This window comes from Anolis sagrei, chromosome 2 (genome assembly GCF_037176765.1).
Source record: "Anolis sagrei isolate rAnoSag1 chromosome 2, rAnoSag1.mat, whole genome shotgun sequence".
In the NCBI taxonomy this organism is placed as follows: Eukaryota; Metazoa; Chordata; class Lepidosauria; order Squamata; family Dactyloidae; genus Anolis; species Anolis sagrei.
In genome coordinates, this window is record NC_090022.1 from 82,130,238 (window position 1) to 82,274,416 (window position 144,179).

The 144,179-nt window shown below is 39.5% G+C and overlaps 2 protein-coding genes across 2 annotated transcripts; both read right to left on the reverse strand.

Moving 5' to 3' along the window:
• Nucleotides 1-16,803: 16,803 nt before the first annotated feature.
• SAP30L (SAP30 like) lies at nt 16,804-29,295 on the reverse strand. The gene is made up of 4 exons (XM_060765516.2): nt 28,391-29,295; nt 25,087-25,209; nt 24,098-24,196; nt 16,804-21,533 (listed from the first exon to the last, which is right to left on the reverse strand). The coding sequence occupies exons 1-4, from the start codon at nt 28,574-28,576 to the stop codon at nt 21,408-21,410; spliced, it is 534 nt and encodes a 177-aa protein (XP_060621499.1). The 5' UTR covers nt 28,577-29,295; the 3' UTR covers nt 16,804-21,407.
• Nucleotides 29,296-40,642: 11,347 nt separating this feature from the next.
• Nucleotides 40,643-109,788, reverse strand: GALNT10 (polypeptide N-acetylgalactosaminyltransferase 10). Its single transcript, XM_060765514.2, has 12 exons — nt 109,394-109,788; nt 79,328-79,430; nt 76,950-77,088; nt 75,934-76,100; nt 71,867-72,052; nt 69,461-69,644; nt 68,232-68,349; nt 60,303-60,410; nt 55,747-55,968; nt 54,228-54,344; nt 50,422-50,571; nt 40,643-49,140 (listed from the first exon to the last, which is right to left on the reverse strand). The coding sequence occupies exons 1-12, from the start codon at nt 109,586-109,588 to the stop codon at nt 48,973-48,975; spliced, it is 1,857 nt and encodes a 618-aa protein (XP_060621497.2). The 5' UTR covers nt 109,589-109,788; the 3' UTR covers nt 40,643-48,972.
• Nucleotides 109,789-144,179: the final 34,391 nt, after the last annotated feature.

Consider the following 144,179-nt stretch of genomic DNA (forward strand, 5'->3'; position numbering starts at 1 on the left):
CGCAAACTTGTCCCTTGAGTTTTCCCACTGAGAAAAATTAACCCATCTGCATTCACAAGGGCTCATACCAATTATCTGCACCCAGGCAGATTGCAAACTAATTAATGTTAATGAGAGTTGCATGCAAACATTCCTAAAGTTGTGAGGCTGGGAACACTGAGCTTTTGAAATTATTTCTTTCTTCCTCTCCTCCCCCCCCCCCCCCCGCCCGGTCATCTTCTTCTGGACACATCCTCACTGTGAGAGCTGTTCAACAGCGGAACTTTCTGCCCTGGAGTGTGGTGGAGGCTCCTTCTTTGGAGGCTTTTAAACACAGGCTGTATGGCCATCTGTCAGGGGTGTTTTGAATGTGATTTTCTTGCTTCTTGGCAGGGGGTTGGACTGGATGGCCCACAAAGTCTCTTCCAACTCTATAATTCTATGATGCTATATCTTTCTCACTACACAATTACATCACATTTTAATAAACTTCTATGGATGAATGCTGTGAAATCCCAAATTTGCAGTTTGTTGAGGTAGTATGAGAGAATTCACCTCACAGAACTACCAACCCCCCAATTGCATAGCATGGAGCCTTAGTAGTTAAAATGGTATCAGTGTGCTATGATTTTATTGTGTGAAAAAGAACAGAGTCTTAAGTTTTTCTACCTGGAAACTTATGAAAAATGGTAGACTTATGAGCTCAAGAATGTATTCTAAATAACAGAATTGAATGGGAGCGAACACTCCTTGAGCACAAAATTCCAATCCTAGTTAACCCCAGCTTTCATCTCAGCAGTGCCATTTAGGGATGATGCTGGCATTTTTTTCCCCTTGCTGTTGTTTACAACTTACTTTGGATCACCCTGAGATCTATTATCAAATCTCTGCCTGCCTATCAGTGGCAGCTGCTGGTTCCCATATCAGTTAAGTGGTGAATCTACTCCAGGTTTTAGCCTGAGATTTTAAAGCACTATCCAAGGTGCCCTATCCTATCCCTCAATTGGGTTCGGCACTTTGAAGACTTGTTTAGGGAGCTTGCCTTTGCCTCCTTCTGAGGCTGAGACAATGTGATTTGCCCAAGGTCACTCAGTGGTTTTCTCTGGCTGAGTGAAGATTCAATTTCTCTTCTCCAGAGACCTACACTCAAACTACTACATTTACCCCACGTACTCTTTTGGCACAAAATGGAGGTAGTGGGTGAGAAACAAAGTTTAAGGCAGACTGCTGTTGTATCTAACTAAATGGCAGTGACATGGTTGGCTAGTTCATCCCACACATCCCCTTCACCACATCAGTATGGTGAAAAATTCACAATGATGGTTTAGTGTAGGGATTCTCAAACGTTTTCAATCACAGAGCACTTTTTGAAGCAAAATGTTTTCATGGAGTCCCAAGAAATGTTTATATATAATATATAATGTAATATATTATAATAATATAGTGTATGTGTATGTGTGCGCATGCATACACACACACACATACATTCACACACACACACATATACATACATACATACATACATACAATATGGGCAAACTTTTGAAGAACCATTTTAACCAACCCAAACTTAACAGGAAAAAGGAAGGAAAGCTTGGAGGGGAAGGAGGAGATAGGAACTGTGGAGCCCCTCAGTATCCTTCATGGACCCCCTAGGGCTCCGCAGAGCACACTCTGAGAAACGCTGGTTTCGAGAAACTGGGCTCCTACTCTGGATGGAATTGACAGAAGCACATTGGGTCTCCTTTGGTTGCTGTCAGCTGTTGACCTATTGCCAGTATTCAGCTTTGTTACTATGCCTTCAAGTCAACTCTGTGGTATGGCAACCATCTCTTAGGCCTCCTTTCTCACATTTGTGCAGAGAGGGTTTGTTTTGCCTTCCTCTGAGGCTGAGAGTGTGTGACTTGTCCAGTGGGTCTCCATGGCTGACACAGAATTTATACGCCTGTCTCCCAAAATTCTAATTTAACATTTAATTGCTACAATACACTAGCTGTCCAGTATTCAACTACTCCATGAAAATCCCTTAATATTACAGAACAGTATCAAAAGCTGGCAAGGGAATATTCTTCAAAACTGTGGCAGCCTCAGATTTTCCAGGTGGGCAGGTTTGATGTAGAATGTCATGTTTTTAAATGAAATTACATTTGTATGGAAAATTAATATTACTGAGTTATATTTCTCCTATATTCCTGGATTTCTGTTGTTTTTTTCTGAAAGCATTTTACCTCTGAACTGGTGTTGACTATTAGGGCTGTGCAAAAAGTCATTTGTGCCTCATATGTCAGATTTATTTTGTAAGATTCGTACACACAATGCGATATTAAGAAACATGGGCAGCGCCAACGCAAAAAACTTAAGATTCAAAACACTGACCTATGACTTTTTTGGAACAGTTATGTAAGTCTCATAAGTGGCTTCAGGTCTGTGTCATGGGCACCGCTTCTCCTCTCAAAGTGCTGGGTTTGGATCCCCAAAGAGCCCCAAGGCTCTTTCCCCAAAGGGGGCAGCAAGGGGCCCCGTGCTGGATGATCAGGCAAGGAAGAAGCCCCTCTGACACATGGCCAAACCAGAGAGAGACAGGCAGAGACCACCACATTGAGGCTTTAATGTTTTACTGACACAAAAACACAGTATGTCACAGCAAACAAGATCTATATGCTGCATTTCGTATCAAAAAATCACAAGTCGAAGCAGGCATGTAGCGGGGGGGGGGGGGGGGGGGCTTGAGGGGCTTCAGCCCCCCCCCCCCCGAAATTCTCATGGTGGTTCGCGAAAAGGCCTTACTGGTGCATTATTTGAACTGTTATGTTTATTCATATCATGATCTGATCACCATACTCAATATATCCCATATGCATGGGGGTATTGGGGTAATGATACAAAAGGTTTGCTAGGCTAGACCCTCTTTCACTCAGACTCAGCCCCCCTGAAACTCAGCCCCCCCGAACCCCCCCTGAAAAAAAAACAGCCCCCCCTCTCCCGAAACAAAATCCTGGCTATGGGCCTGAGTCGAACACTTCCCAAGCGTCTAGGACTGTGTGATGTATTTTCGAATGAAGCACACAGATCCAAGTAAGGTGCCCTTTTACAGTTGACAGATCATGATTTTATCAATGGTTATTGTTTCCAAATGCCGGCTGAGATACTTTGGCATGGTACCCAGTGTGCCGATGAGCACTGGGACCACCTGTACTGGTTTATGCCAGAGCCTTTGCAGTTCGATTTTGAGGTCCTGATAATGGCTGAGTTTTCCTGTTGTTTTTCCTCAATGTGACTGTCACTTGGTATGGCGACATCAATAATCCAAACTTTTTTCTTTTCCACAATTGTGGTGTCTGATGTGTACACCAGATATCATCATCATCATCATCATCATCATCATCATCATCATCATTTCAAAAGCCCGATGGGCATTTGTTGTGAGTGGTTTGAGTGCGCTTTTTCTGCCTGGCAGAAGGGGATGGGACTGGATGGCCCTTGCGGTCTTCCAGTGAAATACTACTTTTAAGTTTATATTGGTTAAAATTCGCTAAAAATCAGTGGATGTGCAAATCTTTCTGAAACTTAGGAGGAATAATGCCCTGGTAATGTTGTGTCATTGAAAGTAGAAATTCAAGGAGATAGCTTTTGTATTTTTTAAAATGTTCATAAAAACTTTTAAAAATTCCCACAAATCAATGGATATGTGAAATGTTCTGAAATGGGGGGTGGGTGGGTGGTAAACGTGTTCTACAATTGTAGCAAGTTTCATCCTGATGTAATTTCCCACGTGCGCAATTACATAACAACCAAATAATAAAAATGTCATTATATCATTATAGTTACAATATGGACCCCTTACTATATTTTAGAAACACTTTAGAAATGATTCACTGTTGCCCCTTAATTTAGTAATGGGTATTGAAACATATTTTTTTTCGTTGATTGCATGGGCCTAGTGAATATTTTAAAAAAGTTGGGAGGGATTTACTGGTAGAAGTCAGGCAGATTGTGGGAGTCTAGCTCTGACATCCATGGCTTAAGGTGAGTTGAGCCTGCAGTATTGATGTCATCTCTGGAGGGAGACAAGAGGGGTGGAAAGAATGTAGGGATTTGCTGGACATGTAATAACTTACCCTATTCTGTAGTGAGTATTAGAGCGGGGGAAAATGCATTCCTGAGATTACAAATAACTGCCCATGTTATATCTTCCTTCCAGCTAAACAGCATTCAAGCTAGTATTGATACAATTCAGTATCTATCTATTGCAACTCTATACAAGAGGATAGATTTCTAAGAGACTATGGGGGCATCTACACTGTAGAATTTATGCAGCTTGATACTAATTTAACTGACATCGCTCAATGCTATTGAGTCCTGGAAGTGGTAGTTTGATGAGGCACCAGCAGTCTTTAGTAATGAAGACTAAAAACCTTCTAAAACTACAGTGTTCATGGTTTCATAGCATGGAGCCATGGTGATTAAAGTGGTGTCAAACTGTATTTACTCTGCAGTGTAGATGCACCTTGTGAAAGAGACACCCCCCCCCCCCCCAAATACATGCAATGCAAACTGTACATAGGATATTTGGGGGCTTTCTTCCAGGTGGATGGGGGACCTGTTATACTCAGTTGCCAGTCCTTACTTGCACCGTGTCTAAAAGGTACCTGATTACTGGAATTCACCATCAGCTTCTAAGGGAAGGAGAAGAGTTTTCAAAATACTGTTTCTACATTTGATTAAAATCTGATTTAAAATTCATAAAAAAATATCAACCCCCTTCCCCATGTATATATATTTAGAATGAAATGGAAACATGCTTGTGTAATATCCTTGTTTTATTTCTAAAAGGGACAGCAGACTACCTTTTTAGAGGTCTGAAAAGATTGCTTTCTCATTAGCTATGTTAACTTATTACTAGTGTACCTGGGCTTGAAGTGAAGCCATCTGAGAAAGTTAGACTAGATCTACAACTAGGTCTCATTCTATATCTGAGGCTTCCTGAACTGTCCAGGAGTGACTGGCTGATCCAGGCTCTGAAGAAAAGAGTGTGCCAACTCTGAGGCAAATCCAAAGGACTCCCTAGGTATGCAGAACTACCATCATCATCATGTCTCCAAGTTATTTCTGATTAATGGTGACCCTAAGGCAAATCTATTATAGGATTTTCTTGACAACATTTATTCAGAAAGGATTTGTTTCCTCTCTCTGCGGTTGAGGCCCCCTCTACAACACCATATGATCCACACAATCTGCTTTGAACTGGATTATATGAGTCTCCACTGCCATATAATCCAGTTCAAATCAGATAAGCTGGATTTTATACGATAGTGTAGAGGGGGCCTGAGAGAATGACTTGCTCAAGGTCACCCAGTGAGTTTCATGGACAATGGGGGATTCAAAACTTTGTCTCCAGAGCCATAGTCCAACACTGAAATCACTACATCTTTATAGTGCAGGTTAACACAAATTAACATCCAGTAACATAAATACATCACAGTAAAATAAGCAAGGAACTAGGCGTCTTAGAGTTGTCTAGAGGTTAACAACATTAAGAGCAGCTCCCATCATGCATAAACTGTGAAATGCTGGCTAGGTACAATTGCAATAATAGTCTTATAATTCTATGATTGCAGGATAATAAATAAATGCTGGATAGCTATAGTAGTTATCCAGCATTTATTTACATTAAAATATATATCCTGTCTTTCTCTCAGCACAGGATTCAAGGCAGCTTGCAACCTTCAAAATAAAATAGAACTAAAATAATAATAATTCTCTAAACAGTTTTTTTTAAAAAAAAGCAATTACATCATAATTTTCTTTTAAAATGCAAGCTTAAACCACACACACATGAATAGAGGTTTTTAAATGGCTATTTCCTCCATGCTTACTGATATCATCAGGACCCCCCAAATTGTGACATTACAAGGGGACCATCTCTTCTGATAATGAAAATTCATGGGATAGACCTGAACTAACAACCCTATCTGTGGTGAATGAAGCTAGTTTGCAGTACTATGGAACTGTATTGCCATAAAGCACTGCAGTACTGCAAACTGTGTTCAATAACATTATCTCACTGGTAAAATACATGCAGAACAATTACTAGCAAATATTTAATGGTGTAAGGAAGAATTTAAACAGTGTATTAATAAAAAAGATATCAATAAGCAGCATATTAAACAAGTTAAATGAATTCAAATAGTTTAAAACCAGCATGATCTTTCATGATGCATTTTCTATGTCTTCTTGCAGGTGGTTAAATGGGATGAATAGCTAGAGACATTATTCTGTAATACTCTATGATGTAGCTAACAATCAGAACCCTGAATTCCCTGAAAAACACTAATTAATTAATTAATTAATTAGGGAGCTTTGCACTATGGAGAATCTGCCAGCTTGAAGACTGTACAAATTCCTTGAATCAGCTGTTAAAGTATCAGCTTCATACCTACAGTGACAGATGTTGTTAGCTTATTTTTAATCCCCCTTTATTTCTGGGAGTGAACATGGTTGTCCTCATAACCTCATGTTGCAAACTGAGATTAGACTAGCCAACTAGCTTCATGTGTGAGCAGAATTTGGACCCAGATTCTCCTGGTGCTAGTGTGGCATTCTGATCATTAGACCTATTGAGTTTGCATTTATCATTTATGTTTATTTTCCAAATATGACTTCCCAAACTTGGCCAGATCTGTGCCCAAAGACCTCAAATTATATACAGAAATGTTGTTTGCATAGAGTTCAGGGGTATGAAAATTGTGGGCCAGAAGTATATAATAGTGTCAATGTGATGAATAAAGTGAAGTAGATAATTAATCCCTTGCATCCTTGTAACTAGTGATAACTGGGTTGGAGCATGTCTTGTGCCCCCCCCCCCCCATATGCATGAATCATAAGCAAGCCTCCAGCAGCAATATTGGGGTTTAGAGAGTCTTGAGGCAGCAGAATGGGCCACATGGTTCTGTTGCTTTTCTTGGGGAGTGCCGTCTCCTGACCACTGCATGTTCCTGGCTACTGTGAGGCTGAGAACCATAATATGTATCACAGCAGGCCAAAACTTTGTAGATCAAGAACTCTGGAGAAGTTATTTACATATGTAAATTAGCCACTGTGCATCTGGTTGCTGTTGTGTGCCTTCAAGTTGATTCTGATGTATGGCAACTCTAAGGAGAAGCTATCATGGGGATTTCTGTGGTTGAAGTTTATGACTCGCCTAAGGTCACCCAATGAGTTTTAATCATAGTCCAGTGCTCAAACCACTACAGCACACTGGTTCTTGTACCATTGGTGCCACCCAGAAAATGTTTACCTCAGACTCAATTTTTAAGAAAGCAAAAGAAACTATGCACATTTTTGGAGGACACCAAAATGTGCAGTGAGTCAAGCTATTTGTCTAACTTGCTCTTGGCTCTACTGTTTCAAGTTGGTAGTGGTTGTCCAGGTTCTCAGGTCGAGGCCATTCTATCTCCTGATTAATTTCACATTGAAAATGCTAGGGAAGGAATTTGTGGCATTCTGTATGCAAAATGTTAGTTTCCCACTGAGTGTAAAATTAAGAACAAGCACTGGAAAACAAAACTTCACAGCGAGCAATTTAGGAAGGATCCTTGGGTGTTTTTCCTCTTGGTTTTCTGATGTCCTGTTATGCAACAATGGACACGAGAACCAAATTTCTCCATCGAAAGGCCAACAGGCGACAGCAAATCATCATTCTTGAGCTTTTCAGAAGTACAATGGCTTACTTCTGTTTTGTGATTAAAAGTTAAGATAATAACACAGTTGGTTTTTCAATGAGAATGTGTGTGGATGGGAAATTATACTGAAAGGCAGTAGTACTCTTGCAATTTTCCTCTCCATTCTCTTGCTTACATTTTCTTAAGGAAACGCCTGACAGTTTTTGTCATTTAAGGTGCCCCCCTTGGCCCTTTGGATGGCTCCTTCAGGGAGAGTAATTGGGCCATAATTTGTTTTTTATGTCAAGATGGCGTCAAAGATACGAAGGATGTTTCTGAGTTTGGGGACTGAAGAGACAGGAGAAATCCTGACCTGGGCCCGACCTCAACGTAATGGCCATAAGTTCCAGTAAGTAACAGTCACAGGTGAAAGATTTACAGCCAGGAAGGCTTTTGATCCTAGGCCAGCCTTGTAGCTACTCAGGTCTTTGGACAGCTTTCAAATAAAATCACTGCAATGTGTTCTTTACTCCTCCTGAGCCTACCCTTTCCCACACATAGGGTTATATGGGGAGCTCTGTCCTAGACACCCCGCTAGATTGACACATTCACTCTGCAGTTTGGGATCCTCCCTCTGTCACAAAATACTGTTGGGAAAACAAAATTCCCAATAATGCAAATCCTTCTACACAATTGAGCCAAGGATTATTTTTCAAGCTCAGTATAGCTATGCTACCATTCTCAATGTCAGTATGGATTTGTCACTTGATAATGGCTTGGGAAATGGTCTACAAGGGCCTTCCCTGTCAGGCTCAGTGGAGTACAGTGCTGATAATGGAAGAGAAGGAGCTAAGTCATGTATTCATCCACTTCTTCCAATCCCGGCTGTGGAACGCTCTTCCTATGGAGGTAAGATCAGCCCCCTCGCTAATGGTGTTCCGAAGAAGATTAAAAACTTGGATGTTTGAATGGGCATTCGGTTAAACAGTGCAATGAATGTGATGATTACAGGAATGGAAATTTGGACGACAAATTGGATCATGACTCTAGTTATGAGATGCATTGTGTTGTCTATTGTTGTGTCAATATTGTATATTATGCTTTTATGGTTTTAAATTGTATATCGTTGATTGATTCTTATCCTTGTTGTAAACTGCGTTGAGTCGCCTGTTGGGCTAAGAAACTGCGGTATACAAGTAAATAAATAAATAAATAAATAAATCCCCAGTTATTGAGCCAAATCAAATGGTCATGGCTGGGTACAAATGCATTTCTGTCATCCCCCCCCCTCCCAAGGACCATCTAATTCTAATAATAACATAAACATCTTCTACACTGAAGTAGCTATTCTACAATAAATGTCCATTGGTACCCCAAACTATTACTGAAAAACATTACAGTGGTAGAAGCAGTTTGGATACATGCAATCCTTTGTAATAAGCTTCAAATATTTTATTAAATACATTCACTTTCTTTAACGCAAACAAATTGGCTATCTGTTATCAAATACTTTCATGGCTGGAATCACTGGGTTGCTATGAGTTTTCCAGGCTGTATGGCCATGTGGGAGAAACATCAGGAGAGAATGCTTCTGCAACATGGCCATACAGCCCGGAAAACTCACAGCAACCCAAATTGACTATCCCATATCCAAAATGCTTGATATCATTATTCTCGAGCTTTTAAAAAGATCAGTGACTCACTTCTGGTTTTTGTGATTAGAAATTAAAATAATAATGCATAATTGGCTTTTCAATGGAAATACGTGGGACTAGAAGTGTTTTCGATTTGCACATACACATAGTCTGAAGGTAAATTTATCTACAACATTTGTAATAATTTTGCACATGAAACCAAGTTTTTGTACATTGCAGCATTAGAAACCAAAAGCATGTGGACAAATTTGTATTTTGGAGTATTTTCGGTTTGGGAGTTCCAGATAATGGATGCTCAGTCTATATAAGGTATCTAGGTCACACTTATTTCTATAATTTTGGAAAGATTCAAGAAAGTGGGAAAGGAGTGTGTAGGTGCACAGGCCATTAAAGGTGCTGGCCCCCTCTCCTATGTAACTCAGATATGTTGACAATATCCCAACTGAGTATACAGGCACATGAGTCAGAAGCATTCTATAAAGCATTCTGTAAATGCGTAGCTATAGACTCCTTCTGAATTTATGATGGTGAATGAATGTTACAGATGCCTGATGCTTTTTATACTTGTGGCATACACGACATAAGAGCAAGAACATTGCTTGGAGAAGGCAGTAAGTGTACATGTTGAGTGAAAAGGGGTGTAATAAATAATAATTAGTGGCAAAAGAAGGATCAAACCTTACTCTAAAATAACAGTTTAGAAAACAAGATGGTACAGAATTATCTAGCCTGACTCTGTATAGAGCCATGCTCACAGGGAATGGTGGCAATTGTAGTCCAACACATTTTGGGGAAATGGATTAGAGAAAGGTGCATTGTGGCATAATCTGCTTTCCATGATCTTTACTCCAGCATTGTTTTAGCAAACACTACTTACTGTTAAAATGTGATTAAACTATAAAATTATTTAAAACAAAACTATTAAAAAGAGAAAAGTCAATAAACAGCACATTTAAAAAGGTCTTGCCATGAATTTCTATAAGCTCTTTTGGAACAGAAAGGTCTTCTGTTCTTGAGGGAAGGACAGCAAGAAGGAGCCATTCTGGCCTCTCCAAGGAAGGAGATCAACCAAGGATCAACATATATTAGATAAGACATCTATCTGAAAAAAGCTTCACATGCTTGAGGAAAAAATAACAACCAATGGATTTATAATAGTCTGGGAAGAACCAATTTTTCTTTTAAATAGAAATGAACTCAGCTCTAGCTCTCGAATTAATGTGCTGGAAAACACAGTAGTCAGTCATTCCTTGGGCCTTTCCACACAAAACATGTGTCCTTGCATCCTATGGGATCCTGGGATTTGCAGTGTAGGGAAGGGCATTTAGAATTCTCTGCCAAATACTTCCTCTGGTGCCTTCCCATGCTACAAATACCAGGATTCGGCAGTTGAAGTGGACTCACAGTGCTATAATTGCAGAGTGGGAAAAGGTTGTTATGAACACCAAATAAAAATAAAATTTAAATCTCAGCTGTTATCACCTTAGACTCTAAACAGGTAAAAGACTGCCCATGGAACCCCCCCTGTCTCCTTATTAAATTCCCATTTACATGCTCCACTATCCTCCAATCGTCCCTTTATAATCAGGATACTGAGAAAAACTGAACCTGGTTTTTATCACCCATCATGGAAAGAGTGGAAAAATGACTTCTTCGGGGACCCAAACCCCTGTAAATGTTCCATTTCATTCTCAGCCAGGCCATTAAAACATAGTCAATCTTTATGTATTTTTTAAAAATTACATCCATATCCTTTAATGCTGCATAATCCTACTTCCGGTATCTGACAAGTACAACCACTTTGAGAGAAAAGAGTCCCATTTGTGACAGGAAAGTGGCTGTGATCCTTCTAACATCTGCTGAGACTGTTTTTCACCCCAACAGCAAGTGGGAGGGGAGGAAAACCATTGCATTTGCACAATCAGTTGTGTTGCCTAGTTGATACTGCCCTCCTATGGCTAAAAAGCACATAAGGAGAACCTGAAGAAAATGTTCGAGGATTCAGAGGAGCCCTCCAGATATTAGATAATGAGCATCTTCAGTCCCACCCAGCAATCCATGTTGTTTTTGACCATGTTGAATACGTAGCTTCACATATTCAGTGATGGCAAAAACAACACACTTGCAAAATAATCCCTTCACATCTGAATATGGACCAGAATTCCAAGTCTTTTGGGGAGATATTTTGAGGAAGATGGTTCACAAGTTGTGGTAGTTTTTGATGAAGTAGCTGTATTAGTCTCTTAAAGCACAAAAAAGAAAGAAGTATGGTGAAAAAAGGGAATGTTGCAGCACTCATAAGAGTGACTGGTTTTTATTTTACCATGAGCTTTCGTGGATATAAACCTTCTTTTTTCAGATGCAGTATACAATTATATCAAAGCTTCAGGTTATAAAGGGTATTATACAGTAGGGCCTTTGCACATATAATAAAAGAATATCCTTAGAAAAGGTTTTACACATAACAAAATCTTCTCAGTTTTCAACCCAGGGAAATAGATGTTTTGGTAAGCAGATTTATTGCTTTCGTACATCAATGCCATAAAGAACTGAAAGTTCTGTAACACTTCACCCATCCTTTTGAAAATTCAAGACAAGAGACATGATTTGCGTGTTTCTGTATCCTAATACATTCTGTCCAACTGCCACAACTGCATAAATACACTTTATAACCAGATGGTTCAATATCACACTCTACTGAATTTGAAAAGGTGGGTTAATACCCATAATTGTTCATGCTATAATAAAAATCAGCATATCTTAAAGGTGTTACTACATTTCTAACCCCCCCCCCCCCCCAGTCTATGGTTTAATGCAACAGTTCTCAATCTGTGCTCTGGGGAGCCCTTCGGACTCCATGAGAGGTGCTCAGGGGCTTTGCGGGCACCCTGCCTCCTCTGGGATTTCTGCTATTATTATTATTATTATTATTATTATTATTACTACTACTACTACTACTACTACTACTACCACCACCACCACTACTACTACTACTACAAAGGCTGGATGGCCACCTATTGGGGGTGTTCTGGTTGTGTTTTTCATGCAGGGCAGAAGGCGAATGGCCCTGGGGGTCTTCCACTGAAATACTGTTAAGTTTATGTTGGTTAAAATAGTTCTTAATTTTTAATATTGTATTTAGTTTTTTTTGCACTGTGTGAATTAGTTCACACAAACATTTTCCATCTATTTGCCACTGGCCCAGCCCATGTTTGAGATATATATGTGTGTGTGTGTATGTATATATATGTGTGTACATACACACATTATATGTATACATGTGTGTGTGTGCATATATATACATACACACATAATATATAATATAATATATAAACAGTTCTGGGGACTCCACAAGAAACCTTTGCTTCAAAAAGGGCTCCATGGCTGAAAAAGTTTGAGAACCCCTGGTTTAAAGGAACTATTATGCATGGAGCTGTACATTAAAGTACACACCATAACACATTGATGCACAAGACAGGCAATGCACAGAACATTGTGCACATTGTGCACAGAACACACAATGTTCTGTGCATTGCCTGTCTTGTGCATGACAATTTCACATTGGATTTTCACCCTTCACAATGCACCTTGAGCTACTTAAGGTGTGCTACACTGGTATTCATTTAGTATAAAAACTGCATAACTTAACTCTGTCAGTGGATTTTTATGCTGAAGTAAAGCAATGATGGGCCATCATGAAATCAGTTTTTGAATCTGGGGATTTCCCCCCCCCCCTCTTTTATACCACACAGCTCTCAAACTAGAATGACTGCCAAATTAACGGTTCAACATACTTTGAAAAAAATCAGCATTTTTCACTCTGATTTAAATAATTTCATGTCTGGGAATTGGTATCTCACACTAATCTCATCACCTTCTCCCATCACAGGGAGAAAAATAGTTCATTTTTTGTTTCCCTTGTCCTTTGCTTGTGATTTTTTATGAAAGATATGGGGCACATACATTAATAAAACGTCTTTTGCTGGATGTCTATTTTTAGATTTCTGTGTGAACACCAATTTTGCAGTACACATTTATTATATTTCCATCTTGTGCTTCACCCAAGAAACCCTCTACTTTGCTTTAAAAACTGCTTCAAAATTCCATAGCATAGGCCAAGATGACAGTTCATGGCTCAAGGTGACACACAAAGCATTATGGTTGGAGATGGATTTAAATCCTAGTCTCCTCAGTCCTTATCCACCATTTCCTAGCACACCACTGCATTGGCTCTTATTTAAGCAACATTTGGAGCAATTGTAGGGTAGCAGATTAAAGAGCAGAGGACAATCCTCCTGAATAATCCTCTCACACTATTTCTATTATTAACTGATATCCCATTGCCCCTCAGTGTGAGACTTAAGGAAGCTTCCCACAGCACTCAAAAGAAACACAATATAATTTTGCATCATTGATAAAGTGTATGGAACATGCTTTTCATGTTATAAATATATGGCAGTGTGGACTCAGGTAACCCAGTTCAAAGCAGATATTGTGGGGTTTTCTGTCTTGATATTCTGGGATATAGGGCTGTGTGGAAGGCCTCATAGTTACTGTTCCGTTTTTGGTAGATAAAAATCCTGAATTTGTAGGTAGGATTTTGGCTCAAATTCAGAATATGCTTCTCGGAGGAAGAAGGATTCTTTCCATCTACAAGGAAAATCTGACCTAATTCTTAGAAAACCCTCTGCTGATGGAATGAGGAAGATAAGTACATTTCCTACCTCTTCCATACTCCCATGTTTGCTCCAGAAGGTTGAGGGACAGTCCGGTACAGAAGGGAAGGTACCCATTGGATATTTACTCAGGAATGATCTTGCATGCAAAGGAGATGCCAAATCCAATCCACTAATGTTTTCATTAAATATCACTTTCCTTATCCATTTCCTGTTTTCTCTGTAAGCTTTATAGGGCATCTCTCTCTCTCAAGAACAACTGAAGAATAGGCACCCAAGTGGACAACAACACCATCCAAAATACAGCCAAAATAGCTAACATGAAACATGAAAACAGTACTTTTTACTTACTTACTTAGGCAATCAATTGTAGCTCGAGGGTGATGGTCTTCCACATGTAGTGTCCTGGCGGTGGGTCTGTAGGTGGCTGTGGAGCCCAATTCTTGATCCGCATGTTCTTCTGCAGTGAGGACATTGGTTTCCAGATGGAAGGTGTTCCTGGTCTGGATTGGCTTGACGTGCCTTTCTCTTGGCACGTTTCTCCCTTTTGCCCTCCATTTATGCCTCTTCGAATTCTGCTGCACTGCTGGTCACAGCTCACCTCCAGTTAGAGTGCTCAAAGGCCAGGGCTTCTCAGTTCTCGGTGTCTATGCCAGTTTTTGAGGTTGGCTTTGAGCCCATCTTTAAATCTCTTTTCCTGTCCACCAACATTCTGTTTCCCATTCTTGAGTTCGGAGAAGAGCAACTGCTTTGGGAGACAGTGATCAGGCATTCAGAGAATGTGGCCAGTCCAGTGGAGTTGATGGCAGAGGAGCATTGCTTCAGTGCAGGTGGTCTTTGCTTCTTCCAGCACATTGACATTTGTCCACCTGTCTTTCCAAGAGATTTGCAGGATTTTTCGGAGGCAGCGCTGATGGAATTGTTCCAGAAGTTGCGTATGACATCTGTAGACAGTCCATGTTTTGCAGGTGTATAGCAGGGTTGGGAGCACAATAGCTTTATAAACAAGCACCTTGGTATCCCTACGGATGTCCTGGTCCGCAAACACGCTGTGCTTCATTCAGAAGAATGCTGCACTCGCAGAGCTCAGGCAGTGTTGTATTTCGATGTCAATGTTGACTTTTGTGTAGTGGTGGCTGCCAAGGTAGAAATGGTCAACATTTTCTAATGTTACACCATTAAGCTCAGGCGGTGTTGTATTTCAATGTCAAAGCTGACTTTTGTGTAGAGGTGGCTGCCAAGGTAGAAATGTTACACCATTAAGCTGTATTTCTGGCATTGGAGAGGGATTGTCTGGTGACTGCTGAAGAGCACTCTGGTTTTCTCAATGTTCAATGACAGGCCAAGCTTCTCGTATGCTTCTGCGAAGGTTTAGAGTGGCCTGTAGGTCTTCTTCTGAGTGCCACAGACATTGTCATCAGCATATCGGAGTTCTATAACATGTTGTGACCTTGGAAGTATAGATTTTATACCATTTAGTCTGTATTCTGCGTTCTTCTACAATGTCTTCTTTCTTGGCAATGGCTTAAGTTATAGTTAAAATGGTTCATTATCTACATAATACAAACGGCTCAAAGAAAAACAGACATGGCTTGGAAAACTATAAACCTAAGAAGAAGTCCAAAGTGTTTCACTGTCTATTTTTAAGAGCAGATTTGAGTACCTTCTATACTTTTTTGCAACGGAGATACTGGAACTATTATATGAAGATAGCTATAAAGAAACATTAGGTCCATACCTTCTGCTGTAGTTTGGCTTCAGGTGATACAACCCTTAGTATGCCAACCAAATTCGATATGGCTGTTGAGACAGTTTTAACTAGTGGATTTTAACGTCAAGATATGTGATTTTAACGCTTTTGTATGTGTATGGCCAATTGAATGTTTGCCGTTTATATGTTGTGCTCTGCCCTGAGTCCCCTTCGGGGTGAGAAGAGCAGAATATAAATGCTTTAAATAAATAAAATAATTAAAAGTACAATGAAGGAACAGATAGTAAAATGGATTTATTCCGGAATGTATCCATGTTCTATAGCGAAATGCTATTAGAGCAAACATGTGATTCTGTGATTGTATCCTGCTTTCATTTCAAGATGTTCAGGACAACATAAATTGCTTATGCTCCTTCTCTTAATTTTAACCTCACAGTCCTGCAAGTCTGACTGGGCTGAAAGTGATCACCTCAGTGTCATCATGTGAGCTGCACAGTTGTTATATGCCCATCATATCACTGGGTTGGCATTCTCTTGTCAGGCACCACAGGGGATTTCAGTGAGGAATTACAAACCTTCTGGGTAATTCATTACCAGTTCAGAAGAGGAAGTGCAAGCCATGCTAGGAAATTACAGCTAGAGATAGATGAGGTGATTTCATGAGAGATTCCTCCTAGATTATGTCTGAACTACTCTGTGCAATGAATGTTCCCACTTCTTCCCTCTATATCATATTATTGAACATATAGCTATTGTGGTATTTGCTTACTCTTGAACCCGGATATCTAGCAGTCAATTGACAAGCATTATAATGAGCATAATTCACTATGTAGTTTGGAATACTGGGAAACAGCCTGTTTGGTCAAATAATTATAAAATGATTTCAGAATTTATTACAGATAAAGGCAATACATAGTGAATTACAGCATCTCAAATGGAAATAATTCATATTGTGCATGCTAATATTGTTTGCTCTATTATCCTTATTCAACTTGGAAGCTGTGTATAAATTACAAAATGCATTATGAGGAAGGAGGGAGGGAAGGAAGGAAGGAAGGAAGGAGGGAGGGAGGGAGGGAGGGAAGGAAGGAAGGAAGGAAGGAAGGAAGGAGTCTATCTGGTTACTTAAAAGATCATTTATTAGAAATGAATCTCAAGCAATTACATCTTTATCCAACAGTACAGATTTTTAAGTGTTACACACAGTGGAAGGAAGGATATACTATACACCTCAGAGAAAAGAACTCTATAATTCCACTATAAATTACTACATTGCTTTTAGTTTACATAGTTAAAATTCACAATTAAAGATACAAGTTTACCCAAAACATTTGGCATAAAGATCAGTACAACACATAAAAACTCACTAGACTGAATAAAGGCAAAAGGAAATTGTTCTTTTTCCCCTCACTAAGCCTTTCACAAATCAAAATGGGTATCAAAACATGTCAGTTTATCTTTTTGTAGTGTGCCGCAAGACAAGACAGGAGAGATGAAGGCAACGTAAGAGGAAAGCTCCCTAAGTCTATGCTTGAAAGATGAGAGGAAATGTTGAAAATTATTTCCAAATTATTTCATTCGATATATTTCATTGAAAATCTGAGTTTAAGGCATAAGCCCCTTCCCCTCCACAAACATTTACAAGTATGTAACTGATAATAAATGAGACTGGGCAAGTTTTATAGGAGAGCAGAGCTTACCCTGTGGTATTACTAATTACATTTTTTAAAAGTAGATATTTAGGAACAAAACAAAGTACAGTACAGTCTTGCTTATCCAACCTTCGCTCATCCAGCATTCTGTATTATCCAATGCAGTCTGCCTCCTGCCCGGATCCACAGCTGTTTCAATACATTGTGATGTTTTGGTGCTAAATTCGTAAATACAGTAATTACTACATGTTACCATGTATTAAACTGCTTTTTCTGTCGACTTGTAAAATACGATGCTTTGGTGCTTAATTTGTAAAATCATAACGTAATTTGACATTTAATAGTCTTTTCCTTAATCCCTCCTTATTCTCCAACATTTTCACTGATTCAATGTTCTGCTGGACCATTTATGTTGGATAAGCGGGACTCTACTGTATGTGGTTTTGGTGACACTCTGCTCCATTGCTGTAAGGGCCTTTGATTAAATTCTGAGAGTGCTGAAATGCTTTTCTGGAGATTTGTCAGTCCCCCACGTTAAGGGTGAAGTGACACCAATGAACCAAGCACAGGTTCACCTTCAAAGACAAAGAATCCAACCACAACAAAGGATTTCAACATACTTTACATTATGATTTATCAATACAAGGTAAAGTGCAAGGGTTTCCTTTCCTTCTCCCATTGAGCTAATCTACTCATTATAACATTTAAAATACTATTTCTTAAAGTTTCCTTTTAGACAAGTCACCAACAGCTAGATTTCTGGGCTCTACCTTGTTCATGGCTCTTTAAATCTATTTTGTAAGTCTGAAAAACTGTCCTTGCCATTTGCTATTTTAGCTTTAAGATATTTTGGTCACCTAATCAGGAAATATATTACTGGGAAATCTGGGAAGGGAAAAACAAATCTTGTTAGATTCAGCATTGTGCCTCAAGTGTTCTGCAAGACCATCAGGTGTGTCCCTTCTGAACCTTAATTTATGACATGCCTTGCAAGGCAGTGTCTAAAATTTAATGTAGAGGTTTAATATGCAATATTTACACCGCAAAGACACATTTGGAAGGTAAACAGGGGAAGGTGACGGATGGGTCGTCATAACCATGTCACTTCATTACTGTAATTCTCATTGCACCTTTCCCTTCTCTTTGTTCTGTTCTTCATTCAATTCAAGGGATGAACAAAAATCCTTGTGCTATTACTGCTACTACTACAAGTACAACAACTAACACACTGAGGACCACCATCTTTGACAAAGTCAAACTCATTATAGAAGATGTGCCACAGTAAGATCTTCGGCTCTGATGCAAAGCCCATTAAAACAACGTATGGCCCTTCTTCTTGCAAGTGGGTTCTTAGAAGGGTTTAAAGGCTTTAACACAACTTTTGGTTTGAGAGGTTTCATTCAATAGAGATATTGTCAGCCCTAAGTGCGGAAAGAGTCACTCTGAGGCTGAGGTGTTGAACAGCTTACACACCATGTAAAGTTTATATTTGACAAAAATTAAGGTAAAATGCAACCCACCAGCTTGTCTTAATGAACTCTGTCAATGTGACTCTGTTCTACTATATTCTAATTTTAGCCATTGCTTAAGGATTCATATATTTGAAGCTCAAAAAATGCTGATGAAGGTTTTATTAAAACCACAAGGAATAGAAAGTTTCCTTAAATGGCATGCAGCATAGTTTGCCATTAATATTAAACAACTGCATCATGGTGTTTTTGGTGATTCAAAACAAGATGTTCAAGAACCACAGGCTTCTCCCTGAATATAGATATTGCTGTTAACAGGATCTGTTTCTAGCATAATAAGCCATGAGAATGGTCCAACCTGGCTACCAAGATATTGGCTCAAGACTTGTTGGTTTAGCTGAGTATAAGGCATATACAGATGTTTATAAAAGGCATCAAGATTCACAAAACATGACATCTACAATCCCTCAGATCTGATGGTGAGATTTACGATCCCTTTCATTTTGAAAATACTGATTTGCTTATAACAATTTTCTCCAATTCATTCATTTGGGGGGGGGGGGAAGAGTCTTGATCTGATCTTAAGAGAAAGAACCTGCCTCTGCATTTTTCTGCAGATGAACTGTTAATATTTTTGTACATTCATTTGGAAACTCTGCAGTTCTGTGTCAAAATAAGCCCCAAAACTCTAAAGCTTATGTTTTTGGTCTAGACATGTGGCATAAGGTGCTAATCTTAAGAGAAATTTTCCATGGGCATCAAGCTCCACAAGATGAATCTTATGAAGCCACAAATAATCAAAAGACTGGTTCACCTATAAAGATAAATTAACTAAATTTATAGCTAGTTCAATCTATTTACTCAATAAAGAAGGAAGTGTAATAGTTGTCAAATTTTAAAATGCTAAGTAACAATCTGAAGAATTCTAGCATTATTTCTAGTTACATTGTCATACAAGTATTTAAATAAGATGCATTACATGTATATATCCTATGATGGAATAGCTGCACATATCCTGCCGAAAATATCCACCCTTAAAAGTATAATCCAATTTACTGGAATAGTATGCACTAGCCAATGTTTCTTGAACATGTTTGCCAGAAAAATAAACTGTTACAAAATTCATCATCTCTGAGACAGACTGTAGGTTTTCACACTGTTTGTCAGAAATAAAAATAAGTGAAGAGGTTTCAGTGTATCCTTATAGCCTCAGATAACAAATACACACAGTATTTACTTAAGCGGGATCTTCCCACAGAGTAATCCACCAAAGCATAATATAATCCTGGAGAATAACATTTGAGAAATCACCTTTGGAGCAGGCATCTCAGCATCTCATACGACACCAGACAGCTTTTACTTTTGTTTATTTCAGTGGTACTTAGACTGCAATTTTTCAAAGCAACATTAAGGACTGTGATGGTGCTATTCATTTTAATATTCACTGTGAATAAAATACAACAGGATCTACAAATACGCATTATCACAATTCTGTTGTTTGAGTAAAGTTTTATTTTAGGCTGGGCCTGAGTAAGTTTAGTCTGTTTTTAACAGCTTGCAAAAAAGATCAAAAACCTACCATCCATGTCCACCCGGGACTACAAAAACTGGGCAGCACCACATGAAAGGTCGAACTTGGTAGGCCACAAACTGGTGGGCCATCATTAGACCACAATGCAGTATCTCCTACACTGAAAAGCATGGAGGTGCTGTATGCATATGCACAGCAGACCATATCATGCACTCATATCTCAGAAAATAAAATGGGCCATTGATGTCAAGTGTCTGATTAATGGATACATACTTCATCACAATCTGATTAAACCTACTACCAAATGGCTTCCACATAACACCAGACTTAATCTAGTATTTCATCTCTGAATCAAGGCACACAGGAACTTATATGAAGCCATTTTTAGTGTCATGGTGAGTACACATCAAAAAGTATATATCAAACTCTAGGAAAACAACAGATTGCATGTCAAAATTGTAGCAGCTCACCATTACAAAATATTCTGAAGAACGTAAGTATTTATCAATGAAACTCATGAATGTATGAATCAGAGGTTCTAGAAGAGTTTAGAAGTTAATTGAGGCTTATTCCTCTATGAAAACTCTCCACTGTCCAAAAGACACAAAGGCTCCACCAAGAGACTAGCACCCATGAAAACGTGAGACAAGTAATCCCAGATTGTGCACAAGCAGTGAGCTACAAATTAATATTTTTTTGTACCAGTCATCCAGTGCTATGCCTGATCTGTGCCATAAATATTCTCTGGACACAATATGATCCAATGTTATAATTCTGAATTCATTTCATATGTGACATATCATAAAAGGCTTACTTCAATCCTCTATACAGTTTTTGTCTTTAATATCTTGATTTTTTGTGGACTCTATCCCTCAGTAAAATATTAGGATTTGAAAGCACAGAAGTCATCTCACACCATCCGGAACTGAATACTCTAGCACTGTGAGCCAAAGGTTTCTATATTACTTTCTATTGTACACTTTATATTACAAAAAAAGTCCTTTAACAGATTAAAAATATTTATAATGCACCTTTAATATCACACTTGCTCATGTTCAGAATTTATTTAATTTTTATTCCAGTTTGCTGCTTTCTGACTTATGATCCAATCGACTCTTGTTACTCTTTACCATGTAGATGAAATAAGCAAGGGTCTCTTTCTCATTCACTGGGATATTCCTGAAATGACGGCTTACAGTCTGAAAGGGAAAAACACACATTAAGAAGCCCTGAATAATTAAGCCATAATAATAATAATAATAATAATAATAATAATAATAATATGAACACGTCAAACTACTCTGGGACTTCTGAATTCAGACTGACAGAGTTTTGGAGCACAATATTACTGACCTCACCATCATATTAAAAAACAAAGTATGGACCATCAATGTTGCAATCCGAGGCGACAGCAGGATTAAAGAGAAACAATGGGAATAGCTGACACGATATGAGGATTGCAGGATGCTTGCCATAGATGCAGGCGAAGCGTCAGGAGAAAATGCCTTTAGAACATGGCCATATGGCCTGAAAAAACCTACAACAACCCAGTGATTCCAGCCATGAAATCCTTCGACAATACGAGGATTTAAAGATCGAACTGCAAACACTATGGCATAAGCCAGTCAAGGTGGGCCCAGTGGTGATCGGCACATTGTGTGCAGTGCCTAAAGACCTTGGCCTGCACTTAAATAGGCACTGACAAAATTACTATCTGTCAGCTGTAAAAGGCCACTCTACTTGGATTTGCACACATTATTTGTGGATATATCACATAGTCCAAGACACTTGGGATGTGTTTGACATGTCATCCAATACAACAGCTAGCATAGTGATCTTGTGTGCTGTGTACCAATCTTGTTGTAATAATAATAATAATAATAATAATAATAATAATAATAATAATAATGAATAGAATCATAGAATCATAGAATCTAAGAGTTGGAAGAGACCTCATGGGCCATCCAGTCCAACCCCCTGCCAAGAAGCAGGAACATCGCATTCAAATCACCCCTGCCAAATGGCCATCCAGCCTCTGCTTAAAAGCTTCCAAAGAAGGAGCCTCCACCACACTCTGGGGCAGAGAGTTCCACTGCTGAACGGCTCTCACAGTCAGGAAGTTCTTCCTCATGTTCAGATGGAATCTCCTCTCTTGTAGTTTGAAGCCATTGTTCCGCGTCCTAGTCTCCAGGGAAGTAGAAAACAAGCTTGCTCCCTCCTCCCTGTGGCTTCCTCTCACATATTTATACATGGCTATCATATCCCCTCTCAGCCTTCTCTTCTTCAGGCTAAACATGCCAAGCTCCTTAAGCCGTCCCTCATAGGGCTTGTTCTCCAGACCTTTTATCATTTTAGTCGCTCTCCTCTGGACACATTCCAGCTTGTCAATATCTCTCTTCAATTGTGGGGCCCAGAATTGGACACAATATTCCAGGTGTGGTCTAACCAAAGCGGAATAGAGGGGTAGCATTACTTCCTTAGATCTAGACACTATGCTCCTATTGATGCAGGCCAAAATCCCATTGGCTTTTTTTGCCGCCACATCACATTGTTGGCTCATGTTTAACTTGTTGTCCACAAGGACTCCAAGATCTTTTTCACACATACTGCTCTCGAGCCAGGCATTGTCCCCCATTCTGTATCTTTGCATTTCGTTTTTCCTGCCAAAGTGGAGTATCTTGCATTTGTCACTGTTGAACTTCATTTTGTTAGTTTTGGCCCATCTCTCTAATCTGTCAAGATCATTTTGAATCCTGCTCCTGTCCTCTGGAGTATTGGCTATCCCTCCCAATTTGGTGTCGTCTGCAAACTTGATGATCCTGCCTTCTAACCCTTCATCTAAGTCATTAATAAAGATGTTGAACAGGACCGGGCTTAGGACGGAGCCCTGCGGCACTCCGCTCGTCACTTCTTTCCAGGATGAAGAGGAAGCATTGGTGAGCACCCTCTGGGTTCGTCCATTTAACCAATTACAGATCCACCTCACCGTAGTTTTGCGGTGAGTTTATCTCACCGTAGTTTATCTCCCCGTGGGGATATACACTCTATGGCTTTCCCACAGCTGACTTGCAGGATTCAGGGCATAGTGAGAATGCAAAGAAATCCTCTTCATTTGAGTATTTCAAGTAATATTAATCAAAATCCTTTATTATCTCTTATAAGACCAACAAGAAGAACCAATCTGTCTGTGTGTATACACACATATACACACATGTACACATAATTTTTCATGCTTCAAGAACATGAACTACAGTTCAAAAATCACATAATCACTTTCTTTAACTACCTTAAGGCAGGTATCCTCAAACTGCAGCCCTCCAGCTGTTTGCGTCTCCAACTGCCAGAAGCCCTAACAAGCTTGTTCAATTGTCAGGAATTCTGGGAGTTGAAGGCCCAAACAGCTGGAGGGCCGCAGTTTGGGGATACCTGCCTTAAAGGCTCTCAAAGAGAGATGGGCAGGCTTAATGGCTTGAAGTTTCAAGAGGTTAGATTTCAACTGAACATTAGATGGAACTTCTTGACAATAAGCACAGTTTGTAATTCTTAGAGAAATTGTAGGATCATCTCTGGATGTCTTCAAAAAGAGCCTGGACAGCTATCTGCTGAAATATTTTAGCGGGAGATCCTTCATTGAGCAGGAGGCTGGACGCAATGGTCAGGAGGCCCCTTCCAACCCAATCTAAGTAAACATTGGTACAACATATAAATATATTTTCCTGCTGAAGTAAGAAAACATATTCTACATATCTCTTAAGAAACTTACTTCTGCTAGTTGAGCTTTATTGAGGCCAGGCCTTGTCTGCAACTTGTAATGCCTTTTGTAACGCCGGAGAGTATTTACCTGAAGTTGAAACAAGTCAACCTGCAAAAGAAATGACATTAATAAGGAAAAAGAATGAACCAGGAACAGTAATCTTCAAAATACATATCCACCCTAAGAATCAGCATACAAGAAACACGCCTTGTTCCATCTCAAGAGTAACGTATGACTCCCACCCGCTCAACAATGATAGATGGAATACAGGTAACTAGGAACTTGGGAGGGTTTCCTTTATTTTTTAAGGCATTGCCATCATGTGTTCAACTCATAATCTGAATCATGAGCAAAAATGGAAATATACATTTGGATCCAATCAACTTTCTACAGGAAACAATTTAATGCTGTTTATTTTTCATTCTTCAGAGAGTGAGAAGAACAAGTTGGAAAGCAATTTTAATCAAGCTACTCCATTCTCCAGATGGGCTGGAACTGGCACTTCAATGATACCCAATTCTGTTTGGCAGGACGGAGACATAGTTGTGGTTCAAAATATCCACTGATTTATTTATTTATTTACATTATTTCTATCCTGCCCATATCAGCCCGAAGGTGACTCAGGGCATCAATAATAACGTGATGAAACGATGCTTGCACTTTCTGTCCTGGATGGTACAATCCGGCAGGGCTTGGGATGTAGCAGGAGATCTACAGCTCTGCTCCTCCCTAATATCATTCATGTATGACTGGTCTTCCCACTTCAGGCAGAAAAGATTTTAATTATATGAAGCAAGCAGTGGGCCTTTTGTAAAATACTAGGAAAGAGTGATCTTTTAAAAAAAAGTAAAAGTGAAGCACCCTAAAGCCACTAATGCTGAAAAGATTCTACAAGATACAACACTAGGCAAGATATGTACTGTGTTGTCTTTAGAACTAAAAACAAAGGTAATCAAGAAAATAAACAAATCCTCTTTGAATTTCATTATGCTACATACCTCTGGGACATCTATGTCATGCTCTGGAGAGTCTCCTCCATCATCACTTGTCTTCCTTTTCCTTTTGTTTCGAACACTCTGAATAAAGTTCTTGTGGAAATCACATATATACAAGTGTCTTACCTAAGGATCAAAACATGTATTGTGGTCACAGTACAGCAGAGAAGAGTATGGTGAATTATAAAATGAGCAGATAACTGGAAAGTTTTCACGAACAAAGGATTGAGTTGTTTTGGGCAGGGCAGAGAATAGTTCTAAGCTGCTAAGCAACTTCATCAAAGAACAGAACGAACACACTAACGTAACAGAGAGCTTATTCAGTTTTATGTATGTTAAAGGGCAAAAAATTGGTTTTGTGATACATATCTCTAGCCCAAAGTAAGAGAGTACTCCAGTAAACCCCTTTACCAATGAAAGAACCATGTGCACCAGAAGATGTTAAATAATTTAACGTGACATCCACCTAGGACAAAAATAATTTAATACAGTAGAAAAAATGTAATTATATCTAATTTCATATGTGGTGGAAGAGATAAAGAACAATGCAATCCTGAGGTGCTACTAACACTACCCTATAAAAAGGAATGTATTTTTAATTGAGAGACAGCTAGATTAGCCAGGCAGGTAAATAAAAATAAAATAATCAGGCCCTTCCTATGTATTTTATGTGAGACCTTGTGTAGTCTTGGTGGCATGCTGTTTGTCTGCAGAGAACTTTTTACTGCAACACTGATCTATATCTGGAAAAGAATAACTGAAGTACAGTCAAAGGGATAGAGAAACCATTATTTTCTATCACTCCCCATTTATAGTTTTAAAGTTCTGAGTGAAGTCAGACTTACACGGCAGAGGGCTATAAAGAGCAATACTAATCTACCCAAATGCTGAATACCACCAATTCCCTAGTGCCACAAGCAATAATGCTCCAGTTTAGGTACCAGATGTGGCAGATGTCGCTTAATGTTAATACTAATTGGCTGACAGTACTTAAATCTGCATGGGGCTTGCCAAGAAATAAATATGTTTGCAGTTTCCAACATTTAAAAGATTGTCTAATTATAGCAAGAGATTTCTGATTTGACAGTTTCTAAATGAACTGTTTCAAGTCTCAACTCTACCAATGCACATTTATCAGTACTATATGCACCAGTTACTAATATGCAATCACATGTCTTACATTTGAAAATCAATTATTTTCCCTCTTTCCCCGTTGTGCCAGCTTCACTGGCTGCCAGTCTGCTACTGAGCACAATTCAAAGTGCTGGCTTTAGCATATAAAGACCTAAACCGTCTGGCCCAGTTTACCTGTTCGAACATATCACCCTCTATAAGCCAGCAAGGAGATTAAGATCGTCTGGAGAGGCTCTGCTCTTGGTCCCACCTCCTTCGCAAACACACTTGGTGGGGACAAGAGACAGGGCATTTACAGTGGTGGCCCCTCTACTATGGAACTCCCTCCTGAATGAGATCAGATCAGCCCCCTCCCTACCGACCTTCAGGAAAAAGCTAAATACATGGTTGTGGGACCAAGCTTTTGGTCAGTAACAGTGCAATACGAAAACACAGAATGGTACAATAACAATTGGAATGGCCTCAGACTATAGTATCAGATTGCGTGATTTTAAATAAGTGGTTTTAATATGTTTTTAATGATTGTTTAAATGTATATGTTTTATTTTATTTGATGTATGTTCATGCTGGCATCAAATTGCTGCCTATATATGCTCTGAGTCCCCTAAGGGTGAGAAGCACAGGGTATAAATATTGTAAATAAATAAATAGAATTTTTGATATCTCTGTGTTATGTGCTATGTTTAGGAAACTTTATGGGACTGTTCACCTGTGAACTTAAGAGCTCAGGACTGGTTGCAGCCTCCCTTATTTCGACTACCCAGAACAATTCTTTCTCACATGTCATTCTCCCAACTCATCATGTATTACGGTTTCTGTGCAACTGGTATCACTCTGCTTTATAAAACTGAAAAGTAGCTTTACTGTAATTTAAACAAATTAACTTCCCTAATATATTTTTACTTTTTTAAATCACTGAAAAAGACTACTTCATAAAACAGAGAAACACTTGTTTACTGTACAATCTCGTGTTGACAAATTACAAGCACGCACAAAAAAACTCCCGAGGCAACATATTCTGTTTCATTTTTCAACTCATAGCACAAGCTGAATGCAGTTTGTCACCACTTTAACTGTCATGGCTCAATGCTGTGGAATTAAGGAAGTTGTAGTTCCAATGGCTCCTTTGCCTTCTCTGCCAAAGAGTGCTGGGGCCTCCCAGGATTCCCTAGCACTGAGCCATAAAAGTTAAAGTGGTGTCACACTGCATTCATTGTCTCTGTCAATTAAGATGGCTGACATACGAACAGAGATGACTGAATGGAGCTGACTGAACGCTGATCTGACTGAACGCTGATCTCCAACAAGGGCAGCCTTTTTAAATGGAAACACTTCCCAAAGAACTTTGGAAATCTTCACTCCAAGACAAGCATTGGATTGATGAAAGAGCTGTCAATTATTGCCAGGAAACAGCAGAGGAAGCAATGCTTATCTCTCCAAGAATGGCAGCCTCTTGAAACAACATTTCCTAAAGAACTCCAGAACTCTTCAGAACAAGGATTCATAGAAGAGTGGTTCCTTAATTCTAGGAGATATTTTTTCCCTGTCAGGAGTGACTTGAGAAACTGAAGTTGTTTCTGGTGTGAGAGAATTGGCTGTCTGCAAGGACATTGTCCAGGGGACACCCGGATGTTTTACCATCCTGTGGGAGGCTTCTCTCACATCCCCGCATGAGAAGCTGGAGCTGACAGACGGGATCTCACCCCTGCTCCCCAGCCCGCATGTTTTGCCATCTTGTGGGAGGCTTCTCTCGTGTCCCTGCATGGGAAGCTGGAGTTGACAGATGGGATCTCACCCTGCTCCCCGGCAGGAATGATTTACCATCCTGTGGGAGGCTTCTCTCGTGTCCCTGGGTTGGATGTTTTACCATCCTGTGGGAAGCTTCTCTCACATCCCCGCATGAGAAGCTGGAGCTGACAGACGGGAGCTTACCCCACTCCTCGGATTCAAACCTCCGACTTTTAGGTCAGCAGTCCTGCCGGCACAAGGATTTAACCCCTTGCGCCACCTATTCCCAGAAGAGGAAGGCTAATAAATAGTGCAGAGCCGGGCCAGCCAAAGTGCCACGGGGTGGGTGGGCCAACCTTCAGTACCAAAAAAGGCGACTCATTCCCTGGAAGCAGGCGTCGAGGCCTCGGCCTGCGCCTCCCCGCGGCGTGCCCCCCCAACTCACACTTTTGTCGATGTCGAGCTTGAGCTTCTTCTGGGAGATGCTCTTCTGGATCCTCTTGCTGAAGGAGGCGTTGCCGGCGGGGCGGAGGCACCGGTCCCCGTCGTCGAAGAGGCAGCAGCTCTGTCCGTAGAAGGGGCCGCTGGGGGGCCCATCCCGGCTGTCTTCCTCCGTGCTGAAACCATTCATCGCAGCCCCGCTCCCTCCAGCCCCGCCGAAAGAGGGCCAAAGAGGCCGCCGAGCCCCTCTGCCCGAAAACGGGAACCACGAGAAATGAGACCCGGCCGCGGCTGAACGCCCCACACCAACTTGGAGGAGTGTTTCCCTTTAAGGGCTCTTCCGCCAACCGGACTCCCCCCTCCCCGCTCCCCAGGACGGACAGAGTGCCTTGAGAACCAACTCCAAGCGGACGTTCGACGGCTCTTCCCGCAAGCGGCCCCCCTCCCGCCTCCAATTGGCCTTAGGGCGAGGTGGGGCGAACCATTCCGAGGGGGCGCGGGGGTGGCCTACATCTCCGAAGCCAAACTTTCATCCTCAGGAGGAACCCCCCCCCCCATAAAGCCTTCGCCTTTTGAATCCCGCCCTTTTCTGTTCTGAGGGAAGCCTGGCTTTCTCCCTGCCTTCAAGCCCCTTCAGAGGCAGCCAGGCAGGCAGGGCCCTGAGGCACCGGTCGGCAGGGCTCCCCGGTTCCCCCGCGCCTCAGGAGCCGGCAGCCCGGTACGCGCCTGTGCCCGGCTGCCGGCCCCTCGGGAGGAGGCCTCTCCCCGGCCCGAAGAGGAGGAGGAGCCGGCCAGGCCCGGGCGTGAGAAAGGACGCCCGCTCCCCTTCTCGCCCGCGGGACCCTCCGCGCCTCACTCCGCTTCCCTCGCACTCGCACACAAAACCTGCCCGCTCCGCCTCCTCCATTCCAAGCGGAAGTCCCGCCCTCGAGCGCCCACTGGCAGCCGCCGCGCCGCTCCTCCAGCCCATTGGCCGAGGCAGCTGCCCGTCCGCAGTGAGAGGCTACTTCCTGTCAAAAGGGTGGGCGCTTTGGGAAAGGACTTGAAGCTCGCTCTGAGAGAGATTGTGCTGCTCCCACTCTCGTCTTGTTTTGGACTTCAGCTCCCAGAATGCCTTCTCGCTGTCCGAGGCGGCTGAGGATTCTGGGAGTTGTAGTCCAAAAGAACAAACCCCTCTAACTCGGAGGACTAGAGTTCGGGAAGGAGAGTGAGGAACGCGAGGCAGGAATGGTCAACACACGGGTTAAAGCGGGCCCATCGCGATTATTACCGAACCATTGTGAAGATGGAGAACAGTAGCTCGGAGTGTTTTATGGCAAGAGGGATCCTCTCACCTCTGCAGAAGTCTACCGTATACCGTGCAGCTGTGGACAAGTCTACACAGGGAACCCCAAACGCAGCAAGGCCCAAACACGAATCAAGGAACACGAAAGGCAATGCAGGCTAACTCAACCAGAGAAGTCAGCCATAGCAGAGCACCTGATGAACCAGCCTGGACACAGCATATTATTTGAGAACACAGAAATGCTGGACCACTCCAACAACCACCATGTCAGACTACACAGAGAAACCACTGAAATCCACAAGCATGTGGACAATTTCAACAGAAAGGAGGAACCTTGAAAATGAACAAAATTTGGCTACCAGTATTAAAAAAAACCCAACCCCCCCCCCCCCCAAAACCCCCTCTAACATTATTACAATAAATAAAGAACAAAATTCAAACATGGGAAATCCAGAGAAGAATAATCAGGACCAGCTAATCACCTCTCAACAAAGAATCCCCCCAGGCAGTAACAAGGGGCACCTAAAAAAAGGTCAATCAAATGCTTCTGGTCGCTTCTGGAGTGAGAGAAGCGACCAGCCGTATACGAATATGTTCCCCAGGGGACACCCGGATGTCTTGCAGTCCTGCAGGGAGGCTTCTCTTATGTCCCCCATACTAAAACAGTGGATGTGGCTCTTAATGAGACATGCCGCATTATCACAGGGTGTCTGCGCCCTACACCACTGGAGAAATTACACTGTTTAGCCGGTATCGCACCACCTGACACCACCTCGGTATTGCACTGAGGAGTAGCAACCAATAGTGAAAGGACCAAGGCAGTGACATCTCCGGCCGACCCCTGTTTGGGTATCAGCCAACGACTTAAATAAAGAAATAGTTTCCTAAGATCTACAGAGACATTCACTGGAGCACCTCAGCAATCAAGTGTCCAAAAGTGACAGGCTCAAACCAAGAATCTCAATCAATGGCTGATACTAAATGAGAGACTCCCTCCTGGGCACACAGAAAACTGGGCGACTTGGAAGGTGCTGAACAGACTGTGCTCTGGTACCATGAGATGCAGAGCGTGGAGAAGAGCAAACTACAGACCACTTGCTGCAATGCAACCTGATCCCTGCCACATGCACAATGGAGGACCTTCTTGCAGCAACACCAGAGGCACTCCAAGTGGCCAGCTTCTGGTCAAAGGACATTTAATAGAATACTAAGTCTCCAAACTGTGTTTTGTTTGTTTGTTTGTTTTTAATGCAATACAACTGTTTTGGTTCGCTCATGACACGATAAATAAATCAAATGCTAATCAGGGTGGCCAATTGAAACATTCACACCTGCCTCCAACAGACAAGAGTTATTTCCCCCACCCTGGACTTTCTACAGATATATAAACCTAATTCTCCTAGTTTCCAATAGATTTCACAACCTCTGAAGATGCCTGCCATAGATGTGGGCAAAACGTCAGGAGAGAATGCTCCTAGAACATGGCCATACAGCCCAGAAAACCTACAACAACCAAGTTATTCTGGCCATGAAAGTATTCAACAATATGTTTTATGGCACCAGTGAAACCTGAGGGCTCCATTCGATGAGTAATGGACGTGGATGTTGATGATGCCGGGTTCCCATTCAATCAACAGGGATGTATCTACACCAAGCATGGGCCAACTTGGGCCCTCCAGGTGTTTTGGACTTCAACTTCCACAATTCCTGGCCTCAGGACCCCCTTTCCCCCCCTCAGGTTTTTGACATTTTGACTTTTGAACATATGGCTCTGGAGACCAGGTTCAACGTCCCACTCAGTCGCTTGGTAAGTCATGCTCTCTCAGCCTCAGAGAAAACAAATTGGCACAAATTGGGCCAAGAAAATCCTGTGATAGACTTGCCTTTGGGTTCTCATGAATTGAAAATGACTTGGTAGCATACGACAACACAACTTGGACAGATCCTGGAAGACCAGCAGGAGTCATTACAAGATCCAAAATGGAAATTCAAAGCAAATTTCTGCTGTGCTGTCTTATAGCAAGACTTCTCAGCTGAAGAGAGATCCCAAAGAATGTAATTCCCTACTTGGGTTTCTGTTTGATATTTATCGTGTGAACAAACAAAAACCCACTGAAGATGTACTTAAGGCCTACAAGATTTTGGTAAAATAATTGATGCACCATAGAAATAAAGAAATAAAAATACTGATGCAGGGGATCTGTGCTTTGAACTCTGTGAAATAGCATAAAGATTTCCAATCTGTGAAGGAACACTTCTTTCTCTTCATTGTACAACCAAAAACCTCTTGGATAATTGGCTCTTAGGATTGTCAGTGATAAGTAGTGAAAGCAGTTTCTCAAAGCTGAGTTTTAAGAAAAACACATATATTTGACAATGTGGCAAAAGAGATAAAGAGATAACTATAGTTGTCGGCTTGGCAACTCTGTATATTAGCATTTGAGCTGAAGGAATTGGGGACGACATTTACAGAAGAAAAGGCACACGAGGTGAGATGATGAGATTGAAACTTTTGACAGATTTAAATTTAGAATTGATTTCAGAACCTTCAAACTCTCTCTCTCTCTATATATATATATCTCTGTAAAATAACATTCACAAGATTACTGAAAATATATTAGCATTTTGTATTTGAGCAAGATGAGCCAATATTGCTTTATTACATATTCATGTTATTTAAATCAAAGCAGTTTGAAAGTCTTTTCTCCCTATCATTTTTAAAATTTGGTTAACAACGGGGGGAGGGCACAATTAGTACTGCCTGTCCTTAATCATATATTTGAGACAGCAAAAACAATGTCACCAGTGGGTTGCTGTGAGTTTCCTGGGCTGTATGGCCATGTTCCAGAAGCATTCTGTGGCAGTCATCCTCAGAGGTTGTGAGTCTGAGGATGCCTACCATAGATGTAGGCAAAATGTCAGGAGAGAATGCTTCTGGAACAGGGCCATACAGCCCGGATAACTCACAACAACCCTGTGATTCTGGCCAGGAAAGCCTTTGATAATACAGTGCCACCAGTCTTGGTCCATTCTTTTGATATTGAATTGTTTGGGAAATGGATGACGCAAAGTTGTGTGTCTCCTAGGTAACCCCTTGAGCATACTTCCTGGAACACCAGTGAAAGAAAGCAGTTAAAAACACTGGATAGATAGATAGATGATGTGTGTGAATGGTTGCATATCTGTCTGTGAGAGTGCATGGACAATGATGCGTGAGTCTGAATGGCTAGTTCGACAAAATATGTGAGGAAAAACAGGGAGATATGGGAGGGCAAGTGCATATATGCCTGTGAGGATAGAAAGATCTAGTGTTTGCGTGCATATATATATATATATATATATATATATATATATATATATATATGTATGTATATGTGTGTGTTTATACATACATATACACACACATCTGTGTGAATGGATTGATGGACTTATGTGCATGTGAGACTGAGTATCAGTGTAAGAATAGAAATTGTTTCTACCTGTAAGAATAGCTGGGAAAGCAGTGAATCAAGGCTGCAGTTCAACTAGGCAATCCTGCTTCCTCGTTGAATAGCAACATTGAACAGTTTGTGTCAATGATTGGGTGCTACTGTGCAGTGCGCAATGCGATAGCATAACACACACCATTGTCATTTGTTTGACCCTGCATCTGGTGCTGTCAGCAGACTTATGTTTGTTGTGCTATGGCAAATAACATCCCCTGTATGTGTTGTGTTACCTGTGCACACATATGTCACTCACAGGAGGTCAGCCTGAGGACAGGTTTGCAGGTTCTGTTTTGCAGTGGGTTGCTACTAGGATCCAACAATTCTGTAGCTAAATAAGCATTATTACTACATGAAACTAAAATGTATAGTCTATATATTCTCCTGAGACTAGCACTTTCCTGTAAATAGATATATACTATAAATATAAACTGGATTTTAAAGTAACCCCTTTTCTCAGTCATATTTCTGAGCAAGCATATAGAGGGCCAACTGTGGTGAAGATACTTATAGAAACATATAAAAAACGGGATTTTAAATGCTCCAAACATGCTGGCTATGCAGACCTAGGTCCTGTGTGGATTCAGCCACTTATTTTTACTCCTCCCTCAAGTGGTTTGCTTGCAAAATTTTCCAATTAATGGGTCTCGTTTCCCCTGTGTAATGAGTTGATGCACCCCTTTTCTATGTGGCATGTTGCTGCCTCTAAGTAAACGTGACTGTAAAGGGCAGGCCCTTTTTTCTACTGCTGAGGTCTGACCCAAGCTGCCTCCTGCCCATCAGTCTTGATTTCTGTCACTTGACTTTTCTGTTTTTAAATTGCTTTCATTCCACCTTGAGCCTGCAATTTAACTCATTTTTAATTGTGGACAAATAACTTCTGTTCAATAATATAGTAAAACATGTGAGCTCTTGGCCAGGATAATATGGACTCCTATGGGTCCAAACTCCTATGTGTCCCCCCGGGCCCTGTCCAAACTCTGGCCTCGTCCCACATCTCCAAAAGCCAGTTCATCATAGCATTGAAAACCCATTCAATATCCTGACTTTGTTAGGTTCAGTTGAGGCTGCAGTCCTAGCATGGGACAGCCTTCGTGATTTCTTCTAACTCGATAACTCTATGATTTTGTAACTAAGTCTATGACAACAACTTGGTACTGCTCACCTGACTGCAGTGGGTCAACCACATTTGCCATGTGTTACATCTAATGTTTACTCAGAGAATTGTTCTTGATAAATATTGTCTTCCTCAAAGCTTACTACAATGCTCCATGCTTAAGTTTGCTCAGCTGATAATCTTTCCTTTTTTTCAAGCAATTTTAGCATGTATTTGTTTATCTAAGTCATTCTCTTAGATTGCTAGGCCGGAAGCACTTGAGCATGATTATTTTGATTGCATTTGCAGTTGTCAGTTGTGTGAGCATGGAAGTGATTTATATTCACTACTAAAGTACAGGCCCATTGGAAAATAAGCTTATTTTCATTATCAAGTCCAGGTCAAGTTTTGATTTAGTTTGATGTTTCGAGTCCATTAAAGATATTTGCTGTTGTTGTATTTGTATCCTGAACATCAAGGGTGATCTCAGAGTAGATGAAATCCCATTGCTGGTTGATGAAGGAAAAACAAACACACTGGTATCCCCTTCTGTAATCAGAGCTGAGTACACTTAGATCCAGATGTGCTTTAGTCCTGGTTTACATTGAGAGTGTGCCTTTGATTTCTAAGCAATTTCTCACCACAGAGTTATCTAGTTTTAGCCCCAATCTCGCAATCAAAATATAACTTTGGGATATATGATTCAATGTCTTGTGTTTATTCATTGTTACTTTTGCACCTATCTTTTTCCTTTGTATTAAAATTTAGACAGATATAAAATAAATTAGCAAATATGTGCTGGCAGCTGGTTATCGGCATGTGTAGGTATCAATTAGCCATAGCATTCTGTGTCCTATATACGTATGTATAGATTTAGTGACTTTAGCCAAAAAATCAACTCAAAAACCTTGGGTTGACTTATCCATGAATCAATATGAGTACTGTACCTTAAATCTTATAAAAAATGAATAATCTCCTCTTAGTAGAGTAGTGAAAGTCAAGAGCTTAGTCCGTTCCTGGAGAACCTAGAAAAATTTGAGCCCCAGACCTGCTCTCCACTTATAAATGAGGTCAACATATATATATGAGTATATTATAAGGTGTATTTGTTGGTGCCGAAACTGGTATTTCTTTCCTCCTTCTAAGTGACCATAGCCCTGCTTGACTTACCATGGAGCTGCTGCCCCTTCCCCCACCCCCTTTTTGTACCTAAGGGAAGTGGGTGGGATCAGTGTCCAATTAAATCCTTGTAGTCAGACGTGAAATAATTATATCAGCCACTAACTCTCTGAAGGGTTTCCATGGATGGTGTAATTTCTTTGCATCTGTCCATGAAGACATAGCTAGATACTATTTCCATCCTTCAGCTTTCCTCCAGGCACAGGATGGGTGGAGATTTCACCAATGGTTTGGGTAGCTCTGTGTGTAGATATGTGGAAAGCGCAAAACTACTATACTATATTATACAGACCCATACAGGATTCCAGCCAAAGTGTGAGTGAAATTGTAACAAGAGACTGGTTCAGATCACGGGACTCTCTAATTCAGTGGCTTAACCCAAGAAACACCCTAAAGGAGGATTTGCCAAACAAAAAGCTCTGGCGATTCAGCCTCTGCCACTCTCTGCTGCATTGTCTCATTACTCCTTGCACATTTCATTACATATCAGTATAAGAAGTAATGAGAATTGAGATAATATAGTCAAGAATGGAAAAGGCTGAATTGTATATCTTAATTTGAATAAATGGGCCAAAGCCATTGAAAAGCAAAACCAAAAACATTTGCCTTCAGCTGCTGATGGCAATGCAATCCTGTTTACACACCCTCCAAATATCCTGGTTTTGGCAGGGAGAGTTCCAATTAATCCTCTCTTGTCCCATTTTCCAGCTGCTTTAACACCTCCCAGTGTCTCTCAATTTCCAGTTTCCGATTAGTCTTTGACTTACATTTCTTGGTGCAAACGAAGATAAAAGTGGTTTGCATTCAATTCAGGGGGCAGGGGAAGGAGGCACAATTCTGCCCTTTCTAATAGATTCAAGCAAAAGCAAATTGTTGCTGCCTCTCATAGCTTGTGTGTTTTCCCTCATTAATAACTTTTCCCATTTTGAATACTCTCTGATGTTGCCTGGCAACATGTGTCCCATTTGTCATCTGTGAAATGTTGAACAGTATGTGCTTATTTGAGGAAGGGGTAATCTTTTGTCCCCTTTCAAAAATGGCATCTGTTGCTTTGAATAAAAACGTACATTTGAGGAGGGGGGAATGTAAGTTAACATTTTTTCCTCTTCCCTCTTTTGACTCAAGCACATGATGTCAAATGTGAAACCATATGAATAATTAACCCACTCTTTAATGCATCCGTGAAGTCTGAAGATGTTATAGGTCTGTTATATTTGAAGTACAGCCAGCACAATGGAGTAATCTGAGTGCTAGATGAGGTGCAATGGGTTTCAGATCCTTGCTCAGCCATGGAAACCTATTGGGTGACCTTGGAGAAGTCAGACTATCTCAGTCTCAGAGGAAAGCGAGGCAAACTTCCACTGAACAAATTCTGCCAAGAAAAGCCATCAATAAGTTCACTTCAGGGTCCCCATGAATCAGAAGTGGCTTCAAGGCACATGGCAGCAATTTTTAAAGCAAATCGTAGCTCAATTAAACATTACTGGATTCAGAGCTGTTCTGTTTCCATTATGATAGTTTTCCCTCTCAAATTAAGGTTGTCCTGCTTCATGAAAAATAAGCTGTGGATCAATAATCTAATTTGGATAATTATCATGAAAGAAGTCAGTCTCAATGCTCAGTTTAGTCTATCTACAGGAGAAGGCCACATGGAAATAGAATCGTTTCTTCCTTTTCAATTTTTTAAAAATTATGGATAGTGTGTACTGTACAATGAATGTGTCTTTTGCAATGTGTAATTAAAGAAACCTGGCACAGATGTTGGTCATGTACTATACAAACAAAAAGGAATATTCTTTTTAAAACAGAAATGGGCTAGGTGGTGCTACCTTGTTTGAATTGTTTTTTAGCCACTGTAAAATTTATAACTATATTTGATTCAATTGTTTTAATAATTATTTTGACTTTTGTATGTTGATTTTAAAATTGTTAGCCACTTTGGATCCCAATTCTGGGAAAAATATTATTGGAACAACAACAACAACAACAACAACAACAACAACAACAACATATATTTCTGCTAGTATTGACTGAAGAATATAAATATCTTTAATAATATGCTTGTTAAGTATTCAAGTATTACATTCAGTCTTTTAAAAATATTGATGCCAAGAAAGGGAGAAAAGGCACAGAGTCTCTGAAAACATATAGCAACGGTATCAAATAAGAGTGAAATTACATGGAAACTAGTAAACTACAGTTAAAAGAGAATAAAGTGCTATAAGAATTTATAGGATTATTAAAAGCAATAGCAAAGGAGCAAAGCAATGTTTTAACTCTTGAATGTTTGCATAATGATGATAGCTTTCAATGTACTGTTTGGGAACTAAATTATTATGCATAGATGTGACCAGTTCACACCATCAGTAAAAATAACTAATGAAGATTTACCTAACTATATAATCTTGCCTCATATCTAAATGCTGAAATATGCTGAAGTAGTATCTTTGGATTAGAAATGACTTTCTCACTTGGCTACAGCAATGAATTATAGACAAGTGGAGTAATTTTTGACATCTTTGTAGATTTTCTGTGGTTCAGAGTGCATCCACCAGACTCTGGCAGACACTTGCTGCCAAGAGGTTGTTGCATATACTATCAAATATGTTAACTGGCTCCTTCCTTCCTTCCTTCCTTCCTTCCTTCCTTCCTTCCTTCCTTCCTTCCTTCCTTCCTTCCAGGCATTACTCAAAATTGGCATTTAGACCTCTCCAGCTTTCAGATATGGATGGGTACTGTGTGGCCAGATGTTGCTAAATTACAGCGTCCAGCATTTCTCACCATTAGCTATTATAGTTCTGGCTACTGTAAGTTACAGTAGAACATCTGGAGAGCAAGATGATTCCACCACATTTAAAATATTGTAAGCAAAGGCTGTTTGAAGGACTGCCTGCACTTTTATAACATTTCCCATCGGCTGAGATTGTCTCCTCCTGCAGAGGTTAGGCAGTAAGCTATTGGCAAAGGACTTGAACCGAGGGCTATTATTCTGTATAACTAGTTCTTGCAAAGTAAGTTGGCTATTGGACAAAAGTAGTCTGGGGCCTTATTTTGGCTTGTGAAATATTGTGCCTTGAATTATTTACTATATATACCCATATATAATTTGAGAAAGTTTAGTTAAAATCAACTGAAAAAAGTGGGTTGATCTATCAATGGGTTAATAAATTTTTTAATGTTGATCTAAAAATGAACCATCTCTGAATAAAGTGGCAAAAGGCGAGAGCTTAGTCTGTCCTAGGAGAACCTAAAAGAATCACTAGCACTATCTACTCTCTGCACTGCACTACTTCTGACCTTTCTGGGTTTTTAACTCAGGCAAGAAAATGATGTTGGTGGCAGTTGGGGGGGGGGGGGGATCTTCCCCAAAGGAGCCACTGGAGCTTTCCCCTCTGCATGAAATGACCCTTAACATATCCACGGATGATATCAGAATCTATAATTTTGGCCTCCAAACATGTCTTTGACTTCTCTATCAGTTTGGCTTGCACGTAAGTATATATGGTAATTGCTACTCTTAGTTATGTTACACAACAATAACACTTTGCTTTTACTTGGCTACATCATTGGCTCTTCCTGATATTTGTTTTTATAAAATTGCTCATTTTTATATCATTTTGTTCAGCTTCCTGGAACAAAGGTGGTACATTGTGTATACCTTTAAATTTATCGTCGTCTTCTCATTGACTGTTATAACTCGCTGTTCCAGAACATTGTTTACTTAATATAGGATGTACAGACAGGCTGGTATTATTAGCTTTTAAAAATATGGCATATTGGTAGACAGTCAAGTTTCCCCAGGTCAGTACTAGGTGGCTTCTATTATGCTAGAATGGTAACTGGTAATTAAGTCTGATGGGGACAGCACAACTTACACCTTGTATTGCTCTCATATGTTCCACACCAGTCTGGATATCTTTGTTAACCAACTGCTGAATCCCTTCGAATTGTATTTTGCTTACTGGATGTTTACAACCAAGATCATGCTGTATTACTGAATTGTACAGAAGGAACTTTTTATGGGATGTTTGTCCATAATAGTGTAGGTATACCTCTGTTAAAGTTTCTGAAAAAGAACTTCTTATAAAGCATTTTTATACTAACTCAACCTTCTCCTTATCTGTTTTAGGACATTTGGCACTGGAAGAAAGACTTTCTGTGTTGAGTTGCAGCAGTGTGTCTGTAGTAAATAATGTAACAAGGTTAATCTGCATTATTGTATGTTGAGATTCTGCTCTCACTGTGTATGTTTGCTTCCAAAGAGGCAAGGTAAAGAGCCACTACCTCCAGAACCCTGTGCTGAGCATGCATGAATACCAAAAAGCAGAGTAAATAAGTAAGCATCCCTAGAATACTTTTTTAAAAACACACACACACACACCTACACACACAAAGGACTAGAGGTTTGGCCACCAAAATTGTAGGAAAAGATTTTTTTTTTTTATCTCTGAACATATTTTGGAAGAAGCTTTCAACTAATTTCCAGAAGATTTAAAAATGTTCTTGTTTACCTATGTAAATGTTATCTGATCTGGTTGCTTTAATTCAGTTACATACTGCCAGTTTTGTATAAAAAATTACTGAAATATATTGAACTGTTCTTTTTGTATGTGTGGTGTAGGACTCTTTTCCTATTCTTTCCATGTTATTTCAGCCTCTGGTACTAACTGTTCTGTTAAAGGAGAAATACCAAGGAAAGCATCAACTTCCTGTAGTAGTGTAGTGGATTCCGCAGTTACAAAGTCAAAGTCCCAGGAATTTTCGACTCTTTATGGCTGGAGAGACTGTCCATGCACATTGGATCTTTGGACCCAATGTTTTTCTGGAAAGGTATCCTCTTGGTTTAGGAAAGGGGTTTCAAGGGCTGACACTAAATTGTGCATTGAGGGCTTTACTCTAACCATGACCCTGTTTCCAGACTTTTAAAAAAATCTTTGAAGGTTCTCTCCCAAAGGCAAGTAATTGGGAATGATTTGTGATGCCCAAATGACAACTTCCAACTGTTTAATATTTTCAATTATCATAAAGACAATATGTACTTGAAAAAGTATTTACAAAATAGAGATAAAGCAATGGGTCAGTGTCTTGAGTGAACTGAGCTTTATGTTTGATCTAGAAATTAGTTTGGAAATCAAAATGAGGAAAGTGTGCTCCATTTTTCTCATGTACAAAAAGTGCCCCAGTTTTTACAAAACAGACCACTTCTACAAATTGTCAGAAAAGGACACAATAAAAATTTATTTTAAATATATTATAAAAGAAACTCCATCCAGTTCTTAAAAACACTACACCTTACACATCCAACTGATTTCCAAGTCATCAATGATACTACATTAAAGTGCTAGACTTCTTTTACCTCCCCCATCACAACAGGACATTGTCCCAAGATGCACAAAATAAATACACCAGTTTATGAGGCAACGTCCAATTTCAAAGAAATTGTTAAGCATGCATTACAAGGTGTGAAACAAAGACTCCCTAAGGACTGCCCCTTGAACTTCATAGATTCCCCCCCCCCCCTGCTCCTTAAAATATATTTGGCCACTTGATACTACTGTCAGAAAAGTTAACATTTAGCATAGTTACATTCAATGCAATGTCAAGGGCTGAATTCACATAATTTTGTTTTGTTTGGGTGGGTGGGATAAAAACAATTCCTATTTATTAGTGATAACTGAATGTATTTGCATGGATTTAGCTGTATTGAGTTAAAGTTCTCCTATCTATATCTGGCATCAGGAGAGTTTGGAGCAACATATAGTTTGAACAGCCAATAGTTAAGTGACATGAATTACATGTTTTAATCTGTTTCATATGTACATAATCTTTAAGATAAGTGGCAAGGAAATTGTTAGTCATGACTGCCATTTTTAAAATCTTGAACTAAGCTAGACATGACATAGGTAGATATTTTCACCAGACTACAATAAGGCAAGTGTGACCGTTTTAAGAGTAAAGGGGCACATGAAAGGCGACCAACCCTCACCTTATATATAGCATACCTATAGTCTGGCTACTGATATCACATCTGTATCAACTGAATGTGAATCTGTCGGAAACATCTGGGAAGCACATGGCAGCAAATAACAGGTGTTGGATACACACCCTTTTGGCTCTTAAAACACACTGCTCCTGCATGAGTCTTATATTTAATTTAGGCCTTGGTTGCCTACAAAGCAGCTGCAAAGTCAGAAAGTTTAAAGGACACATCTATGCAGGTGATATCAACTATTTTAAAAAGATTTGCTCACTGCAATACCTCTCCAAGCAAATGTTTTATATTTGATAGGATTTTAAGTAGCCATGTATTATTCTTCAGTGTTAGTCAGGATGCCTAATGCTGCAATTCTACACACACTATAGACTTAGCTTCATTGAAATTAGTGGGACTTGAGTAAGCAACCATGATGTACTATAAACTGTTCAATTTTTCACACAGCTAACATTAATTTTTTATTATTAAATTCTAGACTTCGTATTTTCTTAAATGGACAGTCCTTGAATCACCATCAGCATTCAATGAGTCTTAGAAATACTAAAGCTAACTTTGGTATGCCATTTGGTCTTTTCTCAGTTGTGCACATTCTTACAACGTAGTTCCGTAAGAAAAAAATGATTTCAAAAGATACTCATCAAATCAGTGAATTTGTAGCTATGATGGTAAAAAGATGCCCTTTTATTTGGCCTTGCAACAATAAACCCATGCCACTTCTAAAATCTAAAGGAGCAATATATTAATAGACTCCTCCTGATATTACTAGTAAGCAGCTGCTTCTTAACAGATCATGTGCCCTTTTGACTGCTATTTAGGTTTTAAGATCCCAGAGCCTCAAACTCTTTTCAATTGCATGAAACTAATATCACTGTGAAAAGTTATTGAAGCATATTTGAGGGTGAGAACACCTTTCATATTTCTTTCCTCTGATGTCTGACTACATAGAAGGAAATATGTTTAATGGCCCATATGCTTTATGGAAATTACCCTGTTAACTCTGCTGTGATATACCTACAAAGTTACATCAGTGTAGCACGTTGTGCCTCACACAAGCTGGCATCCTGCTGGATGAATCCCAAATAGAGTAAACCCACTGAATTAATAGTTGAACAGTGAATCATTATATTGGTAAATCTAGCTGATTCAGTTCTGCTCTGGTCAAAACCTGCAATAGGATTCAGGCCCCTTTAGTATATCTGCGTGCCAAACATTTGAGATCAGTAGTGACTCAGGAAGTTTTGACAGGATTAATCCTCACTGTGTGTATTTGGATGGTGGCCCACTTTGTTCTCCCACTATTTTTTTAATTAATTACATAAAAGATAGGAACTGCCAAATCTCTTTGTTTCATAAATCAAGACCAATCTATTTCCATCTTACAATGTAAACTTGAAATTGGATATTAAAACACAACACATTTCCCCTCCTAACATTAATTATTCACGACAATGACTTCTTGTACATCCCACACCCTACTTCATTCTTGTCCAGCAAGGCACTAGGAATTTTTCAAGTTTAGGCATCTGCTGTACATTAGCATTTTAAAAAGGCACTTCCTTATTTTAATGATGCTGTGAACTTTGATACAATTGAAATTGAGTATTTTGCATTATACCACAGAGTGATGTGTGTTTGCATGCAAGAGTTTTTGAAAGCTGAAAGAGAAGTTTCCTGCAACTCAGGTATAGCTCCTTGGATAACTTCCAAGGATTCAGATTACAGAAAAAAAATCCAGTTCTGACATTTCAAACACACCTCCACAAACATCCAAAATGATCTGCTGAGATGAGATGTCATGACTGAACAGTTGTACTGGTGTAGGCAACCACTTCACATAAGCCTTGTGCCTTAAGGAACTCTTTCCAAGCAGCAATCATTCTGAAGAACAGATGCATGAAATAATCCTGACTGAAACAATAAAAACTGATGCAAAATTAAGTACTGTACACACACCTAGCCTCCAAACATCCAACTTCAGCACAACAAAGCTGCCAAGTCAAACAGAATATTTTTTTGTTATAAATCCTAAAAAAAAAAAAGGGGGGGGCAGCTCAGTTAACGAATAGTCCTCTCAAGACAAAACATATCTTTTGTTTAGAGATGCAGATTTTGGCTGTTATGATGACAGATTAAATACTCAGTCATATAGCCTTGGTAATAAAATTGATTTTTTTTGCTTTTCAGCCAGCAGGTGGCCCACTCTAACAATGCACTGTTAATGCTGTGAGCTCAGGGAATGCCCTTCAGACTGCTTAGTAAGAAAGGTAATTGTTTTAAAATATATCGCTGCAGAGAGGAAATAGTTAAAGACCAGAATTTTACAATCCTTTTAATATTTGGCGTTTAACATTGTGTTTGGTTGCAGCTGATAGCAGAAAATAGCCTAGTTATGCAACCCCCAAGCTCTGCATTTTATCAGTGGGTTTTAACTTGTATTTTAACTGTGTATCTTGATGTATGTATTTTAATCGTGTTTTATCTCTTGTTTTAACAACGTTGTATCCTGCCTCGAGCCGCAGGAAGAGGTGGGGAATAATTAATCATTATTATATTATTAAATCTAGCTGTTAGTCCAACTCGCAGTGGTTCCCAACTTTTGGTCCTCCAGATGTTTTGGACTTCAGCTCCCACAGTTCCTAACAGCTTGTAAACTGAATTTTTCAGGCTGTATGACCATGTTCCAGAAGCATTCTCTCCTGGTAAGCTGGCTGGGATTTCTGGGAGTTGAAGTCCAAAAACCTGGAGGCCCAAAGGTTGGGAAGCACTGAAAAGTAAACCCATTTATTGGATTTAATATATACATCCCTTTACTTAAAAGTTTCCCATCACTTTAATGAGTCTACTCTTTTTGGGACTAACACATTTAAATCAAAACTTACATGTTGGACATAGCAGCTTTCTACAAGCCTCCTATACTAGTGATTTTTTAATGTATGTAATTCAGATTGGGTTGTTGTAGGTTTTTTCGGGCTATATGGCCATGTTCTAGAGGCATTCTCTCCTGATGTTTCGCCTGCATCTATGGCAAGCATCCTCAGAGGTAGTGAGGTCTATTGGAACTAGGAACTGTTGGAACTAATTCAGATTGCTTACTATATTGGTATGCAGTTTTCCCTTTATGTTGTTTGAGGTTGTGGAGGGATTGCAGACCATGTGATCAGATCTGGGACTATTCAGACTGAGACTCCATTTTAGAAGTCAGTGTTCAGTCAGTATTGTATAGTCAGTTGTGTTTAGGTTGCGTTCAGTTTGCATCAAGAGAGTGCATTAGACATAAGACAGAGAAGAGACTGCAACAAAATGCCTCAGAGAACTTACTGTTTAAACTTTCAACTGATTAGTAATGTACTTGTATGTTGAATACATTAAGTTTATAAGTAAACCAACTATGTTATTTTAAACGAAGACTACTTATTTTTGTCTCTTCAGAGCATGATTTAAAACCAAATATATTTATTGGAGAGTAGATGTTTCGGGCACTGAAATAACACTTCTGAGGATCTGCTGTATATTTGGTACATTGGCATAATTTTTGTTCCTAACATTTCAAAGAGATAACCAGATATATTAGTCTAATAATTAAGAAACCTAGTTTTCCTTGCATTAATACTAGCTGGATATTCCACTAAAGAGTAGATTCACTCAAAATACTTTTTAGCTCTTCTCAGGAAGATTATACTTTGCAAAAGGGGTGTTTTCATTCCAAATGGTGTGAATGCCAATTAATCTCCAAAAGGTTACGCTTCCAAAATGTTATGTGTCCAAAAGGCTATGGAGATTTTGCTTTTCCAAAACTGCAAGACTGCAGAAGCTTTGCAGGAGCCAATATAATGAACTGGCTAATCAATCAATCTGAAAGTCCCTACTTGGAATCTCAACTCCATCAGGAACAGGAAGTAAAAAGTGCTTTTTAATCTTCAAAAAATTACTATCTTTCATCTCTGTCTCAACATAGCATTAATACTGACCTATTTTGCAAAAAAGTTATAAACATTAAAATGTATACCTTGAATGCATAATGCCCAGAGCATTATAGAAAATGTATTATTACTTAGCTTTGTCTTTAAACAATTCTTATTTCATCTTTTAAAAAAATCAAGAGGAGGCTTATCAACTTACCAATATACTTAGGAAAACAAATGCTGAAAACAAACATCAAGTGCTGAAAGAACTAGTAAAGGGCAGAGACCCTGGTCAGCAGTCTTAACATGTACAAATAAGCTTTCATATCTAAGTAGTTTAGTGAAAAATCCTGTATGAGCCTTTATTAAACAGAAAAAAGTAAACCTGAGCTTGAACGGAGTTTCTGAATGCACCAAGAAAAGTGATTAAATAACCACTGAAAGATTAGTGAGGTAGAAGTGGAAGAAGCAAAAGAGCACCTGTTACAAGGAAGAGAAAATAATCCACTTAGTAGAAGATGTAGGAAACTGTCCATTACTAATTTAAAAACAAATCTCATTTTGAATTTTAAAAAGAGCAGGTTTAGTTATCAAGAAAATGTAACAATGCAGAAGTTTTACTGAAGCTATTAGGAAAGAAGGATGATCTCTTTTGTTGTAATCCCCTATACATCTATTCAAGACTAAATCTAGAGGGGCATCTTCCCAGTTAAAAGTAGATATAGTTTTCAGAGTTAAATATCCCACAAATAAGGAGTAGGAAGAACTACATTCTATTATAAAGAATAGTTTAAGTAGTGATCCCCCTAAGTAAATGCATATCAAACTCAGTTAGTTTTTGTAATTGATCTGTTAGTCCAGCTCACTAAATACAGCAAAATTACACAATCACTGGAACTGGACAAATCTTTTGGGAACCTAGAACCAGGGAGTTTATCTAAAAAGCTAAATGGAAAAAAGGATGCAAACTGCTTTAGCTATTTATTTATTTATTTATTTATAAATCAAATTCATTCTCTGAAATGGGAAAAATTCACGAAGGATTATACTGAGTCTGAAACATGTCAAATTATATTAATTCTTGAATATTTTTCATTAGATATTCAAAGCACAAAGTATTTTGGCCTGTAGAATCCTGCAATGCTGCAGAAGTTGCCCAAAGTGTGAGTGAGTGTCATTACAAATTGGTTCTATGTGGAATGGAGTTACATTGATTCAGGAGAAGCAAAAAGAAGCTGTGCTTCACAGTCCTAGTGTATAGTTAAACCATGAAATCTACTAGCACATGATGGTTGATGACACCAGCTTGTATGGCTTTAAAAGAGGATTAGACAAAATCATAGGGGATAAGCCTATCAATGGTAATTAGTCCTCCTGGCTATATATGACTTCTAGGGTCAGAAGCAGCATCTCTCTGAATACCTGTTGCCCGGAGACACAAGTGGAATAATACTGCTGCAATTATATCCTATAGGCTTCTCACAGACAATTGAGTTGCTAGAACAATCTCAGGATATTTTTTTTAGTCTTAGTTCTATTATATATGAGATGCCAAAGACTTTGATGCCAGTGAACTAAACAGGTTATGTAGAGACAGCTGATTTGCTTAACTATTCTTAGTTAGAAAAAAATAAATTTAACAAATGATGTTTCAGGTGCAGTATATACCCGAATGCAATGGGACTATTTGCAGATAAAGGACATTTTAGCACTACACAGTTATAAGCGTCATGTCTTCAATTTACTTCAATGGTTGCATCCTATGGAATTCTGGGAATTAGTCTGGTGATCTCTGGCTCAGAATGATAATTGCTCCTCCTATGATTCCATAGAAAATATTGTCATGGCAATTAAATGGAATAATAGTGCTCTAACTGTGCAATGTGAAATTACAGGGAACTTCCTGCTGTTTACAATAGGAAAGCTTCATATGCCAATTTTCAACATCAAATGTCAAGACTTAACAGAAGAATAAATGTATTGTATGTTATACTATAGAAAGCTCTGTACTGGTGTCTCTTGAAAGCTGTAGTTATTCTATCAGCAGGCGGTCTCAGGAGTATAAAATTCGCTTTCAGTTTCTTCCTGGTTGACAGCAGGATACATGAATCTGAAACTGCAGTCTTCAAAAACAGAAGGAAGTTATCAAGTTTGTCTTCCAATTATTCTGAATTATCTATTTTGAAAGAGACCTTAGTTGGGATTATTTGTGTACAAGATTTGTGTGTAAGACATAACAAACTCTGTAACTTTATGTTTCACTGAGTCCCCTTGAGGAGAGGGGGCGGAATATAAATAAATTATTATTATTATTATTATTATTATTATTATTATTATTATTAAAACTGATTCTTTTGAGACTGTTCTTTTAATCTGTCTGCTATTGTCTGGGTAGGTGCTGTTTGCTCTTGAAGCTTACCAGAATAATGAGGGTAGGAATCCAGAATAGGCATTTTCAAATCATATAAATGTGCATACACTTGAAATGTTAAATTATTTCCAGTTATATCTTTTGGTAGAATGCACATCACTAGCTGCACAGATTCTTCTCCCTTCTCTTTTCAGTCTGGTGCCACACCCCACACTCTGCAACATTTAGGACAAGGAAAGAATTCCTTCTTTGTACTAGATGTTCAAATTCATTTCCAAAGAAGCTGTTGGGCAACATTCTGGTTGTCAAAGGCAATATAGAATGGGACCAACATATTTTATTTTGAAAGTTCTTACTGCCAGTAGTTGATCCTCTGGAGGAACATTTCAACCTTTCAGAAAAGGAAAGGAGCCTATACAAGGACTGGGAAATCTCCAAATAACAGTGTAATGGGAATGGGGATGTGGCCATCTGGGGCTGCCAAGAGGGTTGGATGAGGGACCTAGAAGTATAGACCCAGCTGCTGGGATCCTCTGCTCCTGATACTGGATGGAGCCCTTCAAGTATATTCAGATTGAAAAGAAAAGAATTTTAAAAGAATAATCAGAAATATTCAGGGACTCCTGGAAGTTAAAAAAAACCAAAGGTTAAAGGAGAAAAGTTGCCTACAAGGTGTTTTATGGAGATAGGATCCATATCTTGACCATCAATAATAACAGGTAGTAAATTCAAGGTTGCGTACCTACACATAGTTATTGCCTGTTTTGTGCCTCACAAAGGCAAAAGCAACAACTTAATATCACCAAAACAAGGGAGGAATAACAGTGTTGCCCTTAGCCATTTTTGCATGATAGATCCCTACATCTGGATTAGATAAAATGTGTTTCAGAATTCAAAATGGTTGTACGTCCCTTCATGAAATAAAAGTGGAAGCTTGAAATGTGCTGTAATAGATAAGTAACTTAAAATTCTGAAAATATACTATCCTGCCTTAGAGAGTAAGGCTTCAAATTGATAGCATGATAATGGAATGCAAATTTCGAGATGAGATTTGTTTACTCAAAAGATAACAATGCAGCATCATCAAAGTAAAGACTGGCCTGATAGTCACACCCTCTCCTGAGATTCTCCCTTTTACCTTAATTTTTTAAAAAAATTACTCTTTTACAAAATTTGTCATCTCTTCTGTAAAAACTATAGTATATTATATATACACACACGCGCACACACACATACACACACACACACACACACACACATACATAGACAGTCTTTAAAGATCGAGGTTTTTGTTAAAGGTTTCCAAGACAGTTGAGTTTGTGTGTTCAAATATCCATTGCTGTGTAGGAGATGAGGGATTGCATGTGTTCATGAAGATTTTTCTGTCACTTTCAGTACAGTCCATGCAGCTGCCACTTATTGGATGGTAAAGAGTCTTGTCCTGAGAATGAAAGAATCAGTTTATTACATGGGAGAATGCACCTGGGTAATTGGAAAATGCCTTCATGGTAGAGGATATTTCATTACATAATAGCAGTTTTGAGAGCCAGCATGGTGTAGTGGATTGGGCAGTGGACTCTGGAGACCAGGGTTCAAATCCCCACTTAAGCCATGGAAACCCACTAGGTTGCCATGGGCAAGCCACACTCTTTCAGCCTCAGAAGAAGGCAATGGCAATCACCAGTACACATTAAAACCATCCATATATAAATTAAAAGTGTCAATATAAAATTCCTAGGTTAAAATTGACTGTATAGGCCTGCCAGAAGAGATAGGCCTTTAATGCTTTTCAAACTTCTGTTAGCATGCTTTGCTTCAAAGCTGTTCCGGCATGTTATTCCAGTGTATTGGGGCTGCTGATGAAAAGTCCTCTGGGTGACAGCTGTCAGTTGGGTACTGGCTAACTGTGGTAAGCGTCCCTCAGAGGACCTAAGTGTCCTGAGGGGATGATAATTATATGGGAAGAGGGGGTTCTGCAGGCAACCTGGACCCAAACCATGTGGGGCTTTAGAGATAATAGCAAGCACTTTGTAATTTGCTGGAAACTAATTGGCAACCAGTAGAGTGATTTTAATATTGGTGTGATGTGTTCATTCTTGATCTGTAACCAATCTGGCTGCCATATTTTGAACTAACTGGCATTTCCAAACTTTGTAAACATCATCCCATACATCTGTGGTGAATGTACACATACAGGTGTGTGAAGATAAAAAGGATTCAACTCCAAAGAGTAAATAGACAATGTTTTCCTTGCAGAACAATTGTATAAGAAATAGTAGGATAGGTACAATTGTCTCCTGAGGAAAAGCTGAGAACAACTTCTCATGGAGCCCTTACAGCAGGCATGGGGAACCTTCGGCCCTCCAGGTGTGGTGGACTTCAACTCCCACAATTCCTTGAGGCTCGGCATTTGCCCCAAAGGCTTACCTTGGCCCAAGGAATTGTGGGAGTTGAAGTCCACCACACCTGGAGGGCCGAAGGTTCCTGACCCCTGCCTTACAGGAAACAAATTACTATTGCTATCTCTGCAAAAATGTGGTTGTGCTTTGTTTGTTTCATGTGTAAAACATACAATATCTGGCAAAAATATGCCTGTGCTTTGGTTATTCATGTGTAAAGCATACAACTTTAATGAACCATTATTCTTCTGTTGTATTCACATAACCGAAAATGGCAATAACCACCATTTTATTTCATAGATTACAGAATTGGACACACTCACCTTCCTGTATTTCCAGAGTTGATTTCCCTTCATTCCATGACAATCATAGAGGGTCACAGGACTATTGTGGGAAACGGCATCAAAACAGAATTTCTTTGTATGCTGAGGATCACCTGGACGAATATCTTCTCGCCAGCTGAATGTGAATACCTGCCAGAACAAATAATAAATCCTCAAAACTATGGTGAGGATGAAAATTTAATTAAATCTAATTTATGCAATTCAGAAACTTCCTCAGTGTGAAGAACCACTGTTTCCTTAATACAGACAAGAAATCAAGTCAGCATTCAAAAGTGCCACTAGCAATACAGAGATTATGGAAATAGGCTCATTGTGGGGGAGGGGGGGTTGCACTATTTTACACTCTGGTGAGATTTTGTGAATGGCCACCTGTACATTCTCATATGTGGGACCCATGCCTGCCATAAACTCCACTGGATTGAGAAAGCTTTTGAAGGATGACTACTAACTTCCCCCCACCCTGGAGATCAAAAACAGGCCAAGACCTGACAGGAAAAAGGGAGGATGGATTTAATTAACATACAGATGACTACAAAGAGCACAGATAAGCTATCTGCTCTTACATTTTGTATTGTCTGATTATCACACATATGGCCTGGCATTCTGTTAGGATCACATACAAGTTTTCTTTATGTATGCAATTGTCCTATTTCAAATGCTGCGCGCATTGATATTCCCTTCATCTGCATGCAACACTCAAAGCCCCTCCAACTTTCTGAACAACCCTTGATATCACCCTGCACAGCCATTTTATGCTTTGCAGCAACCGAATAAGCTGAGAGAAGCACCAGACCATATCCCTTTAGCCAGACACAACATAATAAAATATGTGATCCTGGTGCTGTTATGATAATTTCACATCTGGCTACAGGGCTGTAGTCAGATGCATCTTGAAGTCTGCCTGCCTGCTTGTTGTGAAGCACTGAATGACCTTTTGGGTGGCTTCAGGGGCTTTTCAGTGAGTCAAAGAGAGGGAATATGACTCAGTATAGTGTAGGTTCAAATGTGGACACAAATACTACAATGAGGAAATTTTGGATTGAGATAATGATTAGTAAATGCACTTGCTGAAGGCTGGGTTGTGTGCATAGTTTGTAGAGGTGATCCAAAAGTAAAAGATTGTGACTAGAGATGGGAAGGCCTGGAAAAAAATAGAAAAAATGGGGGGGGGGGGACGACATGTTTTTTTCTGGTGTCCCCCCCATTTTTCCATTTATTTATGTTTCCTCCTCAATTTTTCTGCTTTTTCCTTAGGCCTTCCCATCTCTAGTTGTGCCCCTACAGCAATAAGACACACATTGGAAAGGTGATATGAGTGAATGAAACCATTGCCCTGGTTCCTCTGAACAATATCTGTCATCAAAAAAAAGGAGGAAATGTCGTAGCACATTCTTACTGTGGCAGCTACCACTGGACAGACAAATAAATCATATGGATGTCCTTCCAAGAACTCTTGTAATCAGCACAAAGGTTCTTGCTTTTGTAATATGAGGACATCTGATCTAAGAAGAAACTAATTTGACAGATTGAAGAAGCTGGGCATGTTCAGCACGATGAAGGGAAAACTGGGATGATGTGATTGCATTCTTTAAATACCCCAAAGATTGTCAGAAAGTGGTGGGGGCAAGGCTTTGCTCCCCTAGAGGGCAGAATTTGTTCTAGTGTTTCTTAATTTTTAATTTTTTTTGTTTTGTTAAAACTGTTTATTTTGATTATGGTACATAACAGAAAAGCAAACCATGGCAAATCAGATATAATCAGGTACCAATATTTTTGACGTGTACGTGCCTCTCTACCTTATTCAATCAATCAGTTAATTTTGACGTTAAGTACAAATTATTATCTTTTACATATCTTAATACACATAAACTTGCTATTTCTGGCTGTTTTCCACTGCTTTCAGTCAGAGCTTAGTATTAAATTTTTTCATAACATTCAGGAAATCAGCACATGGCATTTTACACACATACCCCAGACCTTACACTCAACCCAAAACCCCTATCCTGAACAAACCAAACCCTCATCCCCACACCTGTTCTAGTGTTTCGAAGCTACAGGAGAATAATTAGATTGAAGTATTTTTTTGACAGTAAGAGTGGCTCAGCAATGGAATCAAGTGGTTGGAGAGGAGACAGCATCTCCTTCTCGGGACATCTTCAAGAAGACGCAGGACAGCTATTTGTTGGGGATGCTTTTGCTGGTGATTCTGCACTGAGCAAGGGATCAGACTCAATGGCTCACAAGCCCCTTTCAGATCTAGAATTCGATGGCCTGCACAGTGAAAGGGCTACTGTTGGATCCTTGTAAATTAAATACATCATAGCCCTTCAACCTAGGCTCTGTATCATGTGTAGTGGAATTGCTAATGAGGGTATAAACATATTCCAAAAGCTCCCAGTTCTTGAATGGTCCAAAAAGGAGATTTTCACCAGCCATACTTGATGCGCAGAACCACAAAGATTAATATAAGAGTTATTTGTAAAATCCAACTTGATATTTTGTATGTAGCACCACAGAAAAACCACAGAGATCTCTGTACCCAACAGCATACCATCAGAAGCTATCTAATCCACATAGGGGTATAGCAAATCAATAGAACTCTTTCATGTGGAGTAATATCAGCAATGGATGACATGAATATGAGGAATACACACACACACACAAGCACAATCCTTTCATGGGGTGAAAGATTTAACACAGAGAGGAGAAAAACATAAGAAGTATGGCTACCGTTATTCAGGCAGAGGTGAATCAAACAATAAAGCAAGAGATTCAGAGCAATCAGGGCAATTGTATAATATGAGCTCTACATTCATGCATTCACTTGGAGGACAGAAGAGATCTATTCAATTAAACTATCACACTGGTTCACTAATGAGAAGATATAACGATCTGGGATGGTAAGGATAGAAATAATTGCTACATGCTGCCAATATTAACACTAATAAAATGTAAGGGAAATTGGTATCTTTTTATACTATTTAGGCAAAAACTTATTTAAACATCTACCTTAACTAAAAAAACAACCCCTAATATGTTATAATTGCACAGACTTTTTGCCAGGGTGGGATGAAGGAACTGGGATTCAAAGAGCCTTGCCTCCATTTCCAGCATCCAGGCATGCAAAACAATATGCAGGTTTTTCAAAATCATTTTTCCCCAAACTAATAAAGAAAATTGTATAGCACTTTCCAACAAACAGTATATTTACTTGGTCTTCTTTTCTGTGTTATACTAGAAGTAACACCTCCACTCAATGTGCTAAAACCAAACGGTCACTTTTGGAATCCCATGCATTAGGATAGAATTACTATCTGGTTAGTTCCTTCTCTTGCTGAGAACTATTGGACGAGTCAATGATGTGCCAGTCAATACAAATGGTTTCCAAATTGGATGGCAGATCCATTAATATTATCTTCTGTCACTTTTATCTGAAGATGCTTTGAAATAAATATTTTTTCATGTTGCAGTTGTGCTACTATTAGCTATGGAACTTGTATCTGTTTGTCCTCTATTCGCCTAAAATGTAATTCCAAAAAACATTTATTTACAAAAGAATATAAAGTATGTCTTCCTTACACTCACAGTTCCATTACTAAAGGTATCTATTGTTTCATATCTAAGAAAGTACACAAACTATATTCTAATCCCCTAACAAAAGTCTTTTTATTAGAATTGTCAATGAATCAACTGTAGCGTTTTGTATTTTCAAAACTGGTAAGACCATTTTTCCCCATAGCTACCCCTCAAATCTCTTAACAGAATTTTCCAAAAAATATACCTACTTGGACGTTGTTCCATGCTGCTTCTCCTCTGCTCTTCACACAAGTTTCAACTTTTAGCGGTGAACCTAACGCTCCATGTTTGGTATCTGCACATAGGCCAGTTCCTACATTACGGATCTGCAATATCAAGATGCCAATTGGTTCTATAATCATGTTTTGCGCATGCCAGCAGCCAATAAAACAGGAGCAAAGTCATTAATAGAAACACAAAAGACAGGATGGATTTATTTAAAGGAAAAAAAAATACTGAACTGAGATGTTAAGAAAAAGGTTCTAGAATAATCTACTCTTAGGGCCCTTCCACACAGCCGTATAACCTAGAAGATCAAGGCAGATAATCCACAATATCTGCTTTGAACTGGGTTATCTCAGTCCACACTGTCATATAATCCAGTTTTGTTATCTTGCTTCTATTATATTGGAGGTGCTGTGTCTCTTACAGATTCTGGGGTTGGGGTCAAAATTGATTCTCAGCAGAATCTTTACCTTTCTGTGCAGCAAGAAGAGATAAAGTCATGCTAGCCACTGGTCAACTGCAGGAGGTAATCCCAGAAAGGGAAACATTAAAAAGATCAACCTCTTTGGGTCACCCCTTAGGTAAGACGCCGGGCTGGAGGACCATCCATTTTTGGGATGGCGAGAGAGTACTACAAAATTGGAAAATGATATCTCTGATATGATTCAGCTGATCTTTTGCATTGACACTTTGATACTGTAGATGTGAATACAAGTGTGATATAGTGGTTTGAATGCTGGAGCACTACTCTGGAGACCAGGGTTTAAATCGTCCTTTGGCCATGGAAACCCAATGAATGACCATGGGCAAGTCAAACTCTTATCTCAGCCTCAGTGGGAGGAATAGGCAAGCTCCTTTTGGACAAAACTTGCCATCAAAACCCAAGATATGTTCGCTTTGGAGTCCCTATAACTTAGAAACAACTTGAAGACACACAACTTTAGCATTATCTGTACGCGTGCTTGCTTGTATACCAGGGAGGGAGAAGGAATGGGACACCTCTATTAGTGTACTGGCAGAGGGACCTCGCACTTCTTCACAAACAATCAGTTTCTATAAGCTGTATAATAATTAAGACTATTAGTTCTTCTCCTGACCAAGCCAGAATTGCATATAGTCAGACAGAAAGTCTGCAGGTGCACCATCTATTCCAGATCTTTAAGTAGCAAAAAAGTGGGAAAAAAAATGCCAGTGCAGTATTTCAATGTGATATCTCCTGCTATATGTACACAGATCAACTCAACTCTACTATGCAGTTATGAAAAATCCAACATAAATGAAATTTTATATACGACAATGCCTTACCTAAGCCTATACAGGGTTAGTCAAAATGCATAGGCCAATAAGCCATTCAATTGAATGGCAGATTGGCCTATGCATTTTGACTAACCCTGTATATCAACTGAAAATCACGTGGTTAGAGCTGCAATCTATATGCCATAGCATGGCTGAATACGATTTCCTGACATTATCTAATGTGCTTAATTTCTTTCATAAACCAACCTCTCCCCAAGCAGCTGCTGGAGGCTCTACTGGTGGGTAAAACTTTCTCAGGTCCCAGGCAACTTCATTCATAAACCACCTGAAGCTTTTGCAATTGAGATTACTGCGAAGTTCCTTCTGAGTAGCCACATCTCCTGCAGACAGATGCCGATATTCAGGTCTCCTCTGGTAAATATATTCTGCATATTCATCCATCCATACCTCAGCTACACGCTTCAAGTTCTACAGAAATGCCAATATTTTGGAGAAAAAACAAGTGAAAAACAACCATAATCATCAGCTGAAGAGTCTGCATTAAGTGTACAAGAAATCTCAGAATGGTTCTTATTCATGAATCTCATCTTTATTGTAACAAGGAAATTATTGTTATAAGTTACTGTATTGTGATACATGAGAGAAGTATGATGTGGATAGAATAATAAAACTGTAAATTTGCATGGTCCATCAGGCCCAACCCATTGCTTAATGCAGGACCTCCAGCTTCCCCAGCAGGTAGCTGACTGGCTTTTTAATGAAAATATCTAGAAAAGGAGACACCACCACCTCTTGAGCCAATTGATTCCAATACTGAACCACTCTTTCTATCAATAAGTTCTTTCTAACATTCAACTGAAATCTATTCAAAGGTGTCATATGAATCTGATATTAGCTTTGAATTGGAACACATGCATTTAATATACCTAATCGTACTTCAAGTTAATCTGCTGAATGGTAAAGTTAACTATCACAATGCCTGCACTTTATTCTTTTGCCATTTTTTAAAGAAAAATACATTTTGAAAAGTTACAATACAATCGCCTAAATAGATAACAGGAAATTGTCTACCCTAAACAGCATATGTAATACACAAATAAGATAAGACTTTGAACTCTTATGAGTCAGCTAGTTAGTCATTTGTAAACATATCATAACATTCCTTGAGATCTAATGGAAGTTGGAACACAACTGCTAGTTTTCCCATATGGCAATAACTGGAAAAATGAAGGGTTTATTTATTCAAGGTAGACTTACAGTAACACTTTCAAACAAGATATAATACTCTGTACTGAAAAACATCTTATTGTTGGACAGCTTTTATTCTAGTTATGCACTATTAAGAAGATTTAAATTTAAATAATCTACTTACTAGATTCCATTAGAAACTTAAGAGGCGACCATGCATTTAATATTAATAATTTGTCTATAAAACAAGAATACTAGCTGCTTTAGTTTGCATGACAGAATTCCTAAACTTAGATTTCAGATTACAGAACACATTATCAATATTATTCCTACAGTCAGCTCTCTATATCCACAGATTCTGTATCCATGGTTTGAAAATATTCTCAGAGAAAAAATTCAGAAATCCCATCTTGATCTTGCCAGTTTAAATTAAGAGTAAGTAATAGGATTTGAGCATGCATGCATTTTAGTATCCACAGGGTGGTGGTGGTCCTGGAACCAAACCCCAGTGGACGCTAATTTTGGAAGGTCTCCAAAATTTTAATGAATTCAATGAAATGCATGGTCAAAAAATATTCTTTTTTCCACAGGCTACATTTTCTGTGCGCAATGCCTGCTATATCTGAAATGCCACCTCCCTCTAGCTGACAAATGGATAAGCAATGTTTAGTCAAACATCTTCAAAAATATCTAGAGTGCTGCACAAAACAACCTCTGCTGTTTCACAAGTCATTTTTCTCCTTTTACTAAGGGTGCTTCCATACAGCTGACATCACGATTGTGGAAAAGAAAAAAGTTTGGATTATTGATGTCACCATGTCAGGTGACAGCCGCATTGAGGAACAACAACATGAAAAACTCAGCCATTATCAAGACCTCAAAATCAAACTGCAAAGGCTCTGGCATAAACCAGTACAGGTGGTCCAATGGTAATCGGAAAACACTGGGTGCCGTGCCAAAAGATCTCAGCCGGCATTTGGACACAATAACCATTGACAAAATCACGATCTGTCAACTGCAAAAGGCCACCTTACTTGGATCTGCGTGCATCATTCAAAAATACATCACACAGTCCTAGACGCTTGGGAAGTGTTCGACTTGTGATTTTGTGATACGAAATCCAGCATATAGATCTTGTTTGTTGTGACATACTGTGTTTTTGTGTCAGAATAATAATAATAATAATTATACTACATTTATACCCCGCTCTTCTCACTCCAATGGGGGACTCAGGGTGGCTTACAGTCCATGGCATATAATGCCGCATTACACATATAATAAGAAACATGACATATGGCCAACCTATAGAGATATATTAATTAAGAATTCAAATATTATAAAATCCCATGAAGATTTAAAAAAGACATTTCCCAACATTACATAGTTGCATTACTTACAGATTAAAAATTATTATAACCAAGATAAAAAGCTAGGATTTAATTGGGAAGAATCAAGATGGGAGAAGATATTAAAGTTGGAGAAGAAAGTAGTATCAAATATTTATAATATATTACTCACATGGCTAATTGAAAAAGAACAGATTAAATCCTGCATGATCAAATGGGCACAAAATTTAAGAAGACCAATTCAAATGAGAGAGTGGGAACAGATGAGGAACAAAAAACTAAAATATACATATGCTATGGATTTAAAAGAGAACTGGTTAAAAATGTTCCACAGATGGTATACCACACCTAAACAATTGGCAAAAATGTATAAAACTATGTCGGATAAGTGTTGGAAATGTCATGATCAGCCTGGGTCCTTTTATCATATATGGTGGACTTGTAGAGTAGCAGTTAAGTTTTGGACAAAATTCATGAAGAGATGCAAAAAAATTTAAAAAGGAGTTTTATAAAAAAACCGGAATACTATCTAGGATTTTCTGATTTAGACTTACAGTTAAATGAGGATGAAGATAAACTGTTTATGTTCATTACGACAGCCACCAGGATTGTTTTCGCGAGGGAATGGAAGCAAGAGTAAAATCCACCCACAGAATTGTGGTTAGAGAAAATGAGGGAGATAAAGGACATGGACGAATTGACATTTTTGTTAAAGAATATGGGAAATATTTTGAAAAGGACTAATTGGGATCTTTTTCACAGCTATCTGGAGAAGTTGAAGAATTAGAAAGCAAAATAGACATGTTTTTTATTATTTCTTAAAGGACTTAAGTGAAAGAAAGTTACTAATTAAGAAGATGGAACGGAAGTCAATTTTTATTTTTATTTTTATATATATTTTTTTCTTGATTGTTTTTGTACTTTTTACTCTTCTTTATTGTCTCTTTTCTTTCTCTCTCCTTTTCTATATTGATATTGTTCTCACTCTTTCGCTATTTTTTTTTTGGTAGTTTTAGAAAACTTTAATATTTTTTTTAAAAAGAAACATGACATATCAATTTAAACAATTAACATATGATCTGAGTCATAGTTTCCAGGACAGCAGAAAATAAGCCTGATCCGTCCTCCTTATGGCATCCTTTCACACATGTATACATGGCTATCATGTCTCCTCCCAACTTTCTCTTCTGCAGGCTAAACATGCCCAGTTCTTTAAGACGCTCCTTACAGGGCATGGTCTTCAGATCTTTGATCATTTTAGTTGCCCTCCCCTAGACACCTGCCAGCTTGTCAGTATCTCCTTTGAACTGTGATGCCCAGAATTGAATACAGTATTGCAGGTGAGGTCTAACCAAAGCAGAATAGAAAGGCACCATGACTTCCCTGGACCTAGACACTATAAATCCCATTGGATTTTTAGCTGTTGCATCACATTGTTGCCTCATGTTCAATTTGTTGTCCATGAAGACTCCAAGATCTTTTTCACAAGTACTGCTGTCATGTACTTTCTATCCTTTCCCACAAAAAAGCACAATTAAATTCCATCCAGGAAGTTTAAATCAGTCATGAAAACAACATTCTACTTTAATTCCTGTGTTAACAAATTTTACATGTTGAAAACACACATCCTTGCAAGTTCATGTTTGACAAATGAAATAGCAAAGTAGGCTGACCATTCCTTCTTCATATATTAGCTCATATTCACTATCTATATTTGGCATCTATACTGTCAAGGACTCATAGTTGGTGCATTCAAGACACCAAAACCTTTTTCCCAGTTACTGTATTTTTCCAGCAGAGGGAGCAGTTATCCATGTTTAAGATACAGTATGTACCTTTGGACACCCAATAAAAGCACATCAGTCTTAACATAAACATTACTATTATGGGCGAAATATATAGATTAATGCATAGTTATAACTAAAGAAGACGAACCTTCAGTTATCCTGTAAACTGGCAGTTTCTCCCCTCTAGCTGTGCAAAGGAAGATTAACTATCAATGCCATGAGTTATGCATATGTTGGTTGGGATTTTCAGGCTTTCTTGATTAACTAACAAGGGTCAATTTGATTTCAAAAGCCTTGGCAATCAAAGGAAGATTCCTCCACTTCATTAACTTATCCATGCTGTGGGGATGAAAATAAACAGCATTGGGATAGGCCTTCCATGCAAACAGGTAATTGCTTTTAGCAAAATACAAGCTAAGGATGGATTTTTAGTTGCACTCTTTGCACTCAGTGAACAAATAATAAGAAGTATGGCTCTTACCCTTGCCAAGCTGACTCCTGTTGGAACTTTATATGGGACATATTTTCTGTAGATATGGCCTACACGGGAACAAGGGATGTCTTCCATGCGACCCCCACACATCCATACCTATGGGGTGGCAAACAACAGAAAGATAAATAAGAATTTTCTTAAATCCTATGGAAATTAAACTTATCAAGCAAGAAGGCAGCAACAGTTCATATCCTGGTGATTGCATTTTAACCATACATGCATTTTCCTTATCAACACCTTTGCTCTTGGTTTTCTCTGTTTTACATATCTGAAACTGCCAAAGTCAGCATGTCACAAAAGCATTGCGACACTGAATACTAAGAAAAAAGCAAGGAGTTTGGAACACGAGATTAAAAAGCAATGAAAAGTTTAGTTCTAGATGGTATCCTGAATTTACTAGAAAATGCATTTTCTGTGTAGATTCACATAGTGTTATCAACTCCCAGGAGTATCTGAAAAACAGACACTTTGGAATGCATGTCCTTCCTAGGAACTGTGACTTTCCAGTACAGAGTGTGCATAAATATATACTCTGGTGCTCTAGATTTGCTATTAGCAACAGACCATAAGAGATTAAAATATTTATTCTGTATTAAAATGAGCATTTGTTAACAAAAAGCTATTTCCAGAATTATGATCAAGTCAACATCCAAGTGAGGCCCAAAAATGTATTTGCCCTACAAGAGACATTGACTCTGTGCCAACATTCTATAAGAGCCTCCTTTCATACCTAGATTAAATATGGATATAGGTTTTGCCAGTCTAAGTCGATGAAGGAAAAAGCTACTGTTGAATACATGCATTCCAGTAGGCTTAAAAATGAATTTAAGCACTTTGGTCACTAATAATGTACTTGATTTGTTCTAAAGCAGCATGCTCATTTGTAAACAGACTACTTTCAAAATTTCTTTAAAAAACTATCTGGATATTTTTTCTTAAGACTAACATTTTAGTGACCCAACAAAGGCTTCATTAAGACTACTTGATGAAGCCCTACTAGAACTCCAAATAATCTCCCCCCCCCCCTCCCAAATTTTTATTCAGTTAAAGTCGGTATCGAGTTGCACCTGACTTCCATCTCAGAAGAAAATTAAATATTGCTATTATTGATGAGAGCTCTAAAAATTAACTGCTATGTAATGGCTATGACAGGTGAGAGCACTTTTTTCCACTTTTTAATCAGTTGCTCAATGCAAAGTAGGCAGTTTCAGTGAGTTTGTTTTTAATTAAGATTTATATTTTGGTAACAATGTTTGGCAAACTTGCAAAATCTTATTTAATAATGTTTATGGATGATGCAAATACATTAACCATGCTCTTTCTGAAATCTGCAGCAAACTAAGTTGTCCAATACCAATGACAAACATGCTCATAATTGCACAGGTGCTGAAAGTATGTTTATAATGTATTGTCGGTCGAAGGCTTTCATGGCCGGAATCACTGGGTTGTTGTAGGTTTTTTCAGGATGTATGGCCATGGTCTAGAGGCATTCTCTCCTGACGTTTCGCCTGCACTTTGGTAAGCATCCTCAGAGGTAGTGAGGTCTGTTGGGACTAGGCAAAAGGATTTATATATCACCCTGTTTTTTTTTTTTTTTTTGGTCGTGTCAGGAGCATCCTGTTGTCAGAGAATTGGCCATCTGCAAGGACGTTGCCCAGGAGATGCGGGATGATTTTTGATGTTTTATCATCCTTGTGGGAGGCTTCTCTCATGTCCCCGCATGAGGAGCTGGAGCTGATAGAGGGAGCTCATCCGCCTCTCCCCGCATTCGAACCTGCGACCTGTCGGTTTTCAGTCCTGCCAGCACAGGACTTTAACCCATTGCGCCACCGGGGGCTCCATGCCACAGATATATAAATCCTTTTGCCTAGTCCCAACAGACCTCACTACCTCTGAGGATGCTTGCCAAAGTGCAGGCGAAACGTCAGGAGAGAATGCCTCTAGACCATGGCCATATATCCCGAAAAAACCTATAACAACCCTATGTTTATAATGTATTTTATGTAATCCAGCTGTAGTATCATCCTACCTTGTATACTACGATACAGATTTTCTAGTAAGTGTTAATAAGTATTAAAAGCAAACCATTCCATTTCCACTGTGCAAAAGATTTAATGAATAGGGAGTGCTGAAAAAAGTGAGGCTAGTTGAGAAAGGCAGCACGTTTTACGTCAAAAGAGGGGGAAGGACAGGAATTCTCAGAGGTGGTCATTTCAGCTATTGTACAGAAAGCAGCATACCAGCTTCATTGTGTCATAATACTATCAAACACCTACGACTTCAAGCTTTTACATATCTATATAAATAAAAATGTAATGTTCGTTTGTGGGATTAACAGAACTCAAAAACCACTGGACAAATTGACACCAAATTTGGCAGCAAAACACATTTTGATCTGATCTATGCCTTTCAAACAAAACAAAAAAACAACAACTTAAAACTCCCCAAAAAGAAAAATGCCTTACAGAGCATGTGCAAAAGCCCCTCTCCCCATTGCGCGAGAAGATTGAAGCACCAACCGTTCTGAGGGAAGAGAAGCATCACCATGGAGTCCCTTTCCATGCAGGAAGGCAGAGTTCTTTTTCTTTTGGGGAGGGGAGGGATTGACGAAAGGAAAGGGGGAAGGAAGGAGAAGGCCTGGCCCAACGGAGGGATGGGGGCTTGGCGAGGCAAGCCCTGGCAGCAGCTGGAGCCACCACAGTGGCTCCATGAGGCCCACGTGGCTACCAGGCAACACTTCCCCAAAGACCGGAGGACTGCAAGGCAAGCCTGACTGCAGGAGCAGCTGCACACCGCCGCCACCCCCCTCCCCCCCGGTTGGGTGAAGGGAGGATGTGAACCATGAGAAGGCCAGCAACTCTCCCAATTGGGTTCCGCATCCCCTCTTTCACCCCCCCCCCCCCAAACCCTTAAAAGCCCTTACAAACTGTCCTGGAGGAAGGAGGGGAAAGAAAGGGAAAGGAGAGAAGAGAGGAAGAAAAGGATTGGTGAAGAGAAGAGAAGATTATGAATGGAAGGAAAGGTAGAAGGAAAGAAAGAGGAAGGAAGGGAAAGGAGGCAGGGATGGGAGAGGAAAGTAAGGGAAGAGGCAGGGAAGGAACAAAGAAAGGAAGGGGGAAACTGGTGAAGGGAAGAGAAGAATATAGAATCAGAGTCCTAGAGTTGGGAGACACCTGGTGGGCCATCCAGGCCAACCCCATTCTGTGAAGCAGCAGGAAAATAACATTCAAAGCACCCCCAACAGATGGCCACCCAGCCTTTGTTTCAAAGAGGTTTTTTTGAGTATTTTGGCCAGCATGAATATAACCGAAAAGTCTTGCAGCTTCAATTGCTGCTTCTCATTACTTTATTTTCCATACCACCTTGCACCTTAACAGCCTGGCTTCTACTAGCCAGCAGGAAACCTTTGGTGGGAGGAGTTCCCTAGCCCAGATTGCTTCATGTCTGCAAATCCTCTGTTTTCTGAGGGCTAAAGTAACGCGTGGCCGGGTACAGCTATATCTATATCTATATTACCTCGTTTTAAGAAGCTAGACAGCTATGTACAGCATCTTTACAAAGACAACATAAAATAACCAGGTTACTGGAATGGTGGTACTTAAACTGCTGATTTAGATCAACTGCGAATCCAAAAGCAAAAAGGTTAAGGAACAATGCAATAAGTTCCCATTAGAAAAATAGGACACAAAACATGGATGTGCATTAATCGTACATGTGTAAGAAGAGGGAACGGAGGGATTCTGATGAACCTGCAGTTTTGTGGGAACTTTTAGATGTTTCTAACTTCCAAGAAATGGCTTTGAGGAAAGGGATTTATATTTATACATGCGAACTGTCTGTCCCTGACAACAGAAGGAAATGTGCATGTTGAACAATGGCACATGGGCTTCTATATTAGTTGAAAAAACAGCCAGATGACATGATTAAATTCAGGGACAGAAATGCTGAGGCAATACCTAACTTCCATCAAATACCTTGGGGGTATATTATAGCTGATTCTCCTTTTATCTAAAATAATTACTGTGGAGAGGATTTTTTTTCATGAATGTTATAGAATGGGCAGGTTTTTCCTATTTGCCTCACAGCGACAGGAGAACTTCCTTGCAAAGATGGCAAGGCTCATTTTTAATATACAGCCTTCCCAACTATCAAGGAAGATGGAACCTGATCATAGATTCACTCATTCCATTAACATACAATATAAAAACTTTTGTCCAGAGTTACCTGCCAAACAGTCGATCAAGATACTAAGTAACATGTGCTATAGATATTCTTTCCTCACACCTAACTAGTACTTAAAATCCCTCCTCAATATTTTCAACTGATGATGTGTCACTTAAATATAAATCTAATTTCAAAGGCAGGCTTCCTATTCATTTCCACTGCTGCTTTGATTCATTTTATTAGCAATCCCTTTGTGTGATGACAGAATTCATTACAACCTGCATAAAGAAAATTATCAGTTTTCATCTCTAAAGAGATCAGTGGAAATGGAGCATCCTTTGCATTGGAAAGATAAAGCAGAAATTAAAAAGCTAGTACAGTCCTGAAGGGAAGAAAAAAAAGCAAATGTCTGTCAAACTGTATCTCCTTGAGATAACAGCAGCCAGATAGGGAAGAACGTCCACAGCTCTGTAAAACAGCAAAACTCTACTTGGATTTCTGCATGCAGGGATATCTGCATGACTTTGCAGTTTATTTCTCCCCACTGCCCTGCTGAGAGGCTTTTTTGTAATGAGAAATGAACACACTGACTGGCTTTGCCAAGACCATCCATGGTTTCTAAGGTTAAATATATACTGGAAGCTCTCTGGTTTTGATGCGCTGTGAATTGTATGTCTTACAATATTGGGTTATTTTTTAAACTATCATTTGAAATCTGAAGGTCAGTGAATAAATATTATTTTTGGATGTCGCAATTCCCATGAAAGCTTAAAAATGGATGAAGTTATAATTTTACTTAGGAGAAATGAGGGTTCCCATCCCTAAGAGATTCAGATAGGGCTGCAAACACTATATTATTTCTATAACAGTCCAATCGCATGTGTGTGTGCATGCACCATCAACTTGATGGCAATTATCCATGGACTGCCCTTGAAAAGTGATTTGATGCTATGGCTCATACAAAATGTAGCACTCAGTTCATTTATCTGCTCTGTGCTTAGATGTACCATCTATTCTCTGTCCCAAATCAATTGCATTGGCTTCCAGTTTATTTCCAAACATGCTAGTTTTTAACTGTGTGAGTGTGTGTCTTCATGTTGCCTGTAAACCTATGGGGATCCCATGAATTTTATAGGATTTTCTCAGACAAGGAATAACTTAGGTCCCATCTACAATGCCATATAATCATGTATGTGCTTTAAACTGTATTATATGTTCAGTGTAGATGGCGCCTCAGGTATGGTTTTGCCAGGCCTTCCTTTCAAATAGACCCTATAGCACTTGGTATTTGTTGGCAGTATCCCATCAAAATACTAACTTGCTTTGCTTTTACAATCAGATGAGATCTGATGCCTTTTGAATTAAACCCCTAAATGGCTTGAGTGCAGGACTTTGGAAAGATTGCTGCCTCATGTATGGACCGGCCTAGATTTTAAGATCTTCAGCATAGACCCTATTGCAGACTGCAATAGCTAGGTTAATGAGTAGATAAAACAGGGATTTCCTTAGCAGCACTTTAATCAACAAGTTCAGGCTTGTTGCTTTTTTGAGGGGAGGGGTGGGGTTTTGATATAGATCCCACCATTGTACTTTGCAGACATATTATACCATCCCTAACTTTTAAAAGCCAGGTCAGGCAAGGATCAAGCCCACATGTGGTAAGTAATGGGGTAATGAATGCCACTCATTTCAGTACTCTTTTTGTTCTTTTCTAGAACTGCACCAATCTGCTGCTACTGCTCCCAAACCAATTCTCAGCAGTAATGTTATCTGGGACAAATTAACAATGAAGAAAAGCTGGTTGAAAGGGGGTTGCAAATCTGGTGTGTGAAATTTGGAGAGCATTTATTTCGAATATGCCCTGGGTCAATTCTTTGTGCTCACTTAGAGACAAGATTCTCAGCATCTTTTACATTATTAGATGGAGCTTTAACACTGCTTGAAGTTTCATGGCGTCAAGCATTCTGGTGAAGAAATCTTTCATTCTTATTAATTTCAACAGAATAATTAAATCCATGAATGCACCTATTTATAACGACCTCTGAAAATACACTCTTTTGGTTAAATGTCATTTTCTGTCACACAATACAAGGGAAAAAGAACTTCTGGTGGAATTTATTGGACCCAATTTAACCCACCATAAATCATCATATCTGCCCTGAAATAAAACTCTGAAACACAGCGTGTAAATAGAAAAATGAATGAAGTAGTCTTGTTTCTTGTAGATCAAGCATTTCAAAGACAAAGAGCTTGTAGAGACACTCATCACTCTTGGAGACTACCGTTTTAGAAAAAGGTCCAAGCTGGAAAAGATGAATACAGTTACTACTCTCTCCTGCAGAGAATTATATTATTATGCTCTTTCTTTGCACACAATAGTTAAAAGGATAAATGGAACCAACTGTAATCTCAAAGGGGAAACAAGAAACCTCCAATAAGTCTTTATTACCAATTTTGTAGAATAAACAATGGGAAGAAAGTGTCATTTGCAGTATGTTAATTGCCAAATGAATATAGTTTGATAGGTCTTTACAACATCATTTAGTAGCTCAGATTTGGAAAGCTAATGGGAAAAACTGAAAACAAGGAATGTTTTTTTCATATCATGAGAGAGGTCTGTTGGCAATTTTTGTTGCTTTCTGTTGGATTTCTGCCGAATCAGGGTGGTTTATTTTTGGTGGACACTGGACTATGAGAGTAGGCAAATTTAAAGGAAGCACAACGCACTACAAAAAGAGGAGAGTCCTTTTTTAAATGAAGGCAAGCATAGTTGTTTATTAATATAATCTTAGCCTTTGGATTCAGAGTACTTTCATTATATGTCCAACTACTGTCTCACTGTAACTGATCCAAGATATTTTACTGTCTGAGACAAAGAACAAAACATCAAAGTTCTCCCACACTTTTCAACTATAGCAGTCAACCAGGTTCATAGATGAATCTTCACTGGTCAGCTTCCACCTTCTATCTAGGAAGACAACTTATGTGGGGGAAAGAGGCAAGCTAGTTGCATGCAACGTACAGTTCTGTCCTTCAACAAAAAGGGGTAACCAAAGAGCTTTTCTCCCAATCTCCTGCATGTCTTGTATTATTTTCATTTCAGGAGTAACTCTGACCTCTGTGTCTCAACACAGTTCCCGGAATATGACAATATATCATTTTCTCTAGAAACTACATTCTCCCAAATAGTTGAATATTTTACTCAAAGATGCAAGCAGAAATTTCAGCAGTTTGTAGAAAGACTTAAGTATTCAATACTCAAAACTCTACTCCTGTCTACAAGTATTTCAGGTCACATTTAGTTTGCAATTGCTATTTGAAAATGTGTACACATATTTTAAAATCAAATGTGCATTCTTTACATATGTGCATTCTTTACATCTTTATATATTTCTAATATAGTGATATTAACCTGTAAATTCCTTATGCAACCAGTTTGGGGGTATCTTACACTTGGTTATTTAGGCAGATGAAGATCATCCATTTCTGTTTCTTTCTCTAAAAACAATATTTATCTTTTAATTATTTACAAATTTGATAGACAGCATTCAACCACAACTAGTGGTAACCATGTAACTTGAAAGAATTCTGGATTCCTAACTAGATTCCTGATTCATTACAGCAACATATCCATTTGATTCTATAAATGTATACACAAGACAAACCAAGAAACTGGAAATTGTTGCTTCAGCTCTAAATACTAATTTTTCAGTATGTTTTTCAGATTAAAGATTTCAGACAAACATAGCTCACCTTAAATGATATTTCATACTGTTCTCCTCCCCATATCTCCAGGCCTGCATCATATCCTCCTAGCTCCCAGAACCACTTTCTATCAACTGCAAACAGTCCTCCAGCCATTACAGGAGACCTTGGGGTAAAATCAGACTCTATGTTACACACATGTGGATACACTACTCCAACTGTTAGGTCTACAGACATAGACTAACATTATATTTCAATTTTAATGTCCCCCCCCCCCCCCCCCCGCCCATCATTTCATGTTAGTGCTGCTGGCAATTTCTTCAGCGTGGTAATATAAACCATTTTCTTTATGCTATGGAAACCAGGAGAACTTGGCAGAGCTCCCAATTTAAATTATTCAACTCCATTGTGCATCATGAATCAACAAGGAAGAACAACAAAATCAATACAGAAATCTCTAAAAATCTCTAAATACGCCCTCTCCCTGGCTGGTCTATTTGGCAAGGCATCCTGAATACAACATTTCTATGACTTTTAATGGCTGAATCTTCAGTTTTATGATGCAGCATTTTGAGCCACATATGATCCCAGAACTTGTTGCACATCTGAGAAGTATTTGTGCTCTTAACTATTAAAACAAAAATGATTTACAACAGCTTGACTAATATCATACAAACTGTTCAATTATGAGCGGGTTATCCATCTATCTGAGTTTTCTTCCTATACTTAAGATGTTTCAAAGTTCAATAGATTATTTCACTGATATACTTGTGTGAGAATGCGCTGACTCAGTGATGTTTTTTGTGAAATTAATCTGGACTTTTTCTGCTTTCACAGTCCTTTGATGAGATAGGAAGAAGAGACATCAAACTTTCTGTATGAAAAGGATGCAGTGACACTTTTTTCAGGTGGAGTCCTGATTTCCCCCAAAAAGGTTGATATGCCAGAAGATCCAACTCAATGTAAATTTTGTTCATGTTGCACACATTTCATCTGCACATATTGTTAAGTGCTCTTAATTTTTTATCATTTGGAAATCATTCAGTTAAATTTTAAAGTCCCTTAGTACATTGGTTTCCTGAGTTTTTTTTGTTCTTGAAATGCTATTACAATACTTCTGTTCTATAAACAAACATCCCTCCTGAAATGAATTCTGAGCTAAATTGTTCCAAAATGGTTTCTATCTGCTTGCAAGTACCCATGCCAAGAGCCTACCACTATCTCAGTAACAGCCCAGCTTGTTAAACACCTATTCACGCTTTGTTTCACGAACTTACTCAAAAGGGTCACTGGGATCCGGTTTCTGTAATTCAGGAGGAATTGGGATTCGCTTGTAATACATCTCCCAATCAAACGCTCCTCGCATTGCATCTCCAGCTTGTGTTTCATAGCCAAAGTGGTCATGGTCGATTACATCAATCATTGGGCAAACAATAGTCTTGCGATTTCGAGCAATGCGGTCTGATGAGTAAAGAGAAATGTGTTAAGTTTGTACTTGCTGTTTCTTTCATCTGTAACAAAAGGACACATCTACAATGGAAACAAAGCACCACAGAGCATGATGCCAAGCTCAAGATACAATACGACTCTAAACTCAGGATTCAGTATAGTACACTATAGCTCTGAGGTGCTTTGTTTTTGTTTATTTCTCTCTCACAGAAAACACACAATTTCATGTTCCCATCAAGTGTCCATTATATTAATGAAAAAACATGTTCTGTTACTTTGTTTTTGACAACAGATGTATGTAAGAGCTCCATCACTATTCTTGCAATTCCTCATAATTATATAAAAAACCATTCTGTGAAAATGACAACTTGTTTGGGTAGATAAATCTTTCCTTTGAGTTGAATTTATTTACAACTCAATCCAATCAACTCCAAGCTTGTTTCTCAGGTATGGAAACCAAGCCATCCCACATATTCTTCTGCACTGCCCACTTTACCAGGAACTAAGATCTAGCTTACTATTACAAGTTATAGTCTTTGAAAAACCATACTGACCCAGACAAAGTAATTATGTATTTAAACTGCCAAGATTTTAACTGTTGCCTTTAAGTGGCAAGGTTCCTGAATGAAGTCTGTAAACTGAACATGTAGCAAATGTGAAGTTTCCTTTTCTATAATTTATACTGCATTTTATACTGTCTTGTTATATATGCCACTGAAGGCCGATTGGATTGGAAACCAAGCCATAAACAGAGACCGAAAGAACTGGATACATTTAGTTTGGAGATCAGCTGAGAGGTGACATGAAAGTCATCTTTAAATATCTGATGGGATGCCCATATAGAAGATGGAAAAAGCTTCCCCCCTTGACTAGAAACTAGAACTTGAACCAATGGATTTAAATTACACAAGATTCCACCTAGGAATTATGAGGCACTTGCCAATGGAATAGATTGCACTGAAGGGAGACCACAAAAGGAAGGTGAGGTGGTGGGTGATGCTTTTCTGAAAAAAGTCTCAGAAACCCTCAAGAAGTAAGACCTAGTAGTTATGGGAAACTTCAATTACCATGGCAACTGCTGGAATAATAGGTTTCTTAACTACAAGCTCTCCAACAAATTCATGCTATGCATTGCAGAGAATTAATGGAAGGAACAAAAGAATAAGTAACGATGGACTTGATCCTAACCAAAGGGAGAAGTTGGTCTCTAAAATCAAAGCAGTTGATCATCCATTCAGCATAAGCGAGTAGTGTGATGCTGAAGCAAATAATGCAGGTTAGTTTAACCTGCGTTAATAAAAATATAGATAAAAACTTCTGTAGGTGAAAGATGTAGAGAGGCTGAATGAAATAAGAGAAAAATAAATAGCTGAAAAGAAAATTAAACAGATTAAAGGAGACATGGCACTCAAGTGATTGTTGAGAAAACAGCATTTATGACTGAGGCAAAATACTGATGTAAGACCAAGTGCCAATAATGGTAGAGAGCAAGTATGCAAAAAAAGAAGGCTTGAAATCTTTGTTGAATAACAGATGCAGAGTCCTAACAGGGATAAACACTGAAAGAGTAGCTGTGCTTCCAACAATTAGTCAGAAAGAGAATCTTGCCTTTTGTGGCAGCAGCATTGTTACTGGCTAATAGCATGGAGACAATGAGATCCAAGCAGCAAGGGAAGGCTGCCTTTCATCCACTACATGTCAAATTATCAGTATAAATCCAGGCTTCTGCTATTCAAATGTCTTCAAAGAAGTCACATCCAAAAATTATTTTCCATTCTGTTTAACCACCCATGTGTTTGGTATTCAATAGGAACAATTCCCATTTTCCCCTAAAATGCCAGACTGATGTAACAAGCTTGCAAAACAGACACCATCAAGTATGTAAATTATTTTTTTTATGATTTGGTAGTCAGCCTTCCTTTCTTTTTCTTGTGAAAGATTGCAATTATTTCAATAAGGCAGAATGCCTTCTCTTTGCCGGATTCAGGTAGAAACTAATTCAGATAAAACAATATAATTTATCCTGGCAAAATAAGGAAAACTATAATTTTTTTAATCTTTAACATCAAAATTGAATTGTACAGCTAAAGGAACATACTTTCTTGAAGAGCCAACATTTTCTAGTATCTCCATTTTCTCCAATCCCTTTCTCCAAAGAAAGGTCAAAGTGATGCCAGCTATTCCTCGATTAATTGAATACTGGTTTTTGAATGTGAATTAGATAGCCTCCTTACCTAAAAGGGGTGGCAACCAGTTCACATTGGCCTCACAGTGGGAGTCTAAGAACGTGATGACATCTCCTACTGCGGCAGAAGCCCCCAGCATTCGGGTCCTTATCAGTCCTTCTCTCTTCTTAGTTCGAAGAATCCGCACTTTTGTAAACTGGGCCATATAGTCCTCCAAGCGTTTTCTAAGATGTTCTGCATGCAAAATAAATAAAGTATCTATTAATCTGTTTGAATCCTGCCTTTTTTTTATAACATTGGAAGTATGTTTCCAGAACTTGGAGCTATTTCTATTAAGTTCTAATAGTTCTATTTTTTTCAAAACGCAGCTGGTGGGGACGAGGGAGAGGGCCTTCTCAGTGGTGGACCCCTGGCTCTGGAATTCACTCCCCAGAGAGATTGGGCTGGCACCCACTCTGTGCATCTTTCACAAAGAGGTAAATACATGGATGTTCCACTGTGCTTTTGATTAGACGATTTCCCAGAAATTCCGGCTCCCAGTTATGACCCAAAACTCAGTCTCTGCACTTTACTATTGTCCCCTGTCCGGAAGTCTTAGTGCTCCACCTCATATTGCCCTGTCCCCAATTTTGCCATCTGGCACTTGCACTTTTATCAGCCCTCTCTTCAATTGATTTGTATTGGCCCCACTGCTCAAGCCCAGAACTGTTTTGCTATTTCAGGTACTGGTTGTCTGTTTGATACTGTGTAATGCTGTTGTTTGTTTTATTTTATTTTATTTTATTGCTTCTGTTTTTATGAATTTTAATTTATTATTATTATTATTATTATTATTCAGACATTTAACATATATCTAGGTACTCAGAAGTAATGCTTTTAAACTGGAAACTGTATTAATTGTGATTAATTGTGATTTGTTTGGTATCAGGTAAAGACCCTAATTCTCTTAGGCCTTTTAATAATTATTTTATTGCTTTGAGATCGCTGCACTATTGTCTTGTCTTTTCTTTTGTATTTTGATTTTACACCGTAAAATTTCACTCTCATTCCTTATTGTTGGTTTTATTTCTTCATTTGATGTTTAATTGTAAATGATTTATTACTTTGTGCTTCATGTTTGTAATGTTTGTAATGTATCTTTGCACTGCCCAGAGAATTCCAGCTATTATAGCAGAATGAACCCACCCCCCTCTCCAATAAATTCCAAGTACACTACAAATAAAAGTTTATTTATAGTTCACTAATAACTACATTGTATTTCAAACTTGCAACTAAACTCACCCACTCCTATTATTCATCAAGAATTGGCATCCAGAGTCCCCCTGCCTCTTGTCCCTGATGCAGCAGATAGCCATCATGACACGTAGCCCTCAATGGTCTTATGCTCCATTAATTTCTCCAAACCCCCTTTAAAGCTACCTTTCTTGGAGGACACCATAATTATGCACCGTAAAACTGAATCTTCCACCATCCAGCTCCATCTTATGGCTCTGGTTTCAAGGAATTCAATTCTTTACATATTACACAACTTTAGATACTGTATACTGTCCCTGTCCTTTTTAAAAAACACGTACCCTATAAGAATGTGGTTCTTTTCAAGGTATGGATGCTCCAGGTATTTTGAACTTCAACTCCCACAATTCCTAACAGCCTACCAGTTATTAGGAATTGTGGGAGCTGAAGTCTAAAACACCTGGAGGACTGAAGTTTGCCAATGCCTGTTCTAGCCCATTGGTCATTTCGATGGCTAGTTCTGCCACTTTTCTCATCATAACCGGAACTGGACATAGTTTGCCAAGGATGGTCATGCACAGGAACACCATAATGGCCTATATGTCCAACAAAATGAGGAAAGTCTGCTATTATTTCACATTTATTTTGAAGTGAAGGAACAATGTACCATTGTAAATCAGTCTGCATCTGATTTACTGAAAACAAAACATTATTAGAACAGAAACAGTAATCAGAATGACTTAACTGGAAACCTGGTTCAGAATCCCTACTGTTTAGTTGTTGGAACTTTCCATGAATATATAGCTTTGTGTTTTAATTTCAACCATTATTCATTAATTTGACCTAAATTAAACTCTTTTAGGTCTTGACTTACAGAATGTTAATTATACTCCTGTGAGCTGGTTAGGATGACTCAACCAACTTTCTTAGGCATGCAAATTATTTTTGCAGCTGTTAGGGGGAATTTAGCAATATCTTCATCACATTTTAGAACAATAACGTGTCAGATATATTTCTTGGCATTGGGCTGAGACAATGCTTTTCCGTATTACTAACTACTTCTGATAGCTTATTTTAAGATCAGAACATAACTACATTATAGTGGAGTAAATTACTGCTCAGTATTGTAATAACTTGTTGACAGTTTTATTAGCATTTGGAAGTTGATTTATTAAGTAATTGAAAATGCAATTGGTTCTGTTCTGTTGAAACAGAAAAGTCTTCATCTGTTTGTCAAAAGAACAAAGGGAGGGTGTCAGTCTAACCACTCAGGGAAGGGATTTCTAGAGCCCCAATTCTAGGATAGCAATTGAAAAGGCCCTCTTCCACCAGTGAGGGGTGTGGGGCAGTGAGAAGGGCCTATCCAGTAGATATCAAAATATGGGTAGGTTCATAAAGGAGAATATGGTCTTTCAAATAACCTGTACTTGAGTTATAGCCTCAAAGATTTTTGTTTTACTCCTGATCACATATTTCAGGGTGGTTGAAAAATAACTGTGCTATTGAAAGGCTGAAGTCTAGCTCATTCAAAAAGTGTGTCTGTGTAGAAGGATGTTTTCCCATTAACTCAGTTACATATGCAATCATTTAATTAAATGCACAGTTTTATTCACACAACTGTGAATTAGGGGGTGGAATGTAGCTCAGTTACAGAGCTTCATGCTTTGCACGAAGAAGTTCCCAAATTCAGTCCCTGTCATCTTCAGTTTAAATGATCTGCTGTATGATCTGCTTACAGATGATGGACTCAAAGATCCCTGCTAAAGAACTCAGGAAGAGGAGACAATATAATAATAATACTAATAATAACAACAACAGCAACTTTATTCTTATATCCCTGAAGGGACTCGGTGCGGCTTACATGGGGATCAAGCCCAGAATAAACAAGGGTTACAAGGTAACATAGTTAAAACATATAACATATAACAGTAACATATAATTAAAAACAATAAAACCAAAACAATAGCTGGAAAAGTGGGCATGTTCAGGATTGATAGGGCAGGGCAGGGTTTGTGTAAACACACAACTGTAGGGCCGGGCCAGAAGTAAAGTGCTGGGTATTCAAAACCATAAGCTAGGGTTGGGCAGTCCTAATCAAGTGCTAAACTGTTCAAAGGCCCATTGGAACATCCAAGTTTTCAAGTCTTTCCGGAAGGTGGACAGAGTGAGGGTTAATCTAATCTCCCTGAGGAGAGCTCCAGAGCTATGGAACTCTCTGCTGAAGGAGGACAGTCTCGTTCTACCTCTTGAATTGTCAGGAAGCAACACAGAAGCTATATAAGCATACTCATTTATTTTTCCCCTCTGTGTATGTGCACTCTTGCTATTAGGGGTGTGCAATTCTTTTACAACCTAGGAACAGAAATCATAGTGTAGAATATTAACAAATGTATTGGAACTCCAGCTGACTACAGACCGAGCTCCTCTTCTAATTAGGGTTTTCTGATGCTAATGCATACTGGGAACTGTAGTTTAGGACAGAGTCTTTTGCATTCTTTGGCATAGGGCTCCTCCTCTTCTCAAAATGCTCTGTGCCCCCCCCCCCTTTTCACCACTTCTAATGGCAAGGGAGGCATGAAGTTAGGCAGGCAGCCATTTTGCTTAATGGCTTTCCTTCCTTGCACTGAATATGAAACTGACTTTGGGAGCGTTCCAATATTTACAAAACTAAAACAAAAAGGTATGGGGTAAATTTCGATTCTAAAATATTTGATGTGGGCCATGTAAACACTTTGGATATGGCTTACAATTTACAAAACTTCTGATTTTCTTACCATTTCTGACTCTTCCTCTTTTTTTTTGCCCATGCCTACTTCCTATATAAGAAGTGTGTCTTTTTCAGTCATGCACATCTATATGGACAAACCATACAAAGAACATACCTCTGTCACTGAAATCATCCACTAGCACAATTTCAGCTATCAGTTCAGGAGGAGAGCGGTTAAGAACACTGTGTACTGTTCTGAGAAGCGATGACCATCCTTCATTGTGGAATGGAATTATTACACTGGTGTTGGGGAGCTTTTCAAGGTATAGTTTGCTATTGCAACTAGAAGATGGAAGAACACAGTTATTAGCTTCATCATAAAGCATGGAATGCTACTACTACAACTGTTAAAGTAATCACTTGTTTTTATCTCCAAAGTAGCAGAATGCTGGCCTTCCTAAATATCTCAAAGGCACCAGATCTTGTCTGATCTTGGATGCTAAAGCAGGGTCAACGTTGGTCTCCTGAATGGGAGACCACCAATGACTATCAAGTGCAGTGGGCTATATTTCAGAGAAAGGAACTAGCAAAACCATCTCTGAGTTTCCTTGCCTAGGAAAATCCTATGAAATTTATAAGTCACCAAATTACTTGAAAACATAAGTCACCAAATTACTTGAAAACAACCCATCATGCACACACAAGTCAAAACCAGCATCCTGAATTTAATTTGTAAATAAACTGAAAGATAATGCAGTTGCTTTAGGACAGAGAATATATGGTATCTAAAGCAAACTGTAGACAAATAGTCACAATTAAAAAACTAAATTTTAAATGTTCAACCGATGAATATTTGATCAATGTATGAAAGACAAGATTATTTCCAATGGCTCATATGAGGTAAAATAAATAAATCACTCAGAACACTACTTGCTTTCAGCTCTAAAAAGCTCCAAAATACGTACAAAGCAAAACATAAGTTAAAACACATATGTGTAAGTGTATTATATTGTTGCTTTGCTTTGTAAAATGAATCAACTTCTTGATTCTTTGTTACAACTTCAAAAGAGTTCTAAAGATAGCATTAGATAACACTGTATACATTAAGGATTAAGGTCTATGCCAGCTAAATGACACTACAGGGAGAACTTAGAAAACATAAATTCTAGTAATAAGGATATTCATACTTACTTTGGATGTCGTATATCTGGTAGAGAGCGATTGAGAGAAATTTTGTCACTCACAAAAATATTAAAGCCATTTTCCCGGTATGCCTGATCAACTCGCTCAGCATCTGTCATAGGATATGGTTTTCCTTGTTCTCCATTTCCTATAAGTACGAAGTAAGTCAAGTGAAATCATTAGTATCACCTCCTAAATGAAAAAGGATTACTCATCCAGCCACCCACATTCAAACCTTAAGAAGCCAAGTCCCTTTTTCCTCACAGCTCTAGGCAATGCTAATTATGCCACAATCCATCAGTGGTACGGTATGATTTCATAACAGCCCCAAATGCTTAAACAGTCAATCAGTTTCAAAAAGAGATGACAGTTTTAACAAGGCTGTTTTAAGAATTGTGAGCAATGCCATTCTATCATTTTGAAAAGGCTCACTAATGCAGACTCACTAGAATTATCCCAGTTTACAAATGACTTACGTATTTCATTGTTCATGCAATTTCCAGTGACATTTCCATTTTAAGATCTACCTTTTCATGTATTTTTATTGTGAAGTGAACTACACTTGAGGTTATTCACTTAGACAGCATGAACTTTTCCTCCCTGAGAGAAGTTGGCCCCACTTTGACTTGTTTAAATAGTGGGACGTTTTTCTATTTGTCTCTAATGATTCCATTATTTGCCACTGGCAATTATTTGCAAATATTCAACTTCCTTATGACTGACTACATCTATCTGATCACCTGCTTCTTTCGCCACTTGGAACTCTGGCAATATAATCCAATCTGAAAATGCTGTTCTACGTACTCAAAGAAGTAGTGAAGATGCTGCTGTCACTCAAACTAAAACTCTTCCTAATGGGTGTAACTGTGTTGAGGAAAAAAGCTGCCAAAATCAGGACTCCACAGCTCACTTGCCATGGCTTTTGAAGATTTTGCCATGTTTCTTCTTCTTCTAAGGCTCAGGCCAAGAGTACATGTATTGCTGCCTTCCATCAGCATATAGCTCAATCAATTTCAGGCCAGATATTTGTACTCCCCGCTGAATGAACTAGAGCAGGGGTTCCCAAACTTTTAAAGTTCACAGTCCCTCAGCTCCTTGGGGGGCCAGATTATAGTTTGAAAAAAATATGAACACATTCTTATGCACACTGCACACTGCATTGAAAGAACAATCCAATATATAAAATGAAGAACATCTTTAACCAACATAAAAGTACCAGTCTTTCAATGGGAAGTGTGGGCCTGCTTTTGGCCAATGAAAGAGTCAAGATAATTAGGATTGTTGTTGTTGTGCGCCTTCAAGTCGTTTTAGACAGTGGCATATGCTGCCCAAGCGTCTGGTGGAGTCTCCTTCTCTGAAGGTTTTTCAGCAGAGGCGGCAAGGCCATCTGTCGAGAAGGCTTTGATTGTGGCAAGGGGGCTCATATTTGCCACCCGGCTTTCCCCTTTTTTCCAAGGGAGGAACTACAGTGAAGGGCAGCCTTTCTGGAAAACACAGGGAGGTGACATGGGATGAAGGTGAGGTGGAGAAGGGAGGGAGGGAAGCCAGGCAGGTGCTCGGATACCTGCGGCTGGAGCCACTCAAGAAGGCGACATTTAATTAGAGTTAAGGGATGCAAGAGGCCACCATCTCTCTCTCCTCCTGAGGAGCCTGCCTTTTCCAGGGCCCTGATCCCCAATAAGAAAGGAAGGAAGATAGAAAGTGAGGAAGGAAATCAAGGAAGGAAGGGAGAGAGGCAAGAAACAAAGGAGGGAGGTCTGGAGAGAGAGGGCTGGTGGAAATTTGAACAGGGGCCACATTTGGTCCCCGGGCCGGACTTTGGACATGCCTGAACTAGAGCAAGGAGACATTGCATGGATGCCCTGTGCACATGCCTGTTTATTTCAATTTGCCTTAAAACAGCTGTACTACTCACAAATCTGCTTGACACAAATTACCACTTTACCTTCTGCCTTCTGCTGATGACCAATAACTTTTCTAGTCAAACAGACATTCACAAATCGACTGCAATGGACTTGCAAAAGTGTGCTGTCTTCTTGGTTTTTAATCAACTTTTAAATAGCATAATTCTACAGTTTGTTTATATTTTGCTGATATTTTTGAATATATTTAATTGGTACTAGTTTTCATATTTGTAAGTCTTAAGTGTCAGTATTGGCACAATATAAATGTGGTTGTAGAAGCAATAATAATAATAATAAGAAGAAAAAGACGACTCTGGCCACTTGTTGAGTACTGCTGGATATCTTATACAGTGTGATAACCATAATTTATATTGGACTATATATATCTTTTCTTAATATTTGATGCTGTCAACCATTCCCCTTCTGTTTTCTGAATATTGAAATACAGTATATGATGAAGATTGAATGAGTTAGTATCTTTACCTGTTCGTTGCAAGTCTCTCCTTATAACATCTCTGTCATGCCAGTCCTTTTTTCTTTCTCCATTGCTGAGGGCAGCTTCTTTCTTTTGTCTTGTATAAAAACCCTTTAGACAAACACAATGAACATTATATTTCTGTAAAAGTGCACAAAGACTAAGCTGAACTGCCAATGTGTCACATTTAGAAAAATACTTAATAGGTTTGCTTGGATTTTTATTTCAAAGATACTTAACTGTTTCAATTCATTCTTATCAGTTTCCAGAAAATGGGCAAGCAACTGAGTTATGGCATACAACAAGTTACAAGAAAGATAGTACTACTGAAAGTGGTGCTCCCTCAGCTATTGGCTGTCGGGACCCGGAGAGCTTCGAAGAAAGAAGGAAAAAATGATACCTAATGGGTACTAATGTAGTGCTAGTCCCTGGCACATTGGAAAGAAAAATATTGCTGCCCTTGCCCTCATCAGATCCCCTGAGAAGCACTGAGATAGCACATCCCTGGTTGAAATCTGGCCTCTGTTATGTACAATGATATCTTGAGTTAAGAGTTTAATTTGTTCTGTGACTAAATTCTTAACTCAAATCACTCCATCTCAAAGCAAATTTTCTCATTGAAACGCTAGTAATCTGTTCCAGCCCCCCGACCCCCCCCCCCCCGAATGCAAACAACATTCTTTGGCAGAGAAACCTTTGACAGCGTTTGGAAAAGGATTACACTGCCACCCACCCAAACTTTTAATAAATACTTTAAAAGCATCCAGCAATACTGCAACAAACCTCCTCTGAATGAATCTTAAGAAAAAAGAAGGGGCAAGAGGATGAAACACATTTTAATTTGGTCTTGGTTTAATCAGAGGAAGTTTGTTATAACCTGGTCTGATGGCTGAAGGTACAATACAGTATAGATCTATTGAAATTGTTATCCAGAACTCAAACCACTGATACACATCATGAATCCCATCAGTAAAAAGATCAACTTAAACACAGCAGACTTTGATTCCAGATGATAGAAATGCTAATCTTTATTTAAATTGTCAGATAACATTGAAAACATTAGAATATCTATTATGAAAATAGGTAAGGGAAAATGTTCAGAAATAGGCAGTGCTTGGTTCCATCCAGCCACTGTGGCAAGAAAGCACATTTAAGGCAACCAACCATATGCTGGTCAGTGTAAGAGAAAGGCAAAACCGGCACAATCAAAAGCAACAATAAACAAAGAAAAATCTTTAAAATGGTAGAAGCACAAAGTTGTGGCAAAGAAGCACTAAGTGAAGAGGCAAAAGTATCATTTTCTTCATATTGTACTCATTCCAGTCTGTCTCCCTCCCTCTCTTGCTCTCCCCCCCCCCCCTCTCTCTTTTCATGAAGCCAAAAATGCCAGGAATAAAAATCACATAAAATCAAGTAATCCAAAGTTCTTCAAAGAGGACAAGAGCAAAGCGGACAGCAATCTCCCACGGCAGAGAAAAGCACGAGGCACAGAGCCCTAAAGCCCTTTATTCTTACACTAGCCCTCCCTCTGGTGGTAGCTCATAACCCAAAATGCAGCTCATATGTCAAAGCAAAATCAGACCGAGTGATGGCTCGTAACTCAAAATGCTTGAAAGTTGGGACGCTCATAAGTTGAGGTTCCACTGTATTCACATTAGCAAAGTATAGGTTGAGCATTTCTTATCCAGAGTTCTGAAATATAAAATACTCCAAAATAGTCCTCAAGGGTGGCTGAGATGGCAACACATTTGCTTTCTGATGGTTCAATGGACACAAAACTTTGTTTCATGCAAAAAAAATATTTAAAATACTGCGCCTTCTAGGCTATGTATATCAAATGAATATGAAGCATGAATAAATGTTGTATTTAAACCTGGATCAGATCCCCAAGTATATTTATATACAAATATAGATACTTCAATAGTTGTAAAAGACATTTTTTTAGAAAGGTGGAATATAAATTCAATAAAATAATAACAACAATACAATATTGACTAATGCATGCACTGAAATAATCCAGAAGAAATTCAACCTCCACTTTGTAGATTATAATAACACTTTTGATTAAGTAGATCATGGAAACCTATATAGACCATTCAAAAAGAAATGGGTGAGCCACAATATTTCACTGTCCTAATGTATAATTTACACTCTTGACAAAGGAACACCAACAAGTCAGAATATTATATTTATTTAAAAGTGGCTCATGAATTGAAAAATAAGTCACAATTGTAATCCATGGGATTGCCCATGTGGTCTCTTTCAATTCTATGATTCTAAGTTACCATCCACAAACTCCACTCACCACTTCAAATCAGGTTTAATTGGCTCCAGGCTGTGAATCCAATTTTAGGAAAGGTCCCTATATTTTATTAACATGCAAATTGTAGCTACTCCCCACACACTGAAGACCAAGGGGGCTGGGAAACTTGTTGATTCTGAGATAAGCGTGCTTTGTGTCTACTCTCACCCTACTTTTGCGACATCAGCAACTATCTTTGAAAAAAACCCACAACAGCCAATTTGACAAAATTCACAGCTCTTCCTTGAATTTATCTTTAATTTTTAGCCCCAGAAAAAGTTATTTTGGCCTACAGCTTCCAGAATTCATGGCCAGGATGGTCAATAGCCATGATGAGAAGAATAGTCCAAAAAACAGCTCTGCATATTTCCTACCAGAAAGTATTCCCTCAGTCTAAATACTTCATCACCTGGAACCTAAAAATCAACCTGCAAAGGCTGCTCCCATCTGCTATCACTGATGATTGCTCCTCTATTGACAATTAAATGCAAAAAAAAATAATCCAAAATGCCTTGCAACCTCTTATGTTATGGAGCAGTCCACTGCAAAAGGAAAAAAGGGGGCAGTGAGGCAGAGAAAGGAGGAGTGGGCTGGGCAAGGGAACAAGTGAATTAAATAGGGAACTGACAGGTGGATTAAAGGCTGGGAGGGAGGGAGGGAGGAAGAAAGGAAAATTGGGAGATTAGGAGGAGAAGGGCCAAATGTGATGTGGCTATGAGATGCTGGGAGGAGACAGATGTCCTTGCAGACGGCCAATTTTCTCACATCAGAAGTGACTTGCAGCTCCCGACACAAAAAAAAAAACAAACCAAAAAGCAAAAACAAAAACCAGATAATTGAAAAGGCAACTGGCTTATGCTCATGTATTAATTTAAACAAGATAGCAGAATGTTACAGAGAGTTTATTAACTGAAATTAAAATTTTGGGCAAGAAGTAACTTTTCACAGATATTTACTGTGTTTGAGACTGTCTTGCTCTGGACTGCCAAGATAAATTATGGGTATGATTCAGAGGATGATTGGATCATAGCTCTGCATTTCATTTCATAGCAAATCAGATTAATCTGGCTTTATTTTTTGATTGACAATTCATTGGATCTCACATACCTGTTTTCTATAGCAAATTCATACATCTAACTAAAATGCACTTTCCTCTAAATACTGGCTTAGCCTAAAGCTAATCTTTTCTCCATGGTTCTCATAGTATGTTTTAATGAAAGAGATTCAAGTAGAAATATATATTAATGTAACAACAACAACAACAAAAAACAACACTTGAACAGATTTCTGTAAATCCTCTCTTGCCACCAGGATTCTCTCAACAAACTGCCAAAGGAACCTAGAAGTATTCAACAGCTAGACGCACATACAAATGGAATTTTAATCTTTTGTCTAATCACTATTTCGTGTGTCTGGTTCCAGCTAGAATAGAAAAGTGAATGCTGATGTAATCCGACTGTTTTTTGTATTAAAAATGACCAAAATAATTATTCTGAAATGTTGGGGTGGAGCTTTACAGAAACAATGAAGTAGAAATAGTATTCAGACACTGTTAAATAGACATTATTTGGCTTTCCACATAGTATTTTATTTCTATTATGTATTGAAATAAAAAATCAATTAAATGAGGGGAGGAAGGACTTATATTGTGGAAGGTAGAAAACAAGGATAGACAGATGGTAAACAGTAGATTATATCCGTTATTAAGAAGGAATTTTACTGCACATCTAATCATTACCTGAATGACATTAAACAACCTAGAAAGTGTTGCTATACCGAGGGAGAGGGAAAACACTTGCCCTTCAAGTAAATAAAGACCCTATCCCATATCAGTAAACCTACAAATATCAAAACCATTTGAAAAAAACAACACATACCAAAATTTTCCCCAAAATTGTATGTGTAAAAAACTAAACTCAGTATATTTGAAAAATGGACACAAAGACACATTTTCAATAGGGAAAATGTACATATTAAAATATGTACCAAAATAAATACGAAATTCCAAAATAAATATAAAAGTCTATGCAGAGAGACAAACTGAAGCATTAGTCTTTAAATGGAAGTCCCGCCTTTAAGAAAAGGCGGGACAGGAAGAGAATGCTTGCAGGATTTAAAGAAATAGAGTGGAAACAAAGTTGACAGAGCTTCACATTTTCAGGAGTCACTTTAAAAACCATGATGATGATGATTCTCTCTGTTGTATCTAAAATCCATTTCCACACCATCCTCAGCCACGTAGAGAAACCCTAGGCCAGTGGGGTTCCCAGCTGGTAAACTGGCTGGGATTTCTGGGAGTTGTAGGCCAAAAACATCTGGGGACCCCAGGTTGAGAACCACTGCCCTTGGCATTCACTGGTACAAATCATGGCTGATCATAGTTCATTATTGAAGGCAACTTCAGAAAGAATCAGTTCTTTTTCTTTTCTGGAATATGGAGCCCTTTTCCTCCTACAGAGGTTGAGAAGAAACAACCAAAACAGTAGAGGGAGTATGCTCAAATACCAAAAGAAGGAGAGGCTGAAAGAGACTTTAGCTGGTACTCCCACTACTCTTGCTTAAAATAAAACCATGCAGGAGAGGTGACTTTCTATCAAGACAGTTAATTGATAATTAGCAGGTTTAAAGCAAGCATTGGGGGAACAAGTGCCACTTTGATCTCCACATACATTACTAAAAACAACTTGACTTTTAAAAAACATTAACACATCATTAAAACTGTACAATTATAAACAAAACAGCCTGAAATAACTCTAAAAACAACACACAGTGATTAGCCATGGATTCTGCGCATGCTCTTCTCATTCTTTTGTTTCTTCTTTTTTCAATATTTGGGGAAGCAAAAGGGCTCCACATTGCAGAGAAGAGAAGGAGAACCAATCTGATGTAGTCATTTGAGCAGTGGGCTAGGATTCTGGCCTGTTCATTATGCTGCAAATGTGAACACTAGGAAATGACAGCTGCAGTGATCCCCCAGTCAAGTGGTGCATTGAGATGAGCAGATGCAGCAGAACCTCAAGGAATCTCTCCAGCTGCTTGTCTCAATGTACCCAACAACTTGAAAAGCATGGCAGTCACAGTTTTCCAGCACTCTGATCTGCAATGTCTCAGAAGCCCTTCCTGTGAGGTGTCACCTGGCCTCAGGTACATGTTTTGTGGGGTGGCACCAGCTGAATTAGCCACAATAAAACAACTCTGGGCTGCAGCTACATCCCATAATGCAGTATCTTGGGTCAATATTTTTTCCTTCTAACACAGACTATATGAAAAGCACTGACATTTTGACTTCGATTTACTATCAAAAATAGATTTTAAAATGTGTTGAAGAAATATACACTACATTAACAAAATAAAATGGCAGCCCCATGATAAATACTAGGGAAGAAATATGCACACATAGGAGAAAACCAGATATGGTGCTAAGCTACCTTTTAGACAGTACAGTGGCTTTTATTTTTAACAGTGGGAATTGATATAGGGAAAAAAGAAGCAAAAGCTCTAACTTTCTGATTTTTCATTTGTAGAAACCATTTTTGAATTAAGCCTATTTTTCCCCAATAAAGATGTAAAGAGTAATCCAGATGAATAGTTATTGTTTAGCTCATTAATATATCGTCATTGAGGAGTAAAATTGCCAAGACAAAACATTGTGAACCAAGAATTCTCTAACTTATGTTTTACTTTAAATATAGTGCAGCTTAGGCAAGCTATGAGAATGTAGCAGCCCATTTTTAGTAAAACAGACCTAATTGGATTGTTTTATTGATGTCACAAATCAATGGGAAGTTCTTAGAAAATACTAAATGTTCTCAAAATTTTCAACCATCCAACATTTAGGGAAAAGGGAAAAAGTTTTCCTCAGAGTTGGATACTACAATCATCAAATCATCATAGGCTATCACTCGTGGCTGAGTACGATTGCCTTCTGAGTGTAGGGTCTTGGAATTTGAAGAGGCACGAATGGGGGGCGAAAGAGAGAAACAAGCCAAGAGGAAGGCGTATCAAGCCAACATTGACCAGGACCGCCTTCCACTTGGAAACCGATGCCTTCACTGTGGGAGAAGATGCAGATCAAGAATAGGGCTCCATAGTCACCTACGGACCCACCACCAGGATACTACACTTGGAGGACCATCATCCTCGGACTACGAGGGATCACTTAAGAAGAATATTACAAAAGCTCTTTGAATCCTCAGTGTAAATATTTTTTAAAGATGAAAATATAGATATATGTGTGTTCAGGGTAGGTATATATTAAAGCAGTACATACATATTAGTTTATAACAATCCAGTCAACATACTGTAGGTGTTATTGTTTTGTCTAAGCAGACTGGCAGCACAGTACTCTCCCCTGCATGCAGTCTCTTTAATGCAAATGTGTGCTGTGTCTATCCATAACCTCTAAGCTCAGCATTCAGTCAAAAAAGAAGCTAGTTCCTGTGCCCAACTGACATTTGCAAAATCTCAGAAAATTTGGTTTGTTTCTAGAGTCGGAAGAACAGATTGATTTTCCTGATGCTCCTTTCCACAACAGTTTCCCTACAACAGCTTGAAAGCTGGTTTTGATTGTGTGATGTGTCTTTTCACAATTTCTACCAATTCATTCCTCCCAGTCCAACACCAGTAACCCAAATACTTCCATTCTGGACAGTGCCCAACCCTCAACAGTGACTTTCAACAGAGTGTAATGGAGAGAAAAATCCACTGGCATTCATATTTTGTACAGCGAATTCAAAGCTCACTATCTACAAAACTCTACTCCTTCAGATGTTTTGGACTTCAGCTCCCACAATTCCTAACAGCTGGTAAACTGGCTGGGATTTCTGGGGGCTAAAGTCCAAAACATCTGGAAGAGCAGGAGCAGAGTTTGAGAAACATTGGCCTAATCTATTACATATGATACTTTTCAAAGGAAGCATGCAGATATAGAAGGAATAATGTTTTCTAAATTCAATAGATTTATGTTCTATCTTGGCCCTATGACTACTTCAGCCATACATGAAGAGAAAATGAGTGAGATCTTGAGAAGGATTTGAAAGGCAGTAGAGATCAACAAAGTATTCAAGATACTAAGCCAAACTCAAAAACAGAGTTTTTTAAAAATTAAAGCTTCTGATGCTATAGTTTTCTGTGGAGAATTTCCTACAGCATATCTAAATCTACATTCATAAATAGTTTTGGGTTGTTGCATTGCAATAAATCATGTTAGACAGGCTAAATATAATATAAAATATATTAATGTGTAGTTATTCTCCTAAGAAGATAAGCACAAAGAATAACTAGTGCTCAGAGGAATAAATTAACAAATGAATGCACAACTGAATTTGTTTGCATTTTGCAAAATCTTTTCTCAGTTACAAGAACAAGTAGAGACAAAATGTGCTGAGATGACTGTGCCTCAGAGTCACATCTGTCCTTTAGTGAAGCAGAATGTTCAACTGGGTTTTTATCAATTTGAAATGGAACTAACAAGACTGACTGAATGAAGCTGCTTTGTGTCTCAAGTAAGACATATAAGTGGCATAATAATACTAATGACAATGATGGAAGTTGAGTCTCCTTTATCCGAAATGCTTGAAAGCAGGTGTTTTCAGATTTTGGATAGTTTCCAGTTTTCGGAATACATGTATTTGCACATACACTGTGAATGAGGGATGGAGGGAAAGGAGGTTAGTCACACATCCAGTGCCTGCTGAATTTTCCTTCATGGAACCCCCCTGATGGAAGAAAAAGAAGAGCAGGGAGTGTAGGAGGCCTCTACTTATACAAAGCCCATGTAAGAAGCTGATATTTCGGATGCTTCCCAGCTTTTAGCAAATAGCCAGGAAGGGAGTGAGCAATCCTTCCCTGCCAGTCTTTTTGTTACCTTCAGGCTAGATACAGATATCACCCAATGAAATGGCTCTCCATTTGGCCTCATAGCTGTTTTTCCAGGGAGTCTGCTCCATGTCACCAATGGCCAGGTGGACAGCAAGCACAGAAGTGTCTGGAAAACATATTTTTTACAGGGGTCCTGCATAAAAAGAGTCACCCCCAACTTCTATTTCCTCTGTCAGAAGAAAATTTGGTAGGTGTTGGATGCATGACTATCTTCCTTTCCTCAAAGGTGAAAGTGAATGGCTGGTGGTAAAAAGTTTCAGTTTTTGGAATCTTTCAGATTTCTGGATAAGGTACACTCAACCTGTAGCACAGTTATGACCAGGTAAAAAGGCATATTGTTGATTTAAGACATATCTTTTGTTATATGGCCTAAAAGGGTTCTTTTGTGCGTAATCATTTTTTGTTAAATATAAGGGAAAGATATTCTATTTATGTAATTACAATCCTATTTATGTAATTACAAGTACTCCAATATACGTTTCACAGTGTTTCCATGCAACACTTAAGGCAAATGTGATAGATGAGTCTACACTATTTAGAGAACTTGAAAATTTTACTAGTACTACCTTTTTCTGGAAATACCACATCACCATGCTATAAATACGAAGAGGAGAGAACAAGCAGATGTCATTTCACTCTGAAAATGAGTACAAAGAACCAAGAAGTACACAACAGTTTGCTGAGATCTTGGTGATGCTTTTCAGATTATCTGCCAGCATTTTAACTACTGAAGCTAAAGTTATGGCAAAAAGGAGACTACTGCCAGGTATCTTTCCATAATTCATTGACACAGTCCTAGATGAGCTTTCCTTTACTGCCAGGCAACATTTTGTCCCACATTTCATTTCCTGTGAGATGCTTTGTGAGTTAATCTTGTACTGAAAGGTTGGATAAAAATCTAGTTGGTCTAAATGTATATTGTGGATAGGTGAGTTCATATTCTATCTACTGGATGAGATGGAAAGTGTTTCTGCTCCGCCCCTCTACAGGAGGATGAGGGGATCCTGCTAATGATAGTCCTTCAAGCTTTATGACAGGGTCGGCAAAGTGCAGTGCCAAGGAAGCACATGCCTACCAATTTGTTTTCACAGCCATTGATCCAACCCTCTCCACTCCCCAGACATCCCTTTTGTTTTTGGTCAAAAGGGGGAGGGCGGTAATGGCCTTTTGAAGATGCTTCCAGGAGTAGCATTTTATCTTGTCAATGGGTCATTTTTGCCAGTCTGTGCAACTCACAGTAGAAAATTCCTGCAGCCACCCAAGCTGCCCACTCCTGCCTTATGGATTGCTACTTTAGAGGTCCCTAACCCTTAGAGAAGGCTTTTAAGCCTGATGGAAAGAATTTTAAAAATCTGTGTGCTTGAGTGGATCAACCTCAAATACTGGTTTGGATACCAGCCATAATGAGGTAATAATAAAAGCTATGAACACGAGAGAGCTTGCTAGATGCAATGTGACTAGGGATATCTATTTATTGTAGTGATCCTGTCTGTAAATGTATCAAGGTGAAGATAATACTATAGAGTCAGCAATCTAATTGAGCAAAGAGTTTTTCCATAGCACCCTGCCAGAAAAGCAGGGTGCTATGTAAAAAAAAAGGAGGGAAGAAAAAAGCTATGTGGCAGCACCCTTAAAACTGACCGGTTTTTCAGTATGAGCTTTCATGAATATAAATCCACTGTTCTTCAGATGCAGTACAGAATGATGTTAAGGCCTCACATACAAAGCATATGTATATAGTTGTAGGAGTGGGAAAGAATGTAAAAAAACAAACAAAGAAATTAGATGCAAATCATGTCCTTTACCCAAAATTTTCAAAGGGTTGGGCAAGGTGCTATAGATCTTTCAGATTTTTGCAGTGGTCTGTTAGTATGAATGTTCAAATCTGCTTAGCAGAAGTCAGTTTTCTTAGGTTCAAAAATATCAGAGATAATTTTTGTTATATATGCTGTAGCAAGGATTTTTCAAATGTGTAGTATGCTATTTTATTTATTTACTTATTTAGGGCATTTCTACCCCACCTTTCTTCAATAGATCCAAGGTGGCTTACAAGATCATTAAAACCACATCCTAACATTAACAATATAGCTATGATGCCGTTGCCTTTGTTCACAGCGCTGCTAATAAATTGGAATTTGTATAATTCAATTCAGCTGCCTCTCTTTCTAGGCTAATTTTCTGATCCAAGGATAACAACCTGTAAATTCCATATTGTACGTGCAGGAAGACTGAAATGGTCTACAGCTGTTTTTGAAGTGTTGCCATTTTAATGCGCACAGATTGTCCTGTTTGTCCAATGTATAGAGATGTACTGATGTCATAGGATGGCAAATATCATATTGAAGGAAGAGCAAGTAAACACACTTCTGATGTTGTAAGTGATGTTACTGACCACAGTAATATTGCCCCCAGAGTAGATGTGGAGTAGGAGCATGCTCTCATTTTTCTCAACACATTCTTAGGAACCACAGGGCCTGATCTAATAAGAGCTTCATGTGCACTATGTTAAATTTTAAGCAGCAGCCTAGCCGACATTTGAAACTTTCAAATTATACCTACTAATTCATTTTATTTAATCATAATATTTATACAAAATATCTGTTTACATAGAAAAATGAGGAAAAGTATATTCTCCGGAGAACTCCAGTTGCTGACAGACTGAACCACTTACCAGTGTTTTCTATTGGTTATCTAGACTGCGGCTAGTGGACTGATACAGTCCAATAGTATCTGGAGAGCTGCAAACATTAAGCATCTGATGATAGAAGATGTTTAAACAACCTTTATTTTGTGCAGCAATGCAAGAAAGGCCCCTCCTCCCATTCAGAACAGGTATCATTTATGATCGAAAGTAAAAATGTAAGAATCCCAGTCCTTGTTGATATCTAGAGCTTTAGGACATGACAAAGATTGAACATAGAACACCAGTTTATCTTCTTTGTCAGAAAAGGAATTAGGAAAGGAATTTGATTCAAAATCATCAAGATGATTTTTCTGTATAATATGAAAACATTTTTCAACACCTAATTCAAAAGAAAGGAATGTAGATGTTATTTGTATGCAGATGATGTTCACTCTGTCACTCCTTCCCACCTGCTACTAAGGAGGCTGTTCAGATCCTGAACTGGTGCTTGGCAGCTGTGACGGTCTGGATGAGGGCTAACAAATTGAAACTGAATCCAGACAAGACAGAGGTACGAACAGGGCAAAGGGTTACAGCCTGTGTTGGATGGTGTTACACTCTTCCTGAAGACATAGGTTTGCAACTTGGGAGTGATCCTAGACTCATTGTTGAGTCTGGAACTCTAGGTCTCAGCAGTGGCTAGGGGAGCTTTGACACAATTAAAACTTGTGTGTCAGTTGCGCCCATTCCTTGGGAAGTCTGACTGGGCCATGGTAGTCCACGCTCTTGCTACATCAATATAGGTTACTGCACTGCACTCTATGTGGGGTTGCCTCTGAAGACAGCTCAGAAGCTTCAACTAGTCCAACGAACAGCAGCCAAATTGTTCACCAGAGCAAGGTAAAGGAGCACACGACCCCCCTGTTATGCCAGCTCCACTGGCTGCGAATCTGCTACCGAGCACAATTTAAAGTGCTGGCTTTAGCCTATAAAGCCTTAAACAGTTCTAGACCAGTTTACATGTCCAAACGTATCTCCCTCTACGAACTATAAAGGAGTTTAAAATCATTGGGAGTGGCCCTGCTCTCGGTCCTACCACCCTAGCAAGCATGACTGGTGGGGATGAGAGACAGGCCTTCTCACTGGTGGCTCCTCAGCTGTGGAACTCCCTCCCAAATGATATCAGATCTGTCCCTTCCCTCCTAGCCTTTCAAAAAAAAGTTAAAACCTGGCTTTGGGATCAAGCTTTTGAGCAATAGATACAGTGATCTGAATGAAAATGACCGATTGGCAATGGACTGATCCTAGATCATGATTTTAAACTGGTAGAATTTTAAAATATTAAATTTTGAATGGTTATAATTGTTTTAACTATTGTTTAATTATGATTGTTTAATTGATGTTCAGCATCTAATGGTTGCCTGTTGTAAAGCTGCCCTGAGGTACAAATATTTGAAATAAATAAATAAATAAATAAATAAATAAGATTCCTGAGCTTAATACACAAATCCTTATTTCAACTCATCTTCAAGAATATATTTATAACCCCATCAGAAGTTGTCAAACATCTGGTTTTCGGATTTTTTGTCAAAGCCCATTAAACATTGATGTTTAAAACATCTGCAATCGATTATTACACAGAAGTCTCTTGTATTATCATAAAGCAGTATGCTGTACCTATTCTGAAATAGAAAAAAATGAAAATCTTATGTCTGAAATAATCTGTACTTTAACAAAAGTATGGGTTGTGGATTTAGTTAAGTTAATGGAGCTTAAAACATTTTCTAACATGAGTTCTAAATATCTCGTTGCAATAATGCATTACTACTTCACAAACAAAAGCAGTAAAGGGGAAACTGCATAAGCATTTTTATGTGCACAGGCACATGTGCACATTGCAGAATTCCTAGTTATGAGTAAAGTGACAAAACTTGGAAAGTTTCAACAAAATAATTATTTTAGATAAAATGTGAGGATAATTTTAGAGAGCCAGTATGGTATAGGGTTTGAGTACTGAACTAGGATTATGAAATACCAAAGTTCAAATCCCTGTTGAATGATGGAACCAAATGTGTGACCCTGAGTAGCTACACTTTCTCAGAAAAAGGAATGGTGGACACAGACACGGTGGAGAGAAGGGGTGGCCAGAGCCACCTTTCTTAGGCCTGAAAGAGACTGGCTTTGGTCCCAGGGTTGGTCTAGAAACCCTGACAACCCTAAAGAATTGTTGCACAAAGCCAGCACTCTGACAAAAGAGGTAGCATGCTATTTTCTTGGTTTAAAGTACAGTTTTGAGGATAAAGAAAAACCTTACTGCACTACTAACACACTGAACGGAAGCACCACAGCAGAGCCTAAATGCTAACTGTCTCAGCTTTCCCCATACAGGTTCTGCAATGAAAGCTTCTACTAATTGAAGAATAAGGTTATTTCAGTCACACACAAAATTCTACTGACTTTAGTATGACTATGCAGTAAGTAAGCCTCCATTTCTTTCTAGTAATAAATACTGAAGTCTCAAATAGTTATTATCATAGTCTGCCATAATAATGAATGCTACTCACTGTCAAATGGATATTGAGATTTAAAATAGACAAACAGTATGATGTCAATGGAATAATAAAATCACAGAGCTGGAAGGGGCCTTGTGGGATATCAAATCCAACCACCTGCTCAGTGCAGACTCTCTGGCAAAAGTATCCCCAGTTAGGAGAACACAAATTCAGAATTGGTGTTTAAAAATGCAGGTTTAGCCTCTCTTATCTGGAATTATGAAATATCCCACAATCCAAAATTATCCTCATGGGTGGCTGAGATAGTAACACTTTTGCTTTATGGTGGTTTAATGATGACAAGCTTTTTTCATGGACAAAATTATTTTTAAATATTGTGTAAAGAAACAGAAATTATTTTTTTGTTAAGACCTGGCTTCCATCTTCAAGCAATCTCATTATGTACATACACACAAATACACACAGTCTCCGAGTTCAAAGATCAGACTTACAAACTACTCATATTTAAGAATGGGGGTGAGACAACAGGAAGTGAGAGAAATCTACCCCTTGGGAGGGAAATTCATTCTTGAGAGAGTTATCATGAAGAAAAGGTGTGTCCACTGAAGCTTTATCACCAATTCTTGTTCCACAAGCCATTTCCCCCCAAATCCAATTCTCATAGGGACAGAAAGTGAGGTGAAATCTTCTGAACAGGGCAGAGACTGCAAAACAAAAATCATGAGGGGTTGTTAGCCCTTCCCAATGCAAACCAAAGTTATAGCTATCTGTTTGTCTATCTATCTATCTATCTATCTATCTATCTATCTATCTATCTGGCTGGAGCTACACTTTAAACAATGTACACGCTCCAACTTACATATACATTCAATTTAATAACAAGCCTACAGAACTTGGAGACTGCCTGTACAGGTATTCCAAACACCTTGCCTGTAGCGTTTTGGATAAAAGAAACTCAATCTGTAACAGAAACTGCCATGTATAATTAAAAACAAATAAAAGACTTTGAACTCCATGAATCACATAGTTTGTCATTTGCAACAAGATTGCTACATTTCCTGTGATCTAGTGGAGGTTCAAGAACACTGATGAGCTGCCCCATATTGCAATAAACTGTAAAAGCCAAAAGTTTATTTATTCAGAGTACTCTATATATTTGTGTATAAATATAGAAATTTTAGTAAAAAACCAACACAAAAAACTGGATCAATTCTTCCATGGATCAATGTGAGTACTATCTCTTAACTCCTGTCAAAAAAAAAGAAATTATCTGAGTGATGAAAGTCAAGAACTTCAGTCCCCCCCCTGCCCCAATCCTCACATTAGGAAACCATTGTAATGATTTGAAATTTTAAAATTTTTTAAAAAAGAAATAATGTTCCTTTCTTAAATACAGCACTGCAAAAATCTTTGCCATGCTCTTATACCATTCACTAAAACTGTGGTCTACTTCTCAGTTAACTAGTTAGAGCAAAGTTTCTTCCATGACATTGTTTCTCAACCTTCTTAATGCCATGACCCCTTAATACAGCTATGGTGACCCCCAACCATAACATTATTTTCATTGCTACTTCATAACTGTAATTTTGCTACTGTTATGAATTGTAATGTGAATATCTGATATGTAGGATGTATTTTCATTCACTGGACCAAATTTGGCACAAATACCTGATACGCCCAAATGTGAATACTGGTGGGGTTGGGGAGGGGTATTGTCATTTTCCCCCTGCCCTGAAGGGACTCACTCGTGTGAGCCTTCCTCCAGCCTCGTGCGTTGTCACTTGCCCACGCATGTGCGCCACGCTGCCATTCGTCAAGCACGCCTGCTCTTCCCTCCCTGCTTAGAGTCTCAGAAACAGTCCTCCCCTTGGCTGAGAGGGCAGCTGAGAGGCGAGCCAATCACAGCAGGAGGGTGGCTTTTGGTGGGAGGATTCGCCATCTGCTTCCAAAAAGGAAGAGAAGGACAGGTGGAAAGTCTTATTTGCCAAAGGGGTTCTTAAGACCACCAAAAATATGAGTTTTCTTGTGGTCTTTGACGACCCCTCTGAAACCTGCTCGTAACTCCTGCAGGGGTCCCAACACCCAGATTGAGAAACACTGTCTTAGTCCATCCTGAAAGAACCTGAAAGAAGTACTGACACCCCCCCCCCCACTCTCTCTCTCTCTCTCACTCTCACCACCATGGAACCACTTCTGGCCTTCCTGAATGCTTGGACCAGGAAATCAAGGTGATCAGGGGTGGCTGGCACTGAGTTGGCATTGGTGCTTTCCCTCTCCATAGAATGACCCTCAATGGGTCATTTCAAAAATAAAAATATTGCCCCTCAAATCTGTCCTTGACTTACACTCAAAATTGACTTTTCCTTACCATATTTACCATATTTATATCCTGTCTTTCTCACCCCAAAGGGAACTCAGAGTGGACTTTACACACAGGCAACAATTCAATACCATAAAAACAACATACAATTAAAATAAAGGTATACAATTACATTAGTAAATACGGCACATTTACTACAGCATTTCTGAAAATGATAAAATATTCTGCCAGTGCACCAAAAATACCTTATTGTGGGACAGCTTTTATACTAAAGCTCTATTAAAAAGATTTAAATTTAAATAATCTACTTAATGGATTCCATTAAAAATTTAAGAGGCTCGTCATGCATTTAATAATTTCCTTTGTCTATAAAGTAAAGATACCTGCTACCGTACTTTACATTATATGACAGAATTTTTAAAATTGAATTTCAGAGTACAGTACACTTTGTCAATATTATTTCTACAAGCACATTACAGTCTACTCTCCATATCCAGAGATTCTACATCCACAAATTTAACAATTCATAGTTTGAAAATATTCCAAGGGGGAAAATCCAAAAAGCAAACCTTGATGGGCCATTTTATATAAGGGATGTCACTCAACGATGCTGTTATATATAATGGGACCTGAGCATCCATGAATGTTGGTATTCACTGATATTTTGGAGCAAAACCCCAGTGCATACCAAGGAATCACCATAGTATTTTGAAAGGTCTCAGAAATTGTAAGGAATCCAGTGAATGGTATGGCCCTGAAGGTGCACTATTTTTCTCTGGCTATATTTTCTGTGCCCAATGCCTGTTATATCTGAAATGCCATCTCCCTCTAGCTCAGCGATTCTCAACCTGGGGGTCGCTGGGACATTTTCCGGGGGTCGCAAAGCTGCCTTGGTTGGCCCCACCCCCTCTGCATCGCCAAACAGCCAGGACTCCCTGTTAGCTCCTCCTCCTCTTCCCACAGGGCTGCAGGGAGTCAGGAGGAGGGGCTCGGAGGCAAAGGAGCGTGCGGGAGAAAGCACGTTGCTTGGCCCTCCACCCCTGCTGAGCTCAGAAGGGGCAAGGTTCAAGCGTGAGGCTCCCTGCATGGCCTGACCAAATGGGGAGCCTTCGCCGCTTGGACCTTGCCCCCGTCGAGCTCAAAAGGGGTGAGGGTCGAGCACAAGTTTCCCCGCATGGCCAGGCCACCTAGGGAGCCTTCGCTGCTCAGTCCTCACCAACATTGAGCTCAGATGGGGTTGGACCGAACGGAAGGCTCCCCACATAGCCTGGCTCTTGCCACCCAAGTTTGATCCAGGTCCATCATCGATGGAGGTCGGTTATTCTGGTTGTAGGTGAACTACAACTCCCAAAAACAAAGGGCAGTTCCTCCCAAATCCCTCCAAATCAAATGTCAGCATATCAGGTATGTGCGCCAAGTTTCATCCAATTTAATTGTTTAAATTCAGAATGCTCTTTGATGGCAGGGGAGCTATACATCCCAGCAACTCCCAAATGCCAAGGTCTATTTTCCCCAAACCTCTCCAGTATTTTCTGTTCATCATGGGAGTTCTGTATTCCAAGTTTGGTTCAATTCCATTCTTGTTGGAGTTCAGAATGCTCTTGATTGGCAGGGGAACTATACATTCCAGCAACTCCCAAATGCCAAGATCTATTTTCCCCAAACCTCTCCAGTATTTTCTGTTCGTCATGGGAGTTCTGTATGCCAAGTTTGGTTCAATTCCATTCTTGACTGAGTTCAGAATGCTCTTGGTTGGCAGGGGAACTATACATCCCATAAACTCCCAAATGCCAAGTTCTTTTTTCCTCAAACTCCGCCAGTCTTCAAATTTGGGCATATTGAGTATTTGTGCCAAGTTCTGTCCAGATCCATATTCGTTCGGGTTCACAGTGCTCTCCGGATGTAGGTGAACTACATCTCCCTTAAATCACTGTCAATTCCTCCCAACCTCCTTCCAGTATTTTCTATTGGTCATTGGGGTTCTGTGTGCCAAGTTTGGTCCAGGTCCGTAATCCATGGGGTTCTCAGTGGCCTGTGGAATTCAGAGCTGCATCAGTTGAAGGTACTGCAGATCCCATCATCTGTTGTCCATACTTCCCCGATTATATTGTTTTTGTGATTAATCACTATGTTTTAATTATGTTCGATTTGTAACAATGAAAATACATCCTGCACATCAAGATATACATTACAATTCATAACAGTAGCAAAATTACCGTTACGAAGTAGCAACGAAAATATCGTGGGGGTCACCACAACATGAGGAACTTAATTTAGGGGTCATGGCATTAGAAAGGTTGAGAACCACTGCTCTAGCTGATGAATGGATTAGTCAAACACCTTTGAAAGTGTCTGGAGTGCTGCACAAAATAACCTCTGCTGTTTCACAAGACATTTTTTCTCCTTACAGTCTTCCTTCTATCTCCTTTATCCTTTGTCTCCTTTTCAGCATTCCTGGATTATGCTGTTACTACGAACAATTTCAAGCAGGTCTAATTATAATTTGGGAGAATCAAACTTAAGCATCTATAGTTTCCTACAAAAAAGCATGATTCAATTTTATACAGAAAGTCTAAACCAGTTATTTAAAGCCTGATGTTACATTTTTAACATACCAGAAATACACAGTTTGTCCTACAAATTCATGTCTGATGAACAAAATAGCAAAAGAGTTTCACCATTCTTTCTTCATATATTAGCTCATATTCACTAATTTTCTTATAGTGCTCTGCTGCTCTAGAAGTGTTTTATTCTTGACAAAGTATAGATCACTCCATCTATAAAATATGTTCTATCACTGTCTTTGGAGACCATGAATGCACAACTATCATGTCTGACCATTGGGGCAGGGGGATTGTCACCAATACATGACATGTGAAGTTCCAGCATCATCATTATAAAAGTATGTCCATAAGAGTACTTTTAAAATCAGTGAGGTCTCAAAGGCATTAGTGAACAACGATTCTTTCACCTGGCACTACAATGAGAAGACTTTTGGCATCTATCACATCTCCAAGAGATGGTATTCCCCAATTGAGAAGCTTAGCATAGTATATCTGACTTCAATCAGCCACTTTTTCACAGCAAGTAGCTAATCCTTTTAGGCAAACTGGTGACAGGCAGGTATTGATTGTTTTTGTGTGTCTTCAAGTCCTTTCCAACGGATGGTGATTCTACCATGGGGTGTTCTTGGTAACATTTGTTGAGATAAGGTTTGTCTTTGACTTCCTCTTACAATGAGATTGTATGATTTACCCAAGGTCACCCATTGGGTTTGAATGGCTTAATGGGAATTCAAATTCTGTTCTCCAGTTAGAGTTCAACACTAAAACCACTACATTACATTATGAATTTTTTCAAAATAATTTTCATAAGAATGTCAATTCTACGGTATTATCAGAAGAACATCAGTAATAAAGCAAACAAGGATCTGACTTGTTGACTGTGAAAATAATATGTTTAATCAGATACATTTCTCTATGAAGCTTCATCCAAATAAGTTTTAAATGATTGCTTCGCATCTTAAACAAGGTATTTACTAACAATTGGAGTCAAAACAGGATATTACATTTCACACTCTCAAACAACTAGGATGTCATTTTCAATAAGCTCTTACATAAATTGTATCCAATATTACCAACTTCTTCTTAAAGAAAAAAAAAACTTTATTGAACACTGACTTAGAAATCCAGGTACACAACCCCTAATGCATTGATCCCAAAAAGTGGAATTTTCCGCAGTGGCATGGCAAAAGACAGGGTAAGTTATATGAAATGCTTACATTAATTTTATTGAGCTAATAGGAAGACTGGATGGAGACAGTTCATGATCCATACAATTCTTCTTTTTCCCATTGGAGAAAACTAAGGAACAGTCTATTAAAAGTGAGGGATACCCTGCTATACAGTCAGAGATTGTACTGGTATGAGAAACAATCATGTCCTTGTTCTTTATTTTTACAAGAATACTTATAAAAGCCTAAGAAAGTTCAGAGAAAGTCAGTTTCTCCTTCTCCACCCCATGCAGATGAAAAAGGCCATTCTCATCCTCCCAGAGATGCTCATCAGGAGACATTGAAGGAGAAAGAAAATATGAGGAAATCTTCCTGGCCTTAACTTTCTTTAGTTGGCTTAGAATCCAAACCAATGTCTTAAAAATATGGCTTGCATTAAATTTAAGTTTCATCTAAATGTTGTAGACTACATATATACTACGGTTGTTTACATCAGTTCCTGAATAGCTTGAGAACATCAAAAATGTAATAAAACAATTTAACTGGTTTTTTCACAATTAAATTGGATTTTTACACAGAGTTAAAGGACACTTTTATTTTCAATGAAAATTTAGAAACCACTCGATCATTTCTCAAACACAAATATATACAGCATCTATAAGACATGGGCATTCTTATGGTAAAAACTGGTCATGAATACTTGTAATTTTGTTTAATGGGGATGGGGATATTGGCAGAGTGAAACAGGAAAAGCAAAAATAAAACAAACCATTGCATAGATTCATAAATTTCTGAACATAAAACTCAGAAGCTGTCACAGCATGAGTTGTCGATTTTAAAAATGACCCCACTCTCCTTGTATTATCTTATTAGCAAAGACAGAAAGAATGCAAAATAGAATGTAGTCAAAAGATGCAGGTCTGGCTGTAAGAATGAAGTGTGTGTGTGTATGTATGTGTGTGTATACATGTGTGTGTGTGTGTGTGTGTGTGTGTGTATTTTCCTACTTTTATCTTAGTAGTTCAGATACAACATTTTAAAAACACAACTTAAAACATCCAACATATAAATATTAAAATAGGATGAAACATACAAATTGGTTAAGGTAAAGGCAAAAATATCCCCTGACATTAAGTCTAGTTGTGTTCAATTCTAGCGAGTGGTGCTCATCTCAATTTCTAAGCCGAAGAGCCGGCATTGTCTGTAGATACCTCCAAGGTAATGTGGCCAGCATGATGCGCTGTTACATTCTCGCCAAAGCGGTAGCTATTAATCTACTCACATTTGCATGTTTTCAAACTGCTAGGTTGTCAAAAGCTGGGCCTAACACCAGGACCTCAGTCCGCTCCCTGGATTCGAACCGCCAACCTTTCGGTCAGCAAGTTCAGCAGCTCAGCGCTTTAACCCGCTGTGCCACTAGGAGGCCTTACAAATTGGTTAAAATCACTTAAAATACTAAAAACAGTTAAAATACTTAAAATATTATACAGCACCCTCCTGGCTTGCTCTTCACAACTTTAGTCTTTAAAAATAGAAAATATTTGAATTTAGCAGGGCTTAGTGGTCAGATTTGTGCCACTTAGACAATTTGACAGAAAAACCCCCAACTTAAGTCATTTACTTTAACTAACGGCCCCTTTGCCTGCTCAGTTTAAACCGTTCAATTCAGTGATTTTAATTGTACTGATGTAGTGTAGGTGTAGAGTTTAATCTACGTCAGAGAGGAGAATGCTCAGTTTGCAAGCTAAGTATACTACACACCCCAAAAAAGAAAGAAAAAGAAAAGGAGGGGAGCACATTGTTTAACGCTGGCCCCTTCTACACTGTCCTTATATCTCAGGATTTGATCCCAGATTATATAGCAGTACAGACTCATATAATCAAGTTCAAATGAGATATCGTGGGATTAGATCCTGGGATATAAGGACAGTATAGAAGGGGCCTTTATTGCAGACACTCCTATGGGTGACATTAACACATCCAGAATGGTACTACTACAACTAATTCTGGGATATTACTGGGAACCCAGTTTGCTTTTTCCATCAGTCGGGGTTATAAGGATGAAAAAAGACATCAATACACACCGCTTTCTCCACAAATGATTTTATTACAATGAGCAACAAATCCTGATGTATGGTAACTGTGGATTTGTAGGGTTGGATACTTTTTTCTCAAAAAAGGAAATCATGCTAGGTTAGTCATAGCTTTGCAGTAATAACTGAACAAATGTTTTCTTAATGAGGAAAAAAAGCTGAAAATACATTTTTCTTCATGGTCTCTGTGAATGCAGACATGTGGCGTGACTGCCCCTATGCAGGCCCCAATGGAAATTCCCAAGTTTAAAACTTCCAAGTTTTGGTGGTAACCCTGGCCAATCCCCGGAAGGGCATAAAAGGCGCCCGGCGCGTACGCTCCACAGTTCCTGTTTTTCCGCTGCAAGGCTCACATCGGAACTTCCTCGCAATGCCAATGACTCGCTTGAAGCAACATGATACTACCACACTGTTTATATACCCCTGCTGAATGAAGGAGATTTTCCATGTATATTAAAATGGACTCTGCCTATGAATACAGATCCAGAATTGTTACAAAGGAAGAATGCTTTATTTGTCTCAGATCTTAAGATCTTAGTGTGCAACTGACAACTAATATATAAGTTTTTAGGAGGCTGATAAGCACACATAAACATAAAAATTAATGTAAAATCATAATACAAATATTGAATTGAGAGGCCCAAGAGGAATACAACATATTCTATAACAATCATGGGAAAATAAAATGATCTTTACTAAACAACAGAAAGATCATGCAGACACCACCATGTGAACCCCCAGCACATCCACATCATCTCATCTCATTGAGGCAATCGAAGTAGTATTTGGAAAGAACATAAGGTTCAGTTCTGGGAGAAAGTGATTTTAGGTAACCAGTAACACCAGCACTTTGAAGTTAGCATGGAAATAGTGTATAAGCTAGTGTAACAAAGTAGGGAGCACGACCAAAATGACCAACAATAGTTTTCAAACCATTTTAGCAGTACCCCAATTACCAGTTGTGGCCTATCTGCTATGATATGCAAATGGTGTATCACTCAAATATGTTTTGTTTTAAAAACCACTGTAAACCAAGACGTCATTCAAGCCTCCCATGACTATGTTGGATCAATACGGACCTCCTGGACTTGAAAGCTTTTAGTGGGATTGTTGCTCCATGGGAAATATACTGATCATCATTTATCTAGGCATGTGTCTGTTTCTTCTAAACCAGACATGGGCAAACATTGGCTCTCCAGGTGTTTTGGACTCTAACTCCCACAATTCCTAACACACTTGCCCTTATCCAAGAACATTACCATGCCCAATCATTCATTCAGAAGCTGCTGATGAAAGAGATGAAGCATTTGTTTGTATAGTGGGGTGACATCTGCATGCTGATCAGATTACATTTCCAAATGATCTCTTGTCACGTAGACGTTAAGCATCATGAGAGAAACAAAATCCCAGAGAAACCCAGTGACAGACTACTCAGGGACTGGGTAGTAATTCTCCAACACTGCCTTTCAGAAATAGCAACTGAAACAGAAGCAGAACCACTTTTAAACAAGGCCTCCCATTTCTGGTCTAGATTATCCAGAAGCTGAGCATAGCTCACTGGCTTCTGAGAATTCAAAAATAAAAACCTGGCTGTATTATCTCACTTTTATTTCATGAACATATTTCCTTATTGTCACCAAGATAATGTTTACCTTTATTTCACTTATGAAAATCATCCGAAATAGATGTCGCAGAGCAGTTGGCAAATCCAAATGAATAGGACAGACTATACACAGGGATCTTGAAGCTGTAGTTCAAAAATATCTGTGGATCAAAATTGGAACCCAGTGATCACTGAACTCAAGCTCCCCAGTCACCATTCTCAACCACATTAACCAAGAAGAGAAAGTTATGAACTGCCTATAGTTGTGAGGATTGTCAGGCTAAAGTCTTGATTTTTGATCTCCAAAATGGTTTGAAACATGGCTTTTCACAGAGGCCTGAACAGTTCCTTATATCACAAAGGCATTGCGTCCCTACTGAACAAGGACTGAGTATAGAATCTACCAATCAAGCATTATCCTCAGGCTTTTGGAAATGGACACTATCCAACACAACTGGTCTAGACAGCCCTAGACACATTCATTAATAAAACTAAATTAAATGTTGAGTCCAGGTACTGATGCAACTAATGTGACCCTTACAATACCTTTCAGCATGCTCTGGAGATTCTTCTACCTCTCCTCCAAGTCAATTTTTAAAATGCACTGTTCTAGTGCTCATATTAAAAGGATCTTTATCACATCATAGGCTAGAGAAGGTGTTCCATTTGAATCATCTACATTTTGGCCATCTCTATTTGCTTCTCTGCCCCCGTTTCAGGAGTATATCGAGGAGCCATATAGACTGTGCAGAAGAGAAGAAGATGCTGGGAAATTATAATATAAAACTCCTAAAGCACTGCTTAAAGATTGTTCTGTTACTATTTCAGCACAAATTTCTGAAAGTCAATGTTGGGAATTACTCCTGAATTCAGGAAGACTTTTAACCGTACCAGATGAACTGTTACTCTGGAATATATCAGAATCTACTGTGTGGAAGGAAATGGGCAGCATGAAGAGCATAAGCATAGGTGGTGGCAGGAGCAGACACAGTGGTGAGGGACCAGCTTCTGGTATTGTGAAACTCTGACTTAGCCATTGTTTACACTGAACATTCAATGCAGCTTGGTGTTAGCTTCAAACTGCAATGATCAGACAACAAACCCCCACAAAAGCTTGAGAAAGAAAGCACCAGAGCCCCGTGGTTTGTGTAATCAATCACCATCCAGGTCTCAAACTGGCTTCAGGACTTCCTATGTAATAATTTGCAGAGCAAAAACACTTTCTTCAATACCAGTTTGAAACTGCATTAAATGGTCAGTGTAGATGTGCCCTAAGAAATCTAGTGTCTCTAGTTAAAAGCAAGGATTAATGTTGTTCAGGGCCAGGAAAAAAACAAAGAAAAAAACAAAAAATTGCAATGTCATGGCAACATGGTACCCGCGTGGATGGACGAGACCTCTTGCTTGTCCTTCCACCCGATGGTCTGATTCATTTCATATGGCATATAATGTGAGAGACGAACATGGTCGTACAATGGTACACTGGTCAATTCATGCTCAAAATAGATATGAATGGAGATGAATAGAGAAAATGTTGTGATCCGGATGAAAGCTGCGGAATGGATTGTCTACATATCTAGTGAAAGGGTGGTTTTGCCATACATAGACTAATTCCTGACATTTCATAAGGGGGAGCCAGGCCACTAGTATCTGAGAATGGATCATTTCAATATGTTCCTCAACCTGCAGAACAGGAAAGACAATGGCATCCAAACAGGTCTGACTACAACAAAACAGATGAGTAGTTCATCCTCCTGGAGATAACTATATTCTGGCCCAGCTTACAGTAATCAATATAGGCAAGAGTTTGGGCAATTGAAGAGCTCTAGATTAGGCATACAAGTTAACAACAGCACTCTAAAATTGGCCCAGAAACACTGGTCTAAACTAATTCACAATTTGACATCGTGGTACCTAAGAAAATCTAGCAGCTACACTATTTATTACCTGAAGCTTCCAAATCATCTTTGAATGCAAAGTACACTGTAGGAGCCAACCTTGTATATAACTAATCCAAGATTCAATGGCACAACAACTTCCAAACTTCCACAAAAAGGAACAAACCCAGGAGAAGGCCAAGTTATGAATATGGTCCTTCAGCAAAAGAGCAACTTCATTCAGGATTAGTTTCACATCTCTGTCCAGTATTGTAGATCTTCTCAAAAATTTTCTTCATCTTAAAACTAAATTGTATCCCATAGAATATTGCAAACTGATAATATTTTCATATTTTTTTCCAAAACAGCGTGGTTGTATGTTAACTTATGGTAACCCCATGAATTTCATGGGTTTTCTTAGGCAAGGTATATTTACTAAATAAAGATAACAGATATTTTGAAAACAGAAAAAACAAGCACACCAGAAAGTTAAATTTCTTCACTCCCAATCTACAACAAAATATTGAGCCCGTGCAGAAGGTTGTAACATGCATAACCAGGAAGACTATAGACAGAAGACAGAGACAGACTTCCCATTTCTTTACCTTTGTCACTGTAGTGCTTGTTCTTTCCTTCATAAATCAAACTAAACTCTTAAATCAGTTTCAATAGTCAAGATATGGATGGGTACTTATATCCAAACACATTGCTTTTGCAGCTGCTTAACTCCTCCCATTGCATGAACATGTTAGAAAGGCAGGTTTTCATTACATGAGAACAAAATACTATGATGAAGGCCTTTCACATAAGCCAAGAGCCATAAACCAATTTTAATCCCAGATTTAAAATCAGTTTTAAATCTTGTCTTGTTCAAAATACATTAATCATAGTTCCCTGTTTTGAAATAACAAGAAGCCACAATTGTTTTCTTGGCTTGTTTTGTTCCTTGTGAGAAGAGTGAGTACAGTTGTTATTTGTGGATGGCACAGTGCTTGTAATTACCCTGGATTTATAAGTTAAAACTAACTGTCTTAATATAGTCATTTATCCTTTGCTCAGTATGAGAACTCAGTCTGTTAGTCTGTGGGTAGGGTCCATGCTTTAGTTACAAACAACTCCTAACTTAAAGATTACTACTATTTGTGGATATCTGAGAGGCTGCAAGGGAAATAAAACGTGAGAATAGAAGGGAAAAATCTAAAGCATCAGATAATCGTATAGGAGAATTACATGATTACTAGAGTGCCAGTAGCAACTTTCAGTACTTGTGCATACTGCTAAAGATGTTATCAGACGGTTGGGGGAAAAACAGAGGGAAAAAATCTTTCCCCGTCTTCTGGGATGGCCATCCATCCCATGTCCTTTCACTGTAATCCCCTGTCTTTCCTCTGCTTTACCCTGTATTTCTCTATCAAGAGTCTATTGACACCTAACTCCTGATAGATATCTTTGGGCTCACTTTCCATGCGCTTGGAAAATGGAGCACAGCGAAATCCCACCTGAAGTGCCCTCATGACATCTGATGGTTTCTGGGAGACTCCTGTGGGTCTTTGTTTCCCAAGCCCGAAGATCATGAGATGAAGTCCTAAGACTCAATGCTTGTTGTTTCAGCACTCCCTGAATATTTGTGTTCCATGACATTTTGTCCTGAATGAAAAGGTGTGGCTACTCATTAATCTTACGAAATAAGAAAAATATGGTGCAATTACTACAGACTAACAGACTGAGTTGTCATTCAGAGGACCTTTCCATTGGCCACCCCTAGATTATGGAATGACCTGCCAGAAGAGCTAAACAGATAAGCAAGGTATCAGAATTTTAAAAACAATTAAATACCTATCTCTTCTAGCAGGCTTACCCAGGCAATTTTAATCTATGAAATTTAACTTTAATCGTTTTAATCTTTGTTCTACGTTTCTAATACATGTATTTAATGGTCTTGTGTTTTATCGGTGTGTTTTAACTATGTTTATCCTCCTTGAGTCATGAGGCGAGGTGGGTAACAAATAATAATAATAATAATAATAATAATAATCGCACGAGGCAGCATCAAGGCGTCTATGAACTACAGTATTTCCTATAGCCCCAAGTAACGTAAAGGCCTTGATTGGTTAATGAACTATGAGAAGGATACTCCAGTAATTTTTCATATTCATATTTAAAAGACTTGCAAGAGATGGAAGTGTAAACAAAATCAAGTCGAACTAAGTAATATAGGCTTACTCACAGATATACCTCATTCATAGTAACAAAACTTGCCCTTAAATTAAAATGGATTTTTGTGGCATTTGACTAACAGAGAGTAGTAAAAGTGTCCCTTTCTTTAGGCACTTGCTTCCATTTTAAATATGTGCATGTTTGAAACCCTATATTTTTAGCACTCAGGTGACCCGAACAATGGCAGCATAACAACTAAGAAGCTTAGCTACCAGTGGTAGGTCATGCTCTTTTTATTCTAATCATTCTTAATAACAGAGGATCACAATGACAGAGGCCAACCTTTTGTTAATGGAAAAGAAGAAATTCTAGGAACCTTTTATACAGACCACCTGATATACTATGGATACCTTGCCCATTTGCAAGTTCATCCTATAAGTCAATTTGATGAAAAAACAAAACTCTGAAAGAGAAGCAAATACACACAGACATGCTTTACTCTCTCCAGCCCCAGACATTTTCTACTCCTAGGAGTTGAATAGTTAAATCAGACCACAAATCCCACTTTGATGTGACAGGGTAATGACTCCTAAAACACAGGCCAAGAGGTATGATGGGAACAGCTTTGGAAAAGAATGTGCATCTACATTGCAGAGTGTGACACCCCTTGAACTGCCATCATGGCTCAATGCTATGGGATGATGGCATTTGTGGTTTGGTGAGGCACCAGCACTCTTTGGCAAAGAAGGCAAAAGACGTAAATCTACAAATCCCACGATTCTACAGCATTTAGTCATGGCAATTAAAGTGGGATCAAACTGCATTCATTGTATTACGTAGCTGCACTCTAAACCTGTTAAACCCAGAGATTAAGATGGGGTGGACTGGAGGGAGAAGCAAAAGTCCCAGACATTCAAAGAAGGCAACAGGTGCTGCCATAGCAACTCTCCACACCTGGGATACAGCACAGGTTCACTATCTGTAGTGTGAAATATTCAAGATCAGAAATATTTTTGGATTTTGGGACACCTGTATTTGCACATATGTCCGAAACGAGTCATCTTGGAGGTAAGAGCTCAAGTCTAAACACCAAACTCACAGATGTTCCATATACATCTCATACACATGCCATGAATAATTTTATACACAATGTATTTCAAATCACTTTGTGCATGAAACGAAGTGTGTGTTCTGTGAACCATCAGAAAGGGAAGGTGGAACTCTTTCCAAAGGAACAATATTGAATTCAGGAGTACTTGGGAATTCTGGATAACCTGTAACATGAGGAGGGCTCAATCCTCTCTGTCAGAGCTTTCTAAACTGTGTGTTGCAACATGTTAAGTGTGTCAGCTGCCACGCAAACGTAAAGAGAAATTTCAGAGTCTATATGAAATAAGCAATAAATCATATTTCCTTTTAAAAGATAAATGAAGGCTTTTATTAGATATGTTACGCCCCCATACATTTCGTGAATACAGTTATATATGTGTTTGAATCTCTTACAAGGGGTTGGTTTAAAGCAGTGGTTCCCAACCTGTGGTCCGTAGACCACCAGTAGTCTGCAAGAACTAAAATATGAACTACACTGTTGCAACAAGAGCAATACCCTCTTATAGTACCGAAGCTTATTAAATATGGTTTTCTGTGAGTGAGCAGATTGTGATAACAGGATGGCATATTTTCTGTATCAGAAACTAGAGCTGATGTGGTCTATCCAATGCAATTTTATGAATCAGCACACCAAATAACCAAACCGAATCTAAAGTTGACCAAAAACAAATTTGTAATCCTTTTGGTGCTAATGTTGGAGAATGGTCCCTGGTCAAAAAAAGGTTGGGAACCATTGGTTTAAAGTAACTCTGGGTTGCTAGTAAGACTCGATTACTGTATCGTGAAATGATGCAGGTCTAAAAAGTGTGCAGCTCACGTGAAATGCCTGGAAAGCCCTACTCTGAATGCTTGTGCAGAAGGAATGTTTGTGTGTGTGGGTGTGTGTGTGTGTGTGGGGGGGGGGGGGGGTATTTCTGAATCTTGGATAAGGAATGCGGAGGAACTGGTATTTCATTTTGTTGTGCCCTTGTTTTCCCAGAGCCCCTTCCCCATGCACTACGTTTCCCTCTCTTACTATTAGGGGGCATCTACACTGTAGAGTGAATGCAATTTGACGCCACTTGAGTTTTTTTTTTTCTTGGTTGTGTCAGGAGCGACTTGAGAAACTGCAAGTCGCTTCTGGTGTGAGAGAATATGCCATCTGCAAGGGGACGCTCGGATGTTTTTGATGTTTTACTATGCTTGTAGGAGGCTTCTCTCATGCCCCCACATGAGAAGCTGCAGCTGATAGAGGGAGCTCATCCACGCTCTCCCCAGATTCGAACGTGTGACCTGTCGGTCTTCAGTCCTGCCAGCACAAGGGTTTAACCCACTGTGCTACCGGGGGCTCCGCTGCTTGAGCTGCCATGGCTCAATGTTAGGGAATCTTGAGATTTGTATTTTTGGTTAGGCGCTATACAATGGCTCTTGGCAGAGAAGGCTAAAGACCTTGTGAAACTACAACTCCCAGGATTCCATAACACTGAGCCATAGCAGTCAAAGTGGTGTCAAAGTGCATTCATTCTATAGTATAGATTAGGCATGGGCCAACTTGGGCCCTCCAGGGGTTTGGGACTTCAACTCCCACCATTCCTGACAGCCTCAGGCCCTTTCCTTTTTCCCCCTCAGCCGCAAGCGGCTGAGGGGGAAAAAGGAAAGGGCCTGAGGCTGTCAGGAATGGTGGGAGTTGAAGTCCCAAACCCCTGGAGGGCCCAAATTTGCCCATGCCTGGTGTAGGTGTGGATACACACCCATTCCCGCCGCCCTTTAGATGCAGCCGCCTTCCTGCCTCTTTCTAAGAAACGGAGAAGCATGAGGTCGGGTTCATGGAAGGCAACGCTGGATTTTTCTGAGGGGAAAGAGAGCGAAGATGCTGTCCCTCACCTGCGCCTCCTTTCGGACTTCGCCCGCTGCCACCCCTCCTGCCGCTGCTCTTCCATCGCTTCCTTCTCCTCCTCCTCCGTCGGCGTCCAGCTGCCGCTCCCGGTAGAGCGCCCAGAGCCCCACGTTGGGGAGGAAGACGAGGGCGGCCAGCGCCAGCCCCGTCGCCTGCAGCAGCCGCTTCTGCTTCCGCCGCATCCGAGACACCACGGAGAGAGAGAGAGAGAGAGAGGGAGGGACGGAGGGAGAGAGCGCCCAACTTTCCTCTCTTCTCCTCTCCTCTCCTCTCGGGTTGGCTTCCTGAGGGAAATGAGCCAGCCAGCGCCCCGTCGGCCCCGTCTCCTGGCCACTTCCGCTCCGGAGGGGTGGACACTACCAGTCCCGGCGACAGCTAGGGGAGGGAGGGAGGAAGGGGGGAAGGGGGAGGCTCGCGCGCGGCCACGCCCACACCTCCAGGCAGGCCACGCCCACCGCCGCCGCCCGTTGCGTGGAAGGATCGGCGCGAGGCGGCTCCCAGTCCCCCCTCCCTTCCCCTCGCGCCTGCGAATGGTACTGGCCCTTTCGCTTCAGAAGCCCCAGGGAGGGGAAGAGGAAGGAGGTGGGAGGGCGCTTCTCCGTCTTGTAGTATGTGTCCAAAGACCTTGTCATGCTTACAGTGCAAGGCCATAAGGGGGGGGGGGTTCATTGTAGTGGGATATAGAAAGCCCTGTGTAGAAAGGAGGACCCAGGAAGGAAGGAAGGAAGGAAGGAAGGAAGGAAGGGAGTGACAGTTGGGTTTAAGGGCCGTTCAAAGGAGGGGGCTTTAGATGGCTGCCAGTGTTGGTTGAGCAACTGATTATTTCGGTTTTCAAAGCCTTGCTCTGCTAGGGAAGGAAGAGAAAAAGGAAGATCTGATAGATAGATAGATAGATAGATAGATATGACATTTATATGCCGCCCTTCTCACCCCGAAGGGGACACAGAGCAGTTTACAAGATATACATGCATACAGTACATACAATCTATCTATCTTAGAATCATAGAATCATAAAATCATAGAGTTGGAAGAGACCTCATGGGCCATCCAGTCCAACCCCCTGCCAAGAAGCAGGAATATTGCATTCAAATCACCCCTGACAGATGGCCATCCAGCCTCTGTTTAAAAGCTTCCAAAGAAGGAGCCTCTGCCACACTCCGGGGCAGAGAGTTCCACTGCTGAACGGCTCTCACAGTCAGGAAGTTCTTCCTCATGTTCAGATGGAATCTCCTCTCTTGTAGTTTGAAGCCATTGTTCCGCGTCCTAGTCTCCAAGGAAACAGAAAACAAGCTTGCTCCCTCCTCCCTGTGGCTTCCTCTCACATATTTATACATGGCTATCATATCTCCTCTCAGCCTTCTCTTCTTCTGCCTAAACATGCCCAGCTCCTTAAGCCGCTCCTCATAGGGCTTGTTCTCCAGACCTTTGATCATTTTAGTCGCCCTCCTCTGGACACATTCCAGCTTGTCAATATCTATCTATCTATCTATCTACCTATCTAAAAATGCTCTGTGCATATCGAGTACCTTAAAAACAAAAGAACCAATGAACGAAGTCACACCAAATTTGGCAACAAAACGTCTCACAACTCAAGGAGTGACCATCACTCAAAAATTATGATTTTTTCATTTGGGAGTTGTAGTTGCTGGGATTTATAGTTCACCTACAATCAAAGAGCATTCTGAACTCCACCAATTACGGCATTGAACCAAATGTGGCACACAGGACTCCCATGACCAACAGAAAACACTAGAAGGGTTTGGTGGGTATTGACCTTGAGTTTGGGAATTGTAGTTCACCTACACCCAGAGAGCACTGTGGACTCAAACAATGATGGATCTGGACCATACTTGGCACGAATATTCCATATGCCCAAATATGAACACATATGGAGTTTGGGGAAAATAGACCTTGATATTTGGAAGTTGTAGTTACTGGGATTTATAGTTCACCTACAATCAAAGAGCATTCTGAACCCCACCAATGACAGATTTGGGGCAAACTTCCCACACAGAACCCCCATGACCAACAGAAAATACTTAAGGCCATCCAGTCCAACTCCCTGCACCAGGGCAAGAAAACATAATCAAAGTCCTCCTGACAAAGAGCCATCCAGCCATAGATATAGAGAGATATATATGATTCACACACAGAGAGATATAGTATCACAGATTTGAAAGGGACCCCTAAAGGACAATAATATGTTGCATGTTCCAGAGCAGCAAACCAGTCAATTTTCACATCAATACTGACAAAGGAACAGCAAGAAATACTGTTTACCCACAAGCATAAAGAAATTACATATATTAGAAACCAACACTTTCTCATTACTATTCCAGATCACCAGACTGGGCCATAGCAATGCGTGGCAGGGGATGGCTAGTATATTATATTATTAGCATAGCACAATATCAGTATTATATATTACTATATTGTACTATACCATTATATTGTAATATTATTTGTAATATTACATGTAATATAAAATATATAATTATAATCTTGTATTATTAGTATTATATTGCATTATTAGTAAAGCACAGGAGACAAGATGGAACTGATCTTCTGCCCCCCTCTCTCTTCACTCTGGACCAGAGAAGCAGTTGTTGCGGGGGGTGGGTTCTGGGCAGTTTCCAAGTAGCAAAACACCACCATACAGAGTACGCAAAACGTAAGTATAGAAATATCAAAACAGCACAAATACATTAATACACTTTATTTATATTTCACCCTTCTCCCTTAGGAGACTCAACGGAATACTGCATTTACATACATAGGCAAACATTCAATGCCTTTACAATCATATACAATGAAACAGACAAACACAAACAAAGGCAGAGGCTTCTCCTTTCATTTCCGGCTTTAGGAGGTGGTGCTCATCTCTGGGACTTTTTGCACCTTGAGAGAAAGAAAAAATCACCCTTTTAACTGTATCCATTCCCATGTAATCTCCATCTGAATTTAATATTTCATATTGTAAGGTGCACAGTTTCAAAAGGTGCTAAAGTATTTGTACAAAGGTGCTGCTGTTAAGAAGCTGCTAGGCACAGAGCTGACTCTAGCCACTTAGTTTTAATGCCTAGTTAAATTGTACATCTAACCATATTGTTCTTCTAAGTATTCCCTTTGTTTGCCAATTGCTGCATTTCCTTTCCCCTTTTTCCAACTCATTATGCACTAATTTGTATTCAACAGCTGAATATTTTGTTTTGCCTTTATAGACTTGACAATAATTACAGTCATAATGGGAATTTTAAAGGCTTCTTTTAATCAACACTCCTTAGAAATGTAAATAATTTTAATTATTGTAAATGTAAAGTGAGCTAATGCCTTCACATTTTTAAAAATATTGTCAAAAGAGACAAAATAGATTTCTAATACCTGCGCACGTTTATATAAAACTAAAAATATATTTGCTGATCAATCACATTATTCAATGCACAGTACTACGAAGAGTCTGAAGTGACTGAATGAATGAACAATAAAGATCTGTTATCCCTTTGCTCTTTCTGCTAGACCAAGAGTAGCTATGCCATACACATTACTCCAGTGATCCTCTATTTGCAGCCATGTTGACATACTGCACTACAGGTGACATTTTTTCAATATTTCAGTTATTTTTTCATTGAACAAATTTACACACAGTGTAGTCTGAGTACTTGCATTGAAGTTTAAGTGCCAAAAAATGTGCAAATGCTAAAGGTTTTTTTTTTTGTTAAACTGTTTTTTAGGAATGGGCCTAAAATGGTACAACTGAAATTACCAATGTGTTTTGGAGCCCCTGGTGGCTCAGTGGGTTAAACCCCTGTGCCAGCAGGACTGAAGACCGACAGGTCGCAGGTTCGAATCTGGGGAGAGCGCAGATGAGCTCCCTCTACAGCTCCAGCTTCTCATGAGAGAAGCCTCCCACAAGGATGGTAACACATCAAAGCATCCGGGCGTCCCCTGGGCAATGTCCTTGCAGACGGCCAATTCTCTCACACCAGAAGCGACATGCAATTTCTCAAGTCGCTCCTGAGATGACACCCCCCCCCCCCACAAAAAAAACCAAAACACCCCTATGTGTATTTAGCAGGAGGAATACAGTGGATCAAAGATCAACAATAATTGGGACCGGAGAAAAATGAAGTGTTTTTGAAATCTCTGGTTTTTGCAGAAGTGCGAGAGAAAATACCAATAAATATATTCAATTTCATATGTTACTCAAATACCATTCTATGGCATGGTGAAAATGAGCAATGAATGTCTTGGGCAAAAAAAATCAAATACTCAAAACCTGCCAGACAGGAAGTTCCATGATGTATCACTTTGTCACTTATAGTACAGAAAGTATGGTCTGTTTATATAAAGTCTTACACAATGGATTTCCTTCTTTACATGTCTTGAACTGCAATATAAGTCGTGTAGATTTCCTATTTGTCATTAATTCTGTGCTTGGCGACCGCAACCGCTTCATGTTTGTCAGCCAGCCATTTTTGCCACGTCATAACCAAAATCAAGACTTGGCTGTGAGCCAACACTTCAGATCTCCTCCCATTTTATGAAAATATTCATTTCTTCAAAACACAATCCTGTGCACAGGTCAAGTTTAACAGAGTTTGGGAAAATTATTTTCTGAAGTTCGGTACAGATCTCACCGTTCTGTGAAATGTAGCCCCAAAAGTAATTTTTCCAAGTTCTGCTTTATACTTGGGAAGGGGTTTATATTAAATCAATAATTGTATTAGGCTAAGGTAAACTGCTGAATTGTGGCAAAATCCTTTTGGATTGGCAGCTTAAAGGAAAAGGTCTTATTGAACTAGATTGCATTCTTTTATATTTTTATATTATAAAAGTACGTTCTATTTTTAATGTTGTGTTTTTCTACAGGGTCAGCATGGTGTGGGGATTTTAGTATTGTCCAACAGGCCTGGAAGCCAGGGTTCAGATACTCTCTTGACCATATAAACCAATAGCTTTTGGTTGGTCACACTCTCTCAGCCTTAGAGTAAAGCAAATGCAAACTATCTCTGAAAAATTCCTACTAAGAAAACCCTGTAATGTGTTCACTTTAGTATTGCCATAAGCTGGAAATAGAACTATCCTCTCTTTCTTCCTCCTCCCACTCCTGATAAAAATATACATATAAATTTGGCACGTAATCCACTAGGTGGCAACCTTCCAGCAAATTTAAAATTCATCACATGCCAGCCAATTAAATGATCCCAAACAACAATTAAGTAACATGCTGTTTTTAGAATACCTATGTCAACCATACTTTTAGTTTCACTAAGCTGTGAACCTAAAACGTCTCAAAGGTTTAGAGTTAGTCACAGTTGTTGTAGTTCCCCTCCCTGAAATGCAAGTATTTTCATTATTTCTTGGCATAAATGAGGGGGATCCCCACACATTTCACATGCACCATTACTGCAGAGACTCACCATACTCTTTTCCTCATTGTATCCACTTAGAAATGGTACTTTGTCAATTGGTGAATAAGTGAATGGCCATTTAATTTGTTCAACAGGAAAGAAAGGTGTATAAGCGGGATGTTGTTGTTTAGAGAAGGAGACAACTTGGATAACAGGAATATTTTGTAAACAGTGTTCCCTTATCTTCCCACCCAATATTTCTGTGTGCTGAATAAAGCACATTTGCTTCTCTTTTTCTTCTTGCTGTAAAGTACCGTATTTAGAAGAATCTAATGCGCACCTCTTGGCTGACCTTGCCAAAACAGGTGTAATACGGTAAAACTAGGAGAAGGCTTGGAGTGCAGGTGAGCATGTACACACACAGGAGAAGCAGCAGGAGGCTCTGGTGAGGTAGAGAGCAGAGGAGAAGGGGTCGGGCCCTGGGAGAGGGCCCTGGAAAAGGAGGAGGAGGCAACAAAGGCATTGTCATCTTGGGGCAGGGAGGGAGGGAGGGCAGTGCAGTTTCTATTTTCCTGCTGGAAAAATTGTCCTTGGCATTGGTTTGGAGTTACCATTCACCCACCATTTCTCATAGGAGAAACTAGATTTCAGATTTGACACTATAAAAATTTGGTTAAGAAGATTGTACTCTGTTTCAATTATACTTATGTAGGTTTCTTCATTATATTATATTGACCTTGCCTTGGAGAACACTTCAGGGAAAAGATGTGAGAAGCATATATGGTAGTCTCAAGTGTGTGCAGAAAGGAGCATATTCTTCCTGTGGCTGAAGATCCTTATCCATAAAATGATGTTGCAACTAATAGCATTTCAGTGCTAGTTTGTGCAGGAATGGTAGCTAGCTACTCTGGCACATGCTTGAGATTTAAGAATTAATTATTCAGTTATGTCTTCAATGGCAGTACTATTCCACAATGGTGGGATTGCATGTTCCCGTGTGGCAAGATGCTATGCTGTTTGTAGTACTGCTGCTAGTAGGCTTTCCCATATCAGACAGGATTTTGCTGTGGAATCAGATTAAATGTGCCAAACAGCTTTTAGGCAGAAGCAGTAGTGGGAGGTGACACTGATGAAAGATCTCTCAGGGGTTTCCAGACAGGGGTAAAACCCATGCCGAAGTAGGTTTAAAAAACCCGCTTCAATGTGGTTTTTTGTACCCACAAGCTGCACAAAGTCCAGGCTTTCCCAGGCAGGTTGTCTAGATGCCATCCTGGCACCAGCCACCCAGACCGGGGGGGGGGGGGGGGGCAGTTTTCCTTCTCACCCCATCTCCTCAAGCATCATTTGTATATGATGAACCTTAATGGCAGCCTGGTAAATTTTTATTCTTTTGACGGGTTATTTTGGGGTTTTGAAGGAGCGGTGCATCTTCCTTCCCTGGCTACAACCTGGGCCCAAACCACACTGGGCCCAAACTTGATAAGACCTGTATCTCACCTAAGATCTGGGGCTAACAGCGGGAGCTCATGCTGCTCCCCGGATTTGAACCTTCAATCTTTCCATCAGCAAGTGCAGCAGTTCAGCGGTTTAACCCACTGCGCTACCAGAGGCTCTGTATCTAGGCTTGATTTCTTGAATAAAAATTAATTTAAAAATAATTTAATGATTTATTAAGCTTAACTGATGTGGCAGAAGAACTCTGGACTGAATCCAGGTGAATCCAGAAAGACTATCTGTATCCAAAGATAAATTTCAATGGACAATGGATGAAAATCTTCAAGCGGTTAAGGATAAATGAGAAATAAAAGGTGACTGAATAGAGACAGAACCTTGAATACAACTGTTCAGGAACATCTGCACAAAGAGAACTACTATAATGATACAGAGAAATGTCAAGATGTCCAGGTTGTAGTCAGGGAAGAAAGATGCACTAGGGATCATACCACAAACATATATTGCATAATGGAGTGCACCCAAGGATTTTGTGAGAAAATCAACCCATGCGTTATAGATTATATCAAAGCTTTTGGTTGTGTAGATCATGAAAACTGGATCACTGTGAAAGAAACATTTGATTGATGCATAATCTGTACTTGTGACAGGAGGCTATTGTTAGGACAGAATGGTTTCCAGTTGGTAAGGAGATAACACAAGGATGTAATTTTTCACCGTTTCTATTTAACTTGCATGGTGAAAATATGTAAAGCAGGATTAGATTGGAGGAAGAAGGCATCAACGATAAAAGATATGTAGATGACAACAATAGAAAATAGCATGAACTTGATTACTGAAGAACGTCAAGGCAGAAAGTGCAAAGACAAACTTGTAGTTCACTATTTCAAAAACAAAAAGATGATTTATATAACTTTAAAGTAGAGGATGAAGACATTGAAGCAATTCAAGATTTTCCATACCTTAGCTCAGCCATTAGTCTGAGTATAGAATGCAGTCAAGAAATCAGAAGACAAGGACTTGGAAGAGTAGCTATAAAGGAACTAGACAGACAATGGAAATGGATTATTCTACTAGTATTCATTGAATACTATAGTTAGGATTGCCCATAGTATGACATTTTCCATTCCAGTGCATTGTTGTGAAAACTGACTATTGAAGAAAGCTGATATAGGAAGAAAACTCATTTGAAATGTGTTGGAGAAGAGTTCTACAGATACTGTGGACTGCTAAAAAGATTAATGGTCCTAGAACAAATAAAAAATGAACTCTTCAAGATGACTAAACTGAGACTGTCGTCCCTGGGACATACCATGAGAAGAGGTGCCTCACTAGAAAAGATAGTAATGCTTGGGAAAGTAGAAGGCAGTAGGAAAAGGGGAAGAGCACATTACATATGTATAGACTCAGCCAAGGAAGCCATAGCCTTGAATGTGCAGAACCTGAGCAGGATTGTTGATGGCAAGGTGACTTGGAGGACTTTCATTCATGGGGCTGCCAGAATTTGAAGTTGAATTGACAGCAGTTCATCTTCAGTTAGTTAATTGAATCCCCTGGAATGGCATATGAAGAATCCATCATTCAGTTCAGAATTTCTCCCATGTGTTCATATTACCTTTTTATAGACGTGATACTACAAATATCATAACCTACACAAATGTGGACTAATCTCTCTATGTATGTATTAAGTTGCTTAATCTTATTCATTGCTACCTGATTGTTAGAGCAGGTGTCAACAAACATATTTGGATTGCTAGCATTTACATGTTATTTTCATCACCAAATACTTCAGAGTAAAACAGGCATCAAATTAAATTAAGGATGTATCTTATTCAGTCAAATTTCCATTGTCAAGGAATGTTATTCATTTTCACAAAGGCCACTTACATGAATTAACAGTTAAGAGTGTCTGCCCAATTAGATTTGGACTTAATATTAAAATACGGTATATTGACTGAGGCCATATATAAAATTTTAATTGCTTTTTTTATAATCATGCAGCAAAAAACATAGGTGATCCCTTCTTAGGGATTGCGGGTACTGGGATTGAACAATATCTAGAGGATTACAGGTTCCCGGGTCCTCTGATCTGGATAGTAGCATATATTTTTCTGGTAGAGAGAGCTCATGTTTTTTCCATGTCAAGTTTTATAGCTAGGTTTATTAGACTGTAAACAAAAAGTGTCAGGTACTTCAGTAGCATGAAGGGCCACAAACTATACACTAGATTTAATGGTTTTCATTTCAGCTTTCAAAGTAATTTGTCTTTTGTATGTGATTTATTTTTTGCTTCTTTCATCCCTCCCCTCCTATCATGCACTAAACTCCTGAATATATTTTCTTAAATCAGTACATGAGTCAATTGGGTGAATATGTGCTGCTGGTATCTTACACTATTCACCAATCTTATTTTCAAAGTTATATCTAGTTTTGTTTCCCATCCCCCTTCATCTTGTAAAAAATGTTGATTGTGCCTTTTAACTCTATTTCCACTCATGGAGATATAAATCAAATGCACTTGCAATATGAAGTGAGTTTTGTTACAAATCAGAGATCTTATTTTGTAAAATAACATTGTAATACCCAATTCTTTCCATTGAAGAGTTAGGTATTGCAATGTCCACACCAACCCACACCAATCTTAACTATATAAGTAGAGCCATATTTGATTAGACCAAATGCCTATTATTTAGTGCAACAAGCAGGGCACAAGCACAACAATACCATTGCGATCCTAATCATATTTCCCAGGATCTACTCTACTTTTTTTGCATATCTAGGGGGTTGATTTTTATATATTTGGTTAAAATGTTTTTTCTCGGTATCTTCAGGGACCCTAGCATGACTTTATGGCTAACTACCAGTAGAAGTTGAACATAGAGGCACACTGGAGGACCTAAAGATTCACAGAGAGAACACCTTTCTAGGTCCCCCAGTGCAATTCTATGGAAAGCTTCCAGTGGAGGTATTTTGTTGGATTAAAAGTAGTATTTCCCTTTTTTGTGAGGCTCCTGTGTCCTTAACCTCAGCAATTATGGAGAACTGACTATATGCATGTACATGCACACATGTGCTCATGCATACAATCATATATTTAAATCTACATCTATATATTCATTTCCAAAAGAATCCGCTGATAGCTTATCTTTCAAGTATGTATTCAATCTTCATTTCAAGCCATCCATGTTAGCAGCCAACTCCACATTTTGTAGCAGTGAATGCTAGTTTAATTCAGTGAAGAAGCACTTATTTTTATATCAGGTTGCCACTATTCATCTTCATTGAACAACTCTGAGTTCTAGTGAAACAGGCATGGTTCCCTGTCCTGTCTCAATGTACTGAGGTTTTAAAAGTTCATTGCTACTTGTAAACTAACCTGTATCTCAGTGGTGAGGAAAGTGCCCACTTGGGATCAATTTTATTTGTAATTCCCCCCACCCCCAAAGTGTCCTCCAGGAGGATGGGCTAGATACAGTTCTTCCCAATCTGGATATTACATTTTGCCACAGACATGCAAAGCACAGTTAAAATCTTTTTCCTGGAGTAAAACTCCAGTTTTGCAGCAGTTTTGATACCTGCAAAGTTTAGCTTAGTTTTATGCAAGGTTTAAGAAATTTAAATATCTGAATATTTCTGATCTTTGATTAGGAAGAACAGCAGAAACACCATGGGTCCTTTCACGCTATACCGCTATAGCACTATGGTTCAAGTGCCATGGCGATATCCTATGCAATCCTGGGGTTTGTAGTCTGACGAGGCACTAGAGCTCTATGGCTGATAATTTGAAATGCTTCTCTTCAAAGTGCAAATCCCAGGATGTCATGATGCAATGCCTAAGGGGATATGGTAATGGCTGAGTCATAACCATATGATGGCGATTGCAAAGGGGTTGTATGAGGCAGTGTCCTTTACTGATGACCTATCAGCAGGTGGCTATATAAGGAGGGTGAAAGAATTCAACTTTTTCTCTCATGTGTGACTCTGTGTGAATACCTGATGATTCTGATTGTTTGCAAGTACAAGACAAGTAAAGTGGACCTGTGAATCCTGTTTGTAGATTTGTATATATTAAAACTGTGAAGATTAAAGCCTCTGGATATTTTAGATGAAACCTGAGTCTGTGAGTTTCTAAACAGAGTGTGTAGATAAGGTCAAATGCTGGCAGTTTGATTTTGATGTTAGATGGGATAAAGCACATGTGTTTGCTGTGAAAGGACTCTGCTGTAATTTTGCTTGCTTCTGGGATACTTGCTATCCATTTTGCAGCAATTCAGGGAGGTCGTGATTTGGAAACTGAATCAGTTCACGTACTAGCAAATCCCGCGACAAACATGACAATTCAGGAGGGGATATTAGCTCATCCTGGGGGAAAACCCATTTCTCATTTTCCATGTCAGCCCTATTCTCAAATCTCAAGGCCTCTATAATGAAATCTCCTTGGGAGGATTTTAATCAAAGTAAAATTGACTAGGGCAATATTGATTGTTTGATATGACATTCTAGAAATAGGCCATGACAAAACCAGGTCTGACACAGGATGCATGATATTCTTTCTTATTCTACTGGATTAAAGTTGTTTACTGTTATAAAACATACTTCAAAAGTCAATGCTAACAGCTGCCTTAGTTTACCTTTAACAAGCCTAGGCTTAAACTGATGGAAAATAATGCCTTGTTTGCTAAACTCCCTTTCCCTTTGTGACGGCAGGTACGAGAGCATCATGTGGTTATAATTTCTATGGTCTGTGGGGAAGAGGGAGGAAAAGTTAATATCGTTTCCATAGACATGCTAGGTATAAAAACAATACATCTCATAGAAGGACTTTCCTAATTCAGTATGTTTTACCCCAGTTCTGTCCATAATACTGTCTATATGTATTAACAGATTATCTCCTATGGCAGGTAAGGATTGCAGCAGTGTAGCCTTAGGAACAGTGGTTGAAGTGAATTTGGAATAACTCACTGGAAGGTCAACCAGTGGCCTACAGTAGAAGCTAATACAAGGAAAAAAATTTTGTATTTCACAAGGTCCTCATTTTCCCTTTAATAATAGCTTTCTGTTATCTATGGAGGAAACTGTTGCTAAAATTACAATATACCTGGCCAAAGCCTACTGAAGGGTCCCTCTCTGTGTCCTGTAAACTGGAGCAGGTTGTTGGCTGTAACCCATAATTCCACTAGCAAAATACGCTATTGGATTCTGTCTTTAGAATCTTAATGAATCATAATGTCGAGAACTTGTCAACACATGCCTTGCTCTGCCTTTCCTTTTTGGTACATGTTATGGGACTTGCTATAGTTTAGTCTTTTGGCCTAAAGAGGGGGGATCTCATGGCCTTCTAGATGCTATTGCACATCCAGTTCTCATCAGCCTCAGTGAACAAGGTCAAGGACCAGTGATAATGGAAACTGTCATCCCCAAACGGTGGCAGTTTCCTGATTATTACTCTAGTTTCTCATCTGTGCCTCCTCAAAGACATTCCCTGACTACAAAGTAGGTTGCCACACACTTGTAAAATCCTATGTCAAAGAATGATTCCAATACAACATGTTTCCATGGCAACTATCTTCAATTCTTTTTCAATATCCCTGCATTGATAATTTTGGAGCACTGTTTTCCCGTATATGTGAGTGTTTCTCTTTCAGAAAGGAAGGAAATGTGCCCACAAACCACTTCATCTGGGGCACTGAGTTCTTTTAATAGACTGAAAATTTACAATCTGTTCATTGTGAATTTAAACTTTGGTCTTTTTTATTCATCTGTAAAGCAGAAGAAAGTACTATACAGTCACCCCCTAGTAGAGCAGGGATGAGCCACTCTTGCCATCCAGTGTCACTGAATTGCATATCTCACAATCCCCAATCATTGGCCAAGTTTGGTTAGGATCAAAGGGAGTTGTGAGGTAAAATGCCTGGTTACTTATCCTTATGAGAAAAAACCCAGTTGATTCAGTTGCTGACCCATAAGTAGGGGATGCACAACTTTAAACAGCTCTGTTTTTGAGTTCAAGCTCCTACTGAGTTATATTATCTAGAGATAATTACAGATTGGTCTATTGAACTAAAACTCTGGAGGCTTGGGTACAAATCCTGTTCAGCCATGGAAACCCACTGGGTGACTTTGAGCAAGTCACACACTCTCAGCCTCAAAGGAAGTGAAAGGGAAACCCCTTTTCAACAAATCTTGCCAGGAAAGGGTTGTTGTTGAAGGCACGGCAGCAGTAACAGCAGCAGAGTTCCTGGCAAATTAGGAAAGGGAGAGTAAAGCTAAGTACAAATTCATGAAAAGGCTGGCAATTATTGTCAGCCTGCTCAGATACACTTTAAAATTTCCACCCATACACCAAACACAGTTTGTTTATTGCTGCTTAGTCAAGATAAATCTTCATCGTCACTGGAGTGCTGTTTATTTTGTTCAGACAATTAATCTTTTAAAAGCATTTAATCAGAACTAAATGGAATAAAATCCTTTTAACTACATAACAAGGCTAGCTGTTTTATTTCTGTATGTTAATAGTATTTTCATTTAGATTCATTTGGGCCAGCATTTCTATATGCTAATGCATTGCTTGTGACGTCAACCATGAATGAAAGAAATAGAAAGCTAGAAAAAGATTTTACACTCTCCAGCCTGCAAAGGATAAGTAGAGTAAATGAATGCATCCATCCATCAAGAAAGGAAGTAAAATACACAGATATTTGCTTCAGCTCAGCAGCTACCAGCTGTGCCGATTCTGCTTTTGTAGAATTCAGAAGCAAACAGCACAGAGTTGTTTGGTGAACTTGTTTGCATGTCAATGTCTAGAGATATTTTCCTGCTCAGTTATTTCCTAGCAGAGCTAAATCTGAGCTTTGAGGATAAATGGGAAAGGCGGGACCACCCACGAGTGCATTCTCTTTACTTCTTCCTGAATTTCTCTGAGTGCTTCGTTGTAGACGGCTCCTCATGATACCATTCAAGAGATGTGCAGCTGTTCTGTTTTAATCACCAGAACTGAAATAAGGAAGCAGCAATGGGAGAAAACACAAACAGGCAGGAAAACAAAAAAAAATGGCATCTGGTTCTTTTGACCATGCAATTCCAGGAAAAGTATGGGCAACAGCATCCAGAGCTTTGCCTGGTTAGGTGGTTGTGGAAATCTGGTGTAGTGGAAGGTGATTGGGTTTTTTTGGGGGGGTGTTGCACAATCTGAAAGCATTACCCCTCTCTGTAGCCTTATACATACTTACTCCATGTATTCAACCTTTGCAGAAAACACTCAGTTGCTAATTTCACACAGGCTCTTTATTCTTCTGAACTATTCTGACTTTTGAAATTAGTGATGGTAGCCAGCAAGTCCACCGGGGTTTGTTGCTTTTGTTGACAACTGTGGCTTGGTTTATAGTTCTTTTTAATTTTATGATTCCCCAGGCAAGGTTGTACATAATAGGTTTCAGGAAATGCAAGTAATATCTGGAATTGCTGGAAAAAGGGAGGGAGAGAACAATCCCTATTTTACTTTTCCTCCTTTTAGATTCCTTGTTCACACTTATCATCTAAGGATTACTTCACATTACAACCACTTCATTTTTACAGTTCATCTCGTACATGCATATGACCAAGGACAGGAAGTGACTGACCTAAGATTCATAAAAAATAATGACTGGAGTCAGGATTCAACCCTAAAGATAGTTTTTCAGTGTTGAAGTCTGCTTTCCAAAGTTGGGGAGAAGAAGGGTTAAACTACTGATTCAGGAAGTTCTGGTGCTTTTGGATGGTGAATCCTCTGCAGGTTTAATCCCCTACATTTCAGGAGCTATCCAAGATGCTGAAATCTCTAGTCCAAATAGGTTCAGCACCATGGACAATTCCTTGAAAGCTAAGCATTGTGCCTTACCTTGGTCACATGTTGTACACTTGTCTCTGTCTTTTCAAAACAATAAACTAAGCATGCAGAGCCAATCCAAATTGCAACCACTTTGTACAAAAAGGAGAGATGTGTTAATTTATGTATTACATTTATGTTCTATTTTCAGCCAACAATTGGACTTCAGGTTGAACCCCATGAGTGACCTAACTCCCTTGAAATATTCCTGCTTCTGATATGTCAGTTTAAAAATGAAGAAAAATTGCCTCCATGAATGTCATACATATATCAGCTTAGGAACAACAACAATAGTAGCAGTAGCAGAAATGAACTCTAAGCATTGCAAAACTGCTTCAGGAAGAAAATGTCTTGGTGACATCTAGATGTAATTCTTTACTAATGCCATTTTTAAAATAGCAATGAGTAATTTTGACAATTTTCTTTCTGCTACATTTTTAGTTTTCAATTGCTGTTCACTATTTGTGACTTATTATATGAAAAGAAAATTGTTCTTATTTTGTTGTTGCGTTTTTATCTGGAGAACAGTATTTTCTGCAGTGAAAGTCATATTTATTTGCAGAGAATTTTTTTCTGTGTAACCTCCCCCAACAAAAATATGTGTGAATTTTGTGTAGGATAAGTTCCAAACTATGAAGATCCTCATCAGACAGGGATTTGCCAGATGCTCTCTACATGCTGTAATATCCTCTCAATATTTTTAATCTGCCGTTAATACATAGTAATACAGTTTCTATGGGCCTACCAACACGAAATGGTATTTAGTATTTGACAGTACTCAAAGTTGACACAGAATTGTGTTGGAAGAGACCATATGAGCTAACTAGTCCAACGCCCTGCCATGCAGGAAAAACACAGTCAAAGTACCTCTGAAAGATAGCCTTCCAGCTTCTGTTTAAAGACGTCCAAAGAAGGAACTTCCACCACACTCTGAAGGAGAGAGTTCCACTAATGAACAGCTCTTACAACTGAACAGTTCTTCTTAATATTCAGGTGAAATCTCCTTTCCTGTAATTTGAACCTATTGCTCCGAGTCCTAGTCTCCAAGGCAGCAGAAAACAAGTCTGGTCCTGTCCCTTTTCCTTATATCTATACATAGCTATCATACTTCCTCTTAACCTCTTCTGCAGGCTAAATATACCCAGTTATTTAAGACGCTCCTCATAGGGCATGGTCTCTAGACCTTTAATCATTTTAGTTGCCTTCCTCTGGACATGTTCCAGCTTGTCAGTGTCTCTTTTGAGCTGTGGTGCCCAGAATTGGAGACAGTATTCCAGATGAGGTCTAACCAATGCTGAATAGAGAGGCACAATGACTTCCCTCGATCTAGACACTAGAGTCCTTTTGCTGCCACCCAAAACCCCATTGGCATTTATTTATTTATTTATTTGCAGTATTTATATACCGCTTTTCTCACCCCTAGGGGGACTCAAAGCAGTTTTAAGCTGCTGCATCATACTGTTGGCTCATGTTCAACTTGTTATCCACTAAGATTCCAAGATGTTTTTCACATGGACTGTTGTCAAACCAGGTGTCACCCATTCTGTATCTTTGCATTTCATTTCCCCCCCTAAGTGGAGTATCTTGCATTTGTCTCTGTTGAATTTCATTTTGTTAGTTTTGGCCCAGCTCTCTAATATAAGGTCGTTTTGAAATCTGATCCTGTCCTCTGGAGTATTAGCTATCCCTCCTAATTTAGTTTCACCTGCAAACATGATAAGTATGCCCTCTAAACCTTTATCTAAGTCATTATTAAAGATGTTGAACACAGTACTGGGCCCAGGACCGAACCCTGTGGCATTCCACTAGTCACGTCTTTCCAGGATGAAGTGGAACCACTTATGGGAGAGAGTCCCCTACTACCATCACAAGTCTCCTGTGATGACTGACAGGGTCCCTTTCCTGTAAGATACCCTGCAGATCTTTTGAGACCTGACTCTGTTGTTTATGTTCCTGTTCTTCTCCATTTTCAACTGGATTATGTAGCTCTAAACTGGTCTCCTCCTCAGAGACACCCCCCTGCATTCATCAAGAACAGTACAGTCAGATATGTCCAAGACCCCCTCATCCTCTTCAGTGTGTTCTTGTTCTGCATCATCTATGATTGGGGAAAGAGCATATTCTTCATGCTATTACTCCAGATTCTGTATTTGTGAATTGTCCTCCTCCAGAGAGACATCCCACATACATTTGTCAAGGACAGCCCACTCAGTTGTATCTAAGAAGCTCTCCTCCTCCCCAACATGTTCTACTTCCTCATCATCTGTTTCTGGGTAAAAAACTTCGAATTAATTATGTAACTCCATATTCACAGAACAATGCCTGGTCCTCCTCCTCCTCCTAAGTGTTACATTTCCTCCAAGCATCAGCATTCTTCATATTTGAAGTGACTTTGTCATAGCCAAATCCTGCATGTTCATTTGATGTGTGCTGTGCATCTAAAATGGTCTCCTGGGCTGTGTCTGAGGAAAACTGGAGTTCTTTAACATCCTTAACTGTAGCAAGTTGGGCCTCCAGTTGCTGGATCTTCTCTTCCATTGAAGCAACCTGTTTGCACTTGTTCCAGATGTAGTTCACCAGGTGTTCTGACAGGAAGATGAACATCGCACAGCCCTTGCATGTGACTGCACCCCTTCTCCCTGCTGCATATCCTGGTGACTTAGATTATCAGTGTAACATGCACAGATATCTATAACAACAATTACAAAAACTGTAGATTGCAAATCACAATTTCTATGTTCCAAGAATTTCTACATTGAATGTAACATGAAAACATTCACACGATTAATTAAAGACTGTTTATAAATAGAAGATAATTTCTTCTATTTATAAACAGTCTTTAATTAATCGTGTGAATGTTCTCATGTTACATTCAATGTAGAAATTCTTGGAACATAGAAATTGTGATTTGCAATCTACAGTTTTTGTAATTGACTTAGATGATCATGCAAGACTTTTTACAGAACTCTGGTCTCTCTTCTCAAAACATCTCACTTGTCTACTTCTCTATGTTTCTGAGAATTAACAGTTGTTTACACTGCATGCACTGCTAGGCACACACTGCTGGCCCTCTGCTATTGGCTCCAACCCCAGAAAGTTCAGGAGACCTAGCTGAAGATCCATCCCTCCCAAGCACATGGCCTCAAACACAGCCTTAGGCAGAGGTATCAGCACACCAGACACCAGAACAACTACAAAGCCTTTAAAAACATACACACCACCTTACAAGCACCCAGACTTTAAACAACAACAAACAAACAAACACTCATCTTTCTAATCTCTAAGTCTTGGAAATATACATTTTGGGATTTCTACTTCCAGAATTCTCCAGCCACACAGCTCTTGAAACTAATATGGATCTGGGAGGCATTTTCCCCCATGTCCTACAAAAGGAAGGATTTTAAGCTTTGATCATATCAAGATCAAAACAACTGCTTTTTGAATGTGTATGAGGTCATTAATAAATAAATCAGTGTGCTTGAGTGCATGAGTATATATGCATACATGTGTATCTTGGATTTTAGTTTTGAGGAAAAGGTAGAGTATAGATGATGCTAATGCAAATTAAGCCTGATACAAACTATTCAACAACTAAAATCCCGGAAATAACCTTACAAAAGCCTTCCATAAAGATTTTTCAATTTTTTCTAAAAACTGTGGATTTTTAGGCTATGACAGATCTCCCTAGTGGGTGAAATACTCAGCAGTATAAATTAAAGACTGCCTCTGTAAAGGCTCTTTCCTTTGTCTTTTTGCCTCTGATGCATTCCCCCCTTGGGAGGATGACCGTGCAAAGCCTCCTCTGATGATCATAGGAAATAAACAGCCACAAATAAGTGTTTTTCACATTGAAGGATGGAGGGAATAGGAAAGACACATCTAGTTGGGCACTAACTGGACTGGATCATTGGCAGCTAATTATCTGCTATGGTGTAATGCTAATCTGAGAGCTGGACTAGGAATCTGGGTGACCAAGGTTCAAATCCTTCCTTGGCCATGGAAATCCATTAAGGAACCTTGGGCAAGTCCAGGGGCAGCTCAACCCATTATGCGAAGTAAGCATTTGCAGTATAGTTGATTTTGCCCAAGGGCGCTCATGAGGTGCTCTTGCGAGTTGTAGTTACTGGGATGTATAGTTCACCTACAATCAAAGAGCATTCTGAACTCCACCAATGATGGAATTGAACAAAATATGGCACACAGAACTCCTACGACAAACAGAAAATATATATCAGTGATTGGTTGGGGGGGGGGGGGTGCCAAAATACTGTTTTCTAACCATTGAAAATTACCTAGGGCCGCCTCTGGGCAAGTCATATTGTCTCAGTCACAGAGGAAGCCAAGGACAAACCCCTCTCAGAACAAATCTTGTCAAGACACCCCCTCCCCCCCCCCCCCCCACACACACACCTTAGGATCTTCATAAGTCAGAAACACCCTAAAGGCACACAACAATGCTGGCAAAAAGGTGCTTATAACTTATTTTTTCTTGTTTCTCAAAAGTAATATGTTGGACTAAAGAATAAGACCATTATTCTTACTTGAATAATTCCAGTAAGCTAACCACTAACATATTTTAAAGGTAGTTTTTCTCATGATGCATTAAGTCCAAATCCTTTAACTTCATTGGCTTTGAGCAACAGTTATAGTTTAGCTTGGTATAGTCTCACAGTTTGGCACTGTGAAGTTGCTGCTTAATCGGATTAAGGTTTGGAAGCCCTTGTATTTTCGAATAAGAGAGAGCAGAGGCAATTGTGGTTAAACCCAGCATTGTTTATTTCTTTTTTTGTGCCATGCATTGATCTCTGAGAGATGCAGAGGGAAGGCTGAATGGCAGAATCTCCTTCATTGGTAAAGCACACAAACAAATGTAGCTGCGGAAAGCAGGGCTCCCTGGGTACTTCTGTTTCGCTGCCAATGATTCATTCTTGGCAAACACTGATGTGCAGCATATGCAAGGAGCAAGAGGAGGGAGGGGGCACAGTATGTCTAAAGCTGCTGTACCATTTTCTTGCATTTGGATATCTGTCAATGAAGGCATAAATTCAGATAATGAGGACCTTTTGGATAAACCTTGACTGTCACGGTGGTCACAGATCTATTTTGTCAGTTAAGTGAAGATTATCTGATCCATTCTTCAACTCATATTAAAACTGGAAGCCAGTGATCTTCCCCTTACAGGATTACACTTTCCCTTCCCTGGGTGTCTTCAAAAAGAAATCTCCCTGTTGAAGATGTAATATCTGGAGATCCTCGCTGAGCAACGGGTTGGACCTGATGGCCCATATGGCCCCTTCTAATTTATTGTTTGGGTTGAAATCTTGTGCCCCAGTTCTGAGGGGGAAAATGGCATAGAAATAATTAAGTCTGTACTTTTTCAGATGATGCAATATATATTGTCTGCTTCTACATGAGTGTTCAGTTTCCTGGTGCCTGGAAGAAACACCAGAAAAACACTAGAAAACCAGACACAAAATGATGACATAATCTGATAAGGTCCACTAGAGTCCTCCAGATTTCTCAGTGAATGATGTGAATTTTGTGAATTTTGCATCTGACTATGGGGACATAGCCAAACACCTCTCCAAACCCTCTCCCCACTTGGCACAAAATAGGAGAGCTTCAGCATCTTTCCCCAGTTTTGGCTTTGCATTGATACAGCCACCTGAACATGCCATTGGAAAGTGGATGGAGGATCAGCAGAAATGTGTCCTGCTATTTTTTGTGGCCAGATATGCTGATGTGGAAAGATCTCCCAAGAGTCCATGGAGGTTCTTGTGGATGCCTGTACTTTTGCTACAGAGAAATAGATGGATGTGTTGCTGTTGACCAGTCATCCCCCAGAATCTACATAGACATTAATGCATTAATAAAATGAGTAGCAGGAGCTTGTGCAGTCATTCCGAATCTATTGCATCACAGACATAGGTATGTGTCAGGTATATATCTCCCAATCTATACCTTCCTATTTTTGTTTGGAACTCTAGTATGACTTTGGAGGATTTATGTTTAAGAGATGTCTGCTATTGTTTGCTTGTTGCTACCATATTGGATCATTTCTTATGCTCTCTTAGGTTTCCCCAAACAAAGCCTAACTAAGATGGTGAAAGGTATATGTCCCAATGAACAAGAACAACAAGAAGGGATTAAAGTCCTAAATCAAATTAGGCAAATCTATTCAAAGTAATTATTTTTCATAGTATCATGTGTCTAACTTTGCTTGAATCTAGACTAAGGCAACTAAGACAAAATGAACTGGGATATTTTCTAGCAGGGTGAACATAAATCAAATATGTGCCAGAGAGTTCAAATTGTGAACATTATTTTGCAAACTCCAAAGGTCTTTATTTGCTCAAGTTTGAGTTTCAATCACCTCTTTCTGGGGAACATTTAGCTAAATATCTGCTTATTCCTTCTGCATAATTCATTGGATAAAAACTAAGGATTTTAAAATTGCTTAGTTAAAAAATCAAAGGAGCCAAGCCTTTAAATTTGAACAAAGTGGTTTGAAGTATGAGGGAGAAGGAAGTGCTCATAAATTAGGAAACAAGAATAGACTTTTTACTGGGTTTTAACCCACTAAAAAGTAGAACGCTGGCATCAGTTCCTCCAATCCTTTAAATTTGCATTGAACTCCTGCCAATCCTCTTTGGAGACACAACAATGTGTGTTTTAATCCAATGCTACACAGTTGAGAGTTGAATTCCTAACCCACTCTGGTCCACAAGGCAGGATCGATGAGTCAAAAATAGTCTAGTTTCCTCTCCAAGAAGCTGGTGGAGGACGGCACTGAAGCCAACGACTCCTGCCTTTTCCAGCATTCTTTTGGGGAAAGTTACTTTGGCATCATATTGCTCATTTCCATCTAACTTATACTATTTGATAGTGATTTATTCAAAGCTAATATAATTTGATTAAACAGAGTGTAAGATTTCATATGAATATTGTTTCATTCTCTAATCTATGAAACATAAACAATTATGACAGTTTTCCTTTGTTCTACCAGTAGCCCAGTCTGTTGGGATGAGGGAATGTAACTTGTCTATGATCAACCAGGAGAATTCCATGGCAGAGAGAAGAGTTCTAGACCAATGCTCCATTCACTATACAATGCAGACTCTCAGTGTGGTGTTTATATATACTGTTTTGAATGGTCTTGTGCTGCTTTACATTATTTTAAAGTATTGTTTCGCTAGCTGTACACAGCTCTGAGAACATGTCATACAAAGTGGGATGTAAATGCTCTAATAAATAACAAATACATGAATTGATCTGAAGTGTTGTGAGAGATGACCTTAATATGGTTAGTTATGTCTACTGGTATGTATAGCAAGAAAAATGGAATTCTGCCACAAACATATGCAAGCAAACTGGACTTCTGATCACCTGCAGCAGCACTATCAAAGTTTTCTGTTAACTAGTGATTTGCCTTTACCTGCCCCAGTTTGGGATTCTTCCTACTAGAAACTTCTCCTGCCCCCCCCCCCCCAATCTCTTAAAGCTAACTGAAAGAAGAATTGCACACCCAGAAGGCATATATAATTTGAGCTTCCCAAATTTGGCTGCTGTACAACACTGTGTTTGCCCTTGGCTGGAAATGCCAGGTTTTCTGAGCAAATGAAAGCTAAGCAACACTCATTAATAGAAACAAGCAGAAATGCAGGAAATGAAAAAGCAAGACCAGAGTAAATGAGTGGGAAGGAGAAACACACACAAGATAAAATAAAAGTTTGTGTTCTTTTTTGTAGAGGAAGAATATGATAATTGTACATGTACAATTAACTAATTTATGAGACCATAAAAAAGACTCCAGCAAAAGCATGCAGGGAATGCGGAAGTACTTCATCAGTGTCGCAGATGGACGATGAAAGCGACAGCTCCCCTGGCAGCCAGAAAAAGTTAAATAGCCTCTGTCTATGTCTGTATATGTTGTATGTCAAAATTGGCATTAAATGTTTGCCATATATGTGTACACTGTAATCCGCCCTGAGTCCCCTGCATGGTGAGAAGGGCGGAATATAAAAACTGTAAATAAATAAATAAATAAATAAAATATTTTTCTTCAGGCGATTCCTCAATTATTCCAGATGAATGTTTTTTTCCTTGACCACTGTAACAGAGGAAAAAGACTGCACATTTAGGATGAAATTAGTAATTTAGGACGAGGGAATCCATAAGGCATCCTTAACACAATGAACCCTGAAGCTCTATGTACTCAGCAAACAAGACTTTTGCAGCTTGCTCAAAGGGTAATGGCCAATTTTGCATGCACGAGAACAGCTAACTTTGCATTCAGCTACAGCCCATGAGTAGAGATTACAGATCTATGGCAAAGCACATGGTTTCCATACAGAATGACCCAGGTCCAGCCTTTCATACTGCAGGTAAAAGAGTTAGATAGCACTTCATGGGAAAGACCTTAGAGAGAAACACTTCCTCTTTCCAGAAATATAATGGGGCAAACAGAAAACATGTCTGACCTACAATAAAGCAGTAACCTATCTTCCCCATGATGTGCTATCTCTGAAATGCATTTACACCGAGATATTCAGAACCAATATAAGTTTTAATGTAAGAGGTGGGAAAATGCATGGGATATCAGGAAGATGTTTTCTGAATCTTACAAATAAATAGATTTCATGGCTTTTCAGGCCCCTTGGAAGTATCATAGAATTTTTATTTTCATGTCAGGAGCGACTTGAGAAACTGCACGTTGCTTCTGGTGTGAGAGAACTGGACATCTGCAAGGACGTTGCCCAGGGGACACCCGGATTTTTAAAATATTTTACCATCCTTGTAGGGGGCTTCTCTCATGTCCCCGCATGGGGAGCTGGAGCTGATAGAGGGAGCTCACCCATGCTCTCCCCACATCCGAACCTGTGACCTGTAGGTCTTCAGTCGTGCCGCACAAGGGTTTAACCCATTGTGCCACTGGGGGCTCTAATCATAGGATTAAAGAGATAGAGGGGATCCTAAGAGCCATGTAGTCCAACCTGCAGCTATATATGAATCCACAGCTTTACTCTCAAGAGTGCTTTACAGCCTACACTGTATGCCTACATGTAAATATGAGAACATGGGCCACTGTCCAATATGAACTCTCAAAATGAGAGTTGTCAAAATTCAACTATGCTCTGCACATGAAATTCCTCTCATGATGGGAAATAATAGATCAAAATAAGGTTTACGAAGTTGAGTAGGGAAACCTGTTTCCTAACTTACCATCTCAAGTTATCTGTCCTGCCCTTATCTTGGATGTTTAGACTGATATTCTTAGCATTTCCCCCTCTTCTCAAGTTTCCAACCCCTTCCTGGATTTTTGCATTCCTTTGTCTTCACTAGAATAAGCTTAGTTTAGCAAGAGGAGGGCAACCTTTTTTCTTCTCTATTAATGATATAGTGCTCATAAACAAATCTTTTGTTACTTCTGGTTTTTGCTCCTTAAGTGTGGTATCTCATATATGCTCTCTATGCTAACAAGAGTCACAGTATTTGATTGTTACACTTCAATGATAGGAGAAGGTGGAGCCTTAATCCAAACAAGATGGAAGCACTGAAGCTCAGTAGGAAAACCAACTTGGGATTGGGATCACAGGCTTTTCTGGATTGGGTTGCTGTTCCTCTGAAAGATCAGGTTTATAGCTTGGGGTTGCTCTGAGACCCAATGCTGTTCCTACAATGACAGGTCACTGCAGTGGCCTGGGGTGCCTTTTCTGAGATCTGGCTGGAGTGCCAGCTGCACACTTTCTTAGAGAAAGCAGATCCGGCCACAGTGGTTTAGGCTTCAGTTACATCTCAATTAGACTTCTGTAATGTGCTGGTTCTGGGGCTGCCCTTGAAAAGTATTTAGAATCTGAATCTAATACAAAATGCAGTAACCAGATTGATTGTCAGGTGCACATTTTAGACCGTATAACACCAGTGCTGCAAGAACTTCAATGACTCCCAATTTACAAGTCTTTGAACAAGCCCTATGAGGAGTGGCTTAAAGAGCTGAGCATCCCTGGCAAGTCCCCAGACTTGCCAGGGACATTAAAAACAATAAAAAGGGCTTCTATTCTTATGTCAGTAGAAAAAAGAAAAACAAGGAGGCGATAGGACCTCTTCGAGGAGAAGATGGGGCAATGCTGACAGGGGATAGGGAAAAGGCAGAACTACTTAATGCCTTCTTTGCCTTGGTCTTCTCACAAAAAGAGAGTCTTCAACCTCAGCAAGATGGAGTGGATGAGGGATTGAAGGACATCCAACCCCAAATTGGGAAAGAAGTCGTCCAGGAATACCTGGCCGCTCTTAACGAGTTCAAGTCCCCAGGGCCAGATCAACTACACCCCAGAGTATTGAAGGAACTAGCAGAAGTCATTTCGGAACCATTGGCAACCATCTTTGAGAGTTCTTGGAGAACGGGAGAAGTTCCAGCAGATTGGAGGAGGGCCAATGTGGTCCCAATCTTCAAGAAGGGAAAAAAGGATGACCCAAACAACTACCGTCCGGTCAGCCTCACGTCAATACCGGGCAAGATTCTGGAAAAGATTGTTAAGGAAGCGGTCTGCAAACACTTAGCCCCGTCGCAAACTCTGTTCCTGCGGGAGCAAACCTTGCTAGCATGTCCCTGACGTCATGAGACTCCGCCTCTCGCCCCGCCCCTTTCTCCGCCTCTTTCTCCTTGCGAGAGTGGTTTTTCCTTTGCTAGGGCAGCATTGCCAGCATACTCTCTCAGTTGGCAGAATTCAACTGAGAGAAAATGCGGGCAATGCTGCCCTAGCAAAGGAAAAACCACGCTGGCAAAGAGAAAGGGGCAGAGAAAGGGGCTGGGCGAGAGGCGCAGGCTCATGACGTCAGGGACGTGCTAGCAAGGTTTGCTCCCGCAGGAACAGAGTTTGCAGCGGCTCTTAGAAACAAATGCAGTCATCGCTAATAGTCAACATGGATTTATCAAAAACAAGTCATGCCAGACTAATCTGATCTCTTTCTTTGATAGAGCTACAAGCTGGGTAGATGCGGGGAATGCCGTGGATGTAGCGTACCTGGATTTCAGTAAGGCCTTCGACAAGGTCCCCCATGACCTTCTGGCAAGGAAACTAGTCCAATGTGGGCTAGGCAAAACTAGGGTGAGGTGGATCTGTAATTGGTTAAGCGGACGAACACAGAGAGTGCTCACCAATGCTTCCTCTTCATCCTGGAAAGAAGTGACGAGCGGAGTGCCATAGGGTTCCGTCCAGGGCCCGGTCCTGTTCAACATCTTTATTAACGACTTAGATGAAGGGCTAGAAGGCAGGATCATCAAGTTTGCAGACGACACCAAATTGGGAGGGATAGCCAATAGTCCAGAGGACAGGAGCAGAATTCAAAACGATCTTGACAGATTAGAGAGATGGGCCAAAACTAACAAAAAGAAGTTCAACAGTGACAAATGCAAGATACTCCACTTTGGCAGAAAAAATGAAATGCAAAGATACAGAATGGGGGACGCCTGGCTCGAGAGCAGTACGTGTGAAAAAGATCTTGGAGTCCTCGTGGACAAGTTAAACAGGAGCCAACAATGTGATGTGGCGGCAAAAAAAGCCAATGGGATTTTGGCCTGCATCAATAGGAGCATAGTGTCTAGATCTAAGGAAGTAATGCTACCCCTCTCTTCTGCTTTGGTTAGACCACATCTGGAATATTGTGTCCAATTCTGGGCACCACAATTCAAGAGAGATATTGACAAGCTGGAATGTGTCCAGAGGAGGGCGACTAAAATGATCAAGGGTCTGGAGAACAAGCCCTATGAGGAGCGGCTTAGGGAACTGGGCATGTTTAGCCTGAAGAAGAGAAGGCTGAGAGGAGATATGATAGCCATGTATAAATATGTGAGAGGAAGCCACAGGGAGGAGAGAGCAAGCTTGTTTTCTGCTTCCTTGGAGACTAGGACGCGGAACAATGGCTTCAAACTACAAGAGAGGAGATTCCATCTGAACATTAGGAAGAACTTCCTAACTGTGAGAGCTGTTCAGCAGTGGAACTCTCTGCCCCGGAGTGTGGTGGAGGCTCCTTCTTTGGAAGCTTTTAAGCAGAGGCTGGATGGCCATTTGTCAGGGGTGATTTGAATGCAATATTCCTGCTTCTTGGCAGGGGGTTGGACTGGATGGCCCATGAGGTCTCTTCCAACTCTTTGATTCTATGATTCTATGATTCTATGTTTAGCCTGAAGAAGAGAAAGCTAAAAGGAGACATGATAGTCAGCATGTATAAATATGTGAGAGGAAGTCATAGGGAGGAGTGAGCAAGCTTGTTTTCTGTTGCCCTGGAGATGAGGGCGTGGAGCAATGGCTTCAAACTACAAGAAAGGAGATTCCATCTAAACATTAGGAAGAACTTCCCCACTGTGAGAGCTGTTTAGCAGTGGAACTCTCTGCCCCGGAGTGTGGTGGAGGCTTCTTCTTTGGAGGCTTTAAAACAGAGGCTGGAAGGCCATCTGTCATGGGTGCTTTGGATGCGATTTTCCTGCTTCTTGGCAGAGGGTTGGACTGGATGGCCCACAAGGTCTCTTCCAACTTTATGATTCTATGACTCTATAACTCTACTTCCAAGCTCATTTCAAAGTATTGGTGTTGGCCTATAAATAGCTTGCAGTCAAGATATCTGGAAGACTCTACAAACCTGCCAGAAATGTGAGGCCTTCAGAGGAGACCCTGTTGTGTATCCCAGCATCTTGTGAAGTTAGATTGCTGGCCACACATAACAGGACTTTCTCTCTAGCAGCCCCTTGACTGAGGAACCCCTTACTCAAGGAGGCCAAGCTCCACAAATATTTTTAAAGCTTCTGGTGGACAGCCAAAACTATGCTGGTTCTCATGGCTTTCAGTGTTTGCCATTATTGTTTGAGTTGTTTCAAAACTGGATTTTACGATTGTTTTAAGAGTGTGTATAATAATTTTTAAAGAGTATGTTAATTAGGTATTTAAAATGTTTTGATTTTTGTATTGTTTTACTTGACTTTTATTTGTTCATTGCTTTGGGAGCACTTGTAGTCTAAGAAGCAACAGAAAAATACTTTAAATAAATAAACAGAACTGAACTGCAAATAGAGGTTTAGATTAATAATATATATTTTCTTACAAAGTGAAGAAAGATGAAGAGAGATGAAAGAATATGCTAAATTGGTATAAGAAGGTATAATAACAATGCAGACTGACTGTACCTTGGTCTGCAGAATAAGAAGAAAAAGAGACAAATTCTGTTCAAGTCTTCTAAGCCGTTAAAACAGGTCTGGAGAACCTATGGCCCAGGGGTCACACATGCCCCCCTTTCATTTTGTGGCATATAAAATATCCTCCTTCCCATAAGCACCCCATCAGCACACTGAAGGCTTTTTTCTCTTGTTTAAACCAAGGAAAAATATGATCCTGGAATCCTTAAGACAAGGTGTGTCACCTTCCTTGACTCACAAAGTGCTTATTCATTTAAAAAACAAAACCCATGAAATTGAACTAACAGCCAGAGGGATATTTTTTGCACTTGGTTCTTAGAAGATAAAATTGGATCTCAGACTTGTCAAAGTTGCCAATTACTGTAGGGCAGAGAGATAGTGAAAAGATGTAATAGAGTTAGGAGAGTGAGTTGGCAAGGCCAAGTATCAGATCCAGGAGGTGAGACTGAATTGGACCGGGACCCCTGCTTTCAAGCTGATCCGACCTGCAGCAGAGAGTTCCGCAGTTCCTGAATGCCCCGTTGGACCAGCTTCGATTGGAGTGGGTCTCAGCAGCAGCCTCAACCAGGAATCGATTTCCCCTTTTCCTTTCTTCCCCATGCCCTAACATTGTAACAAATCCCCCCAATAAAGTTTAATTAACTTGTAACTTCCACCTTGCCATAGTGCTACATTGTGTCAATTCACGGGCGCAAACTCTCTAAAGCATGAACCTTCCCTCTCGCAAGCCGCGGGATGGCTCATCTGGGATGCTTTCCTGGCATCCTGGGGAGGCCGAAACTGTGTTTCTTTGAATCGTGGATACAGAAACCCCTCGGGTCCCTGTATCCACGAGTCAACCAATCGTCTCCATTTTGGTGCCATATTTTTCCTAGGCTAATTCTAAGCCTAACTGCTATCTCACTTTCTGCATTCTGGACCCCTGCGCTCTGGGAATAACCTTTTTTTAAAAAAGTATATTTTCATAAAGAAACAGCTGATTGTCAAACTGAACTCTTGCTGCCACGCTGTTCGCGCCGATGCTCCCCTGCCATCCAGGAGCTCCCAGACACGGGGTACTTGATGTGGACACCCTTTGAGACACCCGGGAAGAGGGTTTGCCATCCAGACCCCAGAGCCAGAGGGGAATTGTAGTTTCCTTTCCAAAGTGGGCAAGCTTCGGCCCCAGCTGTTATAGGACTCCCAGTTCGGACTCAGTGGATTTACAAAATCATTTCTTTGAACCTGATTGCACCCAGACCCAAATGGATTCCTTTGCCCCAACTAGGGACTTCTTTCAAACTTTCTTTTGGACTCATTTTGTTTGACCTTTTCTCTAGGGGCACATATATTACATGTTGGATCCTCCTCATAAACTTTATGGACATACCCTGAGCTATGATCAAGGCCCTTATCAGCTACTATTCAAGCTCTGGCAGGCTCAGCCAGAGTTTTGGGACTTTTACTGAACTTCTTTCCTTCTATTATGATTTATAGACTTCTGGTGGGTGAGATTGGTGGATATGATTTCTTTACCTTATATTTTCTATGAATGTACCCTTTGATACCCTCCTATGCCTCCCCTCCCCTTCCCATCCTATATAATATATAATGTATAAAATATGGAATGCCGCTCTTCGTGACCCCAGCGCCCAAAGCCTTAGGGAAAACTTCACATTCCTCTGAGAAGATAATCCTTTGATTGAAAGGGATCCTGACAGACACTTCTTGCATGAACAATACAAAGGAAATATGCCCTAGGCCTCGGAGCTGGACCTCTTGGGGCATGCATCCATCTGGTTAATCCTATAAGGACACAAGGGACAAACAAATCCCCAGTTACTTCATCCTTTGTTTACTTCCACGCCGAAACTGCCACACAGATCACGCTTATTGTTTCCAAGGCCAGTCACAGGAAAAATCCAGATCCAAGAACAATTGGGACATTAAATCCATTCATCCCTTTCTTGTCTTCGCTCATCCCGCCTCCCCTTCTCTTGGTTGGCCAGGACCGAGACGACAGCGCCTCGCTGATTGGCTGAAGCACGCTAGAGGCAACCAAGCCTCCTCCCAGATGTTAAGCGCGCCAGCCAATAAATGCCAAGCCGGCTGATGGGTGGGCGGTGGGGAATTTGAGATCTACAGCTCTGTATTTTCTATAAAATGGCACAGCATTGTATTGAATGTATGCTTGCTTGACGAATTATCGCAGCTTTGCATCCTTTCCAGCTGGATCGCAATAAATCAACTCGGTGGTGTTTTCTTCAACTTTGGTGAGATTTATTTGGGAAACCAGGGAAATTCCATATTGTGTGTCTTCCTTTTCGCTCACCGAAGTAGTGGGCCCTCCTTGTTGGGTCTGTAGGCTCTCACCCTCCAGGGCGAGAGCCACTAAATTCCTGCTCGATATCAGAGGGAGCCCAGGAGTTGGAATTGTAAGGCCAGTCTGGAGAAAGTGTCAAGAAAACAGGTGGGAAGAGGAGAGCAGGAATACATAGGTTTTTTCCCCCTGTGGAGAAATTGTTTTTGGTGTAGAAACACACATGCTCTTCTTGTGCATAAATACATTTTCTGAGTGTAAACACATTTTTGTGCAGAAAACTGACAAACAAAATATTTTGCTCAGATCAGTACCTTCCAGAGTTCAAAGAATTGTGCTCTGTATCTTGTAGTACTCTTGGGGCCTCCAGTGGTGCAATGGGTTAAACCCTTGTGCTGCCAGGACTACTGACTGAAAGGCCGGCAGTTCAAATCCGGGGAGCGGGGTGAGCTCCTATCTGTCAGCTCCAGCTTCTCATGCAGGAACATGAGAGAAGCCTCCCACAGGATGGTAAAACAACCAGCTGTCCTCTGGGCAACATCCTTGCAGATGGCTAATTCTTATACCAGAAGCGACTTGCAGTTTCTCAAGTCGCTCCTGACATGGAAAAGAAAAAGAAAAAGAAAAAGAAAAAAAGTACTTTTCTTGATACACTTTCTTATGTTGGTTGCTATAAACATGGATATTTTAACCCTAAGAAGAAACTTGGACTAAATTGGTGAAGTAGAAAGGCTTTATTGATTATAATCTCATCTTGCAAGCTTGGGTGTATCCTAATCAAGTACACACACGCCCTTTCCATGATTGCTCAGTCCCTCCCTCTTTTTCCCATTATCTAGCTAATCAGAAGGTTACAACTATCCCAGTCACCTAAACACCTGCAGCAACCCCCTATTTGAAACAAGTATTTACAAATACATATATTGATAGACAGGTAGGGAGTTTTATCAAAGTTATATTCATAACTGCACAAACATTCCTCCAAAAGTAACATTCAACCTCTAAAAACAGCAAGACCATCTGTTAGACTTCACCTGCAAAAGCAACATTCTTTTATCTGTTAGCAAGACCATACAAACGTGCAATATTTCTACACCAAGCACCTCCTTGCAAACATATTTGCAAAAAGCATAATTTAACTTCTCAAATTATCAAACATCTTTCTTGATAGATAAATCAATAGCAATTGAATAATCATTACATCCCTGGTAGAAACCTGCAGAGTCACTGTGCCCTCACAACTTCTGCTAAACATACTTCAAATGAAAACATGTGATTTTTAGTAGCCATGCAATATACTAAAAAAGCAGCAAGGTTGGGATTTTTGGTAACTTCGCAGAGGCACTGTATTTCTATCCATAACTGAGAGGATTTCTGTCAACATTTAGTTCAAATTATACAAAGAATGAGAGGTGCTTTGATCTTCTATACATTTTGAACTATCGTTCCCATCACATTTTACCATTGATCATGATGAATCTTCTGGGAATTGAGGACTGTCCATAATATCTAGACAGCCAGATTCTCTAGCACCCCAAATTACACAAAACATCTTTCTATCTACTATCTCTATAAATACTCAACTGTGCTTTGAGTTGTGGTACACAAGGAGCCAGTGATATTAGTCATAATGTTAAACTCTTAGAAATGGAAGATAAAAGGCCAGAAAAACAACATTATTTCAGAGGATTTTTTTAAACCATGAGAAGGATGACCTACTTTTTTCTTCCTCCCTTCCTCTGTTTTTTAAAATGCCAGTTCTTTTTTTTTTTTTTAGTGTTATCTCCCAACCTTCCCTTCGCCCCACCCGTCTCAATACTTACATTTTTGTGACAAGGAAGGAAAACAAAAGGGGACTGAGTGAATCTGTATGCTGCCAGCTGCATGTGAAATTGCTTTCTCCTGAAGCAATATTAAACTGATGGGGAAGAATTATAAATCTAGCAGATTGCCTCCAAAGGGATGCCTGGGCTCCATTCAAAATGTGTGAGTGTGTTTTTTAATAGTTGTAGAAGATGTTTTTACAAGAATACATAGCTAAAACAATTATTAAAACTAGGCAGAGGGAAGAAGAGTAATAAATTGTGGGCACAATATAGCAGAGAGCCAGAAGAAGAGTTACACAAAGCTGGATACTATAAGCCAGAGCTACCATTAGGAAGAATAAAGTATGGTTATTGGTTACCCATGCAGGACCATCCAAGTTTTGAAGTTTCTCGGCCAACACTTGTGACCTAGGACACATCTCATGAACCTACTATTTCACTGCAGTCACTTTATCATTAATAGTGAATAAAAGTTGATCACTTTTGATATTGCATGTCTCATCAATTGCATAATTTCACAAATTTGACGGTTTGTGGTCCCATGATCATACTCCCCAAATTACCTTGCCTCCCCGTATTTCTTGAGTTCCTGCGGGGAGGAAGGCAGGGTATAAATAAATGAATAAATATTAGTAGCATTTTGCACCAAACTGGACCAAGACAAATAACCTTTCTCTTGGGAGATCATGCCAACCATCTGAAGCTGAATATGGAGGACACAGATGTTCCTCTCTGTTGTCTCTGTGTTGAAGCTTAGAGTGAAATTTGTGGGAATGTATTTCAGGAGTGCACCAAACCACCAAATAATCAACATGCTGATGTGCCCTAAGAGAGGCTTCCACTTCAAAGTGTTCAGAAAAAGCAAGAGAGCAAAATACTGCTTTGTTGTTATTTTGAGTCAGCAGAATCATAGTGAAAGCAATTATTCCACTTTTCTTGACACCAGTTAACCTCAGTTGGATTGCAATTTCAAGTTTCATACATTTTAAAGATTCTGAAAAAAGAAAAGAAAACCTGTGTGGAGTGTATGAAGGAAATGTTATTATCCAGGAAATAATTTAAGTTTTTTTCCCTTCTCAGGTCTAAAGTCACCTGGATAATTAGTACACATCACACATACAAGAAACAAATGGCACAGAAATCCCTGCTGAACAAATCTTGCCAAGAAATCCCCATGGTGAGTTTGCCTTACCACCTTCTTTGCCCCTCTACACTTCAGGCATGCTGCTGGCACGAAATCCTCCAGGGCCCATCAAATGACTCAGGGTTACTTCCAGTGGGGCTCCATTGGGCTCCGTTCTGGCAGAGTGCAAACAGTGCAGAGAGATGGATAGAAGAATCCAAGGAGGAATTGGGAGGAAGCCAGGGACAGCATGAAAACGTCATGGGATGGGAATCCATGACCAATTATGGCAGTGTTTCTCAACCTGTGGGTCCCTGAGTTCTTTGGCTTACAACTCCCAGAAATCCCATCCAGTTTACCAGCTGTTAAGATTTCTGGGAGTTGAAAGCCAAAACATATGAGGACCCACAGGTTGAGAACCACTGAACCATGGTAAGGGGACAAAGTGGTACGCTGTTGCATGGTTTCCCTCACTGTCCCCATGCTTCTTGACCTCCATGTGACATGAAAGCACACAACAACAACACAATGTTTGGAAAGATTCCTTTTCTTTATTTTGGAATTACAGTTTCAGAGTCCAAAGCCATTTTCCCAATCCATCTGCAATCATCAGAGAGAGGGCAAGACCTCACAGTAACAATCCAAAACTCAATCTTCCCATCTTCGGCCTTCGGGTTTCCTCTTTATACTGCAGAAATTGGCAACAGTGTTCTGCAGCAAAATCCAGGTCATTTTAGGGGCATGAACTCCTCCAAGGAAAGGGGCGCAAATATGAACCATAGGGAACAAATATGAGGGCAGTCACATGAACATGTAATTTGAACACTCTGGCTTCTTTCAGTTTCAATAGCCAGTTCTCTTTTGCTGGTGTTATTACATTATTCTATATTTGCACATCTGAAACTCTTGTTGCAGTGATCCTATAATACCCTTCCACACTTCCTTTCCATTTGCTCCTCCATCAGTCCTGAAAGAAAATCATTCAGACTTTAACTGGATATTAAACTTCAAAATGTCCAGTATTAACTTATGTTATGTATTTGATACCAAAATGTTGTTCACATGTCCACGATAAAATGTCATGCTTCCAACATACATTTGAAACATCTTTTGTGTTCTAGCCAGTTTTTCTGGCATTATATGCGATTGATAAATCATTTTATAAAAATGCTCCTTCAGATCATAACACAAAGTAAATTTCAAGGTTCTATCTGTATGTATGTGTATAATCTATTTATGTCCAGGCATTGAATGTTTGCAGTTTGTATGTTGTGCTCTGCCCTGAGTCCCCTTTTGGGTGAGAAGGGCAGAATATAAATGTTTTAAATAAATAAATAATAAATATGTTATATCCAAAATTCTGAACCCATTTTATCATACAGTTTTTAACTTATCCCTCTTCCATCTCAATTTTTAACAGAAACATCATCGGTACATAATTATAATTTAAATTCAGAATTTATTCAAAAATTGATTCAAAATCTTAATTTCTTTTATTCACCTTAAGTCTTTTAATTATTTGCTGATAAGAAATTTACTGGAAGCTATAGCCATTTAGAAATAAACTTTCATTTGATTTAATTTAATTCTATATTGTTCCTGATCAAGCTCTGTGGGTGAATCATTTTGTCTTTTGCAAACTAGATACTACAGACAGCTTTGGAGTTTA

Bases quoted from the DNA above. Each gene is read 5' to 3' on its own strand.
- SAP30L (XM_060765516.2), bottom strand. From the start codon at position 28,576: ATGAATGGTTTCAGCACGGAGGAAGACAGCCGGGATGGGCCCCCCAGC. The intron at 25,210-28,390 runs GTGAGTTGGGGG...TTTGATCCTTAG, and splicing joins AGCTCGACATCGACAAAAGT to GTAAGACACTTGTATATATG. The intron at 24,197-25,086 runs GTATGTAGCATA...TTTCTTTTGCAG, and splicing joins ATGACATAGATGTCCCAGAG to GTTGACTTGTTTCAACTTCA.
- GALNT10 (XM_060765514.2), bottom strand. From the start codon at position 109,588: ATGCGGCGGAAGCAGAAGCGGCTGCTGCAGGCGACGGGGCTGGCGCTG. The intron at 55,969-60,302 runs GTAAGAGCCATA...GCATTTCTGTAG, and splicing joins CAGGAGTCAGCTTGGCAAGG to AACTTGAAGCGTGTAGCTGA. The intron at 50,572-54,227 runs GTAGGTATATTT...TTGTTCTGGCAG, and splicing joins CAGCATGGAACAACGTCCAA to GTATTCACATTCAGCTGGCG.